Raw genomic sequence first — 141,553 nt, 5'->3', positions numbered from 1 at the left:
TGGGCGGTTTTCGGCGGCGGTTTTTGCTACAGTAACATCGGGTTTGCTACAGTATCGGCTGGTTTGAATTTCCCTTTTTTTATTTATTTTCGGTACATTTTTGAAAAATCATAGTAAATCATAGAAAAATCATAAAATGAAAAATCTAATTTTATTGGACTCCACATGAGTAGATCTATACAGTGAATATATAATACGGTATGCTTTAGTACAAATTTTTTTTTGTAGCTTTAGATTAATTGAAAAATCTAATTTTGTCTGTAATTAATTAGAATTTATCTATAACTAAATTATACATAGTCCAATGAGTACGAAATTTTTACTATAGTTCAAGCATACAATAATTAGCGTACCATAAAAATTTCACCACAATGGGACCATAGAAGCTGCAACTATGAATTATTCCAATTAATTACAGACAAAATTAGATTTTCCAATTAATCTAAGGCTACAGTAAAAATTTTGTACTAAAGCATACCGTATTATATATTCACTATGTAGATCTACTCATGTGGAGTCCAACAAAATTAGGTTTTTTATTTTACGATTTTCCTATGATTTACTATGATTTTTCTATGATTTACTGTAGCAACCAGCTGTTACTGTAGCAAAACCGCCGCTGAAAACCGCCCAAGGATAAAATAGACGGTTTTGGAAAGTTCAGGGGGTAAAACAGACGGTTTCATAGTTTGGGGGGTGAAGTAGACTCTTGTTATAGGTGAGGGGGTGATATAGACTTTTTCCTTTATTTATATATATATATATGAAAACGCACAATCACTTCACTCCAGTACGTACTCGCCGTGCGTGATAATGTACGTGTACTGCTGCTCTTCTTCCTCACCGTACCTGTCAAATCGTTCATGTGTTGTTTTAACAACTTTATTTTGTCCTTCTTACATAGATTCTTGGATCTGGACTGTTGAATCCGATATATCATTCATGGTCTAAATTAAAACGGAGACATAAAAAAGAACCAAGGGCCGGGAGTACAATGTCTGATTAATTAATTAATTGATCACCAACATAAGTGGATCCTTTTGGGACCTTGCTAGTTGGCAACGATAGACACTTCGTCAATAGTTGTCCCGGTTGACGGACTGATGGACACGCTCAAAAACATGAACTTGGTACCGACATGCAGAACGACCCGACTGATAATTTGTAATTAAAAGCAATCCGTCAAAGACCCCGTTCGACTTACCCCATATTCGGCTTGTTCGACTTCTTTTTTTAGCCGAAACAGTCTCTCACAACAATTCAGTCAGAACAGTGTTTTTCAACTAGTTTCAGCCAAAATTCTGTTAGCCGAACGGTTGTGCCACTTGAGGCTATCCTTGATCTACAACTTGCAGCAGGCCGGTGCACTCGCTCGTTTCGGCACGTTTCTTGCCGAAACGGATCATGGAGGTTCATCGGATTCATCCATCCGGGGATTCGGGCATCCATTCGGGCATCGTTGCCGAGGATTCGACATCGGGCCAAGGACTGCAGACGCTCTCGCTCACCAGGGCCTTGTTTAGATGACTTCATTTTGCAAAATGAAGCACTGTAGCAGTTTCGTTGTTATTTGGCAATTAGTGTCCAATCATAGTCTAATTAGGTTTAAAAGATTCGTCTCGTGGATTTCGTCTAAACTGTGTAATTAGTTTTATTTTTTATTTATATTTAATGCTTCATGCATGCGTCCAAAGATTCGATGTGACGGAGAATGTAAAAAATTTTGCAAAATTTCTGGGGAACTAAACTGGGCCCAGGGATTGCCAGGGAAGGCGCTACGGACACTGGCCAGCGTCGCTTCGTCAGGGCGAGCCGGGCTCCGGACAGCCCAGGCACGCCGCCGGGCTCGCAGGTGACGCAGATCAGCCGGGGGGCCGGACAACGCCTGCAGGGGTTCTGGTGCGCTCGAGGAATGGTTGACGACGATGCCGAGGCGGTGAGCGCAGGCAATGAGGTTCGCGGCCGGCGGAATGATGACATCAGCAGGCAACTGCGGCTCCGCCCGGCGGCAATCTCGGCCGAAGCAAAGCAAAAAGCAAAAGCCGGTGATTTGCGCAAGAGGTTCATCGCATTCTCGGGGCAGAGCCGTTGCAACTTCGGCGGAGAAAACGACAACACTTCCTGCTGTCTCTGACCTGTGAGACCCATATAACTTCGAATTTGTCTACGCAACGCAACGTGGTGAGGCTATATCTAACAGTAACACCTAAAATACAAGACATATTCGTCCTTTGAGTAGTGCTACAGATAAATGGTTCAATACCTATTAGACATCTTCTCCAATAACAAGACTCAAAAGAAAATCCTTTTTGCAAATGAGTTTTCAGGAGAGAGTATACCCATATTTAATTTACTATCGTATAAGCTGCTCAGTGGTCCCATGATCATGCCAACCGCCCACAACCGTGGGACAGGAAAGGACATCGGTCTGCTGGTTTAGGGCGATCCGGTGGAGGTGTCCTCCAGCCAGGATGCCTCTTCAGCGGAACCGACTACTGAATCCAAGCCGGCAACGCTACAGGAAGCTGACACGACAGGCGATCCAGTGGAGGAGACTTCCAGACACGACGTCCCTAAACACGGCCAAGAGGAGCCACATACAGTCACTAGGGGTGGGGCGCGCACTTTTGCGCGCCCGTGCGGTGAAAAAACTGAGAAAACTGAGGCGCGACAGCAAAGACTTTAATCTGGTTCATGGTAGCATTACGACAGTAGATAAGTATTATTCTAAGTATTGAAATAGATAGCCATGTAAGTTTAGTCCACGGTCACATCGTTGTACCTTAAGAATGCTCATCGTGATACATTCAATAGGCTGGAAAGGAAGCAAGTAAGTTTACGTGTTTTAACTAACCATAGATGGTGGTGCAATGGCCTGGATATCACACAATTAGGGCTTAGGCGTATGGTACTTGCAATGCAAGAATATCGAACATGTATGATCTGTCCGTGGTTTCGTGGATCGTTCGTACAGAATATCTATTGTGCTGTTTTTTGTGTGTTTTCCCATGAGTACACGCAGCAGAATGTTTGGGCGATGCAGCTGCTGGCTGTGGCCTGCCTCTCCTTGCCTTCCATGGTGGAGGAGACACTCGTGTCCTCCCTCCTGGACCTATAGGAAAGCAAATAGGAAGTTCTCTTAGGAAGCTGTGATCAGCGGGTACGTTAAATCACTGATGAATGGATGCCAATACTGAAATGCAAAAAATAGGACTGGGTACTATTATTTGTTTGCAAACTAAATTGAAGAATAATGTGTGCACGGTAAACCTAGATTGTAATGAAATATCATATCATGGTGAAATCATGTTAACAGTGGGTAAAGCTGGGCAGAGTTAAATGTACCTATTATCCTAAACTCAGTTGATATATATTCCTCTTAAATCTAAAAAATAGAACACAAGGAAAAGCGTTGAATCTCAAAAAATATAGGAATCGAATCCTACCATGGATCATGATACGTTTCTCAATCTCTTATTGGACGAGGCACTCAAAAAATTGTGACATGGTATGTTTGTGGAAGAACCATTGAAAAACTCAAATTGGCAGAGCACTTGTCCATGAAAAAGATCATGGCACTATATGTAAGATTAATAAAAAGAAATGAGCATGTACTATGAGAACCTAACATCAAAGAAACAGGATACCTTAGAATGAGCTACAAATATCATCAACTCGAGGTCCTGATAAGGGAAAGAACCTGCATATCAACAGCCATGAATAGGATCAGGCCACTATATTTAGTCCAGGGAACACAGTTGTTAATGCACCATCTAATGGTACAAAATTGATGGAAATGCATACCACTTTTTATCTGTACATGTACCTTTAGTTACGTAATAGAAAGCAGAGGTAGAACCATAATGCAATTATTCCATAGAAGCACACACACGTTTCATTTCAGGATTTTTCAATTTGATACCGACAAAACCTCCAGCACCACCTTGCTCTACAAAAGCTACACCCTGAATTCTCTTTAGCCCCAACGTATTAAAGGCATATAATAATCAATGGAGGATATGACAGCTGTAACATTAGGAGGGAAGACATTCAGAGATTTAGAAAAAAGATTCATAGATACCTAAGGTCTCCATCAGCTTCCTCACTGCCTCTTGTTTCTCTGAAAAAATAGAGTATACCACCATGTTAACAAATTACTGGAAGCAAGATACAAGGCTAGCTTATGTAAACTTAAAATAGCAGATCAACCAGATGAAGCAATACTCTGTACAATAAATCGACATTAGCAGTTAAGCAGTGTCATGAAGAGGGAGCTTCAAATTTAAGTGTGAGTAAGCACAAGAAACACAATATTTTAGTGAATGTACAAAGCATCATTGATTTTGTTCTTTTGATCCCAAGTTTGCAATGGATAAATTGCTTGTTAATGGGGTAGGCAAATCTAGAACTACCAATGGAAATTCAAGACTTGTACTATCATACTATGAACCTCTAATATGTGTATAGCAGAACTTTGAAACAAGCAGGAGATAGAAGACAATACATTTATTTTTATGTATGAAAATAGAGAACAGTGGATTCTAGATGGATGCAAAGCAGTACCTGATCAGCACTCAGCTTTCAGTTTTAAACAGGAAAAAGTAGATAAGCATTTTACAATGGATGCAACGATTCAAGGTAAAACGGATATGATCAACCATGACTGATAACTTCCTTTGTCTAGAGTCATGGGAATTAGGAACTGAAAAAAGCAAATGCAAATAAGATACCTGTATTCGGAATTCCAGAATAGCACAAATTTGTTACACAAGCTATGGAGTGCATAGATAATATTGGCCTAGCTACAACTGATGTTTTCCTGGTAGATTGCAGCCACCGAAATCCTACTACTCCCGATGACTAAAACACTAAAAGGCGATGCAGCTACCAGGTTCAGCGGATTGAACTTGTTGTCCAAACTCAGTCAGCAGCTATCTGGCGGTCGGAGGAACAGCACACGCTGCATTGCAGCTAGACTGAGAAACCAAAGCAGCCTGGCAACTATTGCTTCTCAATAAGTTTCGGAACAGTACATAAGCCTGCTAACTAAACAACTCTCAAATTCACCAAAAAAATCAAACCAATAAAAGGTGGAAAAATTAGATAAGGACAATGAGTAGGTAACTGTTGCTGGGAAGGAGTCACGGTTCTGAAAATTAGAAGAGTGCTGCTTTTGCTATTGCTGTGTATGTGAAAACTATTGTTTCAAAGGCACAATAGTATGCAGTGTACAAACGGAGGCTGTCCAAAATTCACCAGGAATGGGTTCAAACCCAATTTGATTCTAATAAAACTCGAACACACCAAATCAGTCAAACATTAAGAACGGAACTCACCGAAAATAGGCTGAATTCTAGAAAAAGAAAAACACAAGAAGGAAAGATCTCCCGTGATCATTGCTGTAAAAGGTAAACATAATTTATGATGTAATCATCAAATATTGTAGATCATCACCTGATCATGTTGTAGGAGTATCTGGCCATATACATAAAAAATTACAGATTGGACAAAAGTACAAGAAAGTCATCAGCTTATATGTTTCCTCAAAAGAACTGATTGGTCAGTACCTCGTTTCTCTATCAGCGTGTTCCTCCTGTAATCCGCAAAAATTGGAGAAGATTCAGTTCGAATCACCAAGAATCGAAGAGGATTCAAATGAAATCCGCGAAACCAAAGAGGAAAGGGAAAAAGGTGAAAAATACCCCTCAAATAAATTCATCTGTGGTGTGCAGCAGGAAGAGCACGAGGTGAGGGCGAAAAATGGAGCCTCACCAATAAGTATCTGGAACGGAGGAAGGGGAAGATGGGCGAGAGAGGATTAGCCGGGAAAGCGACGAGGTGGTCCTTGTTGGTCTGCTCGTGTCGGAGCCGTCGCACGCTCCGCCCAGTTGCCCCAAAGCTGCGCTCATCGACGTGGCCCGCCAGAGGGCGCACCGGCCCTGCACCACCCCATGGGCACGCATGGAGGGTGCACACTTGCCTACGCCACCGCACGCCCGCGTCGCTACGCTACGGTGCGCGCTCACACCGGGTAGGGTGCTCGCCCCGTACCGCGCCTTCGGCACCACACGGAGAGGGAGAGGAAGAAGGAGAGGGGTAGGGGAAGAAGATGGTGATGCACCACCATACAAAGCTGGCGAACTTGGTCGCCGTTGCTGCCTGCGAGAAAGACGCAGCTAGGGTTTCATCGAGCGGCCGCGGACCGCATGCAGCGCAGGGGGGCCGGCGAGGAAGAAGAGGCAGCTAGGTTTTGTCACGGCCGCCGGCGAGGAAGAAGAGGCAGGCAAGGCTGGGCGGAGAAGGAGGAGGGCGGCGCCCGCCGTCTCGCCCGGCGCAGTCGCCCCTGTGGCCGCCGCTTCAGGAGAAATTGAGACGGAGAGGAAGAGGAGAGACGCGTTTTTTTTTCTGGGAAGTGGAAGGTGAGATATATATTTGCTTATCTAGATTCTGAAGTGAAGTTAAGTGGGGTGATGAGAACAGAAGCTGAAGGAAGCTGATTGAGACACAAAAGGTAAGTGAAGCTGATTCAGGGCAAAAGCCGGTGTAGCAAAATCCTGATCGTAAATTCTCAGATCCAACAGATGGTAGATTTTTTGGTGACGTGGCTAGCGGCTCCTCCGGAGGAGCTGGCCATCTTTGTTTGGGTTGAATTGCGGGGAGTGTAACGGAGATGACGCTCGTCGCCCACACAGCGTCCGCTGAAGATCTGACGACCGATGGCATGGCTGTGGATCCCAACCAGAACCCGCCCCCCACCCACCACACACACACACACGGAAGACTCCCAGCGTGCACCAGCGAGTCCTGTGTAGGCCGCCTCATGGTTGACACCCGACGCCGACTCCACCCCTTCGCCACAGGAAGCCGCTCGTCGGCTCGCACACTTTACCAAGGGAGTGCAGCAGAAGTGGAGCACGCCACTGCTGTCCAGCCCTCCAAAGCAGAAAGCGCCAGCCAAAAGAAACCTAATACCCCTTAGGAGCAGACGGTGGGACGGATCGCTGCTCAGCAGATGGACCTCATCCCGACGTCCAAACATGGTGAAGTACTGCTAACGAAGAAGATGGGGTTCATGGCGCCATCAGCACCGATATCCTCCGCGACCAAGAGATCGTACAAATCGTACTTCTAGGGCAACCTATCGACAGCAAACGTCACTGCTCTTGATGAGTTGTCCCCAGCATCCAGGACAATGTCTGGTAGAGCAGCTCGCCAGACTTCGACAATGGCAGCATAAGCCTGCGCGGACTGGAAGTTTTAGCTAGACCGTAGTTAAGGTTGATCCCAATGAATTTCAAGGTTATCTTAGTTAAAATGTAGCCCCACTACGGTAACTGCCGGGCTGGGAACGGCCTCTCTTGTATCATACAACTTCTATCTTCTTAATACAATGATGCGCAATGCTCTTGCGTATTAAGAAAAAAATAAAATTATTATCGAGTACGATTGTGAGCTACGATACAAATTAATTAAGGATGTGCCATGTGTGTAATTAAAAGCAATCTGCCATAGTTTTCTTCGTTCTCTCACTTTGTAGGCAACTTGAGGCTATCCTTGATCTACAACTTGCAGCAGGTGCACTCGGTCGTTTCTTGCCGAAACGTATCGATCCGAGAAGCTCCCTGCGTTGATTTTTTTTGAGTAATAGAGCTTCTATTAATTCATGGCAAGATTACAATCGGCCGCCGCTAGATCGACTAGCCAGCCCGGTGCATTATCAATCCAGAAGTGACAGCGATCAGTGGCTGAAACCATAGATGCACAAAGGTTTGCCACCGAATTCGCGTCCCTTTGAATCCATCTAATCTTAAACTCACTAAAAACCTTGCCTAGCTCTAAAATGTCAAAACATAAGCCTCCGATGTGTGAAGTAGACGCATGTTGACTTAGCAGCAACTTCGAGAGTTCTTGGCAATCGACTTCAAGCATCACCCGGTCGAGTCCCAATTCCACAGCCAGCTCGAGACCCTCCCTCGCCGCCATGGCCTCCGCTGTAAGCACATCCGGTACATCCTCAAACCATCTTGCTGATCCACCTGCCACTAGACCATCTTGATCACGGATGACCACTCCTGCCGAGCCAGTATTGGTCACCTGGTCAAAGCCCGCATCCGTATTGATCTTGAACCAGCTCGGCGATGGCATCTCCCACTTCGTTTTCGGCGCCCTCGGTCTGACCACCGGCGCTCGCTTTAGTGACGCCAGGTCTTCCAGAAGCTTTGATATGAACCGAGCAGTAGCACATGGTTCCTAGGATTTGCACCCGTGACCACGCGCGTTGCGACCAGTCCAGAGTGCCCAGGCGCCACATATAATTGTTTCAGTGGTCGCGATCCTCCCTGACCGCATGTGGAGAACATCCCGAGCCCAAGTGCAACTCTGTATGCTTGGCACCGGCATCCCCGTCTCCTTCTTCACCTCTTTCCAGAATCGCTTCGCGAGCGGGCAGTCGAAGAACACATGAAGCAAGGTCTCATCTCGACTGCCACACACCTCACAGTGGCTTTCTCTTGCCACATGTCGCCTCTTGAGCTCTGACTTTGACGGCAGGGAATTATGGAGCACCCTCCACCAGAAGACATGAACCTTGGGTGGCACATTCAGTTTCCATAGCACCTTCCAAAAGGTCGAGTCACCTGAAGCTGATGCCTGCCTATTATCATCGGCCATCGCTTTTTCCATCTGGTCCCGCTTGAGTAGCTTGTAAGCAGATTTTACTGAATAAGCCCCATGCTTTTCATGTGCCCAGGCGATCACATCTTCATCTAGACGGTTGCTCGACTTGATCTTCAGCACCTCAGCCACCTCCAACGCCAAGAATGAGCTACGTATCAACGCTTCATTCCACACACGTGTCCTGGGTATGAACAGATCCCGTACACGCTCCACGGTGGTCCTAGGCATACGAACCAAAGGTTTGAGAGGTCGCACGCCAGGGATCCAGTTGTCTTCCCAAATACTGATGTCCCTCGGTCCAACTCTCTTGATCAGACCTCGGGCAAGGACGTCTCTGCCATGAAGGATTGCCTTCCACGTAGCCGAGCTTCGTCTTTTCTTGGTAGCTGAAAGGAAATCACAGTTAGTGTAATATTTCCCCTTTAGTACCTTGGCGCATAACGAGTCCGGCCGTGAAAACAATCTCCATCCTTGCTTCCCAAGCATTGCATGATTGAACAAAGCAAAATCACGAAAGCCCACTCCTCCATCCTCTTTCGATCTTGTGAGTTTCTCCCATTTTAGCCAATGCATTTTGTGGTTATCGAGGGAACTCCCCCACCAGTAATTAGATACTGTCGAGGTAAGTTTCTGACACACCGTAGGCGACAGTTTGAAACAAGACATAGGGTAGGTGGGCACCGCTTGTGCATTGGCTTTCAGAAGTACCTCCCGAGCAGCACAACTGAGTCCCTCCTCTGCCCATCCTCCCACCATGCCGCGCATCCTTGCTGGCACATAGTTGAACGCGTTAGTTGCACCACGCTCAGCCGCCGTAGGTAAGCCCAAATAGCGCTCCCCCAGCGCTTCAGTACCGATTTGCAAGCTGGTATGAACCACCCTTCTGTCTTCGTCGTCACAATTCGGACTGAAAAAGATGGCAGACTTGTTTTTATTCACAAGCTGCCCCGACCCTCAGTGATACTCATCAAGGATCGTTGCCACTCTGTCCGCCCCCCTCTTCGACGCCTGTGTGAATATCAAACAATCATCAGCAAACAAAAGGTGCGAGATCCATGGCGCATGCCGACTAACTCTCACCCCCTTGAGACATATTGTGGTCCAATGTTCTTTAGCATACATGATAAACCTTCCGAGCATATTAGAAACAGATAAGGCGAAATGGGATCCCCCTGACGTAGCCCTCTCGACGGTTTAAACTCATCAGAGAAGACTCCATTCACCCTCACTGAAAAGGTCACAGATGTCACACACTTCATCACTAGAGAAATCCAAACTTCAGGGAATCCCATTGCTCTCATGATGCATTCAAGATATCGCCACGCAACCCTATCATAGGCCTTAGCCATGTCCAACTTGATTGCACAATCACCTTGTTTTCCCCTTTTGTTCCTCAGATAGTGTATGCATTCATACGTGATCAGGACATTATCAGTAATCAAACAGCCCGGTATGAACGCACTTTGTTCAGCTGAGATCACCTCCTCCAAAATCCGGCGAAGTCGATTTGCCATCGCCTTGGAACAAATTTTATATAGGACATTGCATAGAGAAATCGGTCGGTACTGGGTTAAATCTTGTGGATTAGTTACCTTAGGAATAAGGACCAGCAAGGTTTTATTGACCTCCTCGGGTAGCTCTCCACCATTCAGAAAACCCAATGCCGCCTCCATCACACACTTTTTGACCAGGTCCCAGTGCGTTTGAAAAAAGCCCGCGTTGAAGCCGTCAACACCCAGGGATTTGTTTGGTCCCATATGAAATAACGCTGCCTCAACCTCCTGTTCAGAAAAGGGTACAGCTAGTAATTCACTCATCTCCAGCGTCACCTTTCTCGGCACGTGAGTACACACCAGTTCTGGTACCAGATCATCCTGGGCTGAGAAAAGGCGTTGGTAGAAATCACATGCCAATCTTTCTTTGTCTACCTGTTCTGTAAAGACACGACCATCATCATCCTTGAGCTGCTTGATCCGGTTAGTTCTGCTTCTAGCTTTGGCTTTGGCCTGAAAAAATTCAGTATTCCTGTCGCCCTCCCGAAGCCAACTGATCCTGGATCGTTGCTTTGCCATCACTTCCTCCCATGCAAGGACCTCTGCAAGCCGTGACATAATTGATCGTTCCCTATCCATAGGCCCTCGATAGAGAGTATTTCCTCTCTCTTCCTCTAGCTGCGCTCTGAGCTCCTTAACTTGCTTTGTGACCGAGCCAAAGACGTCTCGATCCCAAGTTTTCAGTGCTCCTTGCAAAGTTGAGAGAGTATTCACCACTGTGGACAAATCTGCCCTACCCGGCCCCGGGTCCCAGGATTTGTTCACAAACTCATTGTACTCCCCGTGAGTTTTCCACATGTTTTCATACCGGAATGGTTTGGGACGCCTGCCCCCCCCCCCCCCCCCCCCCGCCCGCGCCACCGGCTCTGAATTCCTCACCTCCACCAAGAGGCCAGCATGATCCGACTCCGTCAGAGGGAGATGGAACACTTCGAATCCTCCCAGCCGATCCATGAACTTACAGTCTCCCAAGGCACGATCCAACCTGACCTTGACGTTTCGATCAGCATCCTGCCTATTGTCCCAGGTGTACGGTAGACCATGGAAACCAAGGTCGGTGAAGCCACAGTCACTGACCACGTCCTGGAATGTGGTCACCTGCCACAGCTCCCTCTCAATGGCTCCAATCTGCTCCTCCACCGCCAAAACCTCGTTGAAATCCCCCAAACATAGCCATGGTTCACTCGACTGTGCTCGCAGAAATTGCAGGAGGTACCAGCTCTCCTTCCTTCGCTCCCTTCTGGGTTCACCATAAAACCCCGTAAGTCGCCAATGAGAAATCTTCAGCCGCTCACATGACAACATCACATCAATATGTGACCTTGACTTGCTCATCTCTACGATCATGATGTCGCCATGCCACAACAGCACTAAATCGCCGCTTAAACCCTCCGCCTTGACCACTATGGCATTTTGGAAGCCAAGGTCTGCAATCAAGCCGAGAGCTCTCTCCTCCCCCATCCTCGTCTCCATCAGGAACACCACCGCGGGCCTCTTCTCCACCACCAACTGGCGGATCTCTTGAACTGCCTCAGGCCGCCCGCAGCCCCGGCAGTTCACACTAAGGATATTCATTGTGCCCGGCGGGGACTGCTCTCCACAGCCGCCGCCGATCTCACATTGTTGTTTTCCCCACGCTTTTGTTTCTTGAGGGTTTCAATCATACTCCCCCCACTCTTAGCCCCCGGATCCATCTGATTCACCCGCGAGCTCACCAGTCCCGCTGGCACCAGAGCAGATGATCCATCCACCGGAATGTTCAGGTCAGGTGTATGTGTGGCTGGGGTAGCTCCTTTCGACTTCCTCTTGCGAGGACCTGGCCGACGCCCCTCCTCATCCATCATATCAAGCTTCCTGCTTGCACCCTGCCCACCTTCATTGTTTCTTCTAGCCACGTCCACCCGGTCTTCCTTCAGAGGTGATTGCACCTCTTGTTCCTCCGATTCCCCCATCACGCTATCAGAGTAGCGAGATCCGGTTCTAGAGCTCCGGTCCCCCGACTGATTCGATTGACGTGTGTGGTAAAAGCCCGAGGAGGAGCCACTCCCAAAAGTCTCTGCTGCTGCCCCGGCAAAGGACTGCAGCTAGCATCTTTTCTCCTCCGGTGCTCTCAACTGAACATCGTATGGCAACTTCCCCTCCTCATTTCTAACAGCTGGAGTTGGACACTCCAAATCAGTATGCCCCAATTTACCGCATGAGAAACAAATGTATGGGAGCTTCTCATACTAAACCTTAAACCACTTTGGTTCTTCTCGTCGCTTTAGTCTGAGTAGGATGCCCCTCCGGAAGGGTCTGTCAATGTCAATGGCGACCCTCGCCCGGAGAAAGGCTCCACTGGCTTTTCCATTGGCATCCACGTCCATGGAAACAACCTTGCCAATCATGTCCATGACACGTGAACCCTTATCTCTGTTCATCCAACCAATTGGCAGATCTAAGATCCTTACCCACATCTCAACTTTGTCGAACACAATGCTTGACGCACTGAGAGACCCATCATATTCTTGCAGCAACATGCCATACTTTTTCACCATCCATGGCGAGCCTGACAGCACACGCTGCTTGTCCCGAGCACTTCCAAACTCAGCCACAAACTTGTTTTCCCCCTTCTCCCCGATGGTCCTGATCTTCAGTCCAGCTGGATTGCCCCAGGCTGGCTTCATAGCCGTACGGATCGTATCGGCATGGATCAGCACCGGAGAAAGGACCTTCCCCACCAGCGCCCACTCCACAGGCGCCTTAGCATCTACTTCCTCCTCGTCACTGAGGTCCAACACCACCTCCTCCTCCTTCGTGAGATGGAGTTTGTGTAGCAACTCTTCAACATTAGGGTTTGGGCCAAAACCCTTCCCCTCCACATCTCCCTCTCCCGATCCGGACATGTCGATCAACCGGGGGGCAAAAACGACGTGCAATGCGCAAGTAGATGCACAACCATGGATCTCAGAACCCGACTAGGACCCTAAGCGGCAGAACCCTATCGGCAATGGTGCGTCGCCGGCGCCTGAGACGGCTAACCAGACGATATGCGTTGGCCGGCTCCACTCTGTAGGGTGGAGACGGGGCTTGGACACCGCGGCCATGTGGCCGGCGGCGTAGCAGATCGAGGTCGCCGGGGCGGCGGCCTAGATCGATGTCGGGTTCGAGATCGCCTCGCCGATCGCCCTAACAACCACTCTGTAAAACATGGTGTCGGTGTTTTGGAACCGGGGGTCCCTCAACCAACGAGTGAATTTGTGCTGCGTGCCCCTAATCCCGGATGGTGATGCAAAGAGACACAAGGTTTATACTGGTTTAGGCAATCGAGGCCCTACGTCCAGTCTGAGAGATCGATCTTGTATTCCTTGCACCGGAGTGCTCGTAGTAGGGGGTTACAAGCTAGGTGAGAGAGGGAGCTAGCCCCAGGTCTCAGCGAGGGTGGTGCGGGCTGCTTGAGGCGTTGTTCCCAAGCAGCGTAGGAGTGCGTAGTTCTATCGGTGTGTTCGTCTTTCTGCCTCCCCCCAGAAATGGCCCCGGTCCCTCCCTTTTATACTCTAAGGGATAACCGGAAACGTACATATGTTGCTACATAGCGCTTCTATAAATGAGGGTGGCATGTCCGAGCCCTGTAGCCGGCCACTGTTGTGGTATGGTCGATGGAGTGGCCCGTCCTTGTCGTGCAGAAGTGACGCGCCGGTCATACTTGATCTTATGCGTCGTGGGGCTCTAGTACAGCTTGATGCAGGACATGGCGGGCGACGTGCTGGTCACCGTGTGATGACATCATAGGGAACTGTGGCTCTGCAGATGCCGAGGCCGAGCCATCGCGGGGGGCTCGGCGGACATGGATCCTCAGGCTGCCGAGCCCCTGAAGCCAACTGCCGAGGCCTAGGAGGGAATTATTGGTCCTGGGTACTGATTCCGAGGCCACAGTAGCCCAGACGTGGCTCCCCACGCTGCGTTGTCCTCGGAGCAGGAGTTGGCAGCATAGTAAGGCATGGGCGTCAACCATGTGCATGGTGGTTAGTACAGTGGCGGGTAACCCCTGCCCAGTCCGGGCGACGTGCAGGTCATCGTGTGATGACGTCGTAGGGAGCTGCAGCTCTGCAGGTGCCGAGGTCGAGCCATCGCGGGCTCGGCGGACATAGATCCTCAGGCTGCCGAGCCCCTGCAGCAAACTGCCGAGGCCCTGGAGGGAATTATTGGCCCTGGGTACTGATTTCGAGGCCACAGTAGCCCAGACGTGGCTCCCCACGCTGCGTTGTCCTCGGAGCAGGAGTTGGTAGCATAGTGAGGTACGGGCGTCAACCATGTGCATAGTGGTTAGCACAGTGGCGAGTAACCCCTGCCCAGTCCTGCCTCCTGTCCCGTCGGCCATTCCGCTGTACTGTGTCGAGCGTGCGGCCGATGTCAGGGGCAGGCAGTTGGCTGAGTTAATGCGACACGACGTTTTGTCAGAGGGATGGGAGAAGGAAGAGGCAGCGGAGTGCTGCCGAGCCTGCCTCGCGCGAGACGGAGAGTCGGCGGCCCGGCCGAGGCCTGCGACGAGAGGGGGTCGGCCGAGGCCTTTGGTGGGGGATCGCCCGAGGTCAGCGGTGAGGAGGCCTCGGGCGAGTCGGAGAATCGGCCGAGGCCAGCGGTGTTTAGCTGGTTTCGATTTTCACGAAGTTTAAGCAGTCGTTTTTTGGTTCTGGCTTAGGGTACCCCTTCTCACGGTATCCGACAGTAGCCCCCGAGCCTTGGGGGAGTGGAGGCACTCCCCCTGAGGTTCTGACAAGAATTGGCTCTTGATAGTTCCTGTCGGGATGGTGTTTTGTACTCGAGGTTTCGGTGGGTGCGCGCGAGCGCACCCGCCGGGTGTAGCCCCCGAGGCCCTAGAGGAGTGATTTCACTTCTTCAGGGGCTTTTTTTCTTTCGAGTGAGGCGTTTTCATTGTGTTTGCTGGGCCCGTGGGTGCGAGTTCGGATCGCAGGGCCTCGACGATGCTGCGGAAAGAGCCCCTTAGCCTCCGTCTGGAGCGAGAGGGCCGTCAGGGGTTCCCCCGGCTTTTTGTACGACCCTCGTGCTTCCTTTTCGCTCGGAAGGAGGGGTGGAAGATGCCATGCTACCCTCGGTGGGCACGAGCGACGGCATTTCTGGTGAGCTGTTATCGGGTAAGTCCGAGTGGAGGCCCGTACCCCGTTCGCTGGGGGTCGGCTAGTGGTCCGGAGACGCGCTCCAAGAGTACCGGCGGGTTTCTCTAGTGGGTGCCGAGGCCGTTCGCTGGGCCTCGGTGGCTCGGTGCCTCCCTACGATGGGATCCCATTCAGAGACCTCCCTGCCGGTCTCGGACATGACACAGGGCACGCCCGTACAGGCTTGCCCGTAGTCGTCCCTGACTCTTTTGCCCTGGGGCAGCTGTCGAAACCCCTGGGGACCCAGCCTTTGAACCCCTGGACCGTAACGGGCTTGGGTCGCTCTGTCTTTATCTTGGGTGCAGGAAGAGCCCCCGAGCCTCTGCACGGAGCGAGAGGGCGGTCAGGGGTCCTCCCGACTTTTTTGTCCGTCCCCCGCATGTCCTTTTCGCTCGGACGGGGGGGCTGTTTGCCGAGCCCACTCGTGTGCGAGCTTGAGCCGCTGGGTCTTGGCAAAGTTGCAGGAGGAGCCCCCGAGTCTCTCGCACAGAGCGAGAGAGCGGTCAGAGGTCCCCCTGGCTTTTGGTTCGCCCCTCGCGCGTGAGGGTCTGTCTGCCGAGCCCCCCTCGGGTGCGAGCCTAGGTCGCGGGGTCTCGGCGTCTTTTGCAGAAGGAGCTCCCTAGCCTCTGCACGGAGCAAGAGGGCCGTCAGGAGTCCTTCTGGCTTTTTGAACGACCCTCGTGCTTCCTTTTCGCTCGGAAGGAGGGTTTGTTTTGCCGAGCCCCTCGTGTGTGAGCCTAAGTCGCTGGGCCTCGGCAATGTTTTGTAGGAAGAGTCCCTTAGCCTCTGCGCGGGGCAAGAGGGCCGTCAAGGATTCTTCTGACTTTTTATTCGACCCTCGCGCTTCCTTTTCGCTCGGAAGGAGGGGTGGAATGTGCCATGCTACCCTCGGTGGGCGCGAGCGATGGCATTTCCGGTGAGCTGTTATCGGGTAAGTCCGAGTGGAGGCCCGTACCCCGTTCGCTGGGGGTCGGCTAGTGGTCCGGAGACGCGCTCCAAGAGTACTGGAGGGTTTCTCTAGTGGGTGCCGAGGCCGTTCGCTGGGCCTCGGTGGCTCGGTGCCTCCCTACGGTAGGATCTCATTCGGAGACCTTCCTACCGGTCTCGGACACGACACAGGGTGTCCCAAGTGTTTCGCTTGCTTGGGCCTCAGCCTCGTATAGGCTCGCCCGTAGTCACCCCTGACTCTGTTGCCCTGGGGCGGCTGTCGAAACCCCTAAGGGCCCAGCCTTCGAACCCCTGGACCGTAGCGGGCTCGGTGCCCAGTTCCTTTGCCTGAAAGGAATCGGGGGGGTTATTTCTCTCCTTACGGCTAATAACGGCAGGCGCGTCTTTTGAGGCGGTGTTTTCGGGGAGGCGAAACGGCACCTGCTGCTGCTGCGGTTGGACGCAACATGGCGTCAGCCGACGGGACGTATCTGCACGCGCGATTTAATGAGGAGGGAGTGGGCGCGTGGGCGGTAAAACCAGATCTGGATAACCGCACCGGATTTTTTGGGGAAAACTTCCCCGATTTCGTCACCCGGTGGTTTCGTCTTGTCCCTGCATAAATACGCAAAGAACCCCGCCCTTCCCCTCCTTACCTTTTCCGCATTCGCTTTTGCTGCCTCTGTGCCGTTGCTGAGAGCATAGAGCGCCGGGGAGGAGAAGGGCGAGAGCGAGAGACTGAAAGAGAGAGGGAGAGAGATTACCGCCGTAGCAGCGTCCTCCGCCGCGCAATGGCTGGTGGTCCCGTCATCCTCCCGGCAGATCCCTGGGAGCGGTCCGACGTCACCGAGGAGAAGCTGCAGTCGCTCGTGGAGGCCGGTCTTCTTCGCCCGATCACCGACCCTGACGAGCCGGAGTGGATTGCTCCGGGGAACGAGTCGGAGCCGAGGCCGCGCGACGGCTACGTGGTGAGCTTCGTCGTCTTCCACGAGCGAGGCCTCGGGTTGCCGGTGGATAACTTCATGCGGGCGCTCCCGCACTACTATGGCGTGGAGCTTCACAATTTCAGCCCCAACTCCATCGCGCAGGCAGCCATCTTCGTCGCCGTCTGTGAGGGGTACTTGGGGATCGCTCCCCACTGGGAGTTGTGGCTCCACTTGTTCCGAGCGACGTTCACCACCAAGCCGGGGGGAACGAGGGGGGCTCGGAAGGTGTAGAGGGCCGGCGGCTGCACCCTTCACGTGCGCCAGGACCGGCAGTCCCTTCTATATCCCGGCCCAGCTGTCATCGTCCAACCGTCGTTGGTATGACGGCTGGTTCTACCTCCGCAACGACGGCGGAGGACTTCCCCCTTATACCGGGCGGGTTGTAGAGAGTCAACCAGAGAAATGGGGATACGGCATCATCAAGGTCGATCAGCCTAGGCTGGAACCGCTCTTGAGGGCCTTGGGGAAGCTGCATGACCATGGCCTTTCGGCGGCCGTGGTCGTGGCGGCTTTTCACCGCCGGAGGGTGTTGCCGCTGATGGCCCGGTGGCGGCGGCTGTTCGAGATGACCCCGGGCGATTTGATCGCCGGTATCAAGATGTCCGCCTTCACCCTTACCGACGACGAGACCCTGCGTCGGGTGAGAGAGGCGGTAGACGGGAAGTCGAAGATTGACGATTTGATGCCGTTCCCGATGCGCCCATCGCGGGGGTATGTCTCGCTGGTAAGTTGAATGTTGCCGAGGCTTTCGCGGCCTTCTTGTTTTTTCGCCTTTTTTGTCTGTTGTCTTACTTCGTCGTTCCCACAGGGGATAAGAGACGTACGAGGCTCCCCGCCGCCCGTTCCCGAGGACGCCCGACGGCGATCCGTGAACAGGGCGCGCGCCGAGGAGGAGAAGAAGAAGAAAGATGCCAAGGAGGCGAAGCGCACGAAGAAGCTCCTCGCGCGTGAAAAGCTGGACGCCCGTCGCCGGCGTCAGAAGCTCGACAGTCTCCCGTTGGAGCCGTCTCCCTCGTCGTCGGTGTCGGATTCTTCGGGCGACGGCGGCGGGCGCGAGGTGGGGACGGCCTGCCTGGAAGACCTCCCCGACATTAGGGAGATGGTGCCTGGGGCGCCGGCAAGGAGCCTGACGCTCCTAGGAGGAGGAGGCGTCCCGGGGCCGGTGGCGGCCCGTCCCGGGGCCGAGGCCGACGCGCCTGAGGCGCGGGTGTCGGAGGAGCGTGCCGTCAGCCCGATGGGTTCGACGGTGGAGGTGGAGCGAGCGACGGTGGGGGCGACCCCATTGTCTCCGCGAAGGGTCGAGGAGGTGCCAGGGTCCGACGGAGGCTAGCTGGCACCGGTGGACACCGAGGCCGCGCTGCTGCCACCACCACCGCCGCTGCAGAGGAGGCTGGCGGTGTCGAAGCGGCTGCATCCACGTTCGCGGTAAGCGTCTTTTCTAGTGGAGTCCGTAGTACTTCTTGTTTGCCCCTTGGTCGCATGCTGACCTTGGGAGTGTCTTTGCTTCCAGCCAGACGCATCTGGTGGAAGATCCTGCCTTGGCGCCCCGTAAGGCGCTCAAGGTGAACGTTAGCTCCTCCGCCCATCAAGCGGCGGAGGCGCAGGCTGGCGTGCAGCGTGGTGCGGCGTCGGGCGGGGTCGTTTCGGAGGAGGCGGCTGCCCAGGAAAAGGGTGCCGAGGCGGCCGCGGAGCGAGTGGAGGAGGAGGAGCCCGCGCCTCGTGATGTCGCGGGCCTTGGGACGAAGGAGGCTGAGGCGTCCACCATTGCCGAGGCCATTGAGGGTGAGGTCGGAGCCCCCAAGACCTCCGAAGTCAGGGCGGTGGACGCCGAGGCCACCGAGGTAGAGATGGCGGAGGCCAGAGCCCCCGGGTCCGTCGAGGCCGAGGCGATGGAGGTGGAGATGGAGCAAGTTTTGGCGCCGCCCCTGGTTCAGACAATCTCGTCTGATGATTCCTCCCAAGCCTCAGGGTTGTGGAGTTCGGAGAAATCTACCCCGGGCCACGCCTCGTCCTCGTCCGAGGAGTCAGAGCGGGTGCTCAGGTCGAGAGCGAAGCGCTGGCGGCGTTCTGAGGGGTGCTCATGAGCGGCAGCGTAAGCGTAGGCGTAAGAGGCGGCGGCATTTCTCAACCCGAAGGGGTATGGGGACGGTGCCGTCTCCATATTCTGCCCCGCCGGAGTCGGCTCTTCAGGGAGTGGTGGAGCGGAGCTAGACGACTGGGCATCGGCGCGAGCCACTGGCGATTTTCCTTCGTCCATGCTCAGGCCAGACAGGTCCCCAGCCAGGGACCCCGTACCAACAGCTGGTCGTAGGATATCAGCGGGGAGTGGCGTGCCTCCCCGGGTTCGCGTAGCGTCGGGGTGGCATTGCTCGCGTCGTGCCTAGCGAGCGTGGCGAGAGCGGCCACCCGGGCGCCGCCTGCGCCTGGGCTGCCGGGGCGTGACTTCATCGTCGGACGGTGGGGCTCGAGGAGTGAGGAGCACCATGTCGTACTCATGCCCTAGAGACATGAACTCCAGGCTCCCGAACCAAACTACGGTGCCGAGACGCAATGGTCGTACGGGGTCTGCCATCCGGAACTTGCTAGGATGACGAAGCTGACACGCAGAGGCCCCTACCTGGCGCGCCAACTGTCGGTGTTTTGGAACCGGGGGTCCCTCAACCAACGAGTGAATTTGTGCTGCGTGCCCTTAATCCCGGATGGTGATGCAAAGAGACACAAGGTTTATACTGGTTCAGGCAATCGAGGCCCTACGTCCAGTCTGAGAGATCGATCTTGTATTCCTTGCACCAGAGTGCTCGTAGTAGGGGGTTACAAGCTAGGTGAGAGAGGGAGCTAGCCCCAGGTCTCGGCGAGGGTGGTGCGGGCTGCTTGAGGCGTTGTTCCCAAGCAGCATAGGAGTGCGTAGTTCTATCGGTGTGTTCGTCTTTCTGCCTCCCCCCAGAAATGGCCCCGGTCCCTCCCTTTTATACTCTAAGGGATAACCAGAAACGTACATATGTTGCTACATAGCGCTTCTATAAATGAGGGTGGCGTGTCCGAGCCCTGTAGCCGGCCACTGTTGTGGTATGGTCGATGGAGTGGCCTGTCCTTGTCGTGCAGAAGTGACGCGCCAGTCATACTTGATCTTATGCGTCGTGGGGCTCCAGTACAGCTTGATGCAGGACATGACGGGCGACGTGCTGGTCACCGTGTGATGACATCGTAGGGAACTGTGGCTCTGCAGATGCCGAGGCCGAGCCATCGCGGGGGGCTCGGCGGACATGGATCCTCAGGCTGCCGAGCCCCTGAAGCCAACTGCCGAGGCCTAGGAGAGAATTATTAGTCCTGGGTACTGATTCCGAGGCCACAGTAGCCCAGACGTGGCTCCCCACGCTGCGTTGTCCTCGGAGCAGGAGTTGGCAGCACAGTGAGGCATGGGCGTCAACCATGTGCATGGTGGTTAGTACAGTGGCGGGTAACCCCTGCCCAGTCCGGGCGACGTGCAGGTCATCGTGTGATGATGTCGTAGGGAGCTGCGGCTCTGCAGGTGCCGAGGCCGAGCCATCGCGGGGGGCTCGGCGGACATGGATCCTCAGGCTGCCGAGCCCCTGCAGCAAACTGCCGAGGCCCTGGAGGGAATTATTGGCCCTGAGTACTGATTCCGAGGCCACAGTAGCCCAGACGTGGCTCCCCACGCTGCGTTGTCCTCGGAGCAGGAGTTGGTAGCATAGTGAGGTACGGGCGTCAACCATGTGCATAGTGGTTAGCACAGTGGCGGGTAACCCCTGCCCAGTCCTGCCTCCTGTCCCGTCGGCCATTCCGCTGTACTGTGCCGAGCGTGCGGCCGATGTCAGGGGCAGGCAGTTGGCTGAGTTAATGCGACACGACGTTTTGTCAGAGGGACGTGAGAAGGAAGAGGCAGCGGAGTGCTGCCGAGCCCGCCTCGCGCGAGACGGAGAGTCGGCGGCCCGGCCGAGGCCTGCGACGAGAGAGGGTCGGCCGAGGCCTTTGGTGGGGGATCGCCCGAGGTCAGCGGTGAGGGGGCCTCGGGCGAGTCGGAGAATCGGCCGAGGCCAGCGGTGTTTAGCTGGTTTCGATTTTCACGAAATCTAAGCAGTCGTTTTTTGGATCTGGCTTAGGGTACCCCTTCTCACGGTATCCGACACATGGTAACCAGTTCAGGCTAGGAACCCGGTTCAGCTCCCTGCGTTGATTGATAAGTCAATTCCTGCGCTAGAAAGGTTGGGCTTCAGTTCCCAGCGGTCACCGGATGCGGAGGCGGTCTGGAACATGATGCGCAGCAAACGCGATGCGGACCGCACGGAGACGAGAATTAGCGAGCCATGCCCGCATCGTCGCTCGCCATCCGCACGGCCCGCGCAGGCGTTTTCCGCCGCACGCGCTTCCTCCGGAATTCTTCGGGTCCGAATGTTTCGACCCGAACCTTCCGCCGATGATTTTTTCCGGGCGATCGGACGGGGCCGAAATTCTCCGCAATTCTTCCGGTCCGACCGGATCGGATCCCCGCGCCGTTCGGCGCTGAGCGCGCACGCGCACAGATGGCTCTTTCCCGCGCGTGCGTCGAACACCAGCGTGATTCCCGCGTGATTTTTTGGTTGGTATACGATGTTTCTTCTATTTTTTTGTCGGCCCAATAACAGCACGCGGGGCGAAGCAGCACATATACGTCTCGGAAGTGCAAACCCAGATACGTTTCGTTTAGTTTCTTTTTCTTTTTTATATCCCTTTTCTATTTTATTATATTTCCTTTTTATGTTTATTTTATTTTTTCTTTTACTGTAATTATTTTTTCTAGATTTCATTTTTTGCGTTCACTCCTAGGTTGGTATGGTTATTTTTTCTTTTTCTTTCTTATATTTCTGTTCTTTTCTCTTGTGGTTTCTTCTTCTTTTATTTTCTTTACCTTTTTAAATCTTTCTTTTATTTCTTTTTTCTTTTGCTCTAATTAATTTTCCTTATTTTATGTTTTACTTTTTCGTTGATGACATGAGCTATAGAGTTAGCGTATTCCAACGACTGGAGACTAGAGCAAGCGGGGAGCCGCATACGATGTTCTATGATATATTCAGTGATGTTCACGTATTGTAAGTGCATCTAGTCTTTTAGTGGGTTTTAGTGAATTGAATGACAACACCATTAAAAGTCTAACAAGTTTGCTAAGTGTTGAACATAAAATTGAGTTTATTGCATACACTTGTGGATTGTGGAATAAGAAGTGTATATAGGTTCAACAAAAAGGCAAACTTGATGATATTTCACATAATGTTCAAATCAACGTCAAAATTATGTATTGTTGTATTGGAATATCACGAAAATAATATAGTTCAAGAGAAAGACAATAATGCAAATAGAGTTGATGAAATAGCTTCTATGTTGAGGAATATCATAGTATCGTAAGAAAGTAAGCATATTTGGCAAATGTTAAAAGAGACATGAGTTGATTTTGGATTGATCTCAATAGTGACATGCTTTGCATGAACAAGAAAAGTTTGATAGTGGATTAGCTTTGATCAAGAATTGAAGAATGAATCAAGAGTGTATAAGCGAGGAAATGTTAAGCAAAGGTAAAATGACAAAGGAGACAATGTATAATGGATATAAGATGTTCTCTATATTGGTTTGCTTGTATGGATAAAGATTTAAAAATTCACTTTGCATTGACTTGATCAAGCTAAAACTACGAAGATAGATATTGAAGTGAGTATTAGGAGTGTCAAGCCAAAATAAAAAGGACATAAGGAATCATGAATTGGCTTGACCATATTGATGTTGATTCATATGTCTTTATGTGAATTAAACTAAAGTTTAATTGATCTCAACATTCATATCTAGAAGATATTCAAGCAATGATTATAATTTTGAAGAAACGGTTTTTCAATGGATACTTAATATGACGTGACTTGAGTATGGCTTGATAAGGTGAAGATAGCAAGGAAAGGGCTTCGAGGGACTAAGCAAAGGTGAAGGACAAGCGATGGCTTGAGGACCGAGGTACCATGGCTAAGGTGAAGAAAAGAGTACTTGCATTGATTCGAGAAATTAATCGAGCTATGAGGAGTCATATTGTGTTGATGATCAAATCATTATTGAAGTGACTTGAAGCCATGGATTGAACTCATGTGTTGAAATGGTTCAAGTCACATGCATAAGGTATAATGGGAATGAGAACAATACATTCAATAGTGGAGCCTCCAATTATAAAAAGGATGCGGTGACCAACTTAAAGGTGTTTAAATTCTTTGATATTTTGAATTTGAGTTTAGAAAAAACTGTACTATAAAGGGGATACAATGCACACGCTTTAATGTGCAACCAAGTGCTCATTTACCCACCAAATATCCTTAAAGCCTCAACCAAAACAACAAGCTTTGCAATCCTATCTTTTGTGCTGCCTGGCAGGTGAGGCACTATCATAGTTCAGGTGAGGCACTGTCGCACTGCGGCACTGTCGTAGTTTAGATGCGGTACTGCCATGACTGAACTGATCGTTGGGAGCAGGGGGTATTTATACCCCTTCTCTTCCTCCCCAACGGCTCTCTTGAACCTCCTGCTCATTCCAGCTCGTCAAAAATAGAAAAGAGCTACTCTCTCTCCTGCACTCACCATTGAAGACCCTCAAGCTTCTCCATTTGATTCCCTTCCAAATCTAAGAGAGTTTGAGCCTTCAATCTACATTAGAGAGTAGCCCCAACTGTTCTTCATCTCCTAGAGCACTTGGTTTGTGCTCAAGCCGGTGGATTATGTTTGTTACTCTTGGAGCTTGCTCTAAGTCGGTAAGAGCATCACTCGTGGAGCTTGTCAACTTGTGTGGCAGCCTTGAAAGGTTTGTAATCACCCCAATCATCTAGTAAAATCATCTCTTATATCAAGAGTTCATTCTCTTACTTGAGAACGAGGATAAGGTTGAAAGAGACCAAAGCTTTTGTGGCTATCTCAACAATGTGGACATAGGCAAGCCTTAGTGGCGAGCTAAACCATGGGATAAATCGGTGTGTCACTTGTGTTCTTGTGATTTGCATTGCTATACTTGTATTTGTGGTGATTTTAGGGTTTGGTCCCGATCTACTTGCTCGTGCACTTCCACCAACATCTTGGTGGTGGAATATGCTCTACACTATTCTAGGAATATTAGTAATTTGCTCGATCTACTTTTTCTTGGGTAGTTTTTGAATTATAGTTCGAGCTTATCTGCAGGAGCAGCAGTGCCGCACTTTTAGTGAGGCAGTCCCGCAGTGCGGCAGTGATGCACCTTAAGAGCAGCAGTGCCGCACCTACAATTTAACTTCCGCTGCGGGTTTGTTTTAAACAGGCCTATTCATCCCCCTCTAGGTGACATCAATGTCCTTTCACGTATTATAATGTGATGTTTTATGTTGTTTTTATGATGTTCACATAGTGTACATGTGATGCCCTATGATACATTCTTACGATGTTTATATAGTATATAAGTGATGTTCTGTGATATTTACGTAGGTATACAATGTCATGTTATTTGATATATTATTTGATGTTCACGTTATATACATTTGATGTTTTATTATATATTTTGTGATGTTCACGTAATAAGTTGTTTTAGTAGTATTTTTGTGATACTCTATGTGTTTTTTATCATGGTCTTGTTTATATGTTGTTTTGTATTATATTTTATTTTTCGTTCCACTTATTTACAATTAATTACAATTCTCTTTTTTATTTCACTGTTTCTTTGTGTATTTCATTTTATTTCCTTCGTTACTTGCCCTTTTTCTTGTGTTTTCCCTATTACGTAGTTTTTTATATTTCATGAGATGTCCCATGGTATATTTTGGTCTAGAATATTATTTTTGCAAGGTGAAATACTTTTTTCTCAGACTTAAATGGTATGGTAACATACAAAAATAAGTCGCAATGGTACGAAATGAATTTCTTAGACCATATCTCTCACATATTATTTTTGCTCCTCCTATTTTCTAATATTTAATTCTGATCTCCTTCACATGTACGTGCGAGCTCCTATTTTATAATAGTTTATTTCACCTCTACTTGACATCTATACATGCATTCACGTGACGATGTCATCTCGCCAGCACGAGCGCTCGCGGAGCGGAATTCCCGTGCCACACATATTTAAGCGCCTAGCGGCCATGCGGAGCGGGCCGACCCATGGCCTGGAGCAGCGGAGGCCCATGCGCGGACTGTAACACGCCCAGGAAACGATGCAGGTGGGCCGCCCGAACGACGCAGGTTGCTTCCGTCCCGCGCGCGCGAAAAAAATATTTTGCCGACCAGGCACGTTGATAGGGTCCGAACGCCAAGACCCTATGAGCCCCCGAAATTCTCCGGGTCCGAATTCCACCGAACGGTGCCCCGCCACCTCCAGCACGGTGCCAGCCCGCTAATTTCCGCAGCCCCTGGATGAAAGCGACGGCCAATATACTACACCTAGGCTACGTTAGCTTCTCTTTTTTTTCTTTCTTTTTCTTTTTCTTTTCTTTTGTTTTCTTTCTTATTTTTTCTTTTCATGCTTCATTTATTTTTTATTTTATTTACTTTTTTGTTTTATTCGTTGCAAAAAAAATACTTTTTTGTTTTATGTGATTTTTTATTATTGTTTTCATTTTAGTTTCTCTTTCTTTTTTTTTCTTTTACTCTAATTATTTTTTTGATTCCATTTTTGTTTCTATGTATTCACCCATAGGTTGGTATGTTTATCTTTTTTTTTCTTTTCTTTCTTATATTTCTTTTTCTTTTCTTTCTCGTGTGTTTTTTCCACCTAGGTACGTTAGCTTCTCTTTTTTTTCTAATTCTTCTCATTTCTTTTCTTTTTCTTTTTCTTTTCTTTTCTTTTGTTTTCTTTTTTCTTTTCGTGCTTCATTTATTTTTTATTTTCTTTACTCTTTTGTTTTCATTTTAGTTTCTCTTTCTTTTATTTCTTTTTTCTTTTACTCTAATTTTTTTATTCCATTTTTGTTTCTATGTAATCACCCATATGTTGGTATGTTTATCTTTTTTTTCTTTCCTTTCTTATATTTCTTTTTCTTTTCTTTCTCGTGTGTTTTTTTTTCCACCTAGGTACGTTAGCTTCTCTTTTTTTTCTTATTCTTCTCATTTCTTTTCTTTTTTTCTTTTTTCTTTTCGTGCTTCATTTATTTTTTTATTTTCTTTACTGTTTTGTTTTATGTGATTTTTATTATTGTTTCCATTTTAGTTTGTCTTTCTTTTATTTCTTTTTTTCTTTTACTCTAATTATTTTTTGATTTCATTTTTGTTTCTATGTGTTCACCCATAGGTTGGTATGTTTATCTTTTTTCTCTTTCCTTTCTTATATTTATTTTTCTTTTTCTTTCTCGTGTGTTTTTTCCTCTTTTTCATTTTCTTAATCTTTTGTTTTTTTCTATTTCTATTTATTTTCTCTTTTCTTTCCTACTTTTCTTGTTGTCTATTTTTTTAATTACTATACAAACGCTTTTCCTTTCATATGTTACATAACATACATATATCAAATAATTTTTTAAAATTCCTTTTTTTCCTTCCTTATTTAAGTTATTCATTGATTTTATTTTTCTATTTATTTTCAGTTGTTAACCATGTTTCCGTGTGAATTTTTTTACTTAGTTATCAACTCTAATTAATTACGTTAATATCTTTATTTTAGTTTTTTATTTTCTATATTATATGGGATACATGTGATGTTCGTGTAGTATATATGCGATGTTCTTTTATGTGTTTTGTGATGTTCACATAATATACATATAAAGTTTTATGATATTTTTTGTGTTGTTCACATAGTATATATGTGGTGTTCTGTGATGCATTTTGCGATGATCATGTACTATACATGTGATGTTCTAGATATATTTTTGTGATATTCATGTGTATACATGTGATGTTCGTGTGTTATACATGCGATGTTCTGTGATACGATGTTCTATGATTTTTTGTGATGTTCATGTATTATAATGTGATGTGTTGTTATGTATTTTGTGATGTTTTTGTAATATACATGTGATATCCATATAGTATATATACTATGTTTTGTGGTATATTCAGTGATGTTCACGTAGTATACATATGATGTTCTACGATATATTTTGTGATGTTCAATAATATACATTTGATGTTCTGTGATATATTTTATGATGTTCATGTAGCATACATGCGATGTTCTATGATGTGTTTTGTGATTTTCACATATACATGTAGCGGCGGACCTAGAAAATATTCCAGAGGGGGCTGAACAATATTGTTGTTCGATCTTAAGTCTCAGCCCCCTTTTCTATAGAACTTTGTCTAAAAATTCATGGGAGCTACACAGGGGTTCCACTACTGCGATATGGGTAGGGGGGCTTGAGCCCCCCCACGCCCACCGCTGTGTCTGCCCCTGTATACATGTGGTGTTTTGTGATGTTCATGTAATGTATATGTATGATGTTCACGTAGTATACATGTGATATTCTACGATGTATTTTGATGATGTTCATGTGCTATACATGTGATGTTCTATGATGTTTTTTTAGGATGTTTACATAGTATACATGTCATGTTCTGTGATGTTTTCAGAATGTCCACATTATATAAATGAGATATTTCACGATTATCCTTGAGTATCCACATAGTATCCGTAAAATGTTCTATGGTATATTTAGGTTGTTTAAGGCCTTGTTTAGTTTCCCCCTAAAGTTTGCTCCCTATCCCATCGAATGTTTGGACACATGCATTGAGTATTAAATATAGACTAAAAACATAACTAATTGTACAGTTTGCGACTAATTTGCGAGACGAATCTTTTAAGTCTAATTACTCTATGATTTGATAATGTGGTGTTATAGTAACACATGTGCTAATGACGGATTAATTATGTTTAATAAATTCGTCTAGCGAATTACTGACAGATTTCTGTAATTTGTTTAACACCCCATGCAACACCCACATGTGACACCCGATGTGATACCCCAAAACTTTACACACTGGATTTAAACAAGGCCTAAGTAGTTTCTATTTCTATGTGATGTTCTTTGGTGTTTTAGTTTTTTCTTTCCTTATTTTATCTATTACTTTTGATTACTATCTTTTTTATTTGTTTTATCTCTTACATATATTTTCCTATATTCCATGAGATGTCACATGGTATATTTTTGTCTAAAACAATATTCTTGTTTGATGAGATTTTGTACAAAATATTCAAAATAAATGTGACCATGCATATGTAACGTGTTCATATGTGCATATATATATATATATATGCGCTACTAAAGAAGCATGCATGCACCTTCGCGCGTGCTAATTAATAAATATATAAGAGAAGCAAGCTAACACTTAGTTTGGTTCATCATGCCGGACAGCTTGTATATATGGCATCCATGTATTTTTTTCCCTAAAATTGCATACTCGACGGATACGTGAGTCGAGTATGTATTTTTTTCCCCTAAAATTGCATACTCGATGTATACGTGAGTCGAGTATATGGTTAAAAGTCTTCCCTCAATGATATAGCTTGCTAATATACAAGGATAATAAGCTAGTTGGTTTATTAGTCGTCGATCATTTGTGCTAGCAAAGAAAAGAAAACAGAAATTATGTACGTGTACACACGTACTTGTGAAAATGAAGAAAAGAAGCAAGCTAGCTGCTAGCATGTGCTTGGGGAGTTCACGTATAGAACCCATGTATCTTGTGCATGCCTAATTTGACGAACGAAGGAAACCCGTACGGACCCGTACTCGTATATCGGAAATTTTTTTTAGTAACGTAAGTACATCAGATATGTATTGAGCTTCCGCGCGTATCGCGGAAGCAAGCTAGCTGCTAGCATGTGCTTGGGGAGTTCACGTATAGAACCCATGTATCTTGTGCATGCCTAATTTGACGAACGAAGGAAACCCGTACGGACCCGTACTCGTATATCCGAATTTTTTTTAGTAACGTAAGTACATCAGATATGTATTGAGCTTCCGCGCGTATCGCGTGCTCTCGGTTGGCTTCTGAACATTCCCGAGCAATGCATGGCGAGGCTGGGTGCGCCAAGCGACGGCACGCAGCTGGGCCGGACGTGACCACGCGCGCGCGGAGCCAATTTAGGCCCTGTTTAGTTTACAATTTTTTTTTTTTTTTTTTTTTGCCTCCTATAGTAAAAGAGCATGTTCGACACATGCATGGAGTACTAAATGTAGACGAAAAAAACTAATTGCACAGTTCTCATCAAAATCGCGAGACGAATCTTTTAAGCCTAATTAATCCATGAAAAGCCTTAAGTGCTACAGTAACCCACATGTGCTAATGACCGATTAATTAGTATCATTAGATTCGTCTCGCAGTTTCCTAATAAGTTCTGTAATTTGTTTTTTATTAGTATGCAAAAACCCTTCCCAATATCCTTCCAACACATCCGAGATGTGACACCAAAAAAAATTTTCACCGGACACACCCTTGTTTCTTCGGCGGGTGGACTCCGTCCGAACGGCCGGTGCCTAACAGGCCCCGCCTCGCTCCCCTAGCCTCTCTCGCGAGCGCCTTTATTTTCCCCACCCACGCGATGCCGGTCCCGCGGACCAGGTGCCATAGCAGGCAACCAACGCCGGTTATTATTGACTCGGGATTAACTTCACTCGATGAACAGAGATGACATGTAAAGTGAAAAAAAAACTATATATAATACAAATAAATAGCGATGCGTAATCCATGTGATGTGACACAGCACAAGAACAACTGGTCGCCGCAATCAGATAGGTACTATTTGGTTCAGGTTGTCCTGGGTAGCAGCGTAGCAGTAGCAGCTTTAGGGGTCACCAGATAGAAAATAAATAAGTGAGCATTTACATTTAATACATCATCAGTGAGCTTCATAAATTGATAGATATCCTTTCTTGCTCTGAGCCCTGAATTTAAAGTGTGATAGTTAAACAACATGGACAAAAATTGAGGCACTCTCCTTCATATACATTATTAAGCGAAGCATAGCATCATTCATCGCCATACCACTGGATAAACCATGTTCTGTAACCGATACAAAATATATATAATGAAAAAAAGGGAGAAAGCGACAGGAACTGCAAGTTTGTTGGCTGAAACCACGGTTTCACCCCTGATCATGATCTCCCCACACACACGAAAACTTTTGGAAATGAAAATAAGGTAGCCTAGTTATCACTTCACAACCAAAGCATTCCTCGATTCAATCCCGTTGTGGCAGATGCCATCCACACGAAAAATTTGTGACCTGTGGCCTGCTTGTTCTGTTCAGTGGTTGATGCAGGCGTTCTCATCCACCTCCTCGAGAGGAAGCCTCTTCCCTTCGGTGACCTCCTCCTGCTTCCCTTCCTGCTACAGATAAAAAAAAGCAATGAGTAAAGAAAGAGCCACTAATGACAATGCTAAAAGAGTGCAAACGGTATGAGCCGATTAGTTTTATACCTTTGCAGCAATAAGACATTTCTTGTACGTGCTTTTAAGCTTCCTTAGGCTCATGCTATTATAATCCTGTGGCTGCTGCTTCTGCATCTCCTCTGATTCTCCCTCCTTGAAGGTGAACTCATCCAGGGACTTCACAATGTTGTCAACCTCTTTCGATGATTTTTCAGTAGCATCAGCCTCCTCAGGACCCTCCTCATGCTCTAAACTCATGGCAGAATCATCCAGAGACTTAGTAGTTTTGGTTGCAGATGAAACAGCAGCCTGGCTTTCCTCGAGCACTGGAGGAGAATTGTCACTCTCAGTTTCAGCATCACTGAATATCATGATATTGTCAAACTCTGGTGATAGGTCGCCACTGAAATCATCATCTTCAGTAGAGGCATCTTCGTTGGCCTCTTCAGCTATCCCAGTTCCCTGCAACATTTGGACTGCACCAGTAGAGCCAATTTCATCGCTCTCATCAGTAGAGCCAATTTCCTCAGTGGTCTCATCATCATCTGAAGCCCATTCCTCATCTTCGTCGAGATCGTCTTCTTCACTGGTCTCATCGTCTGTCAGTTCACCCTGCAGCATCTTAGCAGCAGCTCCTTTTCTCTCTTCACTTACATCTTCATCTTCTTCACTCGTTTCATTGTCTGCCAGCTCAGCCTGCAGCGCCTTATCAGCAGCCCCTTGTTTCAATTCAGTGAGGTAATCTTCCTCATCAGCTATCCCAGTTCCCTGCAACATTTGGACTGCACCAGTAGAGCCAATTTCATCGCTCTCATCAGTAGAGCCAATTTCCTCAGTGGTCTCATCATCTGAAGCCCATTCCTCATCTTCGTCGAGATCGTCTTCTTCACTGGTCTCATCGTCTGTCAGTTCACCCTGCAGCATCTTAGCAGCAGCTCCTTTTCTCTCTTCACTTACATCTTCATCTTCTTCACTTGTTTCATTGTCTGCCAGCTCAGCCTGCAGCACCTTATCAGCAGCCCCTTGTTTCAATTCAGTGAGGTAATCTTCCTCATCTTCTTCACTGGTCTCACCAGCCTGTGGCATCTCATCAGCAGCACCTTCTTTGCCTTCAGTGAGTATGACTTCACCTTCCTCAATGGTCTCATCTTCTCCCGCAGCAGTCAGAATCTCCTCTGGGGTAGGATCAGTCTCAACAGTGTTAGCAAAACCATCTTCCTTGACGGCCTCCTCATTGATGGCCACTTCCTCATCTTCAGTAGCCTCCTCACTGATGGCCACTTCCTTATCTTCAGTAACAACCTCCTCACTGATGGCCACTTCCTTATCTTCAGTAGCAACCTCCTCACTGATGGCCACTTCCTTATCTTCAGTAACAACCTCCTCACTGATGGCCACTTCCTTATCTTCAGTAACAGGAATGATCTCATCAGTCATCTCCCTTGCAGGTGCGAATTCAGCCAAGTCCTCACAATCTTCAACCGTGGCATCCTGTTCCTTCTCAATAACACCTAGGATGGGTGAATCATCCATGACTGTCAAATGAGCAGATCTCTCAACACTGATAGGTTCCACCTCTTTCACAATTCCTGACAGTTACGCATCAGAATCAGAATACACAATTAGTAAAAAGGGTTCAACGAGCAGAAACTCAGCAAATAACGACTGAAAAAGCAACAATTAAGAACGTGTAGTACATATACATCAAAGAACTTATGGCCGGATTAAGCATGCAGACAAAGAACAAACGGGTTGATTTCAAAATGTCCTGGTTCAGAGCCTCAACAAGACAACAACTACAGATAAATCAAGAAACTAATGGTTGGTCTCGAGTTGGTCTCCAGTATGCAAACAAAGATCATATGGATAAATTTCAAGATGACATTGTCAGAATCTCAATAACTGCAGACAACAATTCAAGGTACAAACGACAGTATTTGGGAATGCCTCTCACCTTCGTGGGGTTTTGTGGACTGTTCCTCCATGACAACCACCACTTCCTCCACCTTAGGATCATTGCAGCTCTGAACCAAAACAGCTGCAGACGCTGTGGTTGCATCAGAAGAATCAGCTGCGCATTCAAGAAATAAGATCACTGACTGCTTAGGAACTATACCTAACAGTAAATTTCGAATTACAGAGCAAACAAGGAACATTGAAACTTTCAGGATAACAGATAGAGTGCAAAAATAAATTTCACCTTCCTCACCCTCCTCCAGTTCCTCCTCTTTGTTGTCTCCTTCCAAAAACTTGGCAATTTCCTCCTCCTCCTCATCACATTTCACATCCGAGGCAACAGCTACATGATAACAAAAGCAGCATCAAACACTGTCCCCATAAAAATTGAACAGTAGAACCAAAGCAATCAGGGAAGTGAAATCCTCTAACCCTTTGGTTCCTCTTGCTGCCCCTTCTCCTCCTTTGGGTCATCACATTTCACATCCGAGACAGCAGCTACATTGATAACGAAATCAGCATAAAAAGGCTATCCACAAACAATCGGACAGTAGAAGCAACAAGCAAGTCGATCTGGGAAATGATATCCTCTCACCTTTCGGTTCGTCTTGCGGCACCTTCTCCTCCTTTGATGCGGCCGCCACCACCTCGGCTTCCTGATCCAAAGCTATCGTCATCTTCGATGTCTTTTCCTCGGGTACATCTTCGGCGGGTCGGTCCGCCTCCACTGGCCCCGCGGCCTTGCGAGACGCCGTCCTCTGGCTCCTCCGGGTGGCTGGGGTCGGCGCCACCTCGCCCGTCTTACGAGCGGCGGTCCTCCTAGCTGTTGCGCGCGTACTGCACGCCGGAACCGGAGTAGGAAGCCGCGCGGGCGTGGCCCGAGTGCTGCGCAGCGCCACGCCCGGAGTCTTCACGATCTCCTTCATCTCGACCTCTCCTCCTTCAACCTCCATCCGGATGGCCTCTGGTGATTTCACCGATACGCGACGGCCGCGGGGGAGCGGGCTACCGTGCTGCTGCTCCTCGACGGCCACCACCTTCGCCGCCGACTTCATCGCCGACTTTCCTGGTGTCGGGAGACAGAGAGTCGTACCGATCTCGTCGATCCCGTCGACCTGATCGACAATCAAAACCCCCACATCAACTACCATTTCCAAACCTAACAGGCCTCATGAACGTACACGAATCGAGAACTCACCGAATCTAGTCCCTGGAGCGCCTCGGCCATGGCGGCGTTTGTCATGTTGGCGCGGACGCCGTTGCGCTTGCACAGCGCCTGGAGCTCCCGTCGCGAGAGGGTGTGGAAATCCATGGCCGTCGCCGCCTCCATCTCCCCCCTCGTCTGCTTACCTTCTCCTGATGCGAAGGGGTGCGGTGGATTTGTGGATGGGATGCGAATAAGAGCAGAGATGGGATGCGGAGGAGGTAGGCGGCGGAGGGATTATTATATAGGAATGGATCCGACCGTTGCAAGGGGGCTCGTCTAGGGTTTTCCCCTCTCGTTTGAATGTTTGAAAGTTTGAACGCTGCTCAGCTCGGGTCACGGAGTCGGCTTCGCGAAGCTGTTCGGTGGCGTTTAGTGGAGCATGTATTGTCACTGCAGGTGGGGCCCGGAGGTGATTAACGAGTATGCACGCCGTCCACAGTTCCTCCTCCGTTGATTAGCTTCGGTGTGCGAGCGTCGCTGCATGTGGGGCCTGGGGGTGATTAGCTAGTACGAATAGTCGAAATCCGGAAGGAGTTTAAGGCCTCGTTCGGCTTACCCCATATTCGGCTTGTTTTTTCAGTCGGAACAGTATTTTTCTCTCACGACAATTCAGCCAGAACAGTGTTTTCAGCCAAGATTCAGCAAGCCGAATGTGGCCTAATTGAGGATGCGTGACAGGGTGTTTTCAAGCTTTCCTCTTGTAATTGCGATTCGTATCGTTTCTATATTTGTTGCTTGGTTTGGAAAATGGTTATCACGTTTAGGTGCGAACAGGTAATCACCTTCCATACCGTTGATCCGTTTAACTTGACGAAGATAGGTGTGAACAAGAAATCAGTCAAAATATTGATCGTTTCGATATTTGTGTTGCTCCACTTAACTTGACGAAGATAGGTGTGAACAATAAATCAGTCAAAATATTGATCGTTTCTTTGTGTTTTCATTTTTTTCGTGTAATCAGCGCACCCATACCATTAATCAGCATCGTAGAGTTATTTAACTTGTTGACAGTCATCTCCCAAAAACTTAGTACTAGTTGCAAATGTTTGGCATATCCTCCATGAATTTTCTGGCAATCTTGGCTTGCCAAATTATGGGACATCGACACCTTTTTTAGGCAATAAATATGAGATAACTACTCTGGACATATATATATAAAAAAAAAACACAGCCCTAGTGCACTTCATAACTTCACGCATCTTGCCCTTACGGACAAACACGTTGCAGATCAAAAGTCCTACTGAAATGTGGATCCCTAACTAAATATTACTATACTTAGGGAAATTTACATTACCACTGTAACCATGGACAAGGAGAAGCACAGCTGGACAGACAGCTTATACTTGCAGTTGCTTATGTACACAGTAAACTCTTGTATGACACAACACTTACTGCACCTAATCCTTTCGACAAATGAACTGTACAATTGAGATTTGGGTTCCTATGTCTACAATCCTTCAGTCTGTTGCAATGCCAAGATCTGGCAAGAACTGAGGAACCAATATGATCAATAACCCTGAGAAAGGTGTACTGGAAACTGGTACTTGCATCTATACCCTCACTTCAACTATATCCCCATCCTTGAGCTCTGTTTGGGGTAGCACTACTTGGCCATTGACCCAAAGCAGCTTCCCTTCAACGCCCATTCTTCTAGCAGCGTCAGCAGCTGTGCTACCAGTGCTCATTCTCATAATCTTGCCATTGGGCCAGAATATTATGGCCACCTCACGCAGGATTGGTTTTGTGCAGGTGTTTACACCGAGACTTTTCCCTGCCAAAGATGTGCCACGGCGAACTTGCTCCTCCCATTGAAGCATGGTTCTGAGCAAATGCACCTACGGGAGCACATTGTGGAAACAATGAGGATTCATGTTATTTTCTTCCTTCGGAATACCTCACAATTCCACAGGAAAGAAGAGAGGTAACAGAGAACTGGATGTAGACACTGAATTGTGCAAGAACAACAGCTACAAAATGATTGTAAACAATCTTTCCTTTCTCATAGATGGCCATAGTATGCTAACCTTATTGTTAATGGGATCACTTAATGGAGTAGAACTTGGAGGTTCAGATGATGATTTATCAGCATAACTCAATTCAGATGGTAGACTGCAGGTTTCTTTGCCCTCAAATATGGCAGATACAACCATCCAATACTCTTCCTCTTCCTCTTCCGTCAAATCAATTATTTGAAGAAATGTAGGTAAAAGTCTCCCAAATTGGTCTTGCTGAAACAAGACATCATAGACGAACAAAATATAATAAAACCCATGACATAAATCACATAATGGAGTTTAGGACACCAGCAGTAACTTGTATCTCTAAAATTTCCAGTTTGTGCAATGATTCCAAATGTGCATGCAAGATCAGTCTTGCATTCTCAGATAATCTAAAACAGAACAAAAGGCTGAGAAGAAGAAACACAAAGTGATAAAGAGCTAATAATGTTTCAGCTGTACAGACCTTATGAAATATTCCATCCTGGCATAGTGTGTACCTCTCCAGATTTGTTGACCAGTCACCATGTCCAGGTGCACACCACCACTTTTCAGAAACCTGAAATAAGAGTCAGTATTACCATTTAGACTGAAAGTAAGTGATTTATCACAATAACCCCATCAAGAGTAAAATTGCTATCACATTGACCTTTTTATGAAGCCTAGCATAGGCTTCCCAACGCTTCAACTGAAAAGATGACCTTAGCTCAGCTACAGCTTCAGAAGCTTCAAGACTAAAACTTACAGCAACAATCAATTCCTTTCCTCCTTTATCTATACTGCAAATTGATTTAAACATATATCAGCTGCAATATTGGTCTTCCAGAACAAATAACAGTTTCTATTTCTGAATGAAGGTATACCTGACTATGACAGCTGCTAGTAAGTCACTACCTTCAATTCTTAGCACTGGATGCCCCACTTTCATAGAACTGTACTTTGATGGGATATCATCCTGTATAGAGATTTCATCTTCTGAAGAACTAGATGAATATGATGTACTTTGGCTTATTCTCTTACTCATGCTACTTCTGTACTCAACTTTGCTCTCCTTATACAGCCAATGAGCAGCAAGTCCATGTTCTGCATACTCATGCATTCGCTGTGAAGAGACCTCCATCAGCATCAACATGAACTATCAGAATTTATTCAAATAAGGGCAAAAAATTATTTACCTGGGTTCTAATCTGGACCTCCAGTGGTGAGCTATCAGATGCCTGAACTGCTGTGTGGAGTGACTATAAAGGGAAAAACGACAGCAAATTAATAAGCAAAGAAGGGAAAGCAGACTATGAACTCAGCAGTCTACTATTTCCTCTCACAAAATAAGTCCATCTAAGTCAAACGTTTGTAACTTTGGCTACCAATATCTATAAAAATATATTATCCTAAATTAAAGTAATTATATTTGAAAGTATTTTTCGTGTTTAATGCTAACCTTGTGTTGCCAATCTATATATAATTTTAGGTATTGATCATCAAAATTCAAGATTGACTTAGGAGTTAGGACAAACATAGATGGACTTATTTTTAAAATTGGAGAAAGTAATTTATAAGAAAATCAATTCAACTCTTGCCAGTTCATGATAGAACTGGTATATTATACTAAGCATGGGTCGCTATTCCAAAACTCAGAATTCTAACTTTTTGAAAATTTCATCCTGACTAGAATGTAATACTGGGCTAGTAGCTACTGGCTGCAGAGGGTACTGCCTAACAATGGATCTTATGTTTAGATGATTCTTACTCGGTAACCGCTACCCTTAGGATTGATAATGTAGTCATCAAACTCCCCATCAATTGGAGTCCATAGCCTGCAGGTGGAGCAGACAATTTACAAAGTTTGGAAGTGAATAAGTAGAAAAGGTTTTAAACTGAAATAAGTGTTGTGTAGTGAATTGTGGACTAAAAAAATCTCAAATTAGCCACAACGAACATTCACAAAACAAACATGGTAAGACCTACTTCATAGGTAATATAACATAAGTTCACCCATGTACAATGTCTTAAAATAATGGGTTCTTTCTTTTTATCGAGTAGCACATTAGTATCTGTAGTCTTATTGATATGAGTAATTCCAGCAATAGATCCATGTCACCTGTGTACTATATCAAGGATGCTGTAACAACTCCGGACAGCAGGTCCATGCATGGCACCATTTTTGTCTCCGACAATCACCCTCAATGCACGAGCATCATACACTTGCCTAAGTCCTTTATCTTTTCTTTTCATCTGTGGAGACAGAATGTGTTAAGACTAAAAATGAATGCTGCACAAAAGAAAAAAATAATTTGGTTAGACTAAAAAATCCAGCATAATGTCATATCCAGCCCATTAGGGTCCAAGGAGCAGCACCAAACCTCCCTAGACCCTAGGGCCGGTGCATAAATGTTGACGTGCTCACGTGCAGTCCTGTTCCAGTACTTTTCATTCCAGGCCCAAAGTGGCTTAGTTCTGTTAGAAACAGATTAGATTGGTTTGAGTTGTTATCTATTTCCAGAGATCAGGAGTCCCTACCCCCTTTTTAGCCCTGCCCTTGTTGTGCGGCCGTCAGGCATCGGTACGATCACGCTGCTTGGGTTTAGGGCCATTTAAAGTATCAAGTATGTCCATAAATTTAAGTTCATGATGGATGAGACATGTACTTACAAACAACACATATATTTTGCAGTATATAAGTAGTAGTACCTTGCAGTAGATACTGTACAAGCTCTTGAGTCTACTCGACAAAGTCACTTCCATCCCAGGTATGTACCTGAACAAGAAATTACATAATACAAGTATTAAAACCACCACAATGTTAGTAGTCTTCACAACTAACATGACGAGTCAGCTAGGGGTTAGAGCAAAGAAGTACTTCTCTGAGTTCTCTCTAATTGAACAATGACTACAAGCCCTTTTGTGACCATATTTTATTTTATTTGTCTCTTTTTACATTTCTTAAACTCTGCTTTTGTACTTTACTATCTTTTTAATCTATTTTTAATATATATAAGCAGTAGGGGGCAACTCCTGTTGATTCCTGAAAAAAACCAATTAACACGACAAGGGACAGATTTAAGCATTCTGGACATTAGAAAGAAAAGCTTACGATGTTGATATGAGTAATTCTCGCTCAAGTTCTTCCTCACAAGATGCTAAAGATGCTAATGCAACAGCAGCATCGTCAACTATCTTAGGATTTGGTATAGATTCTCCAGAATTACTATTGAGATTGCTAAGGAAGTATGAACGCCTCTTCCGATCCAAAAAGATGTCAAATGGCAAAACTGCCTGCAATAGGCCCTGCACGTAGAAAAGCAATTTATATATTAAGATATCGGATGTCACATACGGTCAACCTACCTGGCAACAAATGTAAAAAATGATGCATTGATTTCTATTCAAATCTATGTTCATATGAGGTAATGGCTGTCATATGGAAGAAAAATGAGAAGAACAAATATGCCATAAGGAAGTACAAATGAGAATGCTGAAAAATGTCAATGTTGATCAAGTGGGAGCAAAAGAGTGTGCAAGAATCACATTTGCAGTTTTACAATGTACTCACCTTCATATTTGGTTTTTCTTGGTTGCACAAACTAAACAAATCATTGATGGACGTCATATGCCCATCTTTCATTGAGGCAAGCAATTCGTTTCGAAATGATGATCTTCTCATATTTTTAGATTTTCCAGTACGACTCCACATTAAAGTAAGTTCAGATCGTATTTTCTTGAAGATTTGAGGCTGCACAGACACAGAGGTATTTAATAATAAAACTACACAGATAGATACAGAAAAAATAGATTCCAAAAGCAAGTTGATTTAAAATAAAGGGTAAATGCCAAATCGTTGCAGCTACAAAACTGAGAGTATAGGACCCAAGCAAAGATGTGAAAATGTAGATGATCATCAGGGTCATATATTAGGGTGTGCAACATGTGCGACTGTTCAGGGCCTCCAAAAAATTAGGGCCCCCCAGATGTACATCAACTACTAATTAACAAGGTTTAATAGTTATTAGAAAAAAATATTAGTTGCACACGCTAGAGCATGAAAGGCTCAAACCCCACTAACTAAGGCTCAGGCACCCACCAGCCTCCACTTTCAGGCATGCGTTTGGATCCTTGGATATTGGATCAACGGTGACTACATGTACGCGAGTAGGAGTCAGGTGAGGCGATGTTTTATTTATTTTTCTTTGCTTTTCGCTTCTGCTTGTCCCACCGTGGACCACGCTAGGGCCGCCAGTGCCGTCACCAAGATGCTGATTACCTGCGCTGTGCCGCCAGCCGCCAATGCCAACACCAATGGTTCCATCAATGGCAACTAGGCAAGGTAGGCATACATCTCCTCGTCCAGCCATCCCCAATTGGCCAGTTGTCGCAAATGAATTGTGTATTATTGTATAGCAAACTAGTGACTAGCAATTTTTGTATGTTTGTGTTCTGCTATATTTTCAAATTTTAGGGCCCATATTTCTTCGCATCGGGGCCTCCAATTTCTAGGTACGGCCCTAAAGATCATCGTAGGTTTGTGTGCTTTACATGAATTTACCCATTTGTTAGTAAAAAAGATTTCGGACAAGGAAATTATTTCTTTTGAAAAAAATTCAAAGCATCTAGATGCCAGTTAAACCGTGGAAGTTCTATGGTATAAAGTAAACATTTCACAGTTAACTAATATGTGAATAAAATTAATACCTGAAGGACAGCAAAGCATAAATCTTCCAGCTCAGCTTTCAAAGCCCAGACCCCCAATCGAGAAGCAAGTGAGCACCAGACAGCCAATGTCTCTTGAGCAACAGCTTCAGCTTTAGGTACAGGAAGAGCATAACTGCAATAAAGTTTTCCACAAGGATCAAAATTTATGGAATCCAACAGCTATTTGAAAGCATAGTGAAGTCAAGAGTAGGAGCATTGAAATCATTTGAACTGTCTTATGATACTGATATGCTGAAATGATTCAAGGGAACACAGTAAAACTTTTGCAATGGGTATGAAGCACAAGGTAGTCTGTAAACCTGATGCCTAGACTGGAGCCGATGGAAATGTTCATGGAGTATAGATTAATGAATAATGAATTTTCTGCATCAATTCCTTTGCATAAATAGCAGCAGATAAAATGAAAATGTTGAGGAGAGGCAGATAATACAAAAACAGGAATCCAATTATCAAAATTCACCCTTCCTTCTTTTCTTGAAACCTAATGTGTTTATCTAATATAGATCCCTACTCCATTTTAATGTTCATTCTCCGTGACCATCCCAGTGCTTTGAGTATGTCTTGCCATTTTCTGAAGAAAATATTAGAAACTCACGACAGAACATAACATGGAAAGGGAACATGATGAACAAAGAGAATATAAATAAGAACTGAATCCCTAAAATACTTCAGATCACAAAGGTGATTTTACATTTAGGAAACAAGTAATAAGCAGGACATGCTAAATAGTGATGAAAGGCCTAGAGTGGCATACATTGTCCGCATATTGTGCAAGCGATCTGCCAGCTTGATGAGCACCACACGAGGATCATCAACCATCCCCAATAACATAACACGTAGATTATTTGCCTGACTGACAACAAGAGGATAATCAAACCAGGGCTTTCAAAAAGCAGTTTTATATACTTTTCTGGCATCTCACAGCAGTTTTGTCAGAAGCATGCTGATATATTGTTTGAACTCATGCATTAACAAGCAAAATCATGCAAAAAGACTGATGATTTACAGTCTACATAAGAAGAGCACTGAAATTGTTCAATATAGTCTCATCACCATGTAATAAAGGCTAGTGGAAGGGAACATACTTCTTCTGAAGTAAGAGTGCTCCCACCGGTATTTTTTTGTCGATGCCTGCGAAGTAGCTGCACACACAGAAAATAGTAATGAACAACAGCAATAGTTCCCGAGGGAAGTAAACTGCTTCCTCCAATGTCATACAAAGAAACTTGGATTTAGTCTGAAATAGGTCTTGTTTTTATTGTAGGCGGTGTTTTCCTAAAAACACATATTAAAAGCTACTGAAAACTGTAGTTTGGATCCAATGAGTGTAGTGGGTCAGCAGAATGGGTTACATTGATTAGATGTCTGAGCAATCAAGGTGGGGTAAACAAGAAATAGGTACAGGAATTGATTGATTCTTTGGTTCAATATGTTGGTTGCTAAAATGACATTTATAAAGATTTCTGCGATGCAGTGCACTAATGAAGTTTTTGGACAGATCAATATTAGAAGAGCTAAGTTAAACAGCAAGGAGTAAAGGAATTGTCATGTATGAGGTGCATAATGGATAGTTTAGCATGCTTCAACTATAACAGATAAATAAAAGAGATGAAAATTTGCATCGAGTCTCAATCCATATCAACAGGGTATACATCACCTGGTTTATGTAGCTTAATTTTGATACACCAGATACCAAACTAGCAACATCATCCCCAAACTGCTCTTCTATGCTCTTCAAGCTCTCTGATGTATCACAAACAACATCGTGAAGAATGCCAGCCACAACTGTGTTAACAGCCTATAAGGGAAGAAAGAAGAAAAACACTCATCAATTAAGCTTGTGAAGAAAAAAAAATGAAGGATGTATTCTCGGAAGACAGAAGGAGAGGGAAATACTCTTTCTCCAGTTGATGGAACCAAGGCAGCTAAATTTTTTCCAGTATGTATGCAGTGTGTAACATATGGATCTCCTGTTCTCCTAAATTGCCCAAGGTGGGCTGTACTAGCAAATTCTATTGCTTTCTGCACCTTTGGATCCTCAAATATCTGGTATCCTGTCACCTCCACTCCTTCAAATATAAGAGTATCTGCTAAGGCGCATAATACAAATATGAGATAGTGATCATAATGAATACAAACATTGACGATCAGAATGAAAACGAACATTGACAAGGTGAAGATCCTGTAGTCACAAAATTGTTATCAGCTAATTACATCAACAATTCTAACTAAGAACGTTTCGCCCAAGAAACAAACCCTACAAAGTAGGGGCCAAAGTAGATTATTTCTTTACTACGTCAAACTACATAGCACAAAATACATCCAGTGAGATAGCATAAGTATCTGACATTCTCATATTGAACAAAATACATTTCGATGAAATAAGACAACAATTGAAATCAGCTAAGAGGCAATGGCGTGGTCCACGCTAAAGCATAGTTGTATGTTCACTTCATTCCAAAAGAAATGTGCGCACATGTCACTGAACATAACTGCTCTGCTTACAGTGGCAACTGTTTCAACAAATGAGCGCTTAATGAAACGTTCTTACATAGCTTAATTATGCAGCCGATACGGCCAAGTCACTATAAATCTACACAATTGTACGTCTGTTACCTGGCAACTGCTCGATGCGAGGCCAAAGGAAGTCGACCTTGGTTGAGAGGCACGCCCCCGATGCAATCGCCACGGCCGTGACGGCGACCTGCGCCAGCGTCGACGCCACGGCGCCGTGCGCCGCGCCGCTTCCCCCCGCGCCCGCGGCGGCAGCCGCCGCGATCACCTCCCGGGCACCCACGAGCGCGGCCGAGGCCACCGCGAGCCGCGGAGCCACGTGGTCGACCAACACGCACCCCACCGTCATCCGCGCCCGCGTCGTCGTGCCCCCGCGCGCGACGGTCGCCGCCGGGAGCCGCGCGAGGCGGCGGCCCAGCATCCCAGAGTCGGAGACTGCAGTGGACGCCGGCGATTGCGTCATGCGAGCGAGCCGGGGGTGGGGGGCCGGTCCCGCTTCTATCTCATCCTCGCGAGTCGCGACGAGGGTCGCTCACACGGCACGGCGCGCGGGGGGCGGTCGGTTTGTGTGGCTGCGGCTGGGAACTGGGTCACGGCCTCACGGGGCACACGGCGAGTGGCGTTTGCTTGCTGCTTTGGCTGTTGCGACGTTCGTCAGCGTCACCTGTCACGGTTCTTTCCTCTTCCTCTACCTGTCCTCCTAGCCTCATGGCTTGGTTTTCCAAGATATTTTTATCGTCATTTATTTATACTGGCTACACATATGATTGAAGATTCTTTTAATAAAAGGGAATGGTACAGATACAGCCTACGTTGGCTGTTCTCGGCCTGGATTATTCATAGAAATATTAGGCACTGCACCAAATAAAATCCCCAATACACATCACATGTGTTCTGGAAGAGAACATACATTGGCCGTTCTCGATCTGATTATTCATACAAATATTAGGAACCGCATCAAATAAAATTACCAATGCACACCACATGTGTTCAGCCCATTAAGCACATTCAGCCATCATTTTAGGATGCCCGGGCCTCTTCTTTCGTTTAATAAACTCAATCCTGATGAATGGCCATCAGATAGATATAATGACACCAATTTGTTGAGATAAATTGTTATCCAACTTCAATTCTCATATGTGACAGCCGGTTAGCTTTGTATGAACTCAGCAACGAAATTTACAAGGTCTATACCACAGGTTAGATCGCTGACAAGAAATCCCCAGGGATTAATACAAATACATGACACAAAAAATAAAAATAAAAATGCTCTTGATCCATTATTACTAGTATCAGCCTAAGGATCTTACAGGCAGACTTGCTTCTTAGAACAACGATATCCCTCCAGAAGGTAGGCGACATGAAGCTTGCAATTCCTTCAGTGTGCTTGCCAGCCAGTCCAACCCCTCATAAAGGCCATCACCTTTGAGCGCACAAGAGCCTTGGATGTGCCAGATGCGATTCTTCAAATCGTAGAGGCCAAGGCCCTCACACACCTCCACTGGTGTCATTGCCCCTTTCTAAAAACAAGGAAAATTACATCAGGGAGCAGCAGCTAGCATAGGTGTACTCACTAAGTGCAGAGGGTGCAGATGCACAAGAACATATCTGATCAAGACACAGACATATTGTTCACATATTGTCCTTAACAACAGACCAACAAATGAAGCGCAGCTTGCAGCCAGCAATGATATGTTTCATGGCAGAGTATACTTTTCTCTTGCAGCACTCACCATAAATTGGGGATGCCAGAGAAACGCAATCACATCTACACATAAATTAAACTAAACACTGGGAGTTAAATAAATGCAGTACAAGATAATCTGTTAAGGTCTGAGCGAACCATTCTTTAAGATAACAGAGCCTGATTGCAATGCAGTGAGATGCATTGATGTTCAAACTGAAATGAAGGTCTCTCTTGGTATATGAATTGATGTTCAAAAGGCTTGGCATCAATTTCAGCATAAAATAAATGTTCTGAAATTTACAATCATATCTGAAGACAAGTAAAGGAATTTTTTCACAGGCAGACAGATATAATATATCAAAGCAGCGTTTGCACGGTTGAGTAACTATTCATTTTCACGAATATTCGTGTTAAAAGAAGGGGTCAAGTGTGGTTGCCTCACCATATCTTGCTTGTTGGCAAATACCAATATGACACTGTTAAGCATCAAAGGATCATTGATTATTGCCTACAACAGAATTGTTCAATATTAACTTGGTTGAAGAAATTGAATTCAGCTATAAGCAGCTCTGACTGACAATTTACATACCTGAAATTCAGCTTTGGCTTTTCCAATTCTCTCCCGATCTAACGAATCAACTACGTAGATCTGCAACTCCGAACATGCATAAAGAGTCACCATGTATAACTGGTCATAACCATAAACCCAACAAAACTCTGGAATTTAAAAATGGTATCTCGAGGAAGAAAAGCAGCAATGGATGTAGAATAATGTTTCACTGAAGGGAAATGATAACTGCCCTAAAGATTACCAGTGATGAGATTGACATTACAAAATAATTTCAGGAGTATCCCCACAAACTCAAGAAGTGAAGCATAAATAACCCAACCCGTTAAGCAGAACAATTACAAAGTAGAGAGTACAGATCAATATCATCATTTTATAAAGGTCTTAAAAGAATAAAAGGAATAAAACATACCAAGCCATCAGTATTGTTGAAGTAGTGCCTCCACAAGGGCCTCAACTTTTCTTGGCCACCAACATCCCAAACAGTAAACATCACATTCTTGTATTGAACTTTCTCGACGTTGAAACCTAGTAGTAGCATCAGAGAGATATCATCACACAAAAACTTGCAGGCAAAGTGAAACATCGTTCTTTTTTAATTGTCCTCATAAAACCCTTATAAGAAAATATACTAGTTCATATGGAATTCACGTTTACCAGACGAATTGATTGGTTACTAATAGACTGCTATTTATAGAACAGCAAGTGTTTCACTGGAGGAAATATACTACTACTAATCTAAGAGTGCTCAGCTAATCATTTGGGTACATCTGTAGTAGCAAATTCGGCAAATCGCAACCCCCATATAGAACGAGCATCAAATTCTTTCACCCCACAGCAGAAACCTCCTTTGCCTTGGCAACACATCCGGAGCCCTGCTAATATTAATTAAACTAACAAAAAACTGAAGGAATTCCTGAAACAGATAACCTACCAATCGTGGGAACAGTCGACAAAACCTCCCCAATATGCAGCTTGTACAAGATGGTGGTTTTACCGGCGGCATCCAGACCAAGCATCACAACCTAACAAGCAAGCACAAAACCACAGTCAACAAAATGATACAGGCAGTTCGTTGAAAGTACAACCAAATAGCGAAAGAAAATCGCGGGCGAAAAGATCAGCAGACCCTCATCTCGCTGGTGCCGAAGAAGGCATCGAACAGCTTGCGGAACGCCTGCCCCATCGCCGCACCGAAATCAACCCCTCAACGCGCGAGCACCAAACTTCCGATCGGATTCTGGAACGTCGTCTTCTCCAAGTCGCCGGAGTTGATGAAAGCAGCCAAGCAGGTGGAGTTTTCGGTTCTCGGATTAGCCTCGCAGAACTAGTCGTGCAAAGTCTTGTGACGAAGCATAGAAGTTTTGCCCGTGGGGTGAGAATACATCTGAGCCATTTGCGCGAACACGAGCGGTTGGGATGCAGAGATGACATCGCGTAGCGAGCACGCGCTTCTGCGATTCCGTCCCGTCAAACGATGCGTACGGCGGCGCTTACCGGGCCAGAAAAGATCGGCGCGTGATGTATATAGTATAAGCCAGTTTTTTTTTATCAAGTGATGTAGGCCTAGTTGATCTCAAGGCCCAGCTACTACGTTAGTAAGAGGGTGTTTGGTTCGATGAAGTAAAGTTTAGTTTCTGTCAGACGTTCAGATGTTAATTAAGAGAACTAAATATGAATTAATTATAAAACTAATTACATAGACGGAGACTAATTTACGAGATGAATCTATTAAGCCTAATTAATGCATCATTAGCACATATTTACTGTAGCACCACATTGTCAAATCATGGCCTAATTAGACTTAATAGATTCGTCTCGTAAATTAGTCTCAATCTGTACAGTTAGTTTTGTAATTAGTCTATATTTAATACTCTAAATTAGTATCAAACATCCGATGTGACAGGGACTAAAATTTAGTCCGTGGAACCAAACACCCCCTAAATCTGAAACCTTTTCCAACAGAACGTCACTTCGTGGGCGTGTTTGATTTCTTAGAGGGTGTTTGGTTCCCCTCCTAATTTTTATAGGAGAATTTCTATTCATCTATCGGATGTTATCGTGTCTCTTAATCAATCAGTTTTATATGGCCCTGTTTGGGAGAGCGTTTGCTCAGCTTCTGAGCCAGATAAGCCAATAATCCAGCACAAACGCCTTGCGATACAGGCCTGGTCACAAATGTGCGTCCGCGACTCACGGTCGCCCGCAACGTTTCCCAAATCGCGAGCTCGACTTCGCTTTTCTGAAATCACGAGCGCGTTTCCTCTCCCTGCCCCTCCCTCCCGACCCGAGCGGTCCCGTGCTCGTGACCGACGCCCCCGAGCGCTTGGCCCCTCTCGTGCGCTCCCTCACTGTCGCCGCCTACCTCTCCGCCGCCCCTCCCATTCCCCTCCGGCCCGGTCCTCGTCTCCTCTTCTCTGGCTCGCCTCCCCTACGTCGGATCTGAAGGAAGGGCGCCGGCGGCCCTCTCCTCCCCCTCCATCGGATCTCTATCTAGGGCGTTAGCGGCTCTCCCATCCCCCTCCGTCGGATCTCCATCCAGGGCGGCGGTGGCCCTCCCCTCTCCTCCTTCGGATCTACAGCAAGGGCGTCGGCTCCCCTCCCCTCCCCTCCGCCGGAGATCCAACAAGGGCGCCGGCTCCCCTCCCCTCCCCTCCGACGTTTCTACAGCAAGGGCTCCGGATCTCCGACCTCGACGTCCTCGACGGCCTCCATCGCCTGCTGCCCTCCCATCCCCACCGCCGGCTGTCGTCCAGCAAGGTGAGCTCGCAAGACTGGTGTCTTGCTTTCACTTCTAATAAAAATGTTGCAGCATGGAAGCAAGAGTAGATGGCACCAGAGCTTGTTGTATGCAACCGCTAAAAGTTTTTTTTGTTATTTTTTTTTCAGATACTGCTAGTGCCAATGCTTGCTGAAAATGCATCATTTGTCTGAAACTATGGCTCACTGCTTGTTGTGTAATTTGGCGTAGCAGGATTGCAGTGCTCTGTTTGTTGTTTGCAAAATGTAGTTTGGTTCTGTAGGCTGTAACAACACTTTGCTCTGTTATGCTCCAAAGTACAAGATTTGATCTTGGTTTATTTAATTCCAGCATGAGTTTTTCTTTAATTTTAATTAGGCAGTAGTGTTGCTAGAAATTCAAATTTGTCGCACTTTATAGATGGAAAAAGCAGCAAAACCTCAAGCAAAATGGGATCCTTTTGTCGCCAAAGTTTTCAATGAAATATGCGTAGAAGAAGTGTTTGCCCATAACAGGCCACACAATTGCTTGAATAGTGTGGGTTATGCTAATTTGGTGAAGTTCTTTGAGCGAACAAAGAGGCCATATGACAAAGAGCAAATAAAGAACAGATGGGATGTACTGAAGAAGAAATATGCACAGTGGAAGACCTTGAACATGAGAGCCACTGGGTTGAGAAGAGATCCTGTGACCGGATGTATTTCTGCTAGTGAAGAATGGCGGGCAGAACAAAATGCGGTGAGTAGTTGAGATGTCATCTTTTGTATTTTAGTATTCATCGGCATGTCATCCTCTAATTGTTATCATTTAATGTTTCAGGCTATGCCAGGATGTATAAGTTTCAAATCTGTAGTTCTTGAGCATGAGGACATGATGCGGATAATGTTTGATGCTATTAGTGTGACTAATGAGACATCCTATGTTCCTGAAAGTGGTCCTGATGATGGAGAGGGTGAGGAGCATGAGGCCGGTCATGGTGATGGTGACAGTGAGAGAGTTGAAGGGAGAGGTTCACCACATGTCACACCAAATGCTAACAAAAGGCCAGCTCAAGGTTCCCCCTCTGGAAAGAAAAAGAAGACATATAGAGATCAACTTATGAAGAGGTTGGTCGACACATATGAGAAGAAGGCCCAAGGTAGTAAAAATTCAGCAACTTCTCATGCGGTTGATCATGTTAGAGATGAGATTGGGGCTATGTTGGAGCAAGTCATTAACGATGGTGCTAAAGAAGGGAGTGATGAATACTACTATGCTACCCAATTGCTTAAGAAAAAGGAAAACAGTGATGTGTTCGTTACTTTGAAGACACCGAATGGGAGGCTTAATTGGCTGAGGCGGGCATGGGAGGACCGTGTTGTTATGTAGTAAAATAAATTGTTCAGTTCCAGACATTATTTGATGATTTATGTCATGACTTTACTTGTATGAATAATTATTTCGTGTATATGCTTCCTCTGTTCCTTTGCTCATGCTTCATAATGTGTACCTATTTTAGGTGCTGAAATCAATATGAGCATCTCCAGTGATGAGGATGCAAGTCCGGATGAATCGGGTACTAATGAGGATTTCATGGTTGCATATATTGCATTGGAATTGATGGGCTCAACTAGCAGTGTTGCAAAGAACAAGGAGGTGGTTCCGGATGTACTAGTCATGACAGGGATACAGTGGGTTGAAATCCAACTAAATGATAGAGTCCAGTGCTACAACATGTTTAGAATGACAAGGTCAATGTTCCATCGCCTCTATCGGACTTTGGTTCAGAATTATGGCTTGAGATCAACTAGTGATATTTGTACCAAGGAAGCCTTAGGCATGTTTTTGTGGACATGTGGTGCACCTCAATCGTTTAGACAAGTCGCAAATAGGTTTGGTCATTCATTAGAAACTGTCAGTAGAAAGTTTAGTGAGGTACTTGACTCAATTTGTAGACTGACTATTGACATCATAAGACCTAAGGATCCACACTTTGGTACAGTTCATCCAAAACTACAGCAAGCTAGGTTCTAGCCTCATTTCAACGATTGCATAGGCACCATTGATGGTACACACATATATGTAACTATACCAAAAAGTGAATAGGCAAAATACATTGGACGACATGGTTATGCTTCACAAAATGTCATGGCGGATTGTGACTTCGATATGCGATTCACATTTGTTGTCACGGGTTGGGCTGGATCTGCTCATGACACTCAGATATTTTTGGATATTTTAGTCACCTACAAGGATAAATTTCCACATCCACCTGAAGGCAAGTATTACCTTGTTGATTCTGGGTATCCTAATAGAAAAGGATATCTAGCACCTTACAAGGGACAAATGTATCATGTGCCCGAATGGCAACATGGTCGTCATGCAGTGGGATCGAAGGAGGTGTTCAACTATGCTCATGCATCCCTCTGAAATGTGATTGAGCGGTCATTTGGAGTTCTCAAGATGAAGTGGCACACTCTCGTACAGTTACCTAGCTATCCAATTGAGAAGCAATCAAAGATTATCGTTGCTTGTATGGCTCTTCATAATTTCATTAGAGACAATGCCATATATGATGAACATTTTGAAACCTATGTGGAAGACAGTAGTGGTGTTGGGTCCCAAGTTCCTTTAGTTGATGGTGGTGCTTCGGCGGATGATATGAATATTTGTGCTTTTCCGTGATGCTATTGCTAATGCGTTGGTTGGGTGATTCATTGTTAGAAACTTGTGTATTTTGTAGCAATTACATTACCCAAATGAATGTTATTTTCGACTATTATTGTACATTGCAACTTAATGGAACCATATTGCTATCTCAAACTTTAAAAATATTCCCACCATTGCCTTCAGATCATTGTGATGAACCAAAAGAGAGGTATCATCAGCCTCAGGGGTATATAGGTCAATTTACATCCAGGACAGATAATATATCAGAAATAATCAGGACAGCCAAACACCTAGTTTATTCAGACAGCAGATTCTCCAGATCGTGACTTATCAGATAAGCCTGTGTAGGGTCGAGATGGCGGACTAGAGGAGGGTGAATAGTCTTTTCTAAAATTAATCACGTCGGCTAACCGAAACAAGTGCAGAATTAAAATGATCAGTCTAGCCAAGACTACACCCCTCTATCTATGTTCTCTAGCATCTTCCAAAGATACTAATCAAGCAACAAAGGTGCCGGGCTAGCTAGAGCTCACCTAACCAATTCTAGGAGCAAGGTCACACAAAACTATGCCACTAGTACTTTAAGCAACAAGGGAGCTCCTACACATGCTAGTAAGCAAAAGCATAAAGCCAACTAAGCTTACTAGCAATGCTCAATAACAAGGCAACCAATGCCGAATTAGAGAGCGCAAATACTTAGCTACACAAACTAAGCAAAGTGACTAACAAGGTTACACAAACCTAATTAGCCACACAAGGGAGCTACTTCTATGCTACACAAGCAAGAAGGTAACTAGTAAGCTACACAAGCTAACTAGTTACAAGAGCAACTACATAAGCACAATGTATATGAAAGTAATTACAAGCTTGTGTAACGAGGATGCAAACCAATGGGAAGAATAAGGTTGACACGATGATTTTTCTTCCGAGGTTCACGTGTTTGCCAACACGCTACGTCCCCGTTGTGTCGACCGCTCACTTGGTGGTTCGGCGGCTAATTGGCATCACCCACCAAGCCCGCACGTCGGGCACCACAAGAACCTACCCCAAAAGTGAGGGTAGCTCAATGACACGCTCAACTAGAGTTGCTCTTCGTGGCTCCCGCGGGGCGAGCACAATGCCCCTCACAAAGCTCTTCTCCGGAGCACCGCATAAGCTTCTTGCGGGCTTCGACGGAGACCACCACCAAGCCATCTAGGAGGTGGCAACCTCCAAGAGTAACAAGCACCATCGGCTTGCAACTCGATCACCTAGTGCCACTCGATGCAACCTCACGATGCAATTGCACTAGAATCGCTCTCTCACACAATCGAATGATCACTATCAAGTGTATGTGAGATGGAGGGCTCCCAAGCACTACTACACAAACCACCAAGGCTCTAGCGTGCTCAGCTGCCGGCCCAAGGCCGACCATGGCTTCTATTTGTAACCCCATGAACCAATAGAGCCGTTACCCCTTCACTAGGCAAAAGTCGGGACGACCAAACGCTCCGGTCCGATCGACCAGACGCTGGACTTCAGCGTCCGGTCGTGCGATGCACGCCATGTGTCCCCTTCTTCAAACGTTGTTCACTCGATCTCAACGGTCATCTGTTGACCAGACGCAACAGCTTGAACTTACCGGACGCAGCAACCCCAGCGTCCGGTCGTTTCCAGTAAGGTACCGGACATGACCGGACGCGTCCGGTCGATCGTGATTGGACACAGCACCAGCGTCTGGTCACCTCCAGCAACACTGCTCTGCCTACATCATCACACGTCACCTTGACCGGACGCATACGACCAGCGTCCGATCACTTCCAGCGCCAGCGTCCGGTCGATGACCGACGCCTGCATGCTGTCTACCATCACTGACCGGATGCTAGAACCTAGTGTCCGGTCACTGCGTGACCAGAGTCTGGTCCACTCTGTGGGACCTCTCTTTTCTATATAGGGCGCTGGTGGCACCGTCGGACTGTCCGCACTCTACGGGCGGACACTCCGCTGGTGGAGTTTCGAACCCTTCTCACCTCCGTTCCATCGCCGAGTTGATCCACATCAACTCCAACTTTATCTCCTTTGTAAATGTGCCAACACCACCAAGTATACATCACCATGTGTATGTGTGTTAGCATTTTCACAATCATCTTCCAAAGGATTAGCCACTCAACTTGCCACGCCACTCAATCCTAGCGACGATGCAAAGTTAGATCACTCGAGTGGCACTAGATGACCGATATGCAAACAAGTTTGCCCCTCTTGATAGTACGGCCATCTATCCTAAACCCGGTCACAAACTTCTCTATACACCTATGACCAGTGAAATGAAATGCCCTAGGTTATACCTTTGCCTTGTGCATTGCATTCCATCTCCTCCAATGTCGATGCAACACATGCACCAACACGATCAACAATAATATGATCCACTTCATATCATCACATGATCATATTGGTTCATCAATCTTGACTTCACTTGCTTTTCACCGTTGCCTTCGTCCATCGGCGCCTAGTCTTGCTCAAGCTTCACCACCACACGGTCCATCGCTCTAAAGCCTCCGACTTGCCCTTCACGCTTGCAACCGGTCCATCAAGCCAAGTCTTGTCTTGATCTTCTCCACCTTTGATCACATGACTCAATGTCATGTCTCATGTGCAATGAGCTCCTTCATCTTCACATGTGTGAGCTTTGCAACATCTTCAAGCCATTTTCACCTTCATGACATATGTTGCTCACACACTTGTACCTGTGCACTAATTACATGTGTATCTCATATAAACACCATTAGTCCACCTAGGTTGTCACTCAATTACCAAAACCACACAAGGACCTTTCAATCTCCCTCTTTTTGGTAATTGATGACAACTCTACAAAGATATAGAAATTAAGCTCTTTTGGATTCATGTTGCTTGCCCAAGTAATTTTACCATGTGAAAATGATTTTGGACAAGTACCACAAACCCGAAATGGTAGTATTTGCTCCCCCTACATATGTGCTAGAGTGTTTGATTTGAAGCTCGCACATATGCATAGATTAGAATTATGGGAGAGTAATTACTATCAAATGATGCTAAGGTGTATAGAGTAAACCTTTAAAGCGTGTACTGTAACACCTCGGTGTTAAGCATGCATTAACATTTTGCAAATCATGAGCATAATCATTATTATGCATTCATAAGCATGACATAAAATATAGATTTGAAACATACTAATGAAACATGTATGTTGCATAGTTTTGTTTTAATAGATTGGATGTTATGTTTGTTTTGCCATGTGTGTACCTTGGTTGATCACTTAGACCACTTAGAAGTAATTAGGATGCAATTTGGAGCAAGGTGTATATTCAAAGTTTTCTCAAATTTTGCTTTTAAAAATAATCTTCTAAAATAGGGTTTTTGATTTAAATTAACTTTAAATCTATAGTTCAAAATCTAATTGGATTTTGGCCTTACTCTTTTTGGCAAAGTTGTAGAGTACATTTTTCTGAGCAACTTCTATTTTGGGTCCAACTTTTGAAACTGCTTTGAAAAGGTTTAAACTTTCATTTGAATGAATTTGTGAAAGAAAAGAAAATGAAAAAAAAGTTCTTACCTTGTTGGGCCGGCGCCTCGTTTCTGGCCCACAGCTGCTTCCGGCCCGGCCCCACCGCTTCTGCCGTGGCCGCTCCCGCGCGCTCCCCGCTCATGTGCGTCGCGCGTGACGCACCCGCGCTCCGACCGCGCCAGGACGCGCGAGCCACGTGGCGGCCATGCGCCGGCGAGATCGCCGCATGGCACCGCCGACCTGCCCCGTTCCGACTGGCCCCGCCCAGCCTTCAAGACCCCCTATCCGAGCCTCCCTCTCCATTCTAGCTCTCTCTCCCTCTCGTTCTCCTTTTCAAAATCCTAGGCGGGCGCCCGAGCTGCCGAGCTCGCCGATGCGCTCTGCCGGCGTCAAGCTCCCTCACTGCCACCCCATTTCCCGATTCCCGCCGCCAGCAGCTCCGCCTTGGACCCCTGCCTTGCTTGCGCTCACTCGCGGCTGTCGTCGTCAAGGTGAGGGCCGAGCGTGGCCGCCCTCTTTCTCTCCGGCGAGAACACTGCCGCGGTCGCGTGGGCCGCCACGCCGCCGGGCCATCCCACCCTTCCCGTCGGTGTGGCTCAGCGTGGTGAACACGCTGGCACCGCCTGCACCACCGGGGGGGCTCGCCGCCGGTGAGCACTGGTCGGCGGAGCTCCTCCCCTGCTTTCGGGTCCCTGACCCGTGGGCCGCAGGGCCCAGCCGCAGTGGCTGGTGGCAACTCCGGGTGCACTGCACCGGGTGCACCCAGCGTTTTCAACGGCTGGATTTTCGTTTTAAAAGAAAAAGATTTATGGAAAATGCTTTTAAAGGATTCTAAAATACATAGTTGCTGCTGTGGTGCCCCAATTTTGGTGAAACAAATTTATATATGCTTCTTATTCTTAGATCTACAGTAGAAAAATATTGCATGTGGTTTTTGTGATACTTTTGTATAGGGTTTTATTTAATTCTTGTATTTGCTGCTATCTTAGAAAATGTCTAGTAAATAGAATAATTATCAGAAAAATATGGTTCCAGTTTTGTTAATCACCTTTAGTGATGTACTTTGTAGAAAAAATATATGTCATGCATGTTCTGTAGAGAAATATTGATGTGTAGTTCAAGTGCCTTTAATTGATGATTTTTTGTTATTTTGATAGAGAGCAAAAATTGTATAAAATATGTGTATGATAATTTTTGTGCAGTGATTGTTTACTGTGTAGAACATAGGAAAAATATTAAATCTGTTGTTTGATACTTTTCATAATACAAAGTATTTTTATGCTCATATTTATGCCATAGCTTGTCATTTTTGTGTAGGCTATTTTACTTATCCAAATGCCATGAAAATTGTATGGTAGTCTACTTAGAGTAGTACTATGCTACTGTAATTTTCTCAGATTTTTATGTACTACCAAAATAGGTGTTGCTGTTCAAACCTAGTTTCAATTAGGGTTTAATTAACCTTTTTAATGCATGTTTAGTTAATAATGTTTGCTTTGGTGTATCTTTGAAGCATCTTAGCTTGCTGTGGTGACTTGGCATGTTAGTACAGTGGTTGTAGTAGAAGTATAGTAATACATGTTCTTGGATGATGTTGGCTACCTTGTAGAAGAGCTTTGCTTCTACTAGGTCCAATAAAGGTAAACATGTTCATCTACATTCCATGCATCATGATCATTACATGTCATCTCTCCGATGCACCTATACATGAGCATTTATACATCTGCATCATATAGGATCATAGGAGGAGTTGCTAGTAGCAGTTCAGGAAGAGCAGACCGGGACAGATCCACAAGAAATCCAGGCACAGGAGGTGCCAGAGGAAGAGGAGCAAGGAGAGGACTTGCCCGAGTGCGTGGATCATCAACCTAGTTCGTTCAAACGAGGTAAGCCCCGGAGCATTCTAAGTCTCCTACTTTATAAAAGCAATTCTTTCTATATATGAGTTTATATATTGTCGCATTAAGTTGTACGAGTTGATTGAAACCGTTGATGCATTTATTACTATCCTTGCCTACCTTATTACCTTTTTACCCTGTTAGGTTGGGATCGAATAACTGCTTAGCCTTGCTTAGACCGGTAGCGATCGGTGATTTCCGGTCACCTACATTTATAGGTGGTTACTGGAAGAATTTAGCTATGGAAAGAATGATATCCTAGAATTAACCATGTGTGATGGATAATTAGAGACCGGACGGAAAAGTTGGAGGCAACCAGACAGGGTTCTGGGGTGCTGTTAGTTTTCCATCTGTGTCGATTAAGGACCGATCATTGCTCGTCCCTCTTGTCATGTTGAACGTATGCCTCACATTTAGCTGGACGAATAAAGTACCTTTCGACCATGAAGTTAGTGACACTATTTGAGCCAGGATAAACTCGGATTGGCAGACTGGTGCTGAAGGGGGTATGACAGGGACGCGAAGAGTGAGCCCAAGGTGCGTCCTGGCTGTCGGACGGTCCCTAGGTAGTACGGTCCATGACTGTTATCCCATGGCTACTTGGAAAGTGTCATTAGTGATCTGTAGCTCACTTGATCGATGAGTGTGGTTTGTGTGAGGAATAAATCACCAACTGGTTAGGAATCAATTTGAATCGCCATCGCTCCTGGATAGTGAGCACTTGACTCGAGCTACAGCATCATAGTAATTATGATGGAACACTGATGGTTATCTGGATGGTATGGGATATGCTAAATCTAAGTTGGTAACTAGATGTTATTGGTTAATCAAGTGATTGCTATAGTATAGGTGCTTACCTAGATGGATAGGTCATAATAAAGATGATGCAAAGTACTTAAAATGGTTTCTTCATGATAGCTTATGCTTTTCACAAATGAGTCAGCTAGCCCACTAAAGAAAACCTTGCATAATCCTTGGTGTCGCTTTATTTTGGTTTAAGACGGGTAAGTCTAGCTGAGTATCTTCTCGTACTTAGGGCGTTGTTCCCATTGTTGTTGTAGATGATCAAATGTACTATAGTTATTGCATTAACTGCCTGTACCCGCCGATGGGCGACAACTAGGACCAAGGGCAATGGTCACTCTGTATCGCTCATCTGATGCTTTTGTTGGAGATGACTACCTACTGGCACTGTATCTAAACCAAAAGTGTGTGTGTGGCTTTAAAACTAATTGCTTCCGCTATTTCAGTTTGAACTTGGGTTGTAATAACTTTATGTTCTAAACTTCGATGTATCCAACTGTCGTTGTGAACTTTATGTAACATGGGACGGTGATTGCTAAACTTGTACGATCTTGGTTTGTATGTTGATTGGTTTGAAATCCTTTGTGGTTTCACGGACTACCGGGTTATACGGGCTTAAGTTTGCTAAATTATCTACTTCGGCGGAAGATTTCCTTACTTAATCTCGTATAATTGGTCGGTTCTGTTACATGTACCAATCGGAGTTTCACCTTTAAGTTCATCCTTAGCACCATGGTTAGCTAGATATCACTTGGAAATAAAAGCACTAGATACCTTTGTGAGATCAACATTAAAAGCAAGGTACTAGCATTACTTGAAAAACATACCAAGTGTCTAGCTATCATCTTATGCATGCTAGTTATCAAATCATCATTCAAGTTCTACAACTAGCATACACCACACAAGCATGCATATTGAATTTGAAAGCTTATGCAATGCAAGCAAGCACATGAATATGCACATATCAAATGCAATCAATCAAAGTTCATGAGCTTGCTCCCCCTACTTGTGTGCTTCTCTTGTCCAAGAATTTTGATCCATCTCTTTTCTTCAATGTTACTCCCTCTTTGTCCATGTCCATGTCCAACCTCTACTTCTTTGAGCTTTTATATCTTATCTCTCCCCCTTGTACAATCTCAATCTCAAAGCTTTCATATCTTTGTACAATCTCTCCCCTTTGTCATCAATTTCCATAAAAGGTGAGCTTCTCATTGATGCAAAGGTATACGTTTGGGGTAGATGGTTGAGGCTTGAATCTTGCATTTTTGATGGACATCACTTGATTGTTGGAATGACACCATTTGTAAATACCACTTATAGCTTGTACCACTTGTATCTTGTGTAGGGCTTCTTGAGATACCACACATAAGATTTTTGATCTTGTGATCAATTTGTGGGACACCTCCCCCAATGTGATAGCATGGGTCATCCATTTGATACACTTGAGCTCTTGTAGGTGAGGGATGCATTCTTCATTTGATGATCACTTAAAGTTGAGGATCACTTGTGGAACCATCATCTTGCATGATTGATACCGTGTGTAGATAAGATATCACTTGAAAGAATCTTCTAGTATGGAACCACTTGTTGGATTTATCAATAAGAACCATTTCTTGAACATTTGCTATCTTTATGAGTACCACTTATAGGATATCACTTGTGAGTTGATCTAGACACCACTTGTGAATTCTTGATGAAATACTTGAGTCTAGATACCATTTGAAACAAATGAACTAGATATCCATTTTCATTGTTGTCTTATGCTTGTACTCTTATCACTATCATGAGCTTCTATGGTTGACTTGAACTAAATTGATTTGCCTAAGCTTTCAAGTTCGGTTTGAACCAATGACAAGCTTCTTCACACCTCTTGCAAGGGTTATCTTGCCAATGTTATACTTGTCACTTGTTAGCAATCCAAATTAGATCAAGTACTTGGGATCACTAGCTCATGAACAAATTCATATGCTAACCACTAGATCAAGTAATCATTCAAACAATAGTGGTAGGCTATGAATTTAAGCATCTAATTGTGAAGAGCATGGCTATCTAATAAATCATCACAAGAGGTGGATATATGCTTCTTGCCTACATCACAAGGATTAGCAACAATTTGTGATTTATCATTTGATCCATGTGATGAGCTCTCATTATTTTTAAGTTTCTTTGTAAACACTTTAATGAGAGAAGCATGTTGTTTTAATAATTCATCATGAGATGCAAGTAGTGTCTCATGATTCAATTTTAGCTCATCATGTGAAGATTTATAAGCATCAAGTAATTTCTTATGTTCTTCACAAGAGTTCTTTAGAAATGAGTTTTCATTTTCTAATTTCAATGTTTTAGCTTTCTCATTTTCTAAAGACATGGTCATGCTAGCAAGTCTACTAACAAGCTCATCATATGAATCAACATGATCAACCATATTATCATTTGTTACCTTGGTGTCACCTTGTGACATGAAGCAATGTGGTGATGTAGTTGGAGAGCTTGTAGTAGCATCTTCATCATGGCTTGAGCATGAACCATCATCACCATCAAGTGTGCATGGGGTAGCATCATCACTTGCAACACTTGTGGCATCATCATCAACCTTGTCAAGTGAACTTGTAGTAGATCGATCATCATCATCATCACTTGACCATGAGGTGGAGCAATCTTCCACAATCACCAAATTGTGGTTATGCTCAACACACTCATGCGCCTCCTTCTTTGGTTCATCCTCCTTGAATTTACCATCATCCCATGTGGAGGAGTCACCGTAAAAGGCTTGGAGCGCTAGCCACATATCATGAGCACTCTCCAAGTCCCACACACGTCTAAAAATATCATCATGTATAGCACATGTTAGATAATAAAGAGCACGATGATCAAGTTGTAAGCAATCCTCTTGCGCTTGGGTGAGGTTATCCTTATCTAAGGCATCATGAGAAAAACCAACAACAATGATCCACCATGCCTTGGGACCCAATTCACGGAAATGATCAAGCATATGACGTTTCCACCATGCATAGTGTGTGCCATAAAAAATGTGTGTGTCACAAACAACTTCTAGCCCAAAGTTCGCCATCCTCTCAGGTCGGTGAAGATCACAAATGAGAGACCGGACTCTGATACCACTTGTAGGGTCAAGATGGCGGACTAGAGGAGGGTGAATAGTCTTTTCTAAAATTAATCGCGTCGGCTAACCGAAACAAGTGCGGAATTAAAACGATCGGTCTAGCCAAGACTACACCCCTCTATCTATATTCTCTAGCACCTTCCAAAGATACTAATCAAGCAACAAAGGTGTCGGGCTAGCTAGAGCTCACCTAACCAATTCTAGGAGCAATGTCACACAAACCTATGCCACTAGTACTTTAAGCAACAAGGGAGCTCCTACACATGCTAGTAAGCAAAAGCACAAAGCCAACTAAGCTCACTAGCAATGCTCAATAATAAGACAACCAATTACGAATTAGTGAGCACAAATACTTAGCTACACAAACTAAGCAAAGTGACTAACAAGGTTACATAAATCTAATTAGCCACGCAAGGGAGCTACTTCTATGCTACACAAGCAAGAAGGTAACTAGTAAGCTACACAAGCTAACTAGTTACAAGAGCAACTACACAAGCACAATGTATATGAAAGTAATTACAAGCTTGTGTAACGAGGATGCAAACCAACAGGAAGAATAAGGTTGACACGATGATTTTTCTTCCGAGGTTCACGTGTTTGCCAACACGCTACGTCCCCGTTGTGTCGACCGCTCACTTGGTGGTTTGGCGGCTAATTGGCATCACCCGCCAAGCCCACACGTCGGGCACAGCAAGAACCTACCCCAAAAGTGAGGGTAGCTCAATGACACGCTCAACTAGAGTTGCTCTTCGTGGCTCCCGCGGGGCGAGCACAATGCCCCTCACAAAGCTCTTCTCTGGAGCACCGCACAAGCTTCTTGCGGGCTTCGACGGAGACCACCACCAAGCCATCTAGGAGGTGGCAACCTCTAAGAGTAACAAGCACCACCGGCTTGCAACTCGATCACCTAGTGCCACTCGATGCAACCTCATGATGCAATCGCACTAGAATCGCTCTCTCACACAATCGAATGATCACTATCAAGTGTATGTGAGATGGCTGACTCCCAAGCACTACTACACAAGCCACCAAGGCTCTAGCGTGCTCAGCTACCGGCCCAAGGCTGACCATGGCTTCTATTTATAACCCCACAAACCAATAGAGCCGTTACCCCTTCACTGGGCAAAAGTCGGGACGACCGGACGCTCCGGTCCGATCGACCAGACGTTGGACCTCAGCGTCCGGTCGTGCGATGCACACCATGTGTCCCCTTCTTCAAACGTTGTTCACTCGATCTCAACGGTCATCTGTTGACCGGACACAATAGCTTGAACTGACCGGACGCAGCAACCCCAGCGTCCGGTCGTTTCTAGTAAGGTACCGGACATGACCGGACGTGTCCGGTTGATCATGATCGGACGCAGCACCAGCATCCGGTCACCTCCAGCAACACTGCTCTGCCTGCATCATCACACATCACCTTGACCGGACGCATACGACCAGCGTCCGGTCACTTCCAGCGCCAGCGTCCGGTCGATGACCGACGCCTGCACGCTGTCTGCCATCACTGACCGGATGCTGGAACCCAGTGTCCGGTCACTGCGTGACTAGAGTCTGGTCCACTCTGTGGGACCTCTCTTTTCTATATAGGGCGCTGGTGGCACCGTCGGACTGTCCGCACTCTACGGGCGGACACTCCGCCGATGGAGTTTCGAACCCTTCTCACCTCCGTTCCATCGCCGAGTTGATCCACATCAACTCCAACTTTATCTCCTTTATAAATGTGCCAACACCACCAAGTGTACACCACCATGTGTATATGTGTTAGCATTTTCACAATCATCTTCCAAAGGATTAGCCACTCAACTTGCCACGCCACTCAATCCTAGCGACGATGCAAAGTTAGATCACTCGAGTGGCACTAGATGACCGATATGCAAACAAGTTTGCCCCTCTTGATAGTACGACCATCTATCCTAAACCCGGTCACAAACTTCTCTACACACCTATGACCGGTGAAATGAAATGCCCTAGGTTATACCTTTGCCTTGTGCATTGCATTCCATCTCCTCCAATGTCGATGCAACACATGCACCAACGCGATCAACAATGATATGATCCACTTCATATCATCACATGATCATATTGGTTCATCGATCTTGACTTCACTTGCTTTTCACCGTTGCCTTCGTCCATCGGCGCCTAGTCTTGCTCAAGCTTCAGCGCCACGCGATCCATCGCTCCAAAGCCTCTGACTTATCCTTCACGCTTGCAACCGGTCCATCAAGCCAAGTCTTGTCTTGATCTTCTCCGCCTTTGATCACATGACTCAATGCCATGTCTCATGTGCAATGAGCTCCTTCATCTTCACATGTGTGAGCTTTGCAACATCTCCAAGCTATTTTCATCTTCATGACATATGTTGCTCACACACATGTACATGTGCACTAATTACCTATGTATCTCACATAAACACCATTAGTCTACCTAGGTTGTCACTCAATTACCAAAACCACACAAGGACCTTTCAGCCTGCTCAGCTTATAAGCGAGACTCAGAAACGCTCTCCCAAACAGGGCCTATGGCTATGATTCTGTTGAGATTCGTGCATTCTGAGGTGTGTCTTTGTTTCTGGGTCACTTCCCTACGTGACGGGCTTGTTTCCATGTACTAGGCCCATTTCAGTCCATCTTTCATTTTTTATTCCTTTGGTTGATTCAGACACTCGGCGGAGGAGATAGAGTGCGCTTTGTCCGGAGACGGAGGCGTAGGTGCCGACTCGAGCGCGGGCTCTGGCGTCGCCGGAGGTGGAGGCAGAGGCGGAGGCGGGTGCGGGGTGGAGGTGGAGGCGGAGGTAGGGGCAGGGGCGGGGGCAGGGGTGGGGGCGGGGGTGGACGTGGATGCGGACGCGGAGGTGCCGACGTGAGCTCCTGCTCTGGCGTCACCGTTGGTGAAGGATTGTGCTTCTCTCGTCGTCTCCATCGATTACTAAAGCTGAAGGTGCGTGCTGTCATCTGTATCCTAGGTGATTTTGGATTTCAATCATTTTGGTTCGTCAACATTTTGTGTTTGCGTGGACGCACGGGTCAAATGGTGTACCAACGGAAGGTGGATGAGTTTGATTTGGTGACCAGCTAGTTTTTGGGCATAAGGATTGGAGGAGTGTGTCTGCGCTGCTTGACACTACCTTAATGTAGTTGTAGCGCATGCTGTAGGAGAGTTTCATGGAGCAATACTCTGACTCCTGCCACTTGATTTTTTTTGTTTTTGTCGCCTGCAATAGCTTCAGATCCGAAGGCCTTGTTCAAACTAGTGGTAGGTTATATCCGGTAGTAGCTTCAGGAATCCATGCTGGAGACTAATAACGTGTGTTGAGCAGGCCAGCGAACTCCTTTTTTCTGTATTGCCTGTGTTTTAGATTCCAATATATGTTAGTTTAGAGTTTGAGGTTCAATGTGTCAGTAGTCCCTTCAATGTTCAGTGGTTCAGATTTTAGTATTTTAGTTTTTCAATTTTTAATCTAGAATATTTAATTTATTGTTCGGAAATGCTATACAACAACCGGGTGTTTTATCACCTGGTGGCACATGGATTTTTTTGGCCACAGAACCGCACGTCCACCGCGCCCGTGTCGCTGCAGCGCCTGCGCCCGCCCGTCCCCGCGCCGCCGCCGCCGCCGCCCCCGGCATCTTCCTCAAGTCCGGCGAGCTTCTTCCCCAACTCTGGCGCGCCACCAAATTTGTCTCTGTCCTTTCATAGAAAAAATGTTACTTGTGATTTGTGATTTGTTACTTGTGATTTGTGATTTGTGCCAAGGAGAAAGAGAAGAGAGGCGGAAGATGAACAATATCTATGGGGAAAAAATTTAGGTGTTACCGGGTGTTAAAACACCCGGGTGTTAGATAGACAAGCTCTTATTGTTTGCATGTTTTTTTGTTCAGATTTCAATTTAATTTTCAGTCTAGATTTCAGTATTCAATTTTCAGTACTGATCGGGGACCGATTTCTTGGTTTGGTGCACGCAGTTACGTCAACAACAAGTTCAGCATGTAGTAGAAGGCCACCATCGGCGCGGATTTCCTCACCAAGGAGGTCCAGATCGACGACTGCCTTTTCACATTGCAGGCCTGCATGATTTGTAAGCAAGCAACGGAGGTAGCGAATAGAAGGAGCAGCATCATGTTTTATATTTTGTCTTGTGTCCATGTTGCAGCAGCAGCACTGCAATGCACATCTAAAATCTCAAAAGTTAAAATACTGGGTTTATGCAGTATAAATGCAAATACATCCCGACCAAATGTTAGTCTAAATGACAATTGGATTTATACTGCCAGACTGATGCATTCAGGCATGTGCATTTGGGTTTATGCAGTCTGATGCCATCTCTGACAGTGATGCATTCAGAGATATTGAGAACCCCGAACTGTTAGATGCATACCTGCCAATTGAAAATCATATAGGTAGTTTATATGAATTATCTAGTTCTTATACTTGACAAATATATATTAGTATACCAGAACTATATTAGCAAGCATCACATACTTTGTGTTTTTCTTACTTTGGATAAGCGTGAGCTTGATTTACAATAGGGTCAGTTGGATTTGTTTGTTTTGTCTGTGGTTCAGTTTTAGTATTTCTTTTTTTCTTTAATTTTTTTTATTGTCAGTAGTAATTTTGTTTTTTGCAGTATCAATGTTCCTATTAGAGATCTAGTTGTTGGCAGTTTCAATTTTAGTATTTCTTTTTTTCTTCAGTTTCAGTCACGGAGCACTATTGTTTTTTTTTTGTAATGTAGTAATGTGATTCACGTAGCCCCATCTCGTGCCTCCGTCAGCTTGCTGTGAGCGTGAGCTACTGCTAGCATCCGTTCTGTAAGGCGTGGTAGGGTGGCGGCCGCTTTTTGCACCTCGTGTAGCGGTGTAGGCCCATGTCTCTAGGGCTGTTCGGCCGTTGGCGAGCAGGAAGACACGCCGTCGCTGCAACCCCGTGCCGTAGTCTGCAGTCTGTAGAGGCCAGCGTGCGTGCGTGCGTCCTTCTCAGTAGAGCACACATGAGCGCGATAGGAGTACTTGTTAAGGTCCTGCTCGTCATCTACACGTCTTCTTTGGTTTTAGTTTTTATGTTTTTCGAGTGTCAATTTTTCAGTTTTATGTTGTTTTATTGTTTCAAGTTTCAAAGTTTGATATTTAGTCTTCAGCTTTGTTTCCTTTGAAGTTTTTGTCGCCACTATTCTACTTTGTATATTAGTCTACAGTAATTTCCTTTGCTGTCCAATCCTTCTTCCTACTGGCCATGACACACCAGCAACAATTTACAATTGAAAATGTGGATTAAATTTTCTTATATGGAAAATGTCATCGTCCAGTAGTTCCAGCAACTAGTTGACAAATTTGACTTGAAATCTCTACTCGTTCGTTTCTTTTTTAGTAGCTTCAGCAAGCTATTTTCTTTGTTTTCTAATCTTTGCTCGTGCTTGCTGCTAGGAGAGACCCAGTAGCTTGCTTGGTGTGATCAGTTTTCGGACTGTAGATAGCTGTTGCTCAGTCATTTCTCAGTTTTGGCTATTTTTTCGTTTAGCAGTTGTGCTTGATTCAGTATTCCCGAAAGCTTTGTGGCTTCCGTGTTGTTTTTACAATTTCCTAATTGTTCCTAGGGTCGACAATTCACTAGTTGAGGTGTGTGACCTTGAGAATTAGAAGAACCACGAACTGTTAGATGCATACCTGCATCTATCTCTGTTTTTCAAATGAATGTGTCATGTCATTTGCGGTATCAAGAGGAAGGTAGTCCATAGCAGTTTTAGAGAAAAAAAACATAAGGAAAAATAGTAGTCAAAACAAAGATGTCAATATGCTGCTACAGATGTACTTCTTTTAATGCATTGATGATATCTAATTTCTATTGGTGCAACACCAAGACAAAAAGAATATGTTAACTCTCTAAGGTCATGCTAAGTGGTTCAGTTTTAGAAGTTGTTGTTTTGTTCAGTTTCATTTTTTTTATTGTCAGTGTTTCAGTATTTTTTTTAGTATAAATGTTCCTATTAGTTTCAGTTCATTGAGTGATGGTTAATCCATTAGATTGATATGTTTTTGTGCATCACAATTAGGTTGTACTCGTATTTGGTGTCCCACATGGTTGGTTCCTGAAGCTAATATTGTAATTTTCTGAAATATTTTTGTTGCGGCTTAAGAAGGTTGATTATTAGCTGCTGGGTAGGCATTTGGACCTGTTCATTACTACTAAGGTGATAATTAGATGGTTTGTATTTTAAGCATTTCTGGGAGTCTAATTTTGGTCCAACCATTTATCTGAATACTTGTTTAACTGATTGTTATGGCAATGACATTGTTTATTGTTTTAGTTTAATTTCTGAGTATGTTTTTCTTGTCCATCTATGAATCAGTATTGATTTTTGCTTGGTAACATGTCTGGACCAAAGGACTATCTATGCTCCCCTCCTAAGTCCTAAGATTTAGAATTGCTACATCCTTTTTCTGTTTTTTCTCCGTTCAGCGGCATAGTTTCAGTGCAGTGCCCTATCTGCTGTTCGTTAGTAGCAGTTAAGCCACAGAGTACTTCTCTTTTGTTTGTTTCTTGGTTGTTCAGACAACAAGTTTTCAGCAGCTGCTTTTCGTCTTTCAGTTAAGCTGTGCAGCGGTAGTATTTGTTTTTGCAGTCAAATCCTTGAGCTGGTTGCAGCAGCAGGCTGCTAGTTTTTTTTCTCTTGCCGTGACTAAGTGCAGCTCTTGGTCTGAATCTCTGCCTAGCAGTCTGTCTGTGTTCCGTACTGCATTTTGGTTCAGTTTTCAAAAACTCTGTTCAGTCACTCGATGGAAGCAAATATTCAGAGTACTGCGGTGCAGTTCGGATAATCATTAGCTAATCAACGAAGAATTAGCTTATTCCTTTTTGCATGATCAAGTGTTGTTGAATCTGCTCCTTGCCGCTGAATTTTGGTGAGCTGCCATTTTGGAGGACGCAAGCTGTATTGGTTATTTGTTCATTAACTCCATGCCGAAATATATCCTGAGTTCCTGACACATCTTGTATAGGTTGAGGTGTTGGGTTATAAGTTAGTTTTCTTTACTACTAGGATTAATTTCTTAGTCCAAATTGAGAAACCTCATACCAGTTTTGGACACTCCACCGGTTATGAACAATAATTCTTGTTATAGAACTGACTCTGTATCCTAGCCAGGTTGTGTTTTCTATCATTTGTTTTATTTTCATCTTTGTTCCTTTTAGAATGCAAGTTTCTGTTGATCTTTGTATTTAATAATTTCTCTTGTATACAGAACCTATTAACCCTATGAACAAGAGGATAAGCCTGAACGAGCAATTTCTCACATGTGTCGACCAGCAAGTATATTGTTTCAAATTAATGACCCAGCCAATGTAGTGATTTTTTTTTTATGTTGATGAAATACAGAAGAAAGATTTCACATCTGTCTGATTTATTAACCGGTGTGGTCTACTGATTTGTTGAGATCTAGTTGTTGGCAGTTTTAGTTTTTCAATCACTTTTTTATTATCCTTTGCTTAATAAAATCTGGTTGTTTTATTCCTTAGTATCTTCTAGTTTTTAAATCAGTTTGGGTTGTGACGTGTCAGTTTTTGATTGGTTGAAAATCTGGTTGACAGAATGAAACAAAAACAACCGAATGCTGTCACTCTTTTTATAGTACCTATTACATAAGATGTTTGACACTAATTTAGAGTATTAAATATAGACTAATTACAAAACTAAATACACAGATTGAGACTAATTTACGAGACGAATCTGTTAAGCATAATTAGTCTATGATTTGACAATATGGTGCTATAGTAAACATATGCTAATGACAGATTAAATAGGTTTAATAAATTCGTCTCGTGGATTACTGACAACTTCTCTAATTTGTTTTATTATTACTATCCGAACCCTCGATGGAACACCCCATGTGACCCGATGTGACACCTCTTAAACTTTAGTCTCTGTATGAAACACTCCCTCACTCCTGCCGGGCACGGCCGGTTGGCCTGGTTGCGGCCAGCTTGGCTTCCATGGTGCAACCCCCTTGTTTGATTCTCATGTTCCTGTTGAGCCTAGCTGAGGTGTGGTCGTGTTTGATTGTGTGTACAAATAGATAGGATCACCTTGCATCTAGAATACGGTGGAGTTACCCCGTCTTTCTCTGGGCGCCGGCTGGACCACCTGGACGGAGGCGAGGAACACGAGCAGGACCAGCACCACTGTGACGAGCTTTGAGTCAGCAACGGCGGAGGCAAGTTTGTCGGCCGTAGAGGTGGAGGGAGTAAGGGCTTTGTCTTGAGTTGCGCGCGACGGAGGGCGGAGCGTGCGGTGGAGCTGGGCAACGTCTTCCTCTCGTGCGGCTGGGCTGCTCGTCGCTTGCCACTCGCCAACGCGCGCGCGCTCGCCAACACACGGTTGCCTTGCGGTGAAGGCACCATGCGCATGCGCCGAACACTACTACACAGAAACTTTTATGCGGCGTTTCCAAATGGGGCTCCAAGGCGGACGGCTTGGTTGTCCGCCTCGGTTATTCGAGCCAGGGCAGCCGGCCAGCAACCGCCTCGGTTAATACTTAACGGAGGCGGAAAATATAACGAAACCGCCCCGGTTAATGCATATTAATCAAGGCGGTCGCCCTAAAGCAACCGCACCCACCCTTCTTCCCCATGGCTCCTTCATTTTTTCATGGCCATTTTCTAGTGGGGGGAGGTTTTGCCGTTGGATTTGTTAAAGGGGGGCACCGCAAGAGTTTGATTCTCGCTCTCAAACCCTCAATCTTCTCTATTTTTCATGATTTGGTTGCTTTTTCTCTAGATCTAGATCCATATGGAGAAGAGAGAAATCAGATCTAGAGCTACCCGGCTATATTTTTTTCCGTAATGGTCTGCTTATATGCGCCATTTTCACTGTGTTTGTGTGTGTAAGGTTCGCGATCATGGGCAGGGAATGGATGTACAAGACATCGAGGCTGAATACTTCTTTACCTAGGTCATGTGACAAGGTTTATTGCCGCTGCGAAAAGGCATCGTTTGAGGCTGAAGCGGGAATACACCATTTGTCCGTGTAATAGCAAAGGTCGACCAAAACTTTAATCAAATAGTAGCGGACATACGTAAGTTTGTCACAGAGAGCGCACATGAAGGGTGACCGTTCTTCAACGAGGAAAGCGAGTTAGCGCAGGATTCGAAGTTCGAGAGGATCAGAAACTGGAGCACCAAGTTACAAATCAAGAATTACACTTTGCGGGACCTCTTTTCCGGGAAAAGTTGATAGCGAGTGATCTTAGTTTCACATGTAAACATATGACATCATGCATGTGTAATAACTTTAAATGATGTTGGTTGATGATGGACGAAACCCATGAATGTGTTATATGTATGAATGACCTTAGTAGCTCATGTATGAACGATGTGTTTGTGAGACAATGATGAAGTCATCTCTATTTTCTGCTTTATCTGTTTTTATTACCGAAATTCAAATTCAAATTTGAAAAATCATTTTTTAATTTGGAAATCACTAACGGAGGCGGGCAATTAATAACAGCCGCCTCCGTTAATGGTTTACCTGAGGCGGGCGTCGCGAGCGTCTTTAGTCAACCGCCTCGGTTAAAATCTTAACCGAGGTAGGCTGGTTAAGCCAACCGACGGTTGTTTAAAGCCGTCTGCTTTGGTTAATCGATTAACCCGCCTCGGTTAAGCCCTTTTGTCCGTCTCGGTTAATTTTTGTGCAGCTGTGGGAGGCACCACGGCACGCGTCCGGCTCGGTGCGGCGGCAGCGGGTCCCCGCGCGCGCGTCCGCCTAGGCCTTTGTGGCTGGCGCATCGCTGCGACCTCCACCTGCGGGGCATCCTCGCGCACCTCCCGGATCCGCCTCTTCCTCTTCCCCGCTGAGCCCGAGTCCTCGTCCTCAGTGCGGCGGCGGCGGTACCATGCCCGCGCAGGGCCGTCTCGGCTCGGCGGCAGCGGCAAGAGCGGAAGCGGCGGCACCTAGCGCGTGCGTCCACCTAGGCCTTGGCGGCTGGCGCTACCTCGCCTCCTGCCTCCCGCGGCGGCGGCGGCGGCATCAGCATCAGCTATGAGCGATGGCTTGCGTCGTGCGGACGGAGAACCGGCATGTGCGGCTGAAGGAGGTGAAGACTCGACTACAGCTCGAGCGGTGACTCCAGCGTCCGCGTGAGAGCTTTAGGCCTCGTTCGTTTGCTCAGGATCCAATCCTGGAGCTAATTTGTTCCACCCCAGGAATGAGTGGATTCCTGCCTATCACTCCTTCCCTGACTGTAACCATTCCTGCCTGTAACCGTTCCCTGCCTTCTGTTCGGTTAGACTGTGCCGTCGCTAACAGTCCAGGAATAGGAACATGACTGATCTCTCTAGGCCACGTTCGTTTGCTTATGGTACTGAACAAGTGTTGGAGTACTACAAATACATCTCATGAAATACATTGCAGCAAAAACAGGCTCTCATACATTGCAGCAAAATAAAATAGATAAAATCTCCCATGTTTTGGAGTTCTTTTATCTGCAAGTCTATCATCATGCTCTCATACACGTAGAGACAATGTGCAGCAACAATAGCAGAGTACCACAGATAATGTGCAGCCATATATAAAGGACATGCTAGCTACTGCCAAAAGTGACAAAAAGGTGCACCAAAAGGCTACCATGATCCACTCATGGAATTACAATCTTCATAATTTAAACCAGTAGATAACTCATCTAAGCCTACTCAAGCGTTCAGGCACTTTGTCCAATCCAATGTTTCTTGATCATTGTCTCCTCCCTAAAAATGACAGCAAGCTTTCTTTTACAAATAATTGAACGAAAACGACTCACGATGTAGTCAATCAAAGCATAATTGAATCAATATGTCAGTTTAAAAGCTTTGATTAGTTATGAAACTAGTCAGCGCCTTCATAGGCTCTATCCTATCTCTTGCAAAAAAAACATGTTGAGTGGGCCTCTATCAGTGCTGCTGCCATTACAGAAGCAATTAATGAAACATGCTTTGAAGGTACAGTACGTCCTTCACTTTGATGGTATCTGTTGTTCTGGTATTTCTGCCTACTAGAAAGACTACAGCTAGATGTCAAGAGAAGGATTTCACCAAATACAAGAACTAGGATGCTATTGAAAGTTTGACATCCTTTTAAACTTGCAGGTATCCTTCGGCAACTTATAAAAAATCCTTTGGCAAAAAAAAGAGAAAAAGAAAATTGTACAAGCAATATTATCAATCTACTGAATGGTCTGCATAGTCACTAACTCACTATCTTCAAAAGGAAAATGTATAGCTCCAGTTACAAGACTGAAACAGATTCATTTCAGGAAAGTAAGACAGGAACCATGATAGCCATAAATCAAGCAACAAAGTAGATAGCAAGATTGATAAGTAAGCAAGCAGCTCCTAAACAAATAGTGCAGTGAAAATTGAGCCCCTACTTGACTGTCATGGAGTGTGCGGTTCAGTAACACAATAAAAAGTTGAGCCCCTAAACTAATAGAAGGAAAAAATCAAGTTTTTAGCAATTAAGTAGACTGACCTGTTAGACCATCGCATTTTTGAGCCAAACCAAAGTTGCTTCTCGATCTAGTTCACAACCACTTAGGAAGGCCTCTCTATTTTCTTTGCTCTTGATGAACACTGCAAATGCCTTTGCCTTTTCTTCCTTTGTCACTTCCATTGTTCTCAAAACGGATATACACCTTTTGATAGAGAAGTCATTACCTTGAGCAACCTCCTTTTCTTTGGCTAGATCTACAGACTCATCTTGTACTTGCTTAGTCCTCATATCTAGGTATCTCCCCATCATTTCTTCAATCCTTTCACCCTTCTTAGGTCTCTTTTCTTCCTTTTCATGTTTTTTGCTTGATGTAGTAGTAGTAGTTTTTCGCTGCCTGCTTCTTTCAATAGCTACGACCTCATTTTCTTCATCTCGTGACAGAGAACCTCGTTGTTCATTTCTTTTAACAGCTACAACCTCACTTGCTTCCTCTTGTATCTCAGTGATTGAATCATCTTCATCTAGTACTTCATGAACCTCAATGTTGTCCAAGTCATCTACATCATGAATTTGTCGAAGTGGTGCTTCCTCTTGTGGTGGCTCAAGAGAAGTCAGATTGTAAGTACCTTCAACCAAATGACATACATGATAACAAGGAAATAGCTATAGAAAGTGGTCTTTCCTCATGAAATTCAAGTATAAAGAGAACCAATATAGTTATGACAACTAGGAGTTAATTGGGGGGGGGGGAAATATCGTGCAGAGCAACTAGTAGTGCAAAACTGAAGAAAACTCATCACAATACAGATGAGAAGAACATGGATGTAGAGTTGTTGTTCTAACATCTATAAATTGTGACAAGTAGAAGCATATAACCTAACTCTATAAAACTAGCATATTGTTGCTTAGTCATCAGCACTAGTAGAAAAGCATTAATGTAACTAGCATATTGTTGCTTAGTCATCAGCACTATAAAAAATACTTGATCAAAGACTACTAGACAAGTCAAGTGAATCATAGGATAATATAGAGCAGCAAGATAGAAACAAACAAATACTAAAGTGAGAAGCTAAAAGAATATATTGATTGGCACTGTTTGCAACTATAGAAAGTGAACCTACCATCATAAAGCTCTCCCAAAGCATCAAATAGTGGAAATCTTGCCTTACTGTTGCGGAACTTCCTAATTTTAGGGAATGTCTGCACATTCAAAAAGAACCATTGATCAAATATGAGGTTATCACTATGAGGATATCCATAGAATTACTTCAAGAAATCAACTTACAATTTCAAGGTTATCCCACATAGATGGTGATCCTTCAACCATATGCCTATCTTCATTCCAGGTGGCCCCACTCTGCCTCCTTGCCTCTTTGAGCATCCTATAGTCTTTCTTTAGCTGTCCTTCTTTGTCTTGAATCTGACTCTTTGTGTAGTTGACATACTTGTTCCTCAGATGGAACTCCTTCACCATTTTATTCCACCCTTCAGGGGTCCATCCGTTGTCACCTCTGTAGCCACTATCTTTATACTCATGGAGAATGTCTACTAGGGACTTCTCAAGGGCCGGATTCCAGTCCACTCTTTGCTTTACTACTACGTAAACCATGGTCAGACATCAGGTTACCAAAAATCAGCAAATATAAATAACAGTAAAGAAATACTAGTTTACAGGTTACAGGTTTACTAAAACTACTATAATAGCACATGGTGCAATAAACTGTATAGAAGAGAATTACTTCAAGAAAGTTCTTTTTAGTAGCAAACAACTGCAAAGAAATAACAACAATAATAGCAGAGAAATAACAGCAATAATAGCAGAGAATTAAACACCATACCTCTCGGAGAACCTCCAGTCTTCTTTGCCTTACTGCATTTAGGAGAAGCCTTCTTTTTAATACCACTTGTTGTACCCAAGAACCGGTGCAACTTTGGTGACGCCCTTGCAATCATATTGAGCTTCGGGGAGCCTTTTCCAACCATCGCTGTCAAATATGACACAAGCCTATTCACTTATTACAAGCTTATTCAATTATTACAAGCCAAGTTTATTACAGGCTTATTCATGACAAAAGCTTATTACAACCTATTCAAAGACTAATTTAAAGACTAAAAAGAAGTCTCTGCTTAATTACAATCCATGCTTATTACAAGCTTATTAACTTATTACAGCCTATTCAAATATTAATTTAAATGTTGCTGGTACTGAACCCACATTTCTTGGGCGATGGTGTCTCTTAAAGCGTTGCCTTGTACTGAACCCACATTTAGGTCATTCATTTGATCACCACTTGGTACAACAACAAAGTTTCTTGGAGGGATATTATCCAGCTGATGATGTAACCATTCCTCATCTCCATGAAGTAATCGGATCAGATTATGGAAGATGGAAGCAGCTATTGGTATCTTTACTTGATTTTCCAACATGTGGAATGTGGCAACTTTCAGAATGGGGAAGCGCTTCTTAAGCACCCCCAAAGCCCTTTCCACATGGTTTCTCAGTAGTGCGTGGCGGTGGTTAAAGAGCTCCTTTGGGTTCTGCGGCCTTCGATGTCCAGCCCTAAATTCTTTCAAATGGTATCGAACTCCCCGATATGGAGCAAGAAAAGATGGAGTATTTGCATACCCTCCATCAACTAGATAGAATTTGCCTGGAGGTACTTGGAAGCCCTTGCTCATAGCTGATCGTAGCACTCTAGAATCTGTAGCCGATCCCTCCCATCCACTAGAAACAAAAGTGAAGTTGAGATCGAAATCACATGCCACCATCACATTAATGCTTAGTGTGCCCTTCCTATTTCTAAAAGGAGAAGCTTTCTCAGAGGCTATGGAAATAGGAATATGAGTTCCATCAATGGCACCAAGACAATTCTTGAAAAATGGATAGAATCTAGGATTGTCTTGGATTTTTATGCACTTGATTAGGATCAGGAGCTTGAAGGTAACAGCGAGAGAGTGCGGGAATGACCACCTTGAAGAAGTGGTTGATGTGATGATGGAAGGTGTCATTGCTATGCCCAAAGAACACTTGGAGATCCTCATACGAGGCGTTGTGACTTAACATGTATAGGAAGAAACCCAACTTCTCCTCCACAGTTATCCTAGTATCAACAACAAGCCTTTTGCTTCTAAGATAATTTGCCAATTCTCTAAAGATGTGTGGTTCCATCCTAAATGCAACTTGACAGTTCTTGACATGTCCCTCGAGGAGTCTTCGAAGTTTAACCTCGCCTGTTTCTTTCGAAGTATGACGTTTCTTCTTTTCCCCTCCTCTAGCAGAACTCATAAGATATAAGGCGGGGAAAATAAATAGCATCATGTCATCGTCTTCTTCCTCCCTCCTCTTTCTAATACGATCTCGTAGTGAGAGACGCATTGCAGGACTGAAGCATACAATTTTATAGTCATATAGAAGCTAAATATTATTAACCATGTCATATAGAAGTTATATTATTGACCATGTCATATAGAAGCTGTAATAAAGATTATAGTCGTCTTATAGAAGCATATATAAACTTATAGTCATATAGAAGCTTTTGGAGTACCTTTTGGAGCTGGCACCGGATCCCAAGAAGGCGGAGGTTCACCTTCCCCAACTCTAAATGGTGCTGGAGAGATCTACAAGTAACAAGAAACCATTTGGCAAATCAAGACATCATCTAGATAATAATACAAGTAATAAAGTGAGCTAATAGGCTAGGTATGTCAACTTCAGTCTTCACTACAAACTAAAACAAAGGGACATTCCTTAATTCTGGAGGACGATATTAGCAGAAATCCTCTTTTTATAGTACAAACGAACTAGGCTAAGCTTGGTGGTCTCTCGCTGCCTCGCTATTGGAAGTAGACTTAACGATGGACTGAATGCCCAAACGAGAAAAGTATATGGCGCAACGAAAGAACTACACTTGCTCGGCTTGTGTCAACTTGCTTACTGCAATCTAAAATTACTCTAATCTGAATATACAGCAGGACATCTCTTACTTGCCATGGACACTGATGACCTACGTTTACATACAGATCTCCTATTATTGCTTGCCATGGACACTGAATATACAGATCTCTTGCTTGGCTTGTGTCAACTTGGCCTAAGTTTATATATATGGTTCGTAGAAAAATGCTAACACAATTACCACATGTCTAATGCAGTATGTTTTGAACCAGAGGAGCAGCACTAATGTAGAGCTTCAGAAAACTAAAGGTATAGAAACAATGACAAGCTGTGGACCCTACTGAACCCAACGAATGAACTGCAAGGCTAAAGAGGTCCTACCTTTCTTCTTAAAAACAAAGGATAATAACAACTCACAAGCCTTTAAAACAAAGAAGAAGCTCAATTTAGTCTGCAAGAAACTAAGGAAGCAGCCAACACATAAACTGGAAATTTAGTCTGCAAGACACAGAACACAACCTGCAGACCTGAACCTGATTCTTACCCACCAAACAAAAAGCCGAATAAAAAAGCTCAAACAAAGGATCATCTGGTTGGGCCATGCATTAAATGATGGATGAGAGTTTATTCCCTGAAATCATAATCTTTTTTTTAGAATAGAAGGGTCACTCAGTTCCTGAGAAGGTGATATAATGTCAGTCCAAATTTGCAGACTAAAAATATAAGCTTTCCCTCAGCTAGAGTTTACTTAATACTGAGACACAAATAGTAAGTGCAAGTAGAGGTAATCCTCAGCAAGTGGAGAATTCCTAGTCATTGTGAGTTGTGACCAAATTCATTAAACATAAAAACATTCAACAGAAGGGCAAGGAACATTCCATTGTTTCATATTTGAGGTACCAGGAACTAGAGTATGGAACGTTACCAGTAGTAACAGAAGGACAACCGAAGTAGTTGCATTTTTAATACTAAAAAAGAAGATAATGCATTAGTATTTCGTTTCGACAGGGAGACACTGTCTAGGCAAGCAGATGGTCAAACCAAGAGATGATGCAAAGTGTTGTTTCCAGAAGACACTACTGCATGTGTTTATGCCTGAATATAATCCTGTTGATGCACTGCACCAGCAAAACCACCTTAGAACATGGCTGTCAACCGGTAAAGCTAGCTAGATGGATCACTCCAGTACGAGTAGTGCACAATCAATCCACCCCCATAACTCAAGAAATCAAATTTAGACCCTTCAATGTGTCCTTCAAATGCCAATCAAGCTAGAGATTTACATCTAATAATATAAAATTTTTAGTATGGAGCTGATTTAAATATTAAAGAATGCAAGATCACATGGGGTGTCCTTCAATGTGTCCTTCGACAGAAATATTTTTGCTTCCACTAACAGAACCGAAAGGCCCCACAATAAGTAAATGTGAATATTTCAATATAATGAAAATTAGCACATGGCAGTACTGATTTTTAATAATACAGACTGGACTTGCATAGCACGGTTAGCACCATACACATTGCTACCTTTGACTACGAGAAATCAAACAACCATGATTTTTTCCCATTTTTTAGCCATCTAGCCAAAATCAATTTTCCATTCTCTTAACATCTAAACGATGGAAGCAACTGACCAAAATGCTCCCAACTAAGCACTAAACAAGCAAGCAGCAAGCATATACCTCTATCAATTATTCCTTCTCCACTCACTTCTACGTGAGCACAGCAAGCTAGCACCTCCCTACACCCCTCTGCACCTGGGCAAATTTCTCTCTTTCTCTGTGCTACTTATTCATCACGAGCAGATCAACATTAGGCCAGAAGTAGCAGCTCACACTTCTCCCTCTGCTCTCTATTTTCCCCAAAATAAGATGAGGCATACAAGCTACAGCGGTCCAGAAGCTAGCAGCTACAGCACTACGAGCTCAGATCAGGTCAACCGACCCATGATTCCATCCCTCCCCCCAGCCGCTCCGCTCCCCACACAAATTAAAGCCCCACCTCCGAGCATCCTCACCGGCCGGTAGGAGAATTTTTTTCCTTTTCCAAGAACCCTAGAGAACCCTAGAGGAGGGAGAGAGGACGAGGACGAAGGGGAGAGCGAGGGAATCACCGGCGAGAAGGACGAGGAAGGGGGAGGACGTAGGGTTGCCGTCGCCTCACGCCGCCCCGCCGTCGCCTCTGCTGCGTCGTCGCGTGCTCGCGTCGTGGAGAGTGGAGACAGGGAGCCGGCACCGATCCGGATGGTAGGAGGTGTGGTTCCGTTCCGGGCCGTGGAGACTGGGAAAAGAGAAGCCAGTTTTGGTTCCGGGCCAGTTTTCGTTCCAGGCCGGCCCGAAACGAACGCATAGTCTAGTTCCCATCCGGATTGGAAACGGGCCGCAGCAATCCACCCGGAACGGGCCAATCCGGTAGAAACGAACGGGGCCTTAGCCGGGCTGGCCCAGAAAAAAACGAACCTGGATTTCGTTTTCTGGGAGCCATGAGAGAGAGCGGTTGCGAGGTCCTGGAATAGCCGTGGGGCTCGCTTGCATGCTGCTGCTCCTTTGACTTTGTGAGAAAGAGTGGCTTGCACTCTGCGAGAGAGGGAGAGCCGCGTAGGACAGGAGCGCGTGCATGCGCTGAGGACCTCAGGGTGTGTGCTGTCGACTGCATATTGGTCAGCTTTGCTTTTCGCCTGGCCACGCTCGACCGACAGAGAGAGAATAGGAGGCGCACAGTTGCAGCAGCTTGGACAGCAGTCGACTAATCGCAGCAGTGGCGCTGCTAGTGCTAGCTAGCTGCGTGGGTGTATGCATGTGTGGATGTGTCTACAGTGGAGTACAGTAGCTAGTACTACCGTCAGCCAGTGCACATCACAGCAGCGAGCCAGTGCACAACACAGCACAACAGTGAGGCAGTGTACAGTAGCGGCCGTGCTCGTCACGCCCCATCGTCCTGCAGACGTCCATGCTCGGCGCCACATATCTTGACGCCGAGGTCGGTGCCACAGATCTTGGCGTCGAGGTACCGGCCACGTCGGCGCCACCTAGGATCTCGGTCAGGCACCTCGACGTCAAGATCTATGGCGCCGAGACGTGTTACCTCGGCGTCAGGACTCATGGCGCCGATTCCAGGGTTCAAAGATGAGTTTAAGTCTCCTAGGAGTAAAATGTAAATTTTCTTCGAAAAAATGGTTAAATAGTAAAAAATACGGACATGGGGGCCACTAGTCATGCCCTTACAACCACCTACGCCTCCATCTCTACTACCATTCCTACTAGCGCAAGGAGAAGCTGATCGGTCTAGCGCTTGCGACGTGTGCGGTGGCCGCTAAGGCGCCGCCTGCCCTGCCTGCCGACCTCCTCATAGCCACGCTGTAGCTCGGGACACCGCGACCTGTCTCCTTCCCTTCCCCATCTTGTAGTGCAGTGCAGCGCTGTCATGCAGCATAGGAACCGGGCCGACGAGTGTGGGGCATCTTGCGGAGCAGGCGAGGAATGGCGTAGGGCATGGGCGGGACCGCCAAGTGACGTCGCCCCCACCGTCAAGGCGCTGCACTGTGTGAGCATGTAGGGCAAGACGCCGCGCGCTCCCCCTGCTCGGGCTCACCAGCCGACCCATGCCGCCCCACTCCGTGCCTTCTGGTCTCGTCGGCGCAGCAAAGATGAAGATGGCGTGGATGGGAGGAAGGAGTTGACATGTGGAGCCTGCATGTCAAGGACAGGGAGTGGATATAGAGAAAAGTGATAGCGACATTTTGGTCAACACGAGAATATAATGGTATGCGCGTGGGCACAATGGTGTACTAAGAGTATAAAGTAGTATATTTCAAGTTTTAGATTAATTATAATAACACCGGTCATATTAGGTGAAAAGTAGTGACGTGTCTCAAAAACATCCAATCCAATTTATATTATCATGGACCTAAACCCACGCAGCCTAGGGTCCTAGGATACCGTAGGGAGCGCTTCTCGCGCATCTAACCAACTATTCGGCATGTTCGCTGGTTGGTTTCTGAGCTGATTTGAACTGGCTGGTGCTGGTTTGTTGTAAGAGGAAAACACTGTTGGCTGACTGGTTTGAGCTGGCTGAAACCAACAAGCGAACAGCTGATTGTTTGCTATCTTCCTCTTACTATTAAACAAAGCTCGGCAACTGGATCTTAAAAAAAATAGCATGGACCTTGAACGATGTAATTTCAACTATATGAGAAAGAATCCAATGATTTTTTTTCAGAAAAAAACGTTGTGCAGTTTCCATTCTCATAAACGGGGCAAAAAATGCAAAAAGGGGGGATATCCTGCATTTTGTTGATACAATACATATGTTATGTACAATTTCCTATTGACAGAGATGCACCAGCCGTTGAACCAGAACTCGCAAATGACCCTTCACAAATCACAAATTGGCAAAGGTGCAACAAAGGAGTCGAGACAAATCTACCAGACGAGAAAGGGAGCAGAGCTGTTTGTAGTCACGTCATGAGAGCATAGTCTTGACTCTTGGGCTTGTAGTTCCTGGCGAACACGCTGTACACGACGAAGTTGAGCGTGCAAATGGCAGCCATGGTCCAGAAGAAGTAGTCGAGATGGCCCTGGTTGAGGTTGTCCGAGATCCACCCGCCGGGACTGTCCGGCGTGGCCGTGAATGCTGCCACGATAGCGTAGATGAAGGAGCTGAGGTAGCTGCCCAACGCGATGGTGAGCAGCGCAAGCGACGTGCACGCGCTCTTCATGGTGTCCGGCGCCTCTTCGGAGAAGAACTCCAGCTGCGCGATGTAGCAGAGCACCTCCGCGCCGGCCAGGAAGAAGTACTGCGGGATCTGCCACGCGATGGTGATCTCCTCCCCGCGCGCCGCGCTGCCGAGCCGCTTCATCTCCACGAGCGCCGCGACCGCCATCGCCAGGGCCATGAGGAGCCGGCCGGCGCCCATGCGCTGCAGCTGGGACGGTTCGCCCTCGCCGCCGAACGAGAGCCCGCGTCCCCTCAGCCCGGGAACGATCACCTGGCCGTATAAGGATGAAAACGCAAAGAAAATATCTCGAACCGAACCGCATCGTTTTCTACGTTTGATTTGAGCGAATTTATATTTTCAGATAAAATATAGAATACTAAATTCGAATTCGAAATACGGAATACTAAATTCGAAATCGAATTGAATTCGGTTTAAGCTTTGTTCGACCGATTTCTAATTTTCTACATTTTATTCGGAGTCTTCCGTATTCTAAATTCGGTTTAAACTAAATTTAGTCCAGCACGCAAAGGTGCATAGCAGGACAGCCCACTCTACGGTGGGGCCCGCGGCTCACGCACGCGGGTGCTCCGGAACCAAAACCGTCAAGCGTCAGGACGCAGGCAGGCAGTTTGGTTGGTGTTGGTGCACCGCCTGGGCCTGGCGGGCCGCAGTGACGTGGACAGATGCCATTCGGTCCCGCTCCTATTTGGATTCGATACTTCCAGGCGCCAGATGTGCAGATATAGATAACTGATTTATTTAATTACTTGTTTATTATCCGTTCTGCTTACCTTTATCTTTCTTTTTAAGTAAAAGACAATACAAATTACGGTAATAATATGCGATTCAACAACCTATATCATATTCGCGCGCGTATATCTATCTATCTACCTACCTATCTATCTATCTATATATATATATATGGAAACTCCTTTCTACTCTCGCTGGTAGCTACTCCTGCCTACGATTCTAGCTAACGGGCCGATGCACTGTCCTTCTAAAACCACGTAAAGTATGCTCACCTAAGCCCGAGACTCTTTTCAAGTCATCCGGCCAAATTGCAGTATGTTCGTTTAGCTGTGGCTCGTCGTAAATGATCGTAAATTTTTAGCCGGAACAATATTTTTTTCTCACACAAACCAGCCAGCAGTACTTCTTCACAAACCAGCAATGATACGAACCAGCCAACCGAACAGGCTGTGGATACATGGCATAGAAAAACCCGTTAAGAACTGCTGATCCTAGTTTTACGTCCTTATATATAATCACCCATCCAGCACGCAAACTTGTAGGACAATAACAAGGAGGGGGAAGAGGACGCTGAGGATGACAATGAGGAAGAAAAAGACATGGAAAGTGATCCTGACATCATGGATGATGCTGATGAACTATAAACGTTCATGTTCTGTTAATTGCTTGTTCTAGACTTGTTATGTATTTGGTCGTGCATTTGTTTAATGCTATGCACTTGAACTAGATCATGCACTTGTTAGTTGTGAACTTGTTATGTATTTGGTCGTGCACTTGTTTAATGCTATGCACTGTGGGTTGGTATTTCGTATTGAATTTTCGCATACCGACCGTGTTCGACATAATTCCGCTCGAATTGGTTCGTTTTTGAAATTCTAGATATTCCATAAGTTCATGTTCGTTTTCGTGTCCAGCTTGTCCGCTTTCGCTTTTCGCTTTCCTATTTCAATTGTAAAAGTAGAAAACGGTTGAGGAGTTTTTCGACCGAGTTCGACCGTTTCCATCCTTACATATTAGGACGCAGACCACCTCGAACGAGCCCATCGACGGCGGTGGCACCTGCATCGACACGACGGACACGTTCATGGCGCTGCCCTGCTGGATGAAGGTGGTGTTCATCTGCATGTACGCCGAGGAGACGATGATGCTGGTCGCCCAGATGGGCAGCAGCCCCAGCAGGGTCTTGAACTCCTCCACCTTCGTCGCGGCGCGGAGCTTCTGCGACGAGCCCGCCGCCTCCTCTGATATCTCCTTCAAGCCTGTCTCGGAGTCGGAGATGACGGTTGCCGCCTTGTCAAGCAACGAGAACTCGTCAGTGCGCCGCGCGCTATATTGGGCTATGGGTCCAACGCTACCTAGAGTCGGCAGGTACCTTGCCGGCGGTGGGCATCGGCCGCTTGTACATGGGCATGGCGAGCACGAAGGCGCCGAAGGCCAGCGCGATGCAGGTGGAATTTTTGCATTTTGGTCCCTTTTTAAAACATTTTATACAAAAAGACCCCTGCCAAAACTTTTGCTACAAATATACCATTTTTAAGCGTCTTAGGAAATCACGCCGAGGTATGAAGGTCGGCGTCGACTGACACGACGCCGAGTCCTTGCCACATCACCGACGACTCCGGGGCTGGCGCATGGGGCCCAGTACGTCGGCGTCGTGTCAGCCAACGCCATAGGCCTAACTTCGGCGCGGTGGGGAGTCACGCCGAGCTCTTGGCACCATCCGGCGCGCGGCCTAGGCGGCCCAACAACGCTTCATGGGCCAAGAGGTCGGCGTGCGATCAGCTGACTCCGAGACGCTAACCTCGGCGCGGCCCTACTCAACGCCGAGGTTCGGTCAGTTGAGGCCGCGCCGCGACCCCCTTCTTCCTCCTCCCTCCATTCAGAACCAACCGGTGGCCATTTCCCACTCCCTCTCTTTTCCCACGAACCCTAAATCCTAAATCCAACTCTTGGGAGGCCAGATCGAGGGTTTTGACGTTTTGCCAAGGTACTCCTCTTTCCCCTCTTTCATTTCATCCATTTAGATTCGGTTGTTTGTGTTTTTTTTTGAACTTGGCATTATAGGTTTGGTTCATGTTCATGTCATTCGTGCAATGTATGGTGGTTCAAATGATTGAATGACCCAAATGTATGGTTGTTATTGTTGTTGTTGTATATGTTCTGGTTTATAATCATTGAGTTAAATTTTGTGTTTGTTGGGATTCAAATTTGCTTAGGGTTTGTAATGAAAAGCTTATTTGGGAGGTATGGTGATTTTGTGTTAGTAGCTTTACATTCGTTGCAAGGTACTTTGGATTGATTTTTTTTCTACGTAATGTTAGGATGCCAAGGCATGGTAAAGCTCGTATTCCAAGGTAATCCCAATGTTTATTCATTATTTGTGCAACAAATAGAAAACCCTAGGTTTAGGTTTGGTTCTCCGTTAATATGACTAAATTCTTTCAATTGTAGCTATGGTCGCCGGAGGGCAAATCCCTACGACCTAAAGCCTCTCCCTAAAGGTGTTCCTCAACCCATGTGCTTTTGTGGTGATCCTTGCAAGGTAGACATCTCTGAAGATGAGGAAACATATAGACAGAGGTACTGGATGTGTCCTAATTATGCATGGGAACCTACAAAGCAACAGCGTCGTGCATTAATTGTGAGGAATTTTTATTGTGTGTTAATTAATTTTCTTGTGATATTAAGTATTGCTTATTTATTTGTTTTGTAACAATTTGTTTTTCTTGCAGACCGTTCCACCACTGTGTGACTTTGAGCAGTGAATTGACACTGAGATCAAAGAGTCAGACAAGCAGCATCTAGAAGGCCTGAAGGAGTGGGATGCAGAGGTTAAGGAGAGGTTTGAGCAGAGACGCAGACAGGAGGCTATAGAAAAGGAGCATAATGTTGCTGCGTACAGGGCAGAGAGGGAGAAGAAGCTTGAGCGTGTGCACCGAGCGAAGGCAGTGATGGAGGAGAATCCCGATGCCCAGAGGAAGAGAAAGTGGCATCGTTGCACTCAGTAGGTATTTGGTTTATTCATGAGCGATGTCGTATAGCCCTAGACTTTTTTTACTATGTTGTAATGCACTCTGCTTTTATTTCAGATGAACTTATTCCCTGGACTTTTTTATTATGTTGTAATACACTATGCTTTTATTTCAGATGGTCTTATGCCCTGTACTTCGTTAACTATCCTAGGACTGTAGTGCTACTGTTTGTATCACTGAAAAGGCTACTTGTGCTGTTGCAGTCATTGAAAGGGCTACAAGTACTGTTGCAGTCAATGAAAAGTCTATTTGAAAACTCACTGAAAAGCCTAGATTCGTTTACTGTTGTATCCGTATACGCAATGAATTAATATCAGAGTGATGTACTGCATTTAGATGAAGAGATAAAACATAGGTGTAGCCTTATTAGATGAATGACCAATCATGGTTGTAGGCTTTTCAGATGAAGCATCTAGCCTTTGTAGATTCAATAAATGAGTACGCACACAAGTTTTTTGTCAAGTAGCATTCATGGTGAATCTGCCTTCATCTCTATATATAGTGCTCCATGTCTTGCTCCACATCAACACAACTTGTTTTCTAGTTTAGTTTTAGCAAATGTCGAGCGAAGGTTCCTCGAGTGGAAAGGGTTTCGGTGGAGGGAGAGAAAAAGGGGTGAGGAAGGGACCTCCGATTGTGTGGGAGGGTTCTCTAGGTCCTGATTCTTTTGAAGAACCAATAGAGGAATTTCCTTTGGAGAGGAAGAGTGACTTCACCCATGAGAGACCTCTTAGATCATACGACAAGCGCATTGAAGATTGGCCAAAATGCCACCACGGTTTGGATTGCGTTGTGTAGATGTACAACGACTGTGACGGTGGAGGCCATCGTTTCTTTAGATGCCCGCGAGGATTTGTATTTCCTTTGAACTCTCTCCTTTTTTAGATTTGCATTTGGTTTGTAGTAGTACTTATTGGTAGATGGGTTTTCAGAATTCAAGCTGTCCAGATAACTGTGGCTTCACTAGATGGGTCGACCCTCCTCCTATCTATCCCCATCAACAGTACATCACATATCTACAGGGATGCATCTTTGACCTAGAGTATGGCCCTAGAAGTGGTAACAGGGACAAGTCGGACGATGACAACATCAATGATGCAGAGGAGGCACTATGCAATAATCCATACTGCCAGTGCCCGTACCTTAAGAAGCACAGGCCTCCTTCTCCACCGCCACTGCCACCGCCGCCGTCAACTGGAGGATACTATGGGGAAGGCGCAACTCAGTTCAATATGTGGGAGCATTATTAAGACCAACCTTTGTTAGTCAATCCGAATATGGAATGCTTGTATGAGTTGTTCTTTTCAATCTCTTAAGGCATGCTAGGTTTAGTTTGCAACATGCCATTGTTAGTTTTCATGTGAGTGTGTAATCGTAGTACCTTTGCAATGTCTGTATCACTTGTTTCTTTCAATCCCCTAAGGCATGCTAGGTTTAGTTTGCGACATGCCATTGTTAGTTTTGATGTGAGTGTAATCGTTGTGCATTCGCTATTTCATAAAATTGCAGTTTACCTATCTCTAAGTTTCATGTACTATGGTTGATTCCCAAACTGAAAAAAGATTTGACTCTCTCTAAAAATAGGGGATTGAAATCAAACCAACCTTCGGTTTTTCCTGTAGGAACAAACATAAATATAGCATGTCTACTCTTATTAGTATAACTCGTGTTAGTAGAAGAGGAATCGTTGAGAAAGATTTTTCATTTGAATCATGCAAATAGGATTTCAACCTATACCAAAGGTTTAGAAGACCTCTATCTTTAATACTTTATTCTTTCTTTTTTTATGATTTATAGGCTCGGCGTCAAGTCGGACGACGTCAAGGTAGACCATGGTGTTGATTTGGCCCATGCCAACCCTAGGGTTTGGCTCGGCCGTTTACGTGAAGTGTTGGGCTGAGGCTCGGCGTCGAGTCGGCCCACGCCAACCCTAGGGTTTGGATCACCATGACCCACGCCAGGTCTAGGCCGAACCTCGGCGTTGAGTCGGACATGCCGAGATCGGACAGCTAGGCGCTGAGTCGAGCCACGCTGATGTTTGGGCCACGGGCATCGTCGGGTCAGCCCACACGCCTACCTCGGCGTTTAATATTTTCACGCCGAGATTAACGGCTCGACGTCAATTTATGGAATGTCGAGCTTGGGCACCTCGTCGCTTCGAGGCAAAGGATTCTAGTATGCACCAGGGGTCAGCATCAATTGACTAAACGCCGAGGTGCCCACCCTCAGCGTGTGTTCAATTGACGCCGAGCTCCTGGGTTCACCAAAAAACAATGAACTGAGCATACACATAACACATAATACACAGAATACATGAGCATACAGAATTTCACATAACAAATGACCACACCGACATACACATTCATTCAACATCCATACATACATAAGGTCCAACACATTCAACATCCAACATAGTCCAACACATTCAACATCCATACATAGTCCATACATATGCTTCATCAATCATCCAACATAGTCCAAACATAGTACAAGGTCCATACATAGTGCATTACATTCAAAACCTGCAAAAAAAAGACAAGCATGAAAAAGTATTAGTTCATGTCACTTTATAAAGAGCATGGGCTATAGAGCAAAAGATGAACAATGCACTGTTTCATACGAATTATTGAATATACCTCTCCGTTCTCGATCCTCCGAGCCCGGTGGTGCTCATCGAACCTTGGATCAAGAAGGAGGAACCGATCCATCCTGCAACATAAGGAATGCCAAAGCATTAGTATAAGTTAAAGCATGTATATGTGGTACGAAGTAACATAACAATAAAAAACAAAAGTAAACCAATGCACTATTACACAAAGCAATTCAAGTAGCTAGCTTGGTGGATACCTGTTGTCTAAGTAGTTCAGGACATTTTCTCTTATTGTGGCCCGTCTTATGGCAACCAGAGCAACGGCTCTTTTGGGTGTCCTCTACAAAATGTGTCCCAACCTTACTCGTAGTTGATCTACCTTTCGTGGCTCGGTCCATGTCCATCCTGAACCGCTTCCGCCGCCTAGGTCCTCTACTCTTCCAGAGTAAACCAAGATCAGCCACATACTTGGGGCCATCATAAGTAGGCCATTGACTCTCATCAAGAAATGGCTCGAACTGAGGATTCTAGGTGCTCATTAGGTTCCTCAAAGAGAACTCCGCGGCCATACGGGGAGGGACCTCAGCGTCAACACGTCTAAGGCGACAGGCTATAATCATGTGGGAGCAAGGCCTATGGTATATGGTCGGTTTTCCACACGTACACTTGTTCTCATTGATCACTACTTTATGTTTTCGAGCACCCCGGTCTTCACCACCAATGTTAGTTCCACCACCCTCTAGAATCTCATATCCATGGTTGATCGAATCGAAACATGAACCCTTATGTTGTTTAGACTTTTTCTTTGAGAAAGCTAGTTCTTGAGATGCTAAAAGTGGCCAAGCTTTGCCTGCTGTCCATAGAGACCTCGCATGCTTCTTCCTCGAAACGAACCAAGCAGTCAACTTGTAGAAGGTGAATGAGGCAATATTAGTCACAGGCAGACCACGACAACCTCTTAGAAGGCTATTGAACATCTCTGCCATGTTACTAGTCATGAAGCCCCATCTCCAACCTCCAGTGTCATATGCAAGTGACCACTTATCCTTCGACGCCATCAACTCGCTCAAAATTGCCTGCCATCAACATTTGTGGCTAACTTCAGGGCATCTAGCTTGTCTTTGAATAATTGAACCTCTTGCTACCTACAAACCTCCTCAAATAATTTGAAGTTGTCCTTTGTGTGATCACGTCTTATAAGATTCTGAGCAAGGTGTCTGGTGCACCACCGGTGATGTATTTGGCCATAACCAGGAATCTCTTGTTCTACGACATTCAGAATGCCAGCATGCCTATCGGATATCACACAAACATCACGTCCCAGACCAATTACCACTTGTCTTACTAGCCTGAGAAACCAACACCAACTATCCGTGTCCTCCTTCCGAACAATCGCAAAGGCTAATGGCATAAGCTGATCTTCTGCATCTGTCCTAATACAAACAAGCATTGTGCCTTCAAATTTCCCTGTAAGAAAGGTCCCATCAATTGAGACGACGGGCCTGCAATGCTTGAATGCTTCGATGCTCTGCCCGAACACCCAAAAGGCCCTTCAAAATACCTGGCTACCATTCCTTGTTTCACCCTCCTTAGGTAAATACTCGAAGTGCATCCCAGGATTTACAGCCCTCATTGCGTTCAACATTACAGGGAGGCGCTCATAAGCTTCTTCCCAATTTCCAAATATTATTTCCAGTGCACGCTGCTTTGCCCTCCATGCTTTTCCATACTTGACATAGTAATTGTACCGTTGGAAGATGATCTCAACCAACGCGGACACCGTAATGGTTGGCATATGCTTCACCACGGGGCATAACTGCCTTGCAATGAACCTAGAATTGAGCTGTAGATGGTTCTCTTCTGCCTCAGCAGTGGCACAAACATGTGGTTGCTTCATTGAGGTAATCTTCCATTTGCCTGCCTTCGTCTTCCTAGCACATACTCTCCAACCACACTGTTGTTCTTCACAAGCAATAATGTACCTCTTCTCCTTGAATGAATTGATGACCCTAAAAGGTCAGTTGTGTACAATGGAGTACTCTTGCAACCATATTTTCAACTCATCCATGGTAGCAAACAATATGCCCTTCCGTATGATGAGGCAACCGCTAACATCAGGCACTGTTGTATCACTTGGCCCACCATCAGCTACTGCCCTGTGACCATGGCTAAGGTCCTCGAAATCACCAACTAGTGGATCTCTCCAAGGCAAGACCCTAGACAATATCTCTATTTCCCTAAAATTGAGACGACCAACAGGGCGATCATCATCAGAGTCTTCGGCTATCTCCTCTACGAAGGATTCATCATCTCCAGCTATCTCCATGTCAAAACGGTTCGTAGCCCTAGCATCACCAAAGTCTTCTTCACCACTAAGATCATCTTCGTCGCTAAGCTCATCCTCAATAGAAAAGTCTCTGCTAGCGTCGTCCAAACCTTCTTCTGCATCACCAATTACATAATCATCATCCTCTTCATCACTATCATGATTGCCCTCACCATCGGCAACCACATTCTCCTCCTCATCTCGACCGCCCTCAAACCAACCTCCATCATGCTCGAGTGATCCAAACACTTCACCACCACCGTAGCCTAGTTGTGTGACAAGTATTTCTTCTTTAGACAAAGGACCATAACCTATGTGAGCGGGGGAAGATGGGCATGCTTCGAAGTTATCATTTCCTAAGCTGGACTCCTTACTTACTACTAAATCCAAAGATCGCACTTCTGAGGCCAATACAACTGCCTTGTAATCATTCCATTCAGACTCGCTTATAATTTTGAGCAACCGCTTGATCCGAGGACCCTCCGACGACCCAACATCTATGACACCTTCAAACTGAACATGTACGTCTCCTTCATTCTAGCCTAACTTAACCTTCACTCGCTCCACTAACTGGGTCAAAGATGGTGTTTCAAAAAAAAATCAACAACTCCTCACACATGTCCATAAATTCTAAACTATCATCTCTTGTCCTAACAATACGGCCTCCATGATGCAACCTCACTAATTTATCCATCTACAGCCATCACACAACAAGCAGTGTCACATATCAATATATCATGCGAGTTTCAATCCAATAAGTAGAAACTAAAATATATCATTTCATCTTTTTTAACCCCAACAACATAATCATTTCTAGTCATAAAAAATTGAAATCTAATGACCAACAAATAACTAAAATACATACTAACCCTAATGACCAACAAATAACTAACCCTAATGACACCTACAATAAACAAAGAACCATAATGACCAAAATAACTAGAAACCAAACTAACCTAACATGTTCAGCACATAAAACAGTTAAACAACAATGCACTCAATCAACCTAAGCCATACATTTTGCAAATGCAAATACACATATACCAAAACAGCATACACCCATGATTCCACATGATTAGAGACAATGCAAGCACATCTACGTGGATAGATTGGAGGAGGGGAGGGACCATTACCTCGAGGAAGCTTTGAGAGACGAGATCCGGGCACCTAGGGTCGCATTTGGGGGTTAGGGTTTCGTGGTGCCATGGGGGAGACGAACAGAGAGTAGAGCCGGCGCTTTCAGAATGGAGGGAGGAAGAAGAAGGGGGTCGCGGCACGGCTTCAAGAGTCCAGACCTCGGCGTTGAGTCGGGCCGCGCCGAGTCTGGTGGCTCGGCATTAAGTGACCCCGCGCCGAGCTATTGGGCCACGAAGCATTGTTGGGCCGCCTGGGCCGCGCGCCGGATGGTGCCAATAGCTCGGCGTGTAGTCCCACCGCGCCGAGGTTGGGCCTGTGGCGTTGGCTGACACAACGCCGATGTCTCGGACCCCATGCGCCACCGTGTCACCGTCGACTGGGGTCGTCCGTGATGTGGCAAGACCTCGGCGTCGTGTCAGTCGATGCCGACCCTCATACCTTGGCGTCATGTTCTAAGACGCCTAAAAAATAGTCTATTTTCAGCAAACGTTTTGGCATAGGTCTTTTTGTAAAAAATGTTTTCAAAAGGGACCAAAATGCAAAAATTTCATGGCAGGCGGTAGCGATGCCAAAGCCGAGGCCCCAGCTGACGTTCTCCTAGATCCACACGATGAACAGGCCGGAGACGATCGGGCCAAAGTCGACGCAGAGGTAGAACCAGCTGAAGAAGGACATATTGTTCTCGCGGTCCACCGCATTGTCGTCATCAAAATTGCTCCACGCCGAACGGCAGCAGCGACGACCACACCCCACCGCTCCCAGTCGCGACGAGGTAAAGCCCCACGAACGCTATGGTGTGCGAGCCAAACACCGAGCAGCCACCGAGCACTGTGGCCGTCGGTAGGAACGCCGATAGGGTCACCAGAATCATCCCCTGCATGTGGTGCACACAGACAGAATCCTAGCGCCGGATGCAACGGCTAGTAGAAGAAAAAGAAAAGGCAGGGCGTGTACATACAAGAAGGTAGATGGCGAGGGAGACGAGGATGGTGTTGTAGTTGCCCCAGAAGGCGTCGGCGATGATGGCGCCGAAGACTGGTATCAGTTAGCTAGTGCCGAACCACATGGTGACGTTGGAGGCACTGGCCACGTTGCTGCCATGGAGGACGGTCTCCAGGTACATCACCAGGTTCATCGAGATGCCATTGAACGTTGTGCTCTCCAAGCACTCGAACCCTGAATGCAGCAGCGGCACCACACTCCAGCGGTTCACAACTGGAGACGGCCTCTTTGCCGAGGGCCTTAGGCCGCCGAGGGCCTTAGGCCCTCGGCAAAGGCCCATTAACCCTCGGCAAAGGCTTTGCCGAGGGCCGCCCTCGGCAAAGAGCTCTCGGGGAATTTTGAGTCGGCGAAGAGGGTCTTTGCCGAGGGCCCTTTATCGGGCACTCGACAAAGCCTTTGCCGAGGGCTGCAGCGGCACTCGACAAAGAAAAGCAACCGTCACGGTGCTGGCGCCTGGGACGGAGTCTTTGCCGAGGGCCGTCTCCGGGGGCCCTCGGCAAAGATTTTTTTTTAAAAAAAATCTTTGCCGAGGTCCTCCAAGCATGGCCCTCGGCAAAGAAATATGCAGAATTTTTCCAAAAAATCTTTGCCGAGGGCAATGGGACGGCCCTCAGCAAAGAATTATTCTTTTTTTTAAACTCTTTGCCGAGGGCTTCCACGCAGGCCCTCGGCAAAGAAATTTTATTTTTTTTAAAAAAGTCTTTGCCGAGGGCCTCCAACCATGGCCCTCGGCAAAGAAATGTTGCAGATTTTTTTTTAAATCTTTGCCGAGGGCAATGGGACGGCCCTCGGCAAAGGACCCTTCTTTGCCGAGGGCCTTGGTCATTGCCCTCGGCAAAGAGGCAGAAATTTAATTTTTTTTTGTTTTTTGTATTCCATCGACACAAGCATTTCATATATATACATATATATATCAACCATCACATATATATATATCACACAGAACCTATTTTCTCACAATATATCACAACCATAATTATGAACCACAAATCACAATGTATTACAACGACAAGTCACATGTTCATCATCATTCACATGTTTATTACGATAAGTTCATGAAATCCAAGCACAAGTCAGAACCATAAACTTCAAATATTACAATAAAGTCCAACCACATCACCTAGCACTAGTCCTGATCAAGGTAGCCTATGAGATGGTGGTGAAGGAAAGGCGGGATCACCCAGTGACGCACTACCAAATTGATTAGAACCCGCGGACGGAGGCTGCACAAAGGAGCAGAGATTGCATGTGTGAGTAATCTGGGAAAACAGTTTTGGAACTTAGAGAGTGCATCTAGTAATCTAGGAATACAAAAAGATTAGACTCAATTGAAAATTTTGGCAGCACCTCCCCTGCACGGGGAGGTTTCCAAAACCTGCAAGAAACAACGGCACAAACGCCGACATCCACAACGGCACGAACGCCGACATCCACAACGGCACGAATGCCGACATACATGCAAAACACAAGCGAAAAGTGAACTTTCATACTTACAGGAGTAGCTGTAGGAGTAGGAGGAGGAGGAGCTGAAAACTGCATAGGTACACCCGATGCTTGCCCAAGACTTTGCATGATCACCATCATCTCCGCCATCTGCTTCTGCGTGGCCTCGAACGCGACCTGCTGGGCCTGCAGCTGTGCGGTCAGTTCCGCGTTCTGCTCTTGACTTTGCCTTTTTGTTTCTTGCAGCTCGGCTTGCAATATTTCACTCCAATGTATCAGTAATGCAAATCTAATTTAGGTGTGTAAATATCAACGTACGACGAGTAAAACAGGAATTACCTGGAGTGCCTGGACCTGCTGCAGTGCTGGAGAAGGCCATGAGCGTATGGGCTGGCTGGAGCTCGTGCTCCGTGCTCGGATAGCGTCGAGGGAGGGAACAGTGGTGGAGTCGATGGCGCCGTCTGCAATCCACAGCCACCCGTGCTTCTTGCCTCCTCCGAGCCTCATGATTGTCTCTGCATCAATGGGCTCAGTGCGCACATTGTAATCTTCCCCATAGATCTCCCTTACCAAGGACGTGTACTCTTGGACTTTAGTGTATACGTTCGGGTCGGAGTACACCTGGGGAGGGGCAGCCGGGTCGAAGGAGACAGAGGACGACGCCCTGCCCATATGGGACATAGCCCACGCAGAGAACTCCGAGACCTCCTCGCCCGGGTGCGTAGCCTCCTGCGAGAAAGACGGGAAGATGGTGAGAAATCAAGCAGAATTGAGCATCAAAATAAATGAAAGAAATCACTTACATATGCTTATTTGTATCCGGGGAGGCTGCGGCTGCCTTGATGGTGAGTTGGACCTTGCCTCATCAGACGCTGTTCCCGCAGCCTCTCGTGCGTGCCAACAAAGTCCTATGATAACCACTTGTCCACGATCATGGCCCAGCACTCGGGATACGATCGGCACCACCAAGGAATCACCTACAAGTCATCGAGTATTTGACATATAAGAAGATGAAATTGAACCTACTTAATATCAAAACGAATCATTATGAATGTTATTCGTCTACCTCAAGGTACTGGTCCCGGGTCAGCGTAATCAGTCTTGCTTGAGGCTTAGGGAGGGACTGCTTAAGTACCGACTTGTAGTAGTCTATGTGGGCTTGGACGCGCCCATGGTGGTGCATCTCGGTGACGTACTTCCTACAAGCTGCGGCAGCCGCCCGATCCGCCTGGGCCTCAAGTCCTTCTTCGGGCTTGAAAAATTTCTGCATACAAAACCGATGTATCCATTCATTATTTCAATAAAACATTTAACCAATGAATGAGATGTATTAAGTAATGTTGTGTGAGAGAAACTTACCCAAAACTCCGCCAATACCCGCTCCTGCTTGTTGTGGTAAGTGTCATCCGTGGCCAGCGCGTACCTATCCCAGTTGGAGGCTGGCTCCCGCACCACCGGTTCTTCGGACAGTTGCACAATGACGGGGTACCATTTCCTGCACAAAACACCAAGGATGCTCATGGGGGTGCGTGCTGGAGTACCTGACAAAACCAACCAGGACCTGCACAAGTGATTAAGAAAATTTATCAGTTTCTCTTATGATTTCCAACATATCTTATGAAGTAGTTGTGATAACATCTATAGTTACTTACCTCTTTGCCATAGGCCGAATCACTGGGCGGTTGTGAGGAAATGGAACCGGAGGGAGGCTCGCGGGACCTCGCTCGTAGGGAGTCTGGGTAGCGGTACCCCCTCCATCGCCCTCAAGCCCCTCGCCTCCCTCACCCTCGAGCACCTCGCCTCCCTCGCCCATCTGCTGACCCCTCTCATCCTTCGACGAGGATGTGGCCGTGGCCGTCACGTGCTCCTCCTCCAGCACCTCGTCACGTGGCGAGGGAGGAGACCGCTGCCTCCTACGACTGCTGGCCCTGGTCGTCCTCTCGTCACCTCCTACGGATGCTGCCCCGGACGACAACCCCTCACCTCGAAGGAGAGGGCGGTCTCTCCTGTAAACCGAGGGCGTGTCACGGCGTGGACGTCTACTCGCCATCTTTGTTCAATCACCTACAACCACAAAGAATGAACAAGACTAATTAGTACATATATTAGAAATAGATTCAAAATATATAAACAAAACACAAATTAAAAAAATATAGTATTACATGTACTAGGAATAATCTTCATGATTGGGATCATAGGTCTCATCATCACTATCAAAATTGTCCAAATGGGCAACACTATCCGAAGGTTCTATGTTGTCATCGTAGTCATTGCCTAGAAGTAATCGCTCAAGCATTGCTATGTCCTTGGCATTTACCACCACATCTCCATCGACCTCGCCATCAACCATTTCGTTGTCTACTTCCATTTCGATTGCTTCGGGTAAGACTATCTCAAACGTGCCTGGTAGCCCATCTTCTTGATAGAACTGTCCATCATATGTGTTTGCGTTGAAGTTGTAATCATCATCGTTTGGGGCAGGTAGTTTACCGTGTGGAGATACCTGGTGCACAATAGCCCAACCCTTAAGATCCTCTTTGTCTTGGTTGGCGTATCGAGTATAATACACCTGCACGGTCTGTTGAGCCACAATGTAGACATCTTTTCCAGGATAGATGGAATCTTCTCGAATCTCGACTAGCCCAAGATGAGGGGTTCGTCTCGTTGATCAAGGATTAAACCAGTGGCATTTGAACATGATAGGTTTAAGAGGTTTGTCTCCATGAAATGAGAGTTCATAGATTTCCTCAACTCTACCATGATAGTTGAGGCCATCAGTGCCGGACGTACAAACTCTGCTATTTGTGGTTTCCACCCTAACGTCACAGCCGTTTCCAACCTGTTTCAACTCATCACTCATGGACAAACCGGTCTGGGCCTGCAAGGTGAAGCATGATAGATCGTTATATTAATCAAACGTACGATCACCTTGGACGATCGAACGTACGAGCTAAATTGGACATTACCTTTTGTTTGAACCAAGAAATGAAATCAGGCCTCCCCGCTCCCGCATCCCGCGAAACAAGGGTGTCTTATTCATGCGAGGTAGGATCCCTTGATTGATGCTAGAATTCACGAACAAATTCCCTGTCCGAACGAGAATCAATGGGGTTGGATGCAGAATAGTGATGGCGTATTGAAACAAGTTCGTTGAGAACTTACTTGATGAATGACTGCACCTCGGTAAAGTTATTCAACACATATAGCATGATACTGTGCCACTCTTCATTTCCCAATAGCTTCGGGGTTGATCCACTTGCGCTACCGAGTTGGCCTTGGAAAAGGCTCAGGGTCGATTTATTTTCGCCAGTATTGTAACGAGGGGGTGGATTATGATTGCTAGGAAGGTTCGGCTTGTAGTATAGCGTTGTGAAGTTTGCCACCTCCTCCCGAAGGCATGCCTCTGCAATGGAAGCCTCAATTCTAGCTTTATTTATACATTTTTTGCGAAGAGTCTTTAGACATCTCTCGATTGGATAGCACCAACGGGCCTGTACGGGCCCCCCCAAACGTGCCTCGGACGGGAGGTGCACAATTAGATGTTGCATCGGCAAGAAGAAGTTGGGTGGAAAGATCTTCTCCAGCTTACAGAGCAACACATGTGCCGTTTTTTCCAAGTCCTGAGCGATGGTCCGAGATATCTCCTTGGCACAAAGCTGGTGGAAGAAAAAGCTCAACTCTGCCAGCACTTGCCAGACATGCTCAGGGACATAGCCTCGGACCATCGCCGGAAGAAGCCGCTCAATCCATATGTGGTAGTCATGACTCTTCATCCCGTTGACTCGCAGAGTGCCTAAGTTCACTCCCCTGCTAAGATTCGCTGCATATCCATCTAGAAACATTAACATCTGGATCCATTTTAGTACCTCCCTCCTTTGATCAATTTGCAAGATGAAATTGACCTTAGGCCTTTTCCAGTTCTTGTTTCGGCCACTAGGAGGCTGCATCGCTTGATTTGGTCTATCGCACAACGTCGCTAGGTCCACTCTAGCCTTAACGTTGTCCTTAGACTTGTCAGTGTCCATGAGAGTTCCCCAAAGTGCCTCGGCGATATTCTTTTCAGTGTGCATTACATCAATGTTATGTTGCAGAAGAAGGTCATCGAAATAGGGGAGCCTCGTCAAGCCGGATTTATGAGTCCACATATGTTCCTCACCATATCCCACAAAACCACCTTCTTCATTAGGCACGAGAGCATCTATCTGAACACAAACCTCGGCACCAGTCCTCAAGTGCGGTTTAGGGTCTGTCACTTTGACACCTTTCGTAAAGCTCTTGATGTCTTCTCTAAATTCATGGTCTAGAGGGAGGAACTGACGATGCTGGTCGAACAACGAATACTTGCCACCCTTCTTCAACCAAATGAACCTCATGTCTTCCTTGCATACTGGGCATGGGAACTTCCCGTGAACACACCAGGCGGCGAATAACCCATATGCTAGGAAGTCATGCAGGGAGTAGTGGTACCAAACGTGCATTTTGAAGCTTGTCTTTGTAGCTCGATCGTATGTCCATACCCCCTTCTCCCAAGCGTGGATCAATTCATCAATCACAGGCACCATGAACACACCCATATTACTCCCCGGGTGTCTAGGAATTATCAACGACAAGAATACGTTATGCCGTTGAAAGGAGATGCCGGGAGGGAGATTGAGGGGGATAACAAAAACGGGCTAGCATGTGTATGGGGCAGCCATCATTCCATAAGGATTGAACCCATCTGTTGCCAGCGCGACACGTACATTACGTGCCTCAGCTGCTTTGTCACGATGTTTGTCATTGAAATACGTCCATGCTTCAGCATCAGACAGATGTACCATCTTCCCAGGATTGTACCGTTTGCCATCTTTGTGCCATGTCATCTGTTTCGCGGATTCCTCAGTCATGAATAGCCGTTGGATCCTCGGTAGGAAAGGAAGGTGCCGTAGCACTCTCGCGGGGATCGGAAGCTGCTTCTTCTGACCATCACCAGAGTCTACCTCTAGGTACCTGGAGGATTTACACTTTGGACAGTAATTTGCATCCTTGTGTTCTTTCCTAAATAGGACGCACCCCTTCGGACAAACATGTATCTTGTCATACGGCATCTTAAGCATACGAAGGAGTTTCTCTGCCTCGTACAAGTTCGTCGGCAAAGTGTGCTTCTCCGGTAGCATGGTGCCAAACACGGCCATCATCTTATCGAAGCCTTCTCAACTCAGGTTTAACTCGGCCTTCAACCCCATTACGCGTCCAATCGCATCCAGCTGAGAAATCATTGTACGCTCGTGAAGGGGTTTCTATGCCGAGTCCAACATTTTGTAGAAGTCCTTTGTGGATTCCTCCATCTCCTCCTTCTCATGTCGTTCAGCGAAGTGAGCTTGGTGGGCGTCATCTAGCATGTCTGCTACCCCGGCATCATCATCAAAAGCCTCGAGGTGTGGTCTCACCACCTCCGCTCTTATATGTTCTGCTTCACCATGGTAGATCCACTGCTGGTAGCCAGGCGTATAACCATTGAACACAAGATGTCTACCCATGGTCTTCTCGTCTACTTTTCTCCTGTTGTCACATTTGCTGCAGGGACACCAAACTAGAGAATGTCCTCCTGCTCCTGGGCCAAATGCATGTTTCAAGAAACCATCTGTCCCCTTCACCCATTCATAGTCGTAGTCACTCCCGCTTCTCCAGCCCGTGTACATCCACTAACGGTCCTCCATCCTTTAACATTTACATCATAGAGTATTGTGACCATCAATTGCATCTACGCGGTGTTCCTACTGTCTAATAGGTGAGGATAGGTCCTAATCCCACCCGCGGATGCGTAGATGAGGTCAGTTTCCATGCTCCGCTCCTCTCCGAGATAGAATTTTGGTAGCACCTCCCCGCTGTTCTCCCGATACACGTCCTGCAAGGGAGAGTGTGTATCCGGAGAACAACAGGGAGGTGTTGCCGAAACTCCTTCTCGGACCAGAGCGGACCATGGAAACTAACCCATCTACGCATCCATGGGCTGTCCAAAAAATGTGGACAATCCGAAACAGATATGGTCGCAGATACGCAAAGATCCGCATACCTAAGACCGTATCTCTTTCGGACGGGAGACGCCTAACTGGGTTACGCGCGGGCTACGACAGACATGCGGAAAAAGAGGTTATTTATACCTAGGGTGTCGGTGAAGTAAGGCTAGTGGGGCAGCGGCGAATCGACGCAGTGGTGAGGCGACGCAGTGCAGGTAGAACCGCGACGTCGACGAAGACGATCGGGGTCCTCCGGGTCCCCTCCGACGTACTCTTCTCCTGCATAAAAAGACAATAGGTTATTGTTTGTTCAAAATTTCGGCAGCACCTCCCCTGCACGGGGAGGTTTCCAAAACCTGCAAAAAAATGACACGATGGCCGACATTCACAACGGCACGAAGGCCGACAACCACAATGGCACGAAGGCCCTCATATCAACTTACGGCACGAAGGCCAACACAAACACATACGACACGAAGGCCGACAACGAGAGTTTTACCTAGGGTTGCGGTGGAGTCGGGCGTCGCGGTGCGGGGGTCACTTTCTTCTCCGGCGAGGTCGAGCGGCGTTGGAGTACTCCTCTCCCCCTCTTCCATTTCTTCTCTCCTTTTCCTCTTCTTCTCCTTCTCTTCCCCTTCCTCCTTCTCCTCTTCTTCTCCTTTTCTTCCCCTTCCTCCTTCTCCTCTTCTCCTTCTCTTCTTCCTCCAACTTCACCCTCTGCCTCCTCCCCTCCAACAGCAGCCGGCGACGAGGGCGGCCTGGGGGCTAGGGTCGAGGCGGGAAGGCCGGCGAGGGGGGGGGACGTCGGAGGGCCGGCCGGGGCGGGCGACCTCCCCTTGCTCGATGGAGATGGGGAAGGGAGGCAGGGCGCGACCTCGGCCGCCACTGGGCGTGGTGGGGCGGTGGGGCGCGCGGGGTGGCTAGGCGCGCAGCAGCGGGGTGCGCAGCGGCGGTGGTGGAGGCGCGGGGCGACCGGGGTGCACGCGCGGCGGTGGGGCGTGCGGGGCGGCCGGGCTCGGGGTGGCCGGCGCGCGGCAGCGGGGTGCGCGGCGGCGGTGGTGGAGGCGCAGGGCGGCCGGGGCGTGCGCGCGGCGGTGGGGCGCGCTGGGCGGCCGGGCTCGGGGCAGCCGGCGCGCGCGGCGGCGGGCGCGCGGCGGTGGTGGTGGAGGCGCGGGGGCCGGCGCCAGCGGGCGCGTGGGGAGGGTGATGTGGTTTCGATCGGGATTTTTTTGACAAGATTTCGATCGGGAATTTGGGTTGGCGGCCCCATTTAGGTTTGGGCCCTTTGCCGAGGGCCCAGATCCAGGGCCCTCGGCAAATATTTTTTTATTTTTTTAAAAAAATTCTTTGCCGAGGGCCACGGGCCAGGCCCTCGGCAAAGAGCCCTCGGTAATTTTTTTTTGGTTTTTTAACCCAGTTTTTTTGTGGTCACATGTGGAGATGTCTGGGTTTTAGGCATCCGACGTCGCAACTCGCTCGAAACCTTCTCAAATTTTTACCACATCCTACACATGCGATAACATGACATCTCGCCAAGTTTCGTGTTTTTCGGACTTCGTATGGATTTTATATAATTTTAAAACACTTTTCCGGCAAGTCGGTCGTCATGTTACGCGAAGAAGATGCGCGAAATTTGATGCGAGTTCGTGGATAGGGACTCAACATGCACCAATTAACATGAATAATATTTTTCGAAACACTACATTGCAATATTCCATGCACCTGCAGTTCAAATTTGACATATTCGAAAAAAATCAACGAATCGAAATAAATTAAGGAAATATACAAAAAAAAAGTTAAAATTGGCCCAAATTTTAAAATTGAGTTCAAAACAATGTATTGTAGCACCACAAAAAAACTAGGCTAAAAAAACAAAAAAACAAAATCTTTGCCGAGGGCCTCGCCTCGGGCCCTCGGCAAAGACGATGTATAAAAAAAAATTTTGACCGAAAAACTGGTTCCAAAAAAAAATCTTTGCCGAGGGCCTGGTCTAGGGCCCTCGGCAAAGACTTTTTTTAAAAAAAATTTTGCCGAAAAACTGGTTTCACAAGAAAAAAAAACCTTTGCCGAGGGCCTAACGATTGGCCCTCGGCAAAGCTTGATGGGAATGGCCGCCGTGACCCAACGGGCCTAATTTGCCGAGGACATCTTTGCCGAGGGCCGCGGCCCTCGGCAAAGATTTTATTTGCCGTGGGCCTGTCTTTGCCGAGGGCCGGACCCTCGGCAAAGGCCTCTTTGCCGAGGGCCGTTCTTTGCCGAGGGCTTCTGTGGCTGGCCCTCGGCAAAGAGTGTCTTTGCCGAGTGCCTGAGATTTGGTCCTCGGCAAAGTCTCAGGCCCTCGGCAAAGCACGCGTTTTCAGTAGTGGTTAGTACAGAACTACAGGCTCAAACATATATAATGTTTCATCACAGTTCTTATATTTGTTTTTTGTACATTTAAATTATTCATCTTGTTTTTGTAAATTTTTCCATAAAAGTACTTCCTCCATCCATTAACACTGCTTAAATTTTTTTTGAACTAACTAGCATCAAATGTTAAAGGATGAAGGAAGTATGTTTGTACATAACCTGTTCTCCGAAAAGAAAAATCAGAACATGGAGCTCTTCTCACCGAGAACTACCAATGGCGCCTTGCTGCCGGCGCAAGTTTTATCATTAAGGAGCGGCACTTGCATGTTGTCGTCCTGAGTCTCTGCCCCCTGAGCCTGCAATGGATTAAATTGTACGAATTGTCACTGGGAAGAAAGTCTGCATTTTTTTTTTCCAAACAACGACAATCTGCATGTTTTACATGAAAAAAGGTCATGGACAGATCCAATAGTATGATGCAGATGCCGATCTCTTTTTATTAGCTAGGATACAGGATATCAACCATGACAGCACTCTACACTTTAGCAATTATTATTGAGTTATTTAACAGTGAGTATTCTGCCATGAAACTTGACTGGTTTAACAAGATATCCTCCACAAAATGAGAACTAAATTGATTAGTTGAACACGATCATCAAAACTAAAAAAATTACCTTTTCCATGTCTCCATGGCGCCTCGCTCCAATTGATCGCTGACGATCCGGCGTGAAGGATGCCAGCCGGTGTGGAGTGATCAGGAACGGGGACCGCGGCGTGCAGGGTGTCGGCAGGCGTGGCGTGCCCAGCGAGGGGGAGCGCCTGAGGCCTGACGGAAGAGCGAGCAGCTACAAGCAAAGGAGCGTACAATCATTAGTCGTGCAGTTTGTTGGGCAATTTGGCTAAGTCGAAATGAAGAGATCTACCCCTATAAAACACCAGTTAGAATAAATTTATAGCCACACAACAAATACTTGCTCCACATTCATGACATATGCTACATCCACACCTATGAATGCACCCAGAAATATAACACCATCAAAACAGATGCACCAGATTATCTCTTAGCCATTCTTTCTCGTTACTCATCCAAATCCGACGGCTCGTGTCTAGTGTGTCTGTCCTCCATCGCCCTCCGGCGGACCTCCCACGCCCACACCCACGCCCAGCGGCGGCGGTTCGATTCCGTGAGGGAGTGTTTTTTCCGAAACAAAATTGAAACACAATCCGCTTCTTCCTCGCCCTGTCTTCCAGCCATGACGACGACTCCTCCGATTCCTTCCCTCTCTCTCACTCGCATACGGAGCCGGGAAGTGGGGCAGCCGTGCGGGGGTGCCAGCCGAGGGCACGCCCCAGCCGCGAGCGCGGGGCCACGGCGAGCTGAGGCCGTCACCGGCCGCGTGCTCAGGGCCGCCGGCTCGGGCTGCCATGGCGAGGAGAAGGCTTCTCGCGCTCGCGTTCCGGATCCATGGGAGGCCTCAGGCGCCGCCGCCGTGGTAGCGACCCCTGCCTCGATTCCTGTCCTCAGCGGCCTCTGGTTTCGCGCGGCCGATCACCATGAACTCCGCTTCCTATCCATGGGATCGATTCGAAGGTTAGGGTTTGCCCATCCGTCTTGGTTTACCTTAAAGGCGTGTTTTTTACATCTCGAAAAGTTTGGATCAGCAAATTATTTTAGGCTATACTGTGGTGGTAAGAGATACATATTTCATCGGATAGAGGTAGCAACGGCATTAGCTGTGCCAAATTGTCAAGCTATAGTGGAATTTGATTTGTTAGTGGCCTTTGTTCTTTGTTTGGGAGAAATGAAAATAGTTTGTATCGATGAATTTGACAAGATGAGACCTGAAGACAGGTAGGCATCAATCAATTTATATGTTTGGTGAAACTAGAATAAACATATTACATCTCCTTTTTTGGTCTGCTCTCGAAACCACATTAACACAATCCCCGTTTTCTTATGCTACTATTCCAGAGTTGCAATTCATGAGGCCATGGAGCATCAGACAATATCTATTGCCAAAGCTGGCATTCCAACCGGACTCAATTCGAGGACTTCAGTTCTTGCAGCTGCCAATCCAATTGCAGGACTCTATGATGATCTTATGGTTGGTAAACATGTTTTTATTGACTCAATAAGTATCCTTCTTTTTAAAGTATATAAACTGTTCAGACGACCATTCTTTTGATGCTCATCAGACTGCACAAGATAAGATTTGGTCTAATGTTTATCATCAAAGATATCAGAATGTATGATCAAGATAAGGTATGAAGCAACATTATTTCTACAGCTTTTCTAATGTTTATGTTACAAGTGCGTGATATGTCTGTTAATGTTACTTTGAATATATACATGTGCTTTTATATTGTGTTCGTATTGCATAACAAGTAGTTCAAATTTTGTAATGCTACATAGGCCCTGTTCGCTTGTCTTAAAAATGGCTTGTTCGGCTTCTTTTTCAGCCGGAACAGTGTTTTTCTCTCACAACAATTCAGCCGGAACAGTGTTTTTCAGCCAGTTTCAACCAAGTTTCAGACCAGCGAACGGGGCCATAATGTTAATTTGAATACTCTAACGCTTTTTTTTATCAATTTGTAACAGGATGACCCCACCCACGCAGCACCCGTTGTACCCCATTCTTGAGGTGGAGTACGACAACCAGCACCGAGCACATATCTTGAGCGACAATGACGCAGAGGTGGTCTTGCCTCCTTTGAGGCCCCGCACGCACACCAGGGTGCACCAGTGGGACGAGCGTTACGCGCCGTACATATGGCGTGTCGGCTTCCTCGAGCTTGTCCGTGTTGTCAACCATGGTCTTCCGCCCCTTGACCCAGCACTACTTAGTGTAGCTGTAGACAGGTGCGAGTGTATTCTTTGTACGTAAACTTTCTTGTAATAAATTTGAGGCAAGTAACAATCGTTCTATTCTTATATCAGGTGGAGGCCTGAGACCCACACGTTCCACCTACCTTGTGGCGAGATGACCTTGACCATGCAGGACATGAAGGCTATTTTTGGCCTTCGGTTGGGGGGACTTCCAGTGATAGGGATAGTTGACAACGATCACTAGAGGGAGTTGGTGTCTCAGTTTACTGTCTTTCTTCCACCGGATGACGAGGCTTCCAAAAAAATAAGTGAGAAATTGAAGCTTATTTAATACTTGCATTGCTTTCCTGCAGCCATCGGGTCTCATTTTGTTTGGTAAATTTCAGGAAAACTTCTGGTGTTTCGTTGTCCTAGATCACGGAGCGCTTTGATTACTTGGACCCACAGGCTGAGGAGGCTCAGATCGACAGGTTCGCTCGAGTTTGGCTCTAACACTTTCTTGGTGCTTTTCTCTTCCTAGACGCCTTGGGCAACACCATCAGCTAGATCTTTCTTGACATACTACACCAGCCGTGGGAGAACATAGCGGCGTACAGCTAGGGCAGCGCAGTCCTGGCATGGACTTATCGATAGCTATGTGTTGCCTGTCGTCGCACCTCAGTGTACACGAACCTTGGGGGTTGCTCGTACCTACTCCAGGTTTGGTGTTGGGAACGATGGCCCGTTGGGAGGTCACTTAGTACTAGTTTACTGGTAAGTACTTTGGTTCATTATATTCTTCGATATGGTTACATATGATGAGTTTATTAATGGCTAATTCATTATCGTGTTCAATGCAGCAATGGAAGGGGCAGGATACACTCCCTACAACTCTGTTTATCTGGACGGAATCAGAGTTAGTTAGAGGGAATACGAGGCGCAAGTACAGGGAGTACACGGACGATCTCGACGTCCTAACACAGCACCAGGTTACGCTCTCTTTACTATCATACCTGTGTCTTGTTCGATCTACACTATATCACAACCTAAATCAATTACGAAATTTTAGGTGCATTGGTGTCCTTGGGATGCTCCGGTGCTCTAGTACTATCTCAGTCCTATCACTAGGGATGAGTTAGACGAGTATTGCTGCAACGTCCCTCTTATTTTCTTCCACATGGTCGAGATTCACTTGCCCATCAGGGTCTGCAGACAGTTTGGAAGAATGATAGGCTGCCCACCACCGCTTTACTCCACCAACCAAGGATTGCACGAGTGAGTTATCAATTAATAACAGAGCTACAATTCAGAGGTGTGTGTGGTACAACTAACATCGTTTTGTTGCAGGTATGACCACAGGAAGAGGTACAAGACCAAGCATTGGCGCGTGACACACAACGCACACATCCACTTGTGGGAGACCAAGGAACGACAGCCGGTCCATACAGGTCCTCCACACGACCACCACACCTTTGGCGAGTACCTGTGCTGGCTTCATAGGTCTACGAGGACACATATCAAGCCCCAGTACACTGAGGAAGCGATTGACGAGGACTCGGAGGAAGATGTGATCGAAAATGTGTACGACATTGCCACTAGAGAGGACACACAGCTACAGAGAGCCCCACTACAAAGATACATGGTAAGATACTTGAATGGTACAATTTGTTATCCATTTGGTATTAAGTATGTATCCTAAAACTGTTCAACCGCGTTTCTATACCCAGGCGACACAATTGTCGAGGCTGTCCAATGAAGCAACGTACCGGCTTCACGAGTCTAGAGGGTGAAAGGTCCTAATATGGCTAGAGGGGGGTGAATAGCCTATTTAAAAATCTACAAATGAACTAGAGCAATTTGATTAGTATGACAAATAGCGAAATGCAAACTTGCTCTAGCTCTACAAGGGTTGCAAGCCACCTATCCAACAATTCTAGTTGCAATGATAGCTAGACACACAACTTGCTATGATACTAATCACTAAGAGCCCTCAATCTTTCTACTCTAAAGAGCTCCACTAAGCAAACTTAAATAGCAAAGCAAGCTCTCAAATCTAATTACACTAAAGAGCTTGCTACAACTAGTTTGCAAGAATATAAACGAGTGAGTAGGATGGTTATACTGCCGTGTAGAGGAATGAACCAATCACAAGATGAATATGAAACCAATCACCGGGAGAATATCAAATGGCAAGAGACAACCGATTTTTCTCCTGAGGTTCACGTGCTTGCCAACACTCTAGTCCCCGTTGTGTCGACCAACACTTGGTGATTCGGCGGCTAAGAGGTGTTGCACAAACCTCGTCCACACAATTGGACACCGCAAGAACCTACCCACAAGTGAGGTAACTCAATGACATGGGCAATCCACTAGAGTTACCTTTCGGCGCTCCATCGGGGAAGGTACAAATCCCCTCACAATCACCGGAGATGGCCACGAACAATCACCAACTCATGCCAATCCTCCACCGCTGCACCAAGCCGTCTAGGTGGTAGCAACCACCATGAGTAACAAGCGAAATCCGCAGCGCAACACGAATACCAAGTGCCTCTAGATGCAATCACTCAAGCAATGCACTTGGATTCTCTCCCAATCTCACAAAGATGATGAATCAATGATGGAGATGAGTGGGAGGACTTTGGCTAAGCTCACAAGGTTGCCATGTCAATGAAAATGTGCAAGAGAGTGAGCTTGAGCCGGCCATGGGGCTTAAATAGAAGCCCCCACGAAATAGAGCCGTTGGCTCAGTTATTTGGCTGACTGCGCATCGACAGGACGCTCCGGTCAGAATGCACTGAACGCAGCACCAGACGCTCCGACCGTGAATACCGGACACGTCCGGTCGGCCTACCGGACGTGTCTGGTAGCTCCCAAACTGCCATGTGTCTAGTTCAAACCAACATAGCCGTTGCTGCCCATTCTGCCGACGACCGGACTCTCATACCGGACGCACAAACACAAATGACCGGACGCTGAGCCGCTGTGTCCAGTCGAGTCCAGTAAGCCCCTAGGGCCGACCGGACATGTCTGTTAGAAACTAACCGGACGCTGAGCCTCAGCGTCTGGTCGAGTACAGTAAGCATCCACTCTCGACCGGACGTGTCCGGTCACACCGGACCGGATGTCGCTAGCGTCTGATCAACTGTTCTGCCGAATACTGCGTTTGCTGGTTCACACCAGACGTGTCCGGTGTGGTGACCGGACACGTCCGATCGCTGAGTTCGTCGCCAAATACCGGACGTGTTCGGTCACCATATCGGACGCGTCCGGTCACTCTGTAACCAGCGCGACTAACTCCTTTTCAACTCTATCTTCTTCACCCTTGCTCAAATGTGCCAATCACCAAGTGTATCACCTTGTGCACATGTGTTAGCATATTTTCACAAACATTTACAAGGGTGTTAGCATTCCACTAGATCCTAAATACATATGCAATGAGTTAGAGCATCTAGTGGCACTTTGATAACCGCCTTTCGATACGAGTTTCACCCCTCTTAATAGTACGGCTATCTCACCTAAATGTGATCACACTCGCTAAGTGTCTTGATCACTGAAACAAAATGGCTCCTACTATTTATACCTTTGCCTTGAGCCTTTTGTTTTTCTCTTTCTTCTTTTCCAAGTTTAAGCATTTGATCATCACCATGCCATCACCATCGTCATGATCTTCGCCATTGCTTCATCACTTGGAGTAGTGCTACCTATCTCATGATCACTTGATAAACTAGGTTAGCACTTAGGGTTTCATCAATTCACCAAAACCAAACTAGAGCTTTCAATCTTTCCCTTTTTGGTAATTGATGACAACCCTTATACAAAGATATGAATTAAAATTCAATTGAATTTATGTTGCTTGCCCAAGCATATTTACCATGTGTAAAGGATATGGACAAGTTTCATGAACTCCATATGGTAGCAATTGCTCCCCCTACATATGTGCTAATAGTTTAGATTGTAGCTTTGCACATATGCTTAGATAGGATATGTAGGAGACAATTTCTACCAAATGATGCTAAGGTATAAGAGATGGACCTTTGAAGCATGAAACCTATCGGAGTGCACCATTATACCATCCTTAGCATGAATCGTAACTAGACATACATAAAAACTAGAATACCCCATGAGATCAATATTACAAGTAAGGGTCTAGTTTCCATATGATGAACATAAGTCTAGTTACTTTAGCTAGATACCACTTGTAAATACAAGGGAATGAAATCATTAGATGTCCTATGCATACAAGATTTTCATTTCATCATGTAAATTTACAATTAGCATACACCACACAAGCATGGATGTTGAAATTTAGAACTTGTGCCATGCAAGCAAACACATGAAATGCACATTCAAATGCACCACACAAGTTCATGAGCTTGCTCCCCCTACTTGTGTGCTCAAAATTTGAATTGATCCCCTTCCTTTGTCATATCTACACTATTTCTCCCCCCTATCACTTATCTTTGTTTCTCTCCCCCTTTGTCATCAATGACCACAAAGGCTTAAAGTAGATATAGGTTCAAATTATAGATAGGTTGGGGTGAAACCATGTGAAATGAGGATCATTTTTCAATTTGGTTCAATCTAGTTTACTTACAAAAGATATTTAACTCGGTTTAATCCAAGGACAAGCTTCTTCACTCCTTCAAATAAGGGTTATCTTGTATCATGTTGAGTTAAACACTTATAGCTCATTTTATAGATCAAACACTAGGTTTACAAGCCCACAAACATGTCATATGCTACCACTAGATCATTTCAAACATACAAGCAATAGTGGTAACATACAAGCATCAAATTCATTTGATTTTCATAAATGATCCTATTTAAATGTGAAATATGTCTAGATGCACTAATCATGTCCTTAGCAAGGATGTATGTCATGCCAATCAATTTATACCTTGTATTGCTCGAAGGAGAGGCATGTCATATAATGGGGTTGCATCAACACATATTGGTGAAGTCAAGTATGTTAAATTCATTCCTTAGCTTGCAAAACCTCTTCTCATCAAGTGGCTTGGTGAATATATCGGCAAGTTGATCATCGGTGCCCACACTCTCTATACAAATGTCCCCTTTTTGTTGGTGATCTCTTATGAAATGATGGCGGACATCAATATGCTTTGTTCTTGAGTGTTGAACCAGGTTGTTTGTGAGCTTTACATCACTTTCATTATCACATAGCAATGGCACTTGCTTGAATTTAATTTCAAAGTCACTCAAAGTAGCCTTCATCCAAAGTAATTGAGCACAACAACTATCGGCCGAAATGTACTCCGCTTCGGCGGTTGAAAGTGCTACACTATTTTGCTTCTTTGATGACCAAGACACAAGTGATCTTCCCAATAGTTGACATGTGCCCGATGTGCTCTTTCTCTCAACTTTGCATCCCGCATAATCGGAGTCCGAATATCCAATCAACTCAAATCTTGCTCCTTTGGGATACCACAATCCAACATTTTGTGTATGCTTCAAGTACCTCAATATTCTTTTTGTTGCTTTCAAGTGACTTTCTCTTAGTGAGGCTTGAAATCTAGCACACATGCATACACTAAACATCACATCCGGTCTTGATGCGGTCATATAGAGTAGGCTTCCTATCATAGACCGATACATCTTTTGTTCCACCATGTTGCCACTAGCATCATTATCTAAGCTTCCACTTGTCCCCATTGGTGTACTAATAGCTTTACTATCATCCATTTCAAACTTCTTGAGCATGTCCTTGATATACTTTCCTTGACTCACAAATGTGCCATTCTTCATTTGCTTGATTTGAAGACCAAGGAAGTAACTAAGATCTCCAATCATAGACATCTCAAACTCACTTGCCATCATCTTGCCAAACTCCTCACAAAATTCTTGATTTGTTGATCCAAAGATGATATCATCAACATAGATTTGCATTACAAATAAGTCATTTCCAAGCTTCTTGGTGAAGAGAGTGGTGTCAACCTTTCCCATCTTGAATCCCTTAGAGAGTAGGAAATCCCTCAATCTCTCATACCATGCTCAAGGTGCTTGTTTCAATCCATACAAAGCCTTTCTCAACTTGTAAACATGGTTGTGTTTCTTTTCATCTTCAAAACCGGGAGGTTGCTCAACATACACAAGCTCATTGATGTACCCATTGAGAAATGCACTTTTCACATCCATTTGGTACAACTTGATGTTGTGGGCACAAGCATAGGCTAACAAGATCCTAATTGCTTCCAATCTTGCAACCAGGGCATATGTTTCTCCAAAGTCAAGACCTTCAACTTGAGTATAACCTTGAGCCACTAATCTTGCTTTGTTCCTTATTACTATCCCATCTTGATCTTGCTTGTTCTGAAAGACCCACTTGGTTCCAATCACATTATGATCCTTAGGCCTCTCAACTAAATCCCATACTTGATTTCTTATGAAGTTGTTTAGCTCTTCATGCATAGCATTGACCCAATCAACATCCCTCAAAGCTTCATCTATCTTCTTAGGTTCAATGGATGACACAAATGAGAAATGCTCACAAAATGAAGCCAATCTTGATCTTGTTTGCACACCTCTTGAAATATCACCAATGATAGTGTCCAATGGATGATCTCTTGCAACATTGGTTGGTTGAAGCACTTGCACTTGATTGCTAGCATTTGATTGATCACTTGGTTGAGATGATGAACTAGCCATTTGTTGATCTTGCACATTGCCATCACTAGTGCTTGCTTGGATTTGATCATGAGAACCACTAGCTTGCACATTTGAGTTAGAGAGTACTTGATTCTTGTCATCTTCAACATCAATCACCACTCTAGGCCTTAACTCACCAATGTCCATATTTCTCATTGCCTTGACCAATTGAGTGCCTTTCACATCATCTAGATTCTCATCTTCCTCTTAGGAACCATTTGTTTCATTAAACTCCACATCATGAACCTCCTCAAGAGTACCACTAGCCAAATTCCAAACTCTATATGCTTTGCTAGTAGTGGAGTAACCAAGCAAGAAACCTTCATCACATTTCTTTTCAAACTTGCTCAATCTAGTGCCTTTCTTCAATATATAGCATTTACAACAAAAAACCCGGAAGTATGCTATGTTGGGCTTTCTTCCATTCAATAGCTCATAAGGTGTTTTCTCCATCATGGGGTGACAATAGAGTCAGTTGCTATAGTAGCAAGCCGTGTTGATTGCTTCGGCCCAAAATGAGTGACTCACATTGTACTCACTCAACATTGATCTTGCCATATCAATCAACCAAGTATAGATTCTCATATCTAAATCCTTTGAATATCAAGTTAGAGCCATCTACACTTATGATCTCTACATCATCCACACCAAATATGCACTTGAAACCAAGATCACACAATTAAGCTACCGATAATAGGTTGAAGTTCAAGCTCTCTACTAGTAGCACATTGGAAATGCTCAAGTCATTGGATATTGCAATCTTACCAAGCCCTTTGACCTTGCCTTTGCCATTGTCACCAAATGTGATACTATCAATCCCATTGCTCTTGTTTTCATTGATTGAATTGAACATTCTTGGATCACCGGTCATGTGTTGTGTGCACCCACTATCAAGCACCCAATGCCTTCCTCTGGCTTTATAATTGACCTACAAAAGAGGATCAATTTCTTTTAGGTACCCAAACTTTCTTGGGTCCTTGAAGGTTAGTTACCAAGGTCTTTGATACCCAAATGACCTTCTTCTTTGGGCCCACAATTGGTGTACCAATGAACTTAGCCTTCACACCATTGGCACCCTTGAAAAGCATGTAACAAGAATCAAATTTAATTGAGGATACATTAGGTAGCTTATTCTTGTTAATCTTGCAATATTGCTCTATATGCCCAACTTGCTTGCATCTATTGCAAAACCGACCATTACCCTTCACAAAGCTAACTTTGGGAGTGACAAAGGCTGCCTTGCCTTTCTTGGGGGTATAGCCTAATCCCTTTTTGTTGAGAGAAAACCTTTGGCTATCCAAGCACTTTAGCAAGCGGGCATCTCCACCATAGGCATTGCCTAAGGCACGAGTGAGCTCATTCACCTCCTTCTTGAGGGTCTCATTTTCCACTTTTAGTGAGTTTTCACAAGTGAGACCATCGCTCAAGGGTGAAGTGGAAGTGGTAGTGCTACAAGAAGTGTTAGTGGGAGCAATAAAAATAGATTCATCAATAAGATCACATGTTAGTCCCACATCACATGATATGATCACTTGCTCCTTCTTGGCTTCCTCCACTTTGACTTGCTCAATAAGAGAGGAGTGAGCCTTTTCAAGCTTAGAGTGAGCTTTGCCAAGCTTCTCATGGGCTTCCATTAGCCTCTCATGAGTAGCATTGAGCTCATCAAAGGATTGCTCAAGAAATTTTACTTTCTTACGCAATTCTTTGCACTCCTTTCTCTTCATCTCATTGCACGCGTGCACTTGCTCACACATGTCCAAGAGCTCCTCCTTGGTGTACTCCTCTTCCTCATCATCATCATTATCATTCCTACAAGAGTCACTTTTACATTCATCATCATCACTCTCACCATATTTTACCTTGGTAGGCTTTGTCATGAGACATGTCGATGGAGTGTCGAAGATGGAGAGCTTCTTGTTGATGGCGATGCTTGCTAGTGCTCTCTTGATAGATTTCTTGTCATCATCACTAGAGCTATCACCATCTGAGGAACCATCACTATCCCAAGTGACTACATAGCCTCCAGCCTTCTTCTTCTTTTGGAAGGTCATTCTCTTCTCCTTCTTCTCCTTCTTCTCCTTCTTTTTATTCTTATCTTTCTTGTGCTTCTTCTTCTCATCTTCATCATTATCACTATTGTAGGGACAATTTGCTACAACATGACCGGGGCTCTTGCAATTGTAGCATCTTCTCACATACTCTTTGCTTTTGGTGTGATATCTTCTCTTTCTTGCACCATAGCCCTTCTTCATGAATTTTCCCATCTTGTGGACAAATAGGGCCATAGCTTCATCATCAATATCACTAAGATCATCATCATCGCTTGATTCTTTCTTGGACTTGCCCTTGTTCTTAGATGATGATGAGCTAGCCTTGAATGCTATACTCTTCTTTTTCTTGTCTTCTTCTTCCTTCTTGTCATCCTTGTCATCCCCCTCCCTTTCCACACGGTATGTCTCTTGGGTCATGACATTACCTAGTACTTGGTTGGGGGTAATCTCCTTTAATCCTCCTCTTATGATGAGCAATCTCAACATCTCAAATCTTGGAGGTAGGCACATCAAGAACCGATAAGAGACATCATCATCCTTGATCTTCTCTCCCAATGCCTTCAAATCATTGACAATCACTTGCAATCGATGGAACATTTTCAGAATGCTCTCATCTTCCTTTATCTTGAAGCTTGTTAATTTATCCTTGAGGATATACAACTTGGCACTCTTCACCGCCGGTGTGCCCTCATAAGTTTCTTCCAATCTTTTCCACACTTCATTTGCTCTTTCACAATCCTTGATTTGCTCAAACACCTTAGAATCAATGGCATTGTATATGGTGTTGAGAGCCATTGTATTGCATTGCTTGTTGATCTTATCTTGGTTGGTGGGATCATCAGGATCAATGATAGCATAATCATTCTCGGTCACTTCCCATACTTGATCATTGATTGAACCAAGATACATTCTCATCTTTCTCTTCCAATAATCATAGCATGTGCCATCAAAGAACGGTGGTTTGCCCCCCACATGGTTGAACACAACTTGAGCCATAATTTGACACCGAGGTTGTTAAGACTTCAATCAAACGGTGACCATGGCTCTGATACCACTTGAAAGGTCCTAATATGGCTAGAGGGGGGTGAATAGCCTATTTAAAAATCTACAAATGAACTAGAGCAATTTGATTAGTATGACAAATAGCGAAATGCAAAGTTGCTCTAGCTCTACAAGGGTTGCAAGCCACCTATCCAACAATTCTAGTTGCAATGATAGCTAGACACACAACTTGCTATGATACTACTCACTGAGAGCTCTCAATCTTTCTACTCTAAAGAGCTCCACTAAGCAAACTTAAATAGCAAAGCAAGCTCTCAAATCTAATTACACTAAAGAGCTTGCTACAACTAGTTTGCAAGAATATAAACGAGTGAGTAGGATGGTTATATCGACGTGTAGAGAAATGAACCAATCACAAGATGAATATGAAACCAATCACTGGAAGAATATCAAATGACAAGTGACAACTGATTTTTCTCCCGAGGTTCACGTGCTTGCCAACACGCTAGTCCACATTGTGTCGACCAACACTTGGTGGTTCGACGGCTAAGAGGTGTTGCACAAACCTCGTCCACACGATTGGACACCGCAAGAACCTACCCACAAGTGAGGTAACTCAATGACATGGGCAATCCACTAGAGTTACCTTTCGGCGCTCCACCGGGGAAGGTACAAATCCCCTCACAATCACCGGAGATGGCCACGAACAATCACCAACTCATACCAATCCTCCACCGCTGCACCAAGCCATCTAGGTGGTGGCAACCACCAAGAGTAACAAGCAAAATCCGCAGCACAACACGAATACCAAGTGCCTCTAGATGCAATCACTCAAGCAATGCACTTGGATTCTCTCCCAATCTCACAAAGATGATGAATCAATGATGGAGATGAGTGGGAGGACTTTGGCTAAGCTCACAAGGTTGCTATGTCAATGAAAATGTGCAAGAGAGTGAGCTTGAGCCGGCCATGGGGCTTAAATAGAAGCCCCATGAAATAGAGCCGTTGGCTCAGTTATTTGGCTGACTACGCATCGACCGGACGCTCCGGTCAGAATGCACCGGATGCGTCCGGTCGGCCTACCGGACGTGTCCGGTAGCTCCCAGACTACCACATGTCCAGTTCAAACCAACATAGCCGTTGCTGTCCATTCTGCCGACGACCGTACGCTCATACCGGACGCACAAACACAAATGACCGGATGCTGAGCCGCTGCATCCGGTCGAGTCCAGTAAGCCCCTAGGGCCGACCGGACGTGTCTATTAGAAACTGACCGGACGCTGAGCCTCAGCGTCCAGTCGAGTACAGTAAGCATCCACTCTCGACCGGACGCGTCCGGTCACACCGGACCAGATGCCGCCAGCGTCCGATCAAATGTTCTGCCGAATACTGCGTTTGCTGATTCACACCGGACGTGTCCGGTGTGGCGACCGGACACGTCCGATCGCTGAGTTCATCGCCAAATACCGGACGTGTCCGGCCACCATATCGGACGCGTCCGGTCACTCTATAACCAGCGCGACTAACTTCTTTTCAACTCTATCTTCTTCACCCTTGCTCAAATGTGCTAATCACCAAGTGTATCACCTTGTGCACATGTGTTAGCATATTTTCACAAACATTTACAAGGATGTTAGCATTCCACTAGATCCTAAATGCATATGCAATGAGTTAGAGCATCTAGTGGCACTTTGATAACCGCCTTTCGATACGAGTTTCACCCCTCTTAATAGTACGGCTATCTCACCTAAATGTGATCACACTCGCTAAGTGTCTTGATCACTGAAACAAAATGGCTCCTACTATTTATACCTTTGCCTTGAGCCTTTTGTTTTTCTCTTTCTTCTTTTCCAAGTTTAAGCATTTGATCATCGCCATGCCATCACCATCGTCATGATCTTTGCCATTGCTTCATCACTTGGAGTAGTGCTACCTATCTCATGATCACTTGATAAACTAGGTTAGCACTTAGGGTTTTATCAATTCACCAAAACTAAACTAGAGCTTTAAGAGGGCCCAGGGCTTAATAGGATTAATAGGATACTCATACCAATAAGTTGCAACTTCTTTTCTGGAAGCCCATCTACAAATAACTCTGAGGTTAAGCGTGCTTGGCCTGGAGCGATGGGTGACCGACCAGGAAGTTCTTCCCGGGTGCACACGATTGAGGACAAAGTGCGCAGAAAAGACCTGTGTTGGTCTGTGAGGGCAGTCTATATCCTAGAGAAGCTGTCAGATGTAAGCGGGCCCGACCTCGGAGAGGCGGGACGTTACAGAATGGTATCAGAGCCGACTCTCGTGGTTTCACGGGCGCGTGTGTCGCAGTTGCGCAGGCATGGTGTGCATGGCTGGTGTGGATCCGTCGTGGTCACACAGCATGGCACATGCGCTGGCTCTGGACACACGGACGTGGCCAAGAGAGGACGCTCCTAGCTTGGGATTGATCGACGAGGACGTCGATCTCTTAAGGGGGTGAGGATGTAACATCCCGGCCCAGGGCTTAACAGGATTAATAGGATACTCATATCAATAAGTTGCAACTTCTTTTCCGGAAGCTCATCTGCAAATAACTCTGAGGTTAAGCGTGCTTGGCCTGGAGCGATGGGTGACCGACCAGGAAGTTCTTCCCGGGTGCACACGAGTGAGGATAAAGTGCGCAGAAAAGACCTGTGTTGGTCTGTGAGGGCAGTCTATATCCTAGAGAAGCTGTCAGATGTAAGCGGGCCCAGCCTCGGAGAGGTGGAACGTTACAAGGCGTTCTCGCGGTTTTTGTGGAGGTAAACATAAACTTGTCCGTTCCGAAAATATTTGTTCAGTGCATATGCGTTTGGGAAATGCACTAACTTTAACGTCTATTTATGCAGAAGGTGAAGAAGAGCTGCATGAAGCTAGCTCAGAAGCTGAGCTGCATGGACACTCCTTATGAGGAACCGCCACTCCTAGCGTGGTCGGATGCCACGTCTTCAGCCTCTTTGAGGACACCAGCTGACTCTTCTTAGCAGATGACAGGTGCCACTTTCGTGGTGCGTACACCACCACATCATAGCGCTGGCAAGGACCCTGCAACCGAAGACGAGGAGGATGACGACGACAAGTGGGAAGATTGGCCGCAGGACGAGATCGGCATGTCTCAGCTAGGTGGTGCCCCGCTTGGTACCCAAGAAGCCTACATGTACTAACAAAGGTAGTTTCTTTAAATACGTAGGCTACATGAACTAACGATCATAAAGAATTCTAAGTAATCATACATATCACATACTTGCAGGGTACGAGCCGTACGCACCGGCAACGTGACCACACCGACGTTGGCTACACTCCCAATGTGCTGCCAACAAATCCGAAAGAGACAAAGGCGTCCGAGGGATCCTTACACTCCTGGGTCTTAGTTTGTTAGGTCGAACTATTATTGGCGTCCAAAACTTGTAGGCTTAGTTGGTTATGTTATGTCGAACTTATGTCAAACCAATTAAAATGTTATGTGGCAGCTTGTCAACTTATGTTATTTGCTTCATATCCGTTTCAACGCGTTGCGTCATCACTGCTTGCGAGATTAAGTAGCAACTAGTTTGGAAATCGGTAGTCCCGGGGTATCTCGACGTCGGTGGCCGGCGTCTTGCGCGAGGGGTCGAGGAAGCCGGGGTCCATGGTCGTGTCGCCGCCGATCCTACAATATGGGGCCAAAAATATCATTGGCTTATCAAATTCTCTATTCGGCCGTGAATTTTTTTAACAAAATATAGAAACAAATTCATTATTGACTTTACGTTAAGCAATACTTATAATAACTCCCACTATCGGCGCGACGCGTTCCGGGATGGCGGCGGGCGCGGCGGCCAGGCTTGTTTGCTGCTCGGGCAGGCATGACTGGCAGCGGGGTTTTATTTGGCGCAGCCGCGCCATGCTCCGTGGCGTGGCACTGCCGCGCCAAGATCGGTGACGCGGCAGGACCTGCCCCGTCAGCGGTCAACGGACCCGATTACCGCCACGTCAGTCCTGTGCCGCGCCACCATGCATGGCGCGGCACAGGCATTTGGCCGCGCCAGAGCAATAGGCACGGCCAAAAATGTTAGTTAAAAAAAAACCGACCGTGTTAGATTTAAAATTAGTTTCCAAAAAATGTTAAAATTAATTTTTTTTAAAGAGATCATGGATTCAAGATTGAGGACTCACAAACTGACTGTTCTGAAAAATATGATGTCACTTCGAAGGAAAGCATCTGGTAATATACCTTCAGAAAGCAGTGATTCATCTTTTGCTACTGTTGATGGCAATAATTCCATGGAAAATTTCTGCATTCTTGGAGTCTGTGAAAAGCAAAAAAAAAAAAAAAAAAAAAAAAAAAACCCTAGGGAGGCACTCCTGATTAAAGCAAAACAAATGCAGTGGTCTTTGCTTGTCATGATTGCTTCATACTTTCGAGCCGCAAGGTAATAACTTGAGCATAGTATGATTTTTTTCTAACAATATTTTGCATGCTCTTGAAATGTTTTTGCCTTCCTGCTCCCTTCTTTCCTTCATTCGTACTCTCCAGGTCAGTGCCCATGTGATTGGAAATATTACGGTTAATGGGATTCCAAATTGTGGGTTTATGGCAATGGCAAGTAGTTCATACACTAATTGCTTTGCCTTTTCCAAAAACAAGGGGCTAAATTATATTTATATGATATAATTTTATGATTTATTTTTTAATATGTTACCGTAGCGTTAGCACGAGTAATATACTAGTTTTTAACCTTCGCTTCTTTGCAGGTGGTCACACACTGGATCCGTTTGGGGTGCCGTGTGCTTGAGACGAAAGTGATGGACCTTTTCGCTTATCATGGCTGGAGTTTTAGTGGCGGACTTTCTTTTATTTAATTTTACTCTAGTGCGACTAGCAAGCTTTCTGCTTTTGCTCTGTTGTTCGGTTGCAACTTTGAATATTAATACATCACTTTTCTTAAACATCATGTGCCTGAAAATTTTTAGTTCCATCAGGCGACGTGCTGGCCGTGTGGCACAACCACTATTTGTCCTCTTGTGATTTGTCTATAATTTGTTAATTATCTTTGTGTCATAACATATCATTTTTTGTCCTTATCAGACTATAGAAAAAATTATAAATTGTTAATTGTTTTTATGCCAACATATATTAGATTTTGTCAAGTTTGTGGTAATGTCTATCAGGATTTTTATTCTCGAATCCAAAAATTACAGATTGTGCCTATAAAAATTGCAACGAACTAAAGTGTACTTTTAACATAAAATATATGCAATAGCAGTCATCTGAAATGAAGTTAAAATTCAGGCACATAAATTTTAGACTTTTCATTGACATACCCCAGCATTGCAGCCCGTTGGCATGCAACCAAGTGATATCGTCGAATTAAAACATACAAGGTGCTTTTGCATCAATTCTACATCACCGTTGGACAGAAAATAGAATTAATGCATAGAACTCATAAATCAACTTGAAATACATATAACTACTCTTTAAAATTAAATTCTTCCGTTGGTTCGAATTTAATCAGAAGATAATCAACTCCATTGCAGCGAAAACTAAATGAAATACATTCTTTTAGTTCAGGAGCATTTCTTGGTCCTTAACTACTCTCTGAAAATTGACCACGTTGGTGTAAAATTTATCAGATTTTTAAACCTCAAACTTAAATTCATTATAATATTGTCATCATCAACGTTGGTCAGAAAATGATAATACCATAATTTTACTTAAATAAAAAATGGACTACTCCTCTAATTAAATTTTCCCGTTGGTTCTAATTTAATTAGAGGATAAGCATAATCATGATTTACTAAATATAACTGCTCTTTAAATTAAATTCTCCCGTTGGTTCGAATTTAATTAGAAGATAATAAACTTTAAACTTTGCAGCGAAAACTTAAAAATAATTGGTGGATTTTACCCACAAGGAAATTCTCTTTACTAATTTTCTTTGAGCCATTAATCTTTTTCCAGGAAATAACGATTTACTCGAAAAAGGAAAAGAAAAATGGACTCAAAACTATACTGTTTGCTCGGCCCGTCGGCAAAACAGCCCGGCCTGCTTTCTTCGCGTGCCTGCGGTGCCTTCCCAGGCCATAACCTGGGCCTGGGCCGACAAAGTTGTCCTCCGCGCACGCCCGCCTGGGCCGAAATCCAGCCCAGTGGATCTACGCCGTTGATCTAGATCCGACGGCTCCGCGTCGATCTCGCGCGAGCAAAACTGCTCGGCGCCGGCTCCTCCCGTAACCCTTGTCTCATTTTCCTCCCTCCCATTATCTCACTTCAGCGCCACAAATACGACGGCGCGACGGCAGCGCGTGGCGGCCGGAGAGAAGGAAGAAGGCGGCACGGCTGCGGGGTCCCTCGCCGACGCGCACACTCGCCCTAGGCGGAGTGTGTCGCCGTCGATCGGCCTTTGCGGTTGTGCCTTGGATCCCGAGCCCGCACGTCGAAGACCGCGCGTCGACGCGGCGAGATCTCGGTGAACATCCCGCGCGGTGGCGGTAGTGACAGCGGCGAGGTCCAGGCAGGTCCCTCTCTTCACGCCGTCCTCTTGTCGGTTAGGGTTAGGGTTACATATTCGTGGGGATTCCTACGGTGTGCTTCCCGGAGCTAATCCGGTGAGTTAATCGCCCAAAACCCCTTCTTCTCTCTTTCCGGAGTGGGTCGAGTCTAGGGTTAGGGTTCGGATTTGGCCGGTTAGGGTTTGGTCGAACCCACTGTTCATCTTCCCCGCCTGTTTTTTGCGAGTTGGGGTTAGGGTTCATGTCTGGGTCGATCTGAATCGGGCCGAATCGATCCCTCTTTGTTCTGTTGTTCTTCCCCTTCTAGGGTTAGGGTTAGGAACCCTCTGCTCCGATCCGAATTGGATCTTTCTCATCTCCTTCTAAATTGCCACTCTCCCTATCTAGATCTACACACTAGAAAACCTAGCTCCGATACCAATGTTAGACTCTTAAGATTCATCTAGGTGTAGTACTGAGGATGAATTACTTACTGATTGATTCAAATCAATTAACTGTGAACTTGAGAGAAGGAGGCAGAGAGAGTAGAGGGACCATACCTTTGGGCTTGGCAGAGGGGGTAGAGGAAGAAGTGGCCGCCATGGCAGCGGGTACGCAGTGCGGGCGGTGAAGTTTGGCGTAGTAGTGGCGATGCAGAGGCAACGGTGAAGTTTGTGGCGGCTTCCCGTCGCTGGCAGCACGCTCTCTTTAGATCGGGTTAGGGTTTCTCTGTAGGCGGGTTACGGCGGCCCAAGTCAACCTCGGTCCTTGTGTCCCGGCCCCCACCTCCCTTTTATGGTGCAGTGCGACGGAAGACCCACCAACCATGAAGCGGTTTGGTGCCCCCGATCAGGACGTGAATCCAAGAGCCCGGCCAATTAGTGGAGATCAAACCAACAAAATGGACAATGGACGAACAGCCTTAGCTTGGAGTACAGAGAAGAAGAGGCTCAAGCAAAAGAGTCAGTCATGTCCCAGCGGTACAGGGAGGAAGGTAATGGTACGACAAAGCAGACCGTATGGCCAAGGACTCATCTGCACGTTGTCCAGAAACTCTCTCACACACCAATCACGATTCACAATCAGTGTAAGTAGGAATCAAGCATCATTTACAGAGAACTGTACACACGTACTAGTATGAAGTATGAACAAACACACAGAGCCCATATGGAATGTGTCAAACAGAAAGCATCATGGGACTGTGCTTCAGAAAGCAACGTCCAAGAGACAGAACACGGTGAAATAATTATGCAGAAGAATCTCCAGGATAACGGCTCGGGAAAGCAGATCATATGGCCAACGAGTGTCTGCACGGTGGTCTCAAACTCTCACACCAATCAGTGTAGGAATCAAGCAGCATTTACAAAGAACTGTACACAAATACTGGTATGAAGTATGAACAAACAGACAGACACACACCATATGGAACAGTGGCCTTGGAAGTCTGGCTGCATGTGGACTTGGAAGTGCACGATTTATATCAAAGAAAAGGGGCACAATTCCTACGTCAGCAACAGCAATTTCAAGGAGTTCACCGCCGCCCTGTTCGTTTGGGCTTGTTTGGCTTATAAGCCGTACTTTTTCAGTCAACGAATAGTATTTTTCTCTCACACCAAATCAGCCAACAGTACTTTCAGCCATGGCTCTATAGATCAGGGTTTATTAGATTATTATAAACATCCAAACATATGCAGCTTTGTGCTCACAGGATATGATAGCTAGCAGGAAAAGGCTGCCTGAAAGGTGAAGACAAATTTGTACGAGTAATAAACTAGGCATGCCCGTTCAAGATTCAGAAGCTGTTTGCTCCAGATTCACTTCCACCCTTCTCGGAGGATCTAGCTGCAGGTAAGTATAGGGCTCGGTTGGTTCCTCCCTGAAAACCACAGGCGCATACGTGAAATACTGCTGATGCTAATGAAAAGGATAAATCTACAGGTTAAGAATACTCAATGCAAAATTTTCAATGCTGAAATAAGCATGCGGGATAGTCTAGCTGTCTTTTTGGATCATGGCTTAAGAACGCCTAGTGTTCCCACACCTTTCTTGCCTAGCTTGTGGCAAAGAAAATGCTCACCATAACTTACAAGTTTGGCACACCTAAGGGCCACTTGCCACAATGACATGTGTGTATGGCGTGTGGGACCTAGCTCAAAAGACGTTGCCATGCCTAAATTGTGAACCAAATGCTTGCCTAACCAAGTCAAACCGTTATCCTGGGTGGATTATCTGGCTGCACACAGCACGCTTGAATGAGGTCCTCAAGTTGGTGTCTTCTGTACAACAGTTTTCTGAAGTACTTAGCTCTTATTTTTATATGAACAAATTTATGATCGATATCAAATATGTCTTGACATTAGAGGTTTCCACACCCCTTTCAAGTCATGCCATAGTAGCAAATTATACTTCCTGTTCATTTCAGTGGCATTTAATTGCTTATAAGCTGTTCTAGCCTTGGCTTGCTTGAACTGGTTGCTCCCGGCCAAGTTGCCTCAGTGCACCAACTTGGCCAAATGACTAACCAAGCTGAGATGCACATCATATTTTGACTAATCATATGTCAGGTTTCACATCTATCCTATGCATAAAAGAACATGCCCTATCCTTCCAAGCAACCCAACTAAAAGAACCTCCTTCCCAAAAGATGCAATATCAGTACATTACATGTGGAAGCAGACGACCCAAAAGGCCATTTTATGAAAGAAACTAACTAGCTGATGGCACAGCCAGTCGCCCAGTCCCAGTCCAAAAACTATGCAGGCAGTCACTCCATGAACTATGGTGATTCAGGGAGCTCATATAACTTCAGCGAGAATGCCAAAATCCAAATTACAAGCTAATGCATGCAATTCAGTAACTATGTCAGTTATTGGGAAAATAAAATTGAGCAAAGCCATGCATAGCTACTAGTGGATATCATCAATGTGCTCCTTGCTAAACAGTTTACAAACCAACAAAAACCTTATCTCTTGAGTGGTTAACCTTCATGAGCAATCTCTGCAGTTACTAGTTAACATCCTCCTTAATAAATAAATAGCAAAGACATAATAAACAAGATAAAGTGGCCCTCCTTAACTTCACTCTAGTCAGTACATGCTAGGTTGCTAGTTTAGATTTCCTCAATAAGAGCTCGTTTATTTCTATCTATCAGCAGCATAGTGCTTAATGCATTAGAACCATCCAACTGTGTCTCCCATCTTACTGTAGATCAGATGAGATATGCCAAAAGCTAAGCACATAAATATTATAAGAAGGTACACCTACCCAGGTTTTGAGCGCATGCATTGCCAGAAGAGCTTGAATGGACCTGGAACTGTCTTGAATGGGTTCCCTTCAAAGCAAGCCTGCAAAAATAAATGACAAAATAGAAGTATGTTCATCATATGTATAACTATAAAAATTTCGAACTTAACAATGCAGCACATGACCTAATGTTGTCAAAATCATTAGAAACAAAGCTAATAGCTTCATCTTTGTATGGAAAACATGCAGTAAATGGCTACGTCTGACAGGCGCTCACTACCAAGAATCCAAAAAGGGGGTAGGATCATAGTTGTTAAAATCGCGATTCTATGGACAATCTTAGTTTATCAAGTTGATTATATGATTCTTCTAAGTAGAATCTACGATTTTACAATTTCAGTAGTTATGATCCTACGATTTACAAGCCAAACATTGGAGTTCCGATTCGATTGAAGATCACGATTTTAACAACCTTGGGTAAGATTGTGGACGCTGGCAGTTCAGTGTTAGCACATAGCACGGCTACCATGTCATGACAGTGGACAACTCCAACTGACTAGTGATGGTTTTTGATAGGACTTGCCCTACCGGAGTTGCAGCGCAGGTTATAGGGGTGGAAGAGGGGAGGACGTGGTCTGTACTCTCGACGTCGGCGAGGGCCCGTGGCGGCGAGAGAGCGGCGGCAGCTGCTGCTGCAGCCCTAGAGTCCACGTGGCGCTACAGTAACGAGGGTACTGTTCACACGAGGGAGAGAGGGCAGGGACGGCTGGCTCCCAAGGTAAGCCAGCAACTTAATTGTTGCTTTCTGCTTAATTCCAATCATCCCAGATTACAAGTATTTATCCTTCCCTATAGATGCTATAATTAATGAACTATATCTATCTCTAAGATAATACCAAATAAGCGATAAATTGGGCCTCTAAGCCCCTTAACAGACCGCCCCCCTAGCCACTATTGGGCCTGCGCCTGGCATAGGGGATGCCGGTCATAACATCTCTCCCCGCCTGCGCTAACAGCTCGTCCTCGAGCTGGAAGTCGGGGTAGACGTCGCGAAGATGCTGGAGAGGCTCCCATGTTGCGTCCTCCGCTGGCAGGCCGAGCCATTTGACAAGCACGTGCCACACGTCTCGCCGAAGTTGTGCACGAAGGGCGCGCTCCGGAGCTGGCAACAGCCGACCATCCGATGTCGTCAGCAGAGGAGCAGGAGCCGCTGGGGGATCACCTTTGTGGGGCTTCAACAGCCCCACATGGAAGACATCATGCAGACGGGCGCCCTCCGAAAGCTGGAGGCGGTACGCCACCTGGCTGATGCACTCCAGCACTTGGAACGGACCGGCGTAGCGAGGGCCAAGCTTCCCTTTGGCGCGGGGCTCGAGGGATTGGGCAGCGCGGTGGAGCAGGCGCAACCATACCCAATCCCCGACGGCAAACTCCCGGTCGCGGTGGGACGCATCGTAGTATTTCTTGGACAGCTGCTGTGCTTGGAGAAGCCTTTCCCGAATCTCCGCGAGCACCTCGTCGCGCTCCCGAAGAAGGCCGTCCACCGTGTTCGTTCTGTCCGACCCGGCCGTGTAGGACAAGATGGCCGGGGGTGGCCGGCCGTAGACCACCTCAAAAGGTGTGGCGCGCAGTACCGTGTGGAAGGAGGTATTGTAGCAGTACTCCGCCCAGGGCAGCCAGTCCACCCACGCTCGCGGCCGGTCACCTGTGACACCGAAGATACATTGCGATGACTTTATTGACCACCTCAGACTGACCGTCTGTCTGCGGGTGGAAGGCCGTGCTCATGCGGAGCATGATGCCGACCATCTTGAAGAGGTCACGCCACACATGACCAGTGAAAACCGGGTCCCTGTCGCTGACGATGGAAGAAGGGAACCCATAAAAACGAACAATGCCGTCGAAGAATGCACGTGCAACCGAAGCGGCGGAGTATGGATGGCCGAGGGCGATGAAGTGCGCGTACTTGGAGAATCTATCGACCACCGTGAGAATGATAGATTTACCGCCGACCTTGGGCAGGCCCTCGATAAAATCCATCGAGATGTCCACCCAAACCTGGGACGGAACGTCGAGGGGCTGCAGGGACTCCGTCTTGTTCCGCTGACACACGGTGCACGCCCGCACGAAGTTTTGACAAGAGCGCGATCGCCGGGGATGTAGAAGTCCGAGCGCAGGCGATGGAGCATCTTCTGGACTCCCCGTGGCCCGCCGAGTGAGCCAGGAGGAGCACCTGATGGCGCAGGTCATCATAAGCTGGCACGAATATGCGAGCACCGTGGAGCAGGAGACCGTCGTCGATGCGCCAAGGTGCGGCCAGCGCGCCTTCCTGGAGGCGCTGAAGGAGAAGCTGAGCGTCCCTGGCTGCAGCTGTAGCCGCACGGATGTCGTCGAGGAGGGCGAATGTTGGCGTGGACAGCAAGTGCACAGCCGCCCCTGAAGCAGCACTGTCCTCGACATCGCGTCGGGACAGAGCATCCGCCACGGTGTTAAACCGTCTGGGGCAATATTCCACGGCGAAGTCAAACCCAAACAGCTTACTGATCCATTGGTGCTGCGGCACGGTGGAGAGGCGTTGGTCCAGCAAGAACTTGAGGCTGTAATGATCCGTAAGGACCAAAAAGTGACGCCCCCATAGGTATGGCCGCCAGTGGCGGACGGCCTGGACGAGCCCGATCAGCTCACGTTCATAAGCCGCGAGCTTGAGATGACGTGCAGCGAACGGCCGGCTGAAGAAGGCGAGCGGTTCGTCGTCCTGGTGGAGAACCGCGTCGAACCCAGCGCCGGACGCATCACAGTCCACGGTGAACTGCTTTGCGAAGTCGGGCATCTGGAGTACGGGGCCTGTAGACAGAGCCCACTTGAGCGCCTGGAACGCCGTGTCCGCCTCATTGGACCAAGCGAATGCATCCTTGCGCAGGAGGCTAGTCAGCGGGGCTACGATGACACCGAAGTCACGGATGTACTTCCGATAGTAGCCGGCGAGGCCCAGGAAGCCGCGCAGGCCACAGGCGGACCGTGGGGTCGGCCATGACGCCACAGCGGCCACCTTGTCGGCGTCCATGGCGACACCGCCCGCTGAAATCACATGGCCGAGGTACGCCACCGAGGAGGCCCCAAATGAGCATTTGGAGCGTTTGAGGTGGAGCCTGTGCGCCCGTAACACGTCGAGGACGATGCTGATGTGTTGCAAGTGCTCTGCCCACGAAGAGCTAAAAATGAGGATGTCGTCGAAGAACACCAGCACGAACCTGCGGAGGAGGGGCGAACCACGTCGTTCATCAGGGCCTGGAACGTTGCCGGAGCGTTGGAGAGGCCGAATGGCATCACCAGAAACTCGAAGTGCCCATGGTGTGTGCGGAATGCTGTTTTGGCGACGTCGTTAGGATGCATCCGCACCTGATGGTAGCCCGAGCGCAGGTCGAGCTTGGTGAAAAACCTGGCGCCATGCAGTTCATCGAGGAGCTCATCAACCACCGGGATCGGGAACTTGTCTTTAGATGTCTTGGCGTTGAGAGCGCGGTAGTCGATGCAGAAACGCCAGGAGTTATCCGCCTTGCGCACCAACAGCACGGGGGCGGAGAACGGGGACGTGCTCAGTCTGATGATGCCTTGGGCGAGCATGGCTGCACACTATCGTTCCAGCTCGTCCTTCTGTAGCTGGGGGTAGCGGTAGGGACGAACCGTGACCGGTGCTGTGCCCGGAAGCAGGTGGATGCGGTGATCATATGGCCGCGCCGGTGGCAGCCCCTGCGGTTCGTCGAAGACCGGCCCGAACTGGTGGAGGAGGCGGTCCAGCAGGGGCTGTGATGGGGCAGCCGTGACCGCCCTCGTGGCTGGCTCCCGAATGTCATCGCGGGGAGAGCCAATGCCCTTCCACAGAATACGCCGGCCGCCGCGGGTGAATGCCATGCACAGATCCTCAAAGTCCCAGAGAATAGGACCCAAGGTGCGGAGGTACTCGACGCCGAGGATGAGATCGAACCCCCCAAGATTGATGCCGAAGCAGCTGATGGTAAACTCCTCCCCACCAATGGCGAGAGCGACGTCACGGGTGACCCCTTCGCAGGGCACACGGTCCCCGTTAGCCACCAGCACCCGCATGGAAGGATGGGGCGCGGTGGAGAGGCGTAGGCGGCGCATGAGGTCGGCGTTGATGAAGTTGTGCGTCGAGCCCGAGTCGAGGAGCGCCACGAGACGATGGCCATGAACACGGACCGGAAGGAACATGGCATTCTCAGTCCGGATGCCCGCGATGGCATACAGGGAGACGGTGGGCTAGGCTGCGGGCTCCTGGACGGCGGCAGGAACAACCTCCTGGGGTGCGGCATCCTCCTGGAAGGCTGCTACCGCAGCCACCTCCGTGGGAACCTCGTCGTCGAGAAAATCCGTGGACTCCAGATAAAAGAGCCGCGGACACACATGGCCGTGCACATATGGGTCGTCGCAGTTATAGCAGAGACCCTGGCGGCGACGCTCCAATTGCTTGGCTGGAGACAGACGGCGGAAAGGCCGAGCAGGGGCTACCGACCCTGCTATTGCTGGAACAACAGCCGCGCCGGGAGCTACCGGAGGGGGCGCCGGGGGTCGGGGGGCACTGGAAGACCTGGCCGCTGGGCTGGCCGGGCGCCACGCTGTCCTGTGGCCGGCATAGTGGCGTTAGCCCAGCGCTCGAACGCCCGGGCCAGATGCATGGCCGTCTGAAGGTTCTGGGGCTCCCGAAGCTCCACATCGACTTTGATATGCTCCGGGAGGCCGCCCACAAACAGCTTAGCCTTCTGCGGGGCCGAGAGATTGCGGGCATGGCAGAGCACGGCGTTGAAGCGAGCCGAGTAGTCCTGCACCGTGGAGGTGAACGGAAGCCGGGCGAGTTCGGACAGTCGGGTGTTACGAACCGCCGGCCCGAACTGTAGATTGCACAGCTCCTTGAAACGGTCCCAGGTGGGCATGCCCTCATCCTGCTCCAAGGCGTAGTACCATGTCTGTGCCGCACTAGTCAGATGATAGGACGCGAGCCAGGTGCGATCTGAGGCGAGGGTACGCTGCCCTCGGAAAAATTGCTCACAGTGATTGAGCCAATTCAGGGGGTCCTCGGAGCCATCGTAGGTCGTAAACTCGAGCTTGTAGAAACGCGGAGGGTGAGCACCCTGAGGGGCCCCATGCGCGCCCTGGACGAAGGGCTCCGGAACACTGCCTGTGGACGGGGAGGCACTCACACCTAGGTGCCCAAGTCCGTAGAAGAGGGGGCCGTCGGAACCCCCATAGAAAAAGCCATCGGCCTAGGGTCCCCCGTGGAAGACCACAACGGCGGTAGTGGGCGGTGGCACTACTGATGTCGCAGTCGGAGAGGTCGCCATGGTGTACACCGGGCTGGTCGTCGAGGCTAAAGCCCATGATGGAATCGGCGAAGGGGAATGCGGCATCCAGAGGAGATGGATGGGAACGCCCGTCGTGCTGGAGTAGGGCATCCCATACGGCAGCACCGCTGGCAGGGTGGTCGCAGCCGGTTGCGGCGGCGGCGGCGACGGCAGCGGTGGTGGTGCGCCGGCCAGGTAGGACTGGATGGCAGCCACCGAGCGAGTCAGCTCCCCGATGGCGGCAGCCACCTGATCTGGAGTCATCTGTGCCGCATGCTTCATCTGGGCCGCGGGCGCGGAGGCAGGTGGCAGCGGCGGCAGATTGTTGGTGGGATTAGGGCCTGACATCTCTGATACCAGGTTGATAGGACTTGATGCCCTACCGGAGTTGCTGCGCAGGTTATAGGGGTGGAAGAGGGAAGGACGTGGTCTGTACTCTCGACGTCGGCGAGGGCCCGTGGCGGTGAGAGAGCGGCTGCTGCTGCTGCAGCCCTAGAGTTCACGTGGTGCTACAGTAACGAGGGTACTGTTCACGCGAGGGAGAGAGGGCAGGGACGGCTGGCTCCCAAGGGAAGCCAGCAACTTAATTGTTGCTTTCTGCTTAATTCCAATCATCCTAGATTACAAGTATTTATCCTTCCCTATAGATGCTATAATTAAGGAACTATATCTATCGCTAAGAAAATACCAAATAAGCGATAAATTGGGCCTCTAAGCCCCTTAACAGACCACCCCCCTAGCCACTATTGGGCCTGCGCCTGGCATAGGGGATGCCGGTCATAACAGTTTTCATGCCGTTCTCTACTGAAAATGCTGCACCTATGTCATGATGTTATCGGTACTTTTTTCAGGGCCATAACAGAAACAGGAAAGCGTCAGGATGGTTTCTTCAGTGTTCCTAATTGTGTTCTTAGGCATATATATGGGGTTTATTCCATCCTGGAAGAAGGCACATCAGTCAGGTTGGCTATTTGCTCATTCCAATCTTTGCTTTCCAGGTTTATATTGGAGCTTCTAATAGCAGCACAAAGCAGAAAGTCTGATTAAAGGTTGTTGAATCATGGTTTCTCCTAGGTTAGTTACAAGGTGAGCAAAGTCGAGTAACAAGTCTTGATGGTTGACAAGCATTGGGGACGAAACAACACAATGCCAGCGGCCAGCCTGATCCAATTTGAAGCGACTCTAAGTTGGGCACAATCAAAATCGATAGACGGTGGTAATAAGGTACTGAGGATACATCACTAAACTGGCCAAGAATCATCATTTCCCCATTCAGAATTTAAGATGGTTATGAGTCGTGACTACCCCCATTCATCTGTTGGAGGACACAACGGGCAGACTGCTAGAAGCAACATGTGACAAGAGGGTCGAGCGGACCTGGACGACGTCCTCGGCGCGGTCGTTGCAGCGGTGCGCCTTGGGCTGCCGCGTGTCGCCGTCGGGCAGACCCCACGGGCTCTCCCGCCGCGGCACCGGCCTCTCCGCGCTCATCCTGCCCCACTTCTTCCACCCACCACCACCACCTCTTCCCTCCTGAATTCAAAGAACAGAAAAAAAAAAAAGTCAGATTCACCAGCACGACGCACCCACCCACAAATCCTCAGATCACGGCAACGCAGGAGAGAGATCGGACGGGCTCACAGAGCGACCTCGTCTCCTACCCCTGCGCGCCGCGTGCGATCCCGAGAAGAGACGACGGCTGCTTCGGTTGGCCCTGCTCGCAGCAGTCGAGCCCAGGGAGAAGAGGAAATGGGAAGAAGACGAGACTAAATGGGCTGCATTCTTATCCAGCCCATATAGCCTTTTTTTTGGCCCGTTAGGAGTTAGGCCACCAAATTACCGGCAGTGTCCTTGTCTAAGAGACGGGGCCCAGCCGCAGTGACACAAGAGCGAGGGCAAAAGAGAAATTTTCGTTGGGCGATGGTGGGTCTAAACCCTAATGGGCTGCAGCCTCGTATATAAAAACGCGCACCACTCATCCCCTCTGAAGTTTCGGCGGCGGCGCAGGCGGTGGCGGCGGCGTGCTCGTGATTCCAACCCGAAGCGTGCCTCTGCTCCGGTCACCCGTCGCTCCACGCAACCATGGTAAGCGAGCCTCTTCTCGTCTGGTTAAGGCTCGCACGCGGCGCAAGCAGGGTAGCGGCGGATTTGATTGTTTTGTTTGGAGATGGGTTCCTAATAGCGTAGATTGGGCTGTTGATTAGGGATATTGTTGTTTCGGATGATTGCCGCGGTGGAAAGTGTTGTTTTGGGCTGGTGAATTACAATTTGAGATATGTCCGTCGGTGAAGTAGTTGACTGCAACTCGTGCTCTTGAGTTGAAGATTGAGGTGATGCTGGGGCAACATTTTTGCTAATCTGATCATGATTTATGGGTGTTTTAGGTGAACATGTTTTATCTGCCAAATGCAATATTTGAGATGTGCTGCTAAAAGCCTAAAACCGTGGAAGCATTGGTATGATTAAAATCTGCGAACTATTAAGAGTGAGAAATGCTGGTTATGTGGGGGTTGTTTGGGTTGAATTGCTCAGGAAGCTGGAAAGTATATGTTTTGTTTGGATAATTGTTGACAATATACATCGTGATGCAAATCTTGTTTGAGTTCTTGAAATGATTGTCTTGATTAGTAGACTGAGACTGATTTGCTGTTGAATGTCATCTATCAGTTTTCATTCGATATACATTTTAGTAGCTTTTCCTTAGGTGGCGTTTGGGAAGTGGGAAATGAGGGGTGGGTATGGGATATGAGCGGACAGTTAAACCCTAACCTATGTTTGGGTAGTGGGAAAGGGAAATACTGTAGCACGAGGAAAGGGAAATAGGAAGGTTATCTCATCCTGACGAAGAGGGTGGGTTAAGCTGGGAAATGACGGGCTGAGGAGAGCGACGGCGTGAAGGAAGAGATACCCGTGCGTGGCGGCTGCCATCAATTCCCCCCTCGCCTCGCACGCCGTCGAGTCCGAGGCGCTGCAGGAGCCCCAACCGCCCTCGCCGCGCCCGCTGCCGGAGCAGCAACCGCCCCACCGGTGGAGCCCTTGTCGTCCGCTGCGTGGCAGTTATGGCACGGGCGGAGGCACGGTGTCGTATTTTTTGTGGATTGGCCGCTCGGCATTAAGGTGCCGAACCATCAGGAAGGTATTTTTTAAGCAATGTGGGTCCCACCAACGATGCTATCCCAAACCAAAGTTCCAAACAAAGGTATGGGATACGAATCTCATAACCCAAACTCTAACCCAGTCCATCGTTACCCATCTATTACCCTATCCCTTTCCCAGGCCACATCCAACGGCACCTTAGAGTAAATCCACTATGTGCTACTGTTGGTTTGCTTGAAATGGTTGTCTTGATTAGTAGCTTTCTGTATTGTGCTCAATTACTATCATTTTGATCCTCTTAGGCTCTTACAGTGATAACATAACCATATCAACTCAGGTTAACTCGTGTACTGTGGAATAATTTCTGGAGGTTAACACGATAATAAGTTCAATGTCATCTTATAGTAGTTATATGTTTGCAGTCGAAGAGGAAGACCAGGGAGCCCAAGGAGGAGAATGTCACCCTTGGACCCACTGTTCGTGAAGGAGAGTATGTCTTTGGTGTTGCCCACATCTTTGCATCCTTCAATGACACCTTCATTGTAAGTGCTGTGTATGTTCTATCTGTGGATAGACCTGTTCATTCCGTTCCCTAGTTTAACCGTGTGATGTTTTAATATGCAGCATATCACTGATTTGTCTGGGAGGGAAACTCTGGTTCGGATCACTGGTACCATCCTGAAACTTTGGTCCATGCTTGACCTAGATGGCAGTTGTATTTAGTTTTAACCCGATGTGCTAAACCTAAACCATGTAGGTGGGATGAAGGTCAAGGCTGATCGTGATGAGTCGTCACCTTATGCTGCTATGCTTGCTGCTCAAGATGTTGCACAGCGTTGCAAGGTATGTGTATTGAAGTCAAGAATTTCATTAGAGAGGTTCTACTGCAATCGCTCATTGGTTCATCTGTGTATCCAAAGATGATGTTTGCTTACTTAAATTGAAGCCTAGGATTATGTAGGGATGCTTTAGTGTTGCTGTATCCAGACAAGTAATTTGTGAGTTGGTCTTCTATCTTCAGGAGCTTGGTATTACTGCACTGCACATTAAGCTTCGTGCCACTGGAGGCAACAAGACCAAGACCCCTGGACCTGGTGCTCAGTCTGCTCTCAGGGCTCTTGCTCGTTCTGGGATGAAAATTGGACGCATTGGTAAGAAATCTGTATCTTTTCAAGGGCCAACTGTACTAGTTAGCCCTAATTCGTTAAAGTCAGCTTTAATTATCATAACATAATGCCTTATTGTTTCTGTATACTGATGCAACATTTGTGTTGTCTGCAGAGGACGTTACCCCGGTGCCCACTGACAGCACCCGCAGAAAGGGTGGTAGGAGGGGAAGGAGGCTGTAGGTCTCTCCTGCATGCTGTTTGCCGACTCTTAGCTCTGGCCATCAAGAAGCTAGTCCTCTCTGGGGTAGTGTTGATGTCTCTATGCTTGTCAAGAGGAGCTTTTAATTTTGCTATGTGTTGATGACCATTTACCGTTAGTCTCGAATCTATGATGTTGCATGGATTATGTTTTTTGGTTGAGGAATTGTCTTGTCATATTTATATGCTAGATATGCATTTTTCACACTATAAACGTGTATTAGAGTAATTTCTGTTTCGATGAGGCGCAGTGCTGCAGAATTGCGTGGTTTTGCTTGCTGTCTTGCTGACCTCGAAACATTCATTCTGAATGTTAGTTTCAGTATCAGGTTATGATCGTGTGATATTGTGTCGAGGATTAATTTCTGAAGAAGATCTGGGCGTTTGCCTGCCAACCGTGTGCCACGAACAAGGGCATATTGAACCTCAAGAAAGATTGTTGCAATGGTGAAAAAGGCTATAAGCAAAAGCAATCGTGCATGTATTTATTATTGTTATTATATGGTCGACAAATATTTGAACAGATGCAAATGCGAATACAAATGATGCCTCTTCACAGTGCAAGTCATCTCACTCGAGTCACACTGGCAAAAGAAAAGAACACGTCGGTCTCTCTCATCTCAGGCAGCAAGCATGGCGTAACCGATGAAGGAGCCGACGAAGCCCGCGACCACGGGGGCAGCCGCGGAAGGTGGGGGGCGGCGTGGTGGAGCACCAGGTATTTTTCAAGTTTTTCTTCCTCAAGAACCCACTATCCCTTAAGTATGTAACATTGTAGTTGTAGGAGACCAGGCTATGAACCGCCATGGGCCATCAAAATTTAATAAATCTGCGCTCCAAGGACAAACAAATATCATGTCAGCAACTCCGATGCAGGAAAGTTCCCCTTTTTATTCTCTTCTTGTTAGTTCACATAACCACACAAAGAATTCCTGCATCTTTCCCTAGAGCAAGGGGAGAGGGAATAATACCAACTGAAATAATCTCTTCCCTTGTGAATGCAAGCAAAGGTTATTTTACCTCCCACAGCATCTAGGCAAAGATGCATAATAAACCAGAAAAGAAGCCCAGGTTTTGAGTATGAGTTGCAAAGGTGCACAAGGTGTGGCAACGCCTGAAATCGGATTTCAATCTCTCTATGATTTGGTCAAGAATTCTGTGACCCTGGACAAGTTTGCCAGCAAACCTCACTGCAGCTGTGAACAGGAGCTATGAAAACTCTGCACTCAAATCACAGTCGGCGACTGACAGAAAACAAATTTCTGGAAGGACAACTGGCTAGAAGTAGTGCACCCATGGACATAGCCCCGGACTGCTACAAACCTCTCTGTCGCTGTCGCGCTCAACGCACATTGCTGGAAAGATGACCTTTTTATGAAGCCTAGCATAGGCTTCCCAACGCTTCAACTGAAAAGATGACCTTAGCTCAGCTACAGCTTCAGAAGCTTCAAGACTAAAACTTACAGCAACAATCAATTCCTTTCCTCCTTAATCTATACTGCAAATTGATTAAAACATATATCAGCTGAAATATTGGTCTTCCAGAACAAATAACAGTTTCTATTTCTGAATGAAGGTATACCTGACTATGACAGCTGCTAGTAAGTCACTACCTTCAATTCTTAGCACTGGATGCCCCACTTTCATAGAACTGTACTTTGATGGGATATCATCCTGAATAGAGCTTTCATCTTCTGAAGAACTAGATGAATATGATGTACTTTGGCTTATTCTCTTACTCATGCTACTTCTGTACTCAACTTTGCTCTCCTTATACAGCCAATGAGCAGCAAGTCCATGTTCTGCATACTCATGCATTCGCTGTGAAGAGACCTCCATCAGCATCAACATGAACTATCAGAATTTATTCAAATAAGGGCAAAAAATTATTTACTTGGGTTCTAATCTGGACCTCCAGTGGTGAGCTATCAGATGCCTGAACTGCTGTGTGGAGTGACTATAAAGGGAAAAACGACAGCAAATTAATAAGCAAAGAAGGGAAAGCAGACTATGAACTCAGCAGTCTACTATTTCCTCTCACAAAATAAGTCCATCTAAGTCAAACGTTTGTAACTTTGGCTACCAATATCTATAAAAATATATAATCCTAAATTAAAGTAATTATATTTGAAAGTATTTTTCGTGTTTAATGTTAACCTTGTGTTGCCAATCTATATATAATTTTAGGTATTGATCATCAAAATTCAAGATTGACTTAGGAGTTAGGACAAACATAGATGGACTTATTTTTAAAATTGGAGAAAGTAATTTATAAGAAAATCAATTCAACTCTTGCCAGTTCATGATAGAACTGGTATATTATACTAAGCATGGGTCGCTATTCCAAAACTCAGAATTCTAACTTTTTGAAAATTTCATCCTGGCTAGAATGTAATACTGGGCTAGTAGCTACTGGCTGCAGAGGGTACTGCCTAACAATGGATGTTATGTTTAGATGATTCTTACTCGGTAACCGCTACCCTTAGGATTGATAATGTAGTCATCAAACTCCCCATCAATTGGAGTCCATAGCCTGCAGGTGGAGCAGACAATTTACAAAGTTTGGAAGTGAATAAGGCCTCGTTTAGATGCTGAAAAAATTTCAACCCGATGAATAGTACCACTTTCGTCTTATTTGACAAATATTGTCCAATCGTGGACCAACTAGGCTCAAAAGATTCATCTCGTGATTTCCAACTAAACTGTGTAATTAGTTATTTTTTTTACTTACATTTAATACTCCATGCAAGCGGCTAAAAATTGATGTGATGGAGAGAGAGTGAAAAAACTTGGAATTTTGGTGGCATCTAAACAAGGTGTAAGTAGAAAAGGTTTTAAACTGAAATAAGTGTTGTGTAGTGAATTGTGGACTAAAAAAATCAAACATAAACACAGATCTCAAATTAGCCACAACGAACATTCACAATACAAACATGGTAAGACCTACTTCATAGGTAATATAACGTAAGTTCACCCAGGTACAATGTCTTCTCCTTAAAATAACGGTTCTTTCTTTTTTATCGAGCAGCACATTAGTATCTGTAGTCTTACTGATATGAGTAATTCCAGCAATAGATCCTTATGTCACCTGTGTACTATATCAAGGATGCTGTAACAACTCCGGACAGCAGGTCCATGCATGGCACCATTTTTGTCTCCGACAATCACCCTCAATGCACGAGCATCATACACTTGCCTAAGTCCTTTATCTTTTCTTTTCATCTGTGGAGACAGAATGTGTTTAGACTAAAAATGAATGCTGCACAAAAGGGAAAAAAAATAATTTGGTTAGACTAAAAAAATCCAGCATAATGTCATATCCAGCCCATTAGGGTCCAAGGAGAAGCACCAAACCTCCCTAGCAGCCCATTAGGGTCCAGTACTTTTCATTCCAGGCCCCAAGTGGCCTAGTTCTGTTAGAAATAGATTAGATTGGTTCAGAGATCAGGAGTCCCTACCCCTTTTTTAGCCCTGCCCTTGTTGTGCGGCCGTCAGGCATCGGCACGGTCACGCTGCTTGGGTTTAGGGCCATTTAAAGTATGTCCATGACACACAACTTCTTAAATTTAAGTTCATGATGGATGAGACATGTACTTACAAACAACACATATTTTTTTATCTATTTTAAATATATATAAGCAGTAGGGGCAACTCCTGTTGATCCCTGAAAAAAACAGTTAACATGATGAGGGACAGATTTAAGCATTCTGGAAATTAGAAAGAAAAGCTTACGATGTTGATATGAGCAATTCTCGCTCAAGTTCTTCCTCACAAGATGCTAATGCAACAGCAGCATCGTCAACTATCTTAGGATTTGGTATAGATTCTCCAGAATTACTATTGAGATTCCTAAGGAAGTATGAACGCCTCTTCCGATCCAAAAAGATGTCAAATGGCAAAACTGGCACGTAGAAAAGCAATTTATATATTAAGATATTGGATGTCACATACGGTCAACCTACCTGGCAACAAATGTAAAAAAAATGATGCATTGATTTCTATTCAATCTATGTTCATATGAGGTAATGGCTGTCATATGGAAGAAAAATGAAAAGAACAAATATGCCATAATGAAGTACAAATGAGAATGCTGAAAAATGTCAATGTTGATCTGGTGAGAGCAAAAGAGTGTGCAAGAATCACATTTGCAATTTTACAATGTACTCACCTTCATATTTGGTTTTTCTTGGTTGCACGAACTAAACAAATCATTGATGGACGTCATATGCCCATCTTTCGTTGAGGCAAGCAATTCGTTTCAAATTGATGATCTTCTCATATTTTTAGATTTTCCAGTACGACTCCACGTTAAAGTAAGTTCAGATCGTATTTTCTTGAAGATTTGAGGCTGCAGGGACACAGAGGTATTTAATAATAGAAGTATACAGATAGATACAGAAAAAATAGTTTCCAAAAGCAAGTTGATTTAAAATAAAGGGTAAATGCCAAATCGTTGCAGCTACAAAACTGAGAGTATAAGACCCAAGCAAAGAAATGAAAAATGTAGAAGATCATCAGGGTCATATATTAGGGTGTGCAACATGTGAGACTGTTCAGGGCATCCAAAAAATTAGGGCCCCCCAGATGTACATCAACTACTAATTAACAAGGTTTAATAGTTATTAGAAAAAATATTAGTTGCACATGCTAGAGCATGAAAGGCTCAAACCGCACTAACTAAGGCTCAGGCGCCCACCAGCCTCCACTTTCAGGCATGCGCTTGGATCCTTGGATATTGGATCAACGGCGACTACATGTACGTAAGTGGGCGTCAGATGAGGTGATGTTTTATTTTTATTCTTTGCTTTTCGCTTCTGCTTGTCCAACCATGGACCGCGCTAGGGGCGCCAGTGCCATCACCAAGATGCTGATTACCCGCACTGTGCCGCCAGCCGCCAATGCCAACACCAATAGTTCCATCAATGGCAACTAGGCAAGGTAGGCATACATATCCTCATCCAGCCATCCCCAATTGGCCAGTTGTCGCAAATAAATTGTGTATTATTGTATAGCAATCTAGTGACTAGCAAATTTTGTATGCATGTGTTCTGCTATACTTTCAAAATTTAGGGCCCTTATTGCTTCGCATCGGGGCTTCCAATTTCTAGGTACGTCCCTAAAGATCATCATAGGTTTGTGTGCTTTACATGAATTTACCCATTTGTTAGTAAAAAAGATTTCGGACAAGGCAATTATTTCTTTTGAAAAAATTTCAAAGCATCTAGATGCCAGTTAAACCATGGAAGTTCTATGGTATAAAGTAAACGGTTCACAGTTAACTAATATGTTGAATAAATTAATACCTGAAGGACAGCAAAGCATAAATCTTCCAGCTCAGCTTTCAAAGCCCATACTCCCAATCGAGATGCAAGTGAGCACCAGACAGCCAATGTCTCTTGAGCAACAGCTTCAGCTTTAGGTACAGGAAGAGCATAACTGCAATAAAGTTTACCACAAGGATCAAAATTTATGGAACCCAACAGCTATTTGAAAGCATAGTGAAATCAAGAGTAGGAGAATTGAAATCATTTGAACTGTCTTATGACGCTGATATGCTGAAGTGATTCAAAATGCATTGCTGTGGATTTGATAAGGGGAACACAGTAAAACTTTTGCAGTGGGTATGCAGCACAATTATGTAATCTGTAAACCTGATGCCTACACTGGAGCTGATGGAAATGTTCATGGAGTATAGATTAATGAATAATGAATTTTCTGCATCAATTCCTTTGCATAATAGCAGCAGATAAAATGAAAATGTTGAGGCGAGGCAGATAATACAGAAACAGGAACCCAATTATCAAAATTCACCCTTCCTTCTTTTCTACTTGAAACCTAATGTGTTTATCTCCCTACTGCATTTTAGTGTTCATTGTCCATGACCATCCCAGTGCTTTGAGTATGTCTTGCCATTTTCTGAAGAAAATATTAGAAACTGAGGACAGAACATAACATGGAAAGGGAACATGATGAACAAAGAGAATATCAATAAGAACTGAATCCCTAAAATACTTCAGATCACAAAGGTGATTTTACATTTAGGAAACAAGTAATAAGCAGGACATGCTAAATAGTGATGAAAGGCCTAGAGTGGCATACATTGTCCGCATATTGTGCAAGCGATCTGCCAGCTTGATGAGCACCACACGAGGATCATCAACCATCCCCAATAACATAACACGTAGATTATTTGCCTGACTGACAACAAGAGGATAATCAAACCAGGGCTTTCAAAAAGCAGTTTTATATACTTTTCTGGCATCTCACAGCAGTTTTGTCAGAAGCATGCTGATATATTGATTGAACTCATGCATTAACAAGCAAAATCATGCAAAAAGACTGATGATTGACAGTCTACAAAAGAAGAGCACTGAAATTGTTCAATATAGTCTCATCACTATGCAATAAAGGCTAGTGCAAGGGAACATACTTCTTCTGAAGTAAGAGTGCTCCCACCGGTATTTTTTTGTCGATGCCTGCGAAGTAGCTACAGCGCACAGAAAATAGTAATGAACAATAGCAATAGTTCCTGAGGGAAGTAAACTGCTTCCTCCAATGTCAAACAAAGAAACTTGGATTTAGTCTGAAATAGGTCTTGTTTAGGCGGTGTTTTCCTAAAAAACACATATTAAGAGCTACTGAAAACTGTAGTTTGGATCCAATGAGTGTGGTGGGTCAGCAGATTGGGTTACATTGATTAGATGTTGGAACGTGGATTGTTGCGTAGGGAGTAGGAATGGGTTGTGGCTGGCTGAGGCTTGAATGCCCGGCGGTGAACTGGCGGCGCCGTGCTCGGCGCCTAGGCTAGGGCGAGAACGTGAGCGAGAGGGAGAGAGCGGCAAAGCCAAAGAGCGAGAGAGATTAACTCAATCTCTGGCTAAACTTCATTAAGCAAAAATGTTTGATACTTATATAGCAAATCCTAACAAACTTCAACTAGCCTTAAGGGATAACCACCAAATGAACTAATCAACCTAAATTTCTGGATCCTGATAACTAGTATACGCGCATTGGACGGTGTCCAGGTTCATCGTGGCGTGGTGACCGTGGCGGACGCGTCGTGCTGTCGCGGTCCACCGTTCAGCCACGGTTTCTCCTGCGGTAGACCTTGCCGACCATAACATCACTCTCCCCCTCGCTAAATAGCTCATCCTCGAGTTGGAAGTCAGGGAAGGCAGCTCGCATCTCCTCAAGCGGTTCCCAGGTTGCAGCTTCAGGAAGACCCTCCCAGTGGACGAGGACGTGCCAGGCACCCCGGCGTCGCTGGGCGCGCACGGCGCATGCCGGGCGCTGGAGGCAGTGGCCATGGTGGAGCGGTGGAAGCGCCGGAGTGACAGCTAGGGGAACACCATGGAAAGGCTTGAGGACCCCAACGTGGAACACATCGTGAATGCAGGTGCCCTCAGGGAGTTGGAGGCGATATGCAACGTCGCCCACCCGCTCCGTCACATGGAACGGCTGAAAGGTCCTTGTGTGGTTTTGGTAATTGAGTGACAACCTAGGTGGACTAATTGTGTTTATGTGAGATACACAGATGATTAGTCCACATGTATATGTGTGTGAGCAACATATGCCATGAAGGTGGAAATGGCTTGGAGATGTTGCAAAGCTCGCACATGTGATGATGAAGGAACTCATTGCACATGAGACATGACATTGAGTCATGTGATCAAGGTGGGGAAGATCAAGACAAGACTTGGCTTGATGGACCGGTTGCAAGAGTGAAGGGCAAGTCGGAGGCTTCGGAGCGATGGACCGCGTGACGGTGAAGCTTGAGCAAGACTTGGCATCGATGGACAAAGGCAACGGTGAAAAGCAAGTGAAGTCAAGATCGATGAACCAATATGATCACGTGATGATATGAAGTGGATCATATCATTGTTGATCGTGTTGGTGCATGTGTTGCATCGATATTGGAGGAGATGGAATGTAATGTGCAAGGCAAAGGTATAACCTAGGGTATTTCATTTCACCGGTCATAGGTGTGTAGAGAAGTTGATGACCAGATTTAGGATAAATGGCCGTACTATCAAGAGGGGCAAACTTGTTTGTATATCGGTCATCTAATGCCACTTGAGTGATCTAATTTTACATCATCGCTAGGATCAAGTGGCCCCCCCGCAAGGGACCTCCGCACAGCACGGCGCCGGCGGCGCAGCATGGCCACCGACGTGGGCCACGACTCCTCCCCACCCCCGCCCCGTGCGGGCTGGTGTAGGTGCCTCACGCGTATCCGCTGTTCCTTGTGTCCTCGGCTCGCCGGTTAGCTCCACTTACCCTTCTCTCTCTCCTTACCTCAGTGCGGTGATGTTGCTCCCTTGCATTATTTTTCATTGCATGTGACATTTGCAGGGGGATCTTGGTGAAAGGAGGCAAACGAACAAGGCAAGGTCAGTTTCACCATAGATCTATTGTTGTTCTCACCAAACGATATATGCTAATACAAATTGTTTTATGTTGTGTAGGGAGTGGCCTACTCGGTTCGGTGGGTCATGAGAGCAGGCAACTGTTATGCCATGGATCTGAGCATGTGACACTGTCGATGGTATTTGTTTCAGGTCTCAGTGTACGATAAAAATGAGACTATCTATACTGCATTCCGGGTGATTTCTGGTTTACTCTTTGCATTTTGGTCACTTGCAATGATGAATACAATTTTCTCTTCCTGTGACATTTTACTTTGAGGGAATGGGATGCTGCTGTGATGATTACACCATAAATTATGTTCAATATTTGATGCAATGATTGCTCTTCCTTTCTTGTATACATGACGTATGAGG

At 46.1% G+C, this 141,553-nt stretch overlaps 8 protein-coding genes and 3 pseudogenes across 19 annotated transcripts; 2 read left to right on the top strand and 9 right to left on the bottom strand.

Moving 5' to 3' along the window:
• Positions 1 to 30,113: 30,113 nt before the first annotated feature.
• Positions 30,114 to 34,372, bottom strand: LOC136467526 (uncharacterized). Of its 5 annotated transcripts, none has more exons than XM_066466257.1 (8): positions 33,797 to 34,372; positions 33,194 to 33,713; positions 33,031 to 33,096; positions 32,843 to 32,941; positions 32,597 to 32,713; positions 30,868 to 32,231; positions 30,691 to 30,837; positions 30,114 to 30,600 (listed from the first exon to the last, which is right to left on the bottom strand). In XM_066466257.1, the coding sequence occupies exons 1-8, from the start codon at positions 33,926 to 33,928 to the stop codon at positions 30,517 to 30,519; spliced, it is 2,529 nt and encodes an 842-aa protein (XP_066322354.1). In that variant the 5' UTR covers positions 33,929 to 34,372; the 3' UTR covers positions 30,114 to 30,516. The 5 variants fall into 5 exon arrangements, with proteins under 5 accessions (XP_066322354.1, XP_066322355.1, XP_066322352.1 ...); XM_066466258.1 differs by having other exon boundaries at positions 30,691 to 31,905; positions 31,942 to 32,231; XM_066466255.1 differs by having other exon boundaries at positions 30,691 to 32,231.
• Positions 34,373 to 34,973: 601 nt separating this feature from the next.
• Positions 34,974 to 43,596, bottom strand: LOC136467525 (probable GTP diphosphokinase RSH2, chloroplastic). Of its 3 annotated transcripts, none has more exons than XM_066466251.1 (17): positions 43,126 to 43,595; positions 42,406 to 42,596; positions 42,167 to 42,307; positions 41,563 to 41,651; positions 41,264 to 41,362; positions 40,489 to 40,621; positions 39,353 to 39,532; positions 38,894 to 39,087; positions 38,491 to 38,557; positions 37,901 to 38,034; positions 37,550 to 37,616; positions 36,978 to 37,040; positions 36,666 to 36,904; positions 36,452 to 36,581; positions 36,269 to 36,361; positions 35,830 to 36,033; positions 34,974 to 35,640 (listed from the first exon to the last, which is right to left on the bottom strand). In XM_066466251.1, the coding sequence occupies exons 1-17, from the start codon at positions 43,484 to 43,486 to the stop codon at positions 35,356 to 35,358; spliced, it is 2,670 nt and encodes an 889-aa protein (XP_066322348.1). In that variant the 5' UTR covers positions 43,487 to 43,595; the 3' UTR covers positions 34,974 to 35,355. The 3 variants fall into 3 exon arrangements, with proteins under 3 accessions (XP_066322348.1, XP_066322349.1, XP_066322350.1); XM_066466252.1 differs by having other exon boundaries at positions 35,047 to 35,640; positions 42,406 to 42,578; positions 43,126 to 43,596; XM_066466253.1 differs by having other exon boundaries at positions 35,047 to 35,640; positions 41,264 to 41,358; positions 41,595 to 41,651; positions 43,126 to 43,593.
• A 682-nt stretch (positions 43,597 to 44,278) lies between these two features.
• LOC136467527 (uncharacterized) lies at positions 44,279 to 46,627 on the bottom strand. Of its 2 annotated transcripts, XM_066466260.1 has the most exons (6): positions 46,408 to 46,626; positions 46,213 to 46,303; positions 45,691 to 45,806; positions 45,300 to 45,359; positions 45,153 to 45,218; positions 44,279 to 44,543 (listed from the first exon to the last, which is right to left on the bottom strand). In XM_066466260.1, the coding sequence occupies exons 1-6, from the start codon at positions 46,462 to 46,464 to the stop codon at positions 44,349 to 44,351; spliced, it is 585 nt and encodes a 194-aa protein (XP_066322357.1). In that variant the 5' UTR covers positions 46,465 to 46,626; the 3' UTR covers positions 44,279 to 44,348. The 2 variants fall into 2 exon arrangements, with proteins under 2 accessions (XP_066322357.1, XP_066322358.1); XM_066466261.1 differs by lacking the exon at positions 45,153 to 45,218 and having other exon boundaries at positions 46,408 to 46,627.
• Positions 46,628 to 48,438: 1,811 nt separating this feature from the next.
• LOC136466039 (L10-interacting MYB domain-containing protein-like) lies at positions 48,439 to 49,386 on the top strand. The gene is made up of 2 exons (XM_066464544.1): positions 48,439 to 48,756; positions 48,838 to 49,386. Exons 1-2 carry the CDS (start codon positions 48,439 to 48,441, stop codon positions 49,384 to 49,386), a joined length of 867 nt encoding a protein of 288 aa, XP_066320641.1.
• A 14,137-nt stretch (positions 49,387 to 63,523) lies between these two features.
• LOC136466038 (uncharacterized) lies at positions 63,524 to 73,448 on the bottom strand. The gene is made up of 6 exons (XM_066464543.1): positions 73,304 to 73,448; positions 72,751 to 73,061; positions 72,587 to 72,665; positions 71,690 to 72,106; positions 63,980 to 64,077; positions 63,524 to 63,700 (listed from the first exon to the last, which is right to left on the bottom strand). The coding sequence occupies exons 1-6, from the start codon at positions 73,446 to 73,448 to the stop codon at positions 63,524 to 63,526; spliced, it is 1,227 nt and encodes a 408-aa protein (XP_066320640.1).
• A 201-nt stretch (positions 73,449 to 73,649) lies between these two features.
• On the bottom strand, positions 73,650 to 74,847 carry LOC136464216 (protein ANTAGONIST OF LIKE HETEROCHROMATIN PROTEIN 1-like; annotated as a pseudogene).
• Positions 74,848 to 79,685: 4,838 nt separating this feature from the next.
• On the bottom strand, positions 79,686 to 102,129 carry LOC136466037 (protein NRT1/ PTR FAMILY 8.3-like; annotated as a pseudogene).
• An 18,832-nt stretch (positions 102,130 to 120,961) lies between these two features.
• On the bottom strand, positions 120,962 to 130,064 carry LOC136464215 (uncharacterized). Of its 4 annotated transcripts, none has more exons than XM_066463175.1 (4): positions 129,960 to 130,064; positions 129,688 to 129,843; positions 122,975 to 123,054; positions 120,962 to 121,586 (listed from the first exon to the last, which is right to left on the bottom strand). In XM_066463175.1, exons 2-4 carry the CDS (start codon positions 129,799 to 129,801, stop codon positions 121,496 to 121,498), a joined length of 285 nt encoding a protein of 94 aa, XP_066319272.1. In that variant the 5' UTR covers positions 129,802 to 129,843; positions 129,960 to 130,064; the 3' UTR covers positions 120,962 to 121,495. The 4 variants fall into 4 exon arrangements, with proteins under 4 accessions (XP_066319272.1, XP_066319273.1, XP_066319275.1 ...); XM_066463176.1 differs by having other exon boundaries at positions 129,944 to 130,062; XM_066463178.1 differs by having other exon boundaries at positions 129,972 to 130,055.
• A 204-nt stretch (positions 130,065 to 130,268) lies between these two features.
• LOC136464214 (small ribosomal subunit protein uS11z-like) lies at positions 130,269 to 133,002 on the top strand (annotated as a pseudogene).
• Positions 133,003 to 133,556: 554 nt separating this feature from the next.
• Positions 133,557 to 136,998, bottom strand: LOC136466036 (uncharacterized). The gene is made up of 6 exons (XM_066464542.1): positions 136,942 to 136,998; positions 135,862 to 135,995; positions 135,240 to 135,306; positions 134,668 to 134,730; positions 134,356 to 134,594; positions 133,557 to 134,271 (listed from the first exon to the last, which is right to left on the bottom strand). Exons 1-6 carry the CDS (start codon positions 136,996 to 136,998, stop codon positions 134,262 to 134,264), a joined length of 570 nt encoding a protein of 189 aa, XP_066320639.1. The 3' UTR covers positions 133,557 to 134,261.
• LOC136464213 (uncharacterized) lies at positions 136,571 to 139,368 on the bottom strand. Of its 2 annotated transcripts, none has more exons than XM_066463174.1 (5): positions 139,204 to 139,368; positions 138,873 to 138,971; positions 138,077 to 138,209; positions 136,942 to 137,121; positions 136,571 to 136,674 (listed from the first exon to the last, which is right to left on the bottom strand). In XM_066463174.1, exons 2-4 carry the CDS (start codon positions 138,947 to 138,949, stop codon positions 137,032 to 137,034), a joined length of 300 nt encoding a protein of 99 aa, XP_066319271.1. In that variant the 5' UTR covers positions 138,950 to 138,971; positions 139,204 to 139,368; the 3' UTR covers positions 136,571 to 136,674; positions 136,942 to 137,031. The 2 variants fall into 2 exon arrangements, with proteins under 2 accessions (XP_066319271.1, XP_066319269.1); XM_066463172.1 differs by having other exon boundaries at positions 138,873 to 138,967.
• Positions 139,369 to 141,553: the final 2,185 nt, after the last annotated feature.

This window comes from Miscanthus floridulus, chromosome 7 (genome assembly GCF_019320115.1).
Source record: "Miscanthus floridulus cultivar M001 chromosome 7, ASM1932011v1, whole genome shotgun sequence".
Lineage (NCBI taxonomy): Eukaryota > Viridiplantae > Streptophyta > Magnoliopsida > Poales > Poaceae > Miscanthus > Miscanthus floridulus.
The sequence above is the reverse complement of the archived record's forward strand: the minus strand, read 5'-3'. Positions and strand labels throughout refer to the sequence as shown.

Coding starts and splice junctions, on each gene's coding strand:
- LOC136464215 (XM_066463175.1), bottom strand. CDS start 129,801: ATGAGCGCGGAGAGGCCGGTGCCGCGGCGGGAGAGCCCGTGGGGTCTG. Junction 123,055..129,687: donor GCGCCGAGGACGTCGTCCAG/GTCCGCTCGACC, acceptor TTATTTTTGCAG/GCTTGCTTTGAAGGGAACCC. Junction 121,587..122,974: donor TGCATGCGCTCAAAACCTGG/GTAGGTGTACCT, acceptor TGTGGTTTTCAG/GGAGGAACCAACCGAGCCCT.
- LOC136466036 (XM_066464542.1), bottom strand. CDS start 136,998: ATGACGTCCATCAATGATTTGTTTAGTTCGTGCAACCAAGAAAAACCA. Junction 135,996..136,941: donor AAGAAAAACCAAATATGAAG/GTGAGTACATTG, acceptor CTGTCTCCACAG/ATGAAAAGAAAAGATAAAGG. Junction 134,731..135,239: donor CTAAGGGTAGCGGTTACCGA/GTAAGAATCATC, acceptor TTCCCTTTATAG/TCACTCCACACAGCAGTTCA.
- LOC136467527 (XM_066466260.1), bottom strand. CDS start 46,464: ATGGGGCAGGCGTTCCGCAAGCTGTTCGATGCCTTCTTCGGCACCAGC. Junction 45,807..46,212: donor GTCGACTGTTCCCACGATTG/GTAGGTTATCTG, acceptor TGCTACTACTAG/GTTTCAACGTCGAGAAAGTT. Junction 45,219..45,299: donor AAGCCAAAGCTGAATTTCAG/GTATGTAAATTG, acceptor ATTCTGTTGTAG/GCAATAATCAATGATCCTTT.
- LOC136467526 (XM_066466255.1), bottom strand. CDS start 33,928: ATGGAGGCGGCGACGGCCATGGATTTCCACACCCTCTCGCGACGGGAG. Junction 33,714..33,796: donor CGCTCCAGGGACTAGATTCG/GTGAGTTCTCGA, acceptor ATTGTCGATCAG/GTCGACGGGATCGACGAGAT. Junction 33,097..33,193: donor GCCGCAAGACGAACCGAAAG/GTGAGAGGATAT, acceptor TTATCAATGTAG/CTGCTGTCTCGGATGTGAAA.
- LOC136467525 (XM_066466251.1), bottom strand. CDS start 43,486: ATGACGCAATCGCCGGCGTCCACTGCAGTCTCCGACTCTGGGATGCTG. Junction 38,558..38,893: donor GAATTACTCATATCAACATC/GTAAGCTTTTCT, acceptor TTTCTTGTTCAG/GTACATACCTGGGATGGAAG. Junction 37,041..37,549: donor CTAAGGGTAGCGGTTACCGA/GTAAGAATCATC, acceptor TTCCCTTTATAG/TCACTCCACACAGCAGTTCA.
- LOC136464213 (XM_066463174.1), bottom strand. CDS start 138,949: ATGTTATTGGGGATGGTTGATGATCCTCGTGTGGTGCTCATCAAGCTG. Junction 138,210..138,872: donor TTGCACAATATGCGGACAAT/GTATGCCACTCT, acceptor ACTTTATTGCAG/TTATGCTCTTCCTGTACCTA. Junction 137,122..138,076: donor TATGCTTTGCTGTCCTTCAG/GTATTAATTTAT, acceptor GTGTCCCTGCAG/CCTCAAATCTTCAAGAAAAT.
- LOC136466038 (XM_066464543.1), bottom strand. CDS start 73,448: ATGGTTGGAAAAGGCTCCCCGAAGCTCAATATGATTGCAAGGGCGTCA. Junction 64,078..71,689: donor AGAAAAGGAGGTTGCTCAAG/GTAATGACTTCT, acceptor CAAATCATGCAG/GCCTGCAATGTGAAAAGGCA. Junction 63,701..63,979: donor ATGCTGAACTTGTTGTTGAC/GTAACTGCGTGC, acceptor TTTCTATGAAAG/GACAGAGACAAATTTGGTGG.
- LOC136466039 (XM_066464544.1), top strand. CDS start 48,439: ATGGAAAAAGCAGCAAAACCTCAAGCAAAATGGGATCCTTTTGTCGCC. Junction 48,757..48,837: donor GGCGGGCAGAACAAAATGCG/GTGAGTAGTTGA, acceptor TTAATGTTTCAG/GCTATGCCAGGATGTATAAG.